Source organism: Carettochelys insculpta, chromosome 1, assembly GCF_033958435.1.
Source record: "Carettochelys insculpta isolate YL-2023 chromosome 1, ASM3395843v1, whole genome shotgun sequence".
Taxonomy (NCBI): Eukaryota; Metazoa; Chordata; order Testudines; family Carettochelyidae; genus Carettochelys; species Carettochelys insculpta.
In genome coordinates, this window is record NC_134137.1 from 265,975,284 (window position 1) to 266,119,462 (window position 144,179).

Below are 144,179 nucleotides of genomic sequence, written 5' to 3' on the forward strand. Positions count from 1 at the left end.
TTCACCATTGGTGGCCCTGGCATGGCCCATTAAGAAAACTGCAGTGGTGAAACAATTCCCTCCTTTTTTCACATGGGATAGCTTTGTATTTTGGCTTGAGCCAATCCTGCATACCACCTGTTACATCCTTCATAGTCACTAACCCGTCTCTAAAAATGGTGGGTTGAGCATCCAGGACTTCTGGAATGCTGCTGTTTTGTTAGGTTCCAATTTAAAAATTTTCTCCTATAATTCAGTTTTCGGGGTTGCAACGACCCACTGCCTAAGAGATTTTGCCTTTTATCTCTGGAGCACTAGAATTGGTAACTTTCTGTTTGTTTTTTATTTTTATTTTTTTTATTTTCAAGGAAAAAACCCCTGGTATAAGTAGGTGAGTCCTGCATTCATTAGTGGGCTCCATCCTGCTTTGCATTTTATTTATTGGGTCAGTTTGATTCTAAAGGCAAATCTCATATATTTTCCACTGCTGCTTCTGTTGCCAATGTTACTGCTTTGGGCCAGGTTATGTTCACTTGTGGTCATCAATTGCTTTTGAAGTCTCTCATGACACACACCATAAACCAATCTGTCCCACAGCATATTCTCCAGAACTTTTCCAAAGGAGCAACACTGAGTTAATCTTTATAGCTCTGTCACACGCCAAGCTGCTATTTCAACCCATCTCCTCATTCCGCTATGAAACTGAAAACATTCCACAATGACGCTGCCTTTGACAGGTAACGCTCCATCAGGGTCATTTGCAGACCTTCAAATTTTTTATCCCCAGGTTTCTGTAACAAACTTGTAACAAACTCCTTAAGTAGGAATAGTCACAGAGAGATATAGCCCTGTTCGTCGGCAGCTTCCCAAAATTAAAAAGCAGCCCTACAGCATTTTAAAGACTAACAAAACAATTCATTAGGTGATGAGCTTTCACACCACAGATCTGTCCCACTCTCTGATTTGCTCACCTTGATCATATTTTTCTGATTTGTCCTCTTTGATTACTGTTTTTGGTTCTCTGTGCCTTAAATATTGAGTCTGTTCTGGTCTGGCTATGGTCTGAAGAAGTGGGTCTGTTCCACGAAAGCTCACCTAATAAACTATTTTGCTAGTCTTTAGCATGCTACATGACTGCTTTTTGGTGTTAAGTAGGAGTAGGTTTTCCTGCCCCAGGCAAGGAGGAAAAGAGCTTTCCTGCTGTCCTTATCTACAATCTCATTTGCAAGAAAGCCCTAGTCTGATCTTTCCATTTACTGCTGCCAATCCTCAGTCTTCCAATTATACCCCTAGTAGCCCAATTAACTTCTTAATGACCACTTTACTGCACCTTGCATGAGCTGCCATGACCTGTTCCCACTTGCAGCCATTTCATTGGGTTTAGGAGGCAGAATATCTCTCAGTCTGGGCAGTGGCATGAATCCAGGCTGTTGATCTCTGTCCTACAACTTCACAGTGGTCCAATTCTTTCAACCTGCAGGTGAAATAAGTTTTATTTTGTGCACCAAGCCAGGTGTAGATGAGCACTTCCATAGAAACACATGCTGATGGCTGAGGGCAGCTGTGGTTGCTCTGCTAATGAGCAGGGCGGCACCTGAATTTCTCCAGGGTGGCCGCCTAAGTGCTTAGCTTAGAGGGAACAGGGAACCTCCGGGACAGGGAAATCTGAGTTCTTTAGGCAAGCTGCACTTACCCTGAGACACACTAATATCCCGACTCAGGTTGACTTAAGACACAGAAGTAATCTCAGCTTCCTTTTAGGACACGCTACTGGGCTAAACACTTTTATATGATGTAAGGGCTGGAGCTCTGTAGCTGTGGGCTCAATGTGGTTGCTAACTCTTCTTCCCTGCTGAGCTTTGCTTGGGCCCAGAAGCGTGGTTGGGCTTAATTTAATAGAGACTTTACCATGTCTACCCCAAACTGGAAAAAAAAAAAACATACCCAAACATAAAACCCACCACTCTTACACACATAGCCAAAATAGTATTAGACTATGATACCTAATTGTGGAAGTCTGCAGCTGAACTCTGTCAAGGGGCAGAGAGAGCCCTGCCCCTTACTCACCAGCTGTAAAGGCCAAGAGAGGAAGTTAGATAGGTGAAACAAGGAAAAGAACAAAACACTTTCTGGCAGCAAATCCATCTCAGTGTCCCACAGTTCCAGCACAGCAATAGGAACTACTAATTATTTCTGCTAAAAGGGAATGGAGGTTATTCTGATTAATGCACCAACTCAGGGCTTACGATAGAGGTGGGCAAATAGTGGCCTGCAAGCTGGATTGGGTCTACCAGTCAGTTCCTGATAGGGCCCCACCTCAATATTTAACAGTGCCTCTGCAGGTAATTGGGTGATCACTGCTCTTATTGGCAACAGATCACCGTTCCCAGCCAATGGCATCTGCAGGAAGTGGTGTTCTCGTTCACACTGCTTCCTGTTGCTCTCATTGGCTGCAAATGGCAACCCACAGTCAGTAAGAGCTGTGATGGCACAGGTGAATATAGTGGTGATGGCCTGCCAGGGACTAAACCTGTCAGGCTGCTGCTGCTTTTTAATAGCCTGCCCTGGCTTATGAGACCTGGACTCAATTCCTTGCTCTGCCACAGACTCCCTGAATGACCTTTGGTAAATCACTTAATCTCTCTGTAAACTGGGGATGGGGTTTCCCAACTTCATAGGAACATAACAAAGAATTTTATTGATGTCTATTGATGTATTGATGGTGTGATTGGCTCAATAGACAACACCTTTGAAAGTAATATTCCCTCTAATTTTTCTATCTGCGGAATAATTTTTACATGCAGTGGGCATGCGCAAATGTGCACCACCAAGAGAAATACAAAACCTAGCTGTGGGGGCTCTGCTAATCAGCAGGGCAGCATCTGAATCTCTTCTGAGTGGCCACGCAAGCCCACATCTTACAGGGAACACCGTCTGGGACGCTAGTGAGAACCTCAGGAATGCCAAGCGTTTGGGCAGATCATTACCGCATCTGCAAGGAACACTGTCACAGGCATTCTATTGTACACAGTTTAATACAGGAATTCTTTGGTATAAAAACAGCTAAACAGCATCACTGCATGATCCTGTTACAACAATTTTTTTTCTCAAACCATGGTCTAATAAGCAAAATGGACTTGCCCTCTTAAAGTAAAGGTTGGAAGAGCATGAAGATTTCACCTGCAACAAATACTTCCATTAGGAGCAACACAATCCCAAGGCAGATTTTCCCTTTGAGCAAATGCTTTATTATTTCTCCAGTTAACATTTTCTCTCTCTTGGAGTCCAGTTACAATGTCTTTGAGTTCATAGTAATGAAGAAGCTCAGCTGTAATAAGTTGACTTGGCAGAAGTTGATTTTTATCAATGTACATTTTCAATAGCACAAAAGTGTTGGTGTCAAGCATTTTTTCACAGTTGTGGGACATTTGGGTGGATGAGACAACACTTAACAACAGCAGATATTGAGATTTAAAAAGTTATAGCTACCTAAGTGGAGCCCCATCCCCAGATCCACTAATGCTAGCATTACAACATAATTTGTGTACCTTGGCCGTATCTACACTACAGAGTTTTGCTGGCAGAGGGCGTAGACAAGGGGAGCCTCTACTAGATGTGGAAACGTTCTGTCGACAGAGGTTCTGTGGGCAAATATTCCCAACAGTAACTTCTGTTGACAAAATGCTGTAGTGTAGACCCAGCCATTATGATAGGCCTATAGTAAGTTCTCAAGAAGAATTTTCTTTACTCTGCCTATCTGTACATTTCGACTATTATCAATGGAAATATTTTTTCATTGGTTTGTACGTGCATGTTGGTAAATGTTGATTTCAGCATTTATGGGTAAAAATCAAATCTTCTCAAGCCTACTAGTAAGTCATGCCCCTGTATTCCTTCATAAGCATTCTTAACTCATCACTTTCAAATGCTAACACCTCTGACTTCTCCTGCTGGCAAGTGCACAATACCTTTTGAACAATAGTGATTTAAAGGGACACTGTCAACATAAAAAAAATCTGTATCTGCTATAACTGGCATCATAATTAATTAAATCTGACTTCAGTGGGAGCAGTTAGGCTACTCTTGAGCACTTTTGAAAGGCTCCTCTCAATTCCTAGCTTTTTCTGTTTCTGTGGTACTTGTATGGGTTTTCATTTTTCGCTATCACTGTTTATGCTCTCTGCATTTCACAGCAGTATTATCATGATGTATTTCATATTCTTTGAGGAACTATGCTTACAAATATGCATATTTCTTTCCCTTCATGAATCCGATCAAGTGAACTGCAACTCAGAAAAGTTTAGGCCATAATAACATTGTTAGTCTTAAAGTGCCACTGGACTCCTTGTTGTTTTCATTAAGAGACAGTTCTTGTTTACAAAGGTTAGTGAATGTTTTCTGTATTCACATAAATTCCTCCTAAGCAACCACATCCCTCATCTCACACTCCTGACCTTGGTAATAAAGATAAGGGACCAATCTACAGCCTTGTTATCAATTCTAGCTAACAATACAATTTTTTACAACTGAATGTTTCTCAAACTTGTCCATGAATTAAGATCAGTTCTTTAGCTCAATTAGTCATGAATGACGCATTCTAGTTCATATCAAGGGACCTGAGGCTCACTGATGCTATTTGAAACTCCCTACTGGACACTGTCAAAAATTCTGGCAGCAGTGGAAGGGAAGCAGGGAGGAAAGCGGGCTGAAGGTGCATTTGGCTATGTCTGTATTAGGCAAAGTAAGTCGACTGCAAATATGAATTCTAATTAGGGCAATTGTGTAGCTAAAATCTACGTATCTGCGCTCAGTTTACTTGGCTGCCCTTACTGAACAAGGCTGACGGGAGAGTTTCTCCCATCAACCTCCCTTACTTCTCGCATCTCATGAAGAGTAAAGGGGTCAACTGCAACCCCTTAGAGGTCAATTTTGTGCATCCCTACCAGAGTGGGTCCATCTTCCAGGACAGTGTAGACATAGCTTTAGTGATGTGTTGATTTTGCTGTTGCTGCTGAGATCTCAAAGCGAAAGAGGTTGGTGAGCTGCTGAACACGTTAATACAAAAAATAGAAAAACAAAAATAAAAAAACAAGACAATCCCCTCTGCCCCCTCCCCAAATAAAACATCAGTTTCTGGGTGCTTTTAAAAATGCATGTGGTAAAACATCTCTTTCTGTATATTCTGTTCCATTTCACACAGAACAAAGATCGAGTTTTAGTGCTGCGCCTGCATGCTGAAAGGAAGATTATAACTGCTGCTAATTAAAAAACAATCATTATTCCCGGAGCAGCACACTTGAAATTTTCCCCGCGGAGAAGTTCTATGTTTAAAAAGTAGCCTACAAAGAATTTCTTGCAGATAAGAATTTCAAACCTCCCGGTATAAATGCCTGTGGTTTGAAACACTGACCAGCATAATACGCTTAAAAAAAACTTGCACTAGGAATCCCTAGCAGTACCATCTTTGGTGACTGATATTTTAAAGTACACTCAGAACAGTGTGATGCAGGGTAAAGGCAAAAGACAGCAGCAGCTTTCTGCTGGTCATCCAAGTCAGATAAAAAACAAGTGTCTGTTTTGTCAGATACTTCAGAGATCACAGTGGCCCGGCTGAAGCTGAGGAGATAATTGTAGAAATCCACACACAGTCTCTACATATTCGTCACCTGCCTTAGTCTTTAAGTGAATTATATGCTCTTGTTGTTCGATTATTGACGAAGTCTATCTTCTTAAAATTAGCCTTTGGAAAGAAACAAAAAAGATCTAATTACTGTTAATGATGACTCTGAAAACAAAGTGCATGCATAGGACAAAGTACAACTGCAGACAATCCATCTGAAATGTTTATATAAAAGGTTAATGTACAATTTTATTTGATATTATTTTGCCAGGTAAGTCCTTTTGCTTCTATGTCAGTCTAATATTTCAAAAGTGAGCAGTGATTTTGGGTTTCTTATTTTTCATTGCCTGATATAAGCCACTTCAAAAGGACAACGCCCAGCTGTTTCTGAAAACTGTGCCCCTTTAAAGGAGTTTCTATTTGGGCACAAAAAACCCTCTAGTGACCTGAAAATTCAGGCCCTCAGCTTTAATCTTAACTCTAGGACACAGTAATAAATGTGTCATTGTACCCAATGGAGAGTAAAGTGAAAGGTGATTATGTTAGAGGCTCTTACTCCATAACCTAGATTTCTGGTTTGCAAGGAATATATTGTTATATGTGCAGTACAGGTAAATTAATTTTCTGTATACTGTGGTTTAATGCTTTTTTAATTTTGAATGATGAAAGCGTGAGCTCCAATTTTGCATTTTGTCTGCTTGTGCTTTGCCTTTAGCTACTGTGATGGAGGTGCCCTGCGCACAGACATGCCTGCTGGGTTTCCTCTAATTTTGTCCATCCCTCGGCAGACTAAATTGTGTTCTGTGCACCAAAGGCATGTGCAGCTGTGCACCAGATGTAGAAACACCTGCTGCCAGCTGCGGGTTGCTGTGGGTGCTCTGCTAATCAGCCAAGCAACACCTGAATCTCTCCTGCGTGGCTGCCCAAGTGCTCATCTTACAGGGAACACTGCTGCCAGACCTAGATGATATGCCATTACTTTCAAGTCTGCCTGGAGAAGTGGCACACATTAAACCAACTTACTACATCTATGGTTGACTGATGACTTATTTTCAGGCACGAAAAAACATGCAGCACCCAAATCAAAGAATGATCACACCAGGGGAGGAACCCTTCCTGCGGACTGGGGTGTGACATCACAGATGATCTGTTGTCACCATGGTAACTCATGCACTCCGGGACAAGCACACTCCAGGTCATTTACGTGAATGGACAATCAGCAGTTCCATGGAGTCGAAAACAACAGCAGTATGAATTTTGGAAGCAGTGGTACGAAAAGCTTAGAGCGTCACAGCTCTAATATTAGAAAATCTAATATTTTAGGTATATTTAGGAGTCCTTTGCTGCACCTGCCTCTTCCTTTTCCACTTGATCGGAGATCCTGGACCAGGCTCAACACACTATTCTTTAGCTCATCCAGAGCTTCCACTGGTAGATAGTGACTTGACCTGGTTTCTTCTCCATTCTGGGACTGAGGAGCAGCACAGTAGACAAGAACTCATGTGCTGGAAAAGTGCCAAACTCGCCATCTCGAGCGTGGTTTACAGTGCTTAGACCTCCATGGTACAGCGGCTATGCTTTGGTTACAAAACCTGGACACTGAACTTGGAGTGAAAGTGAAAGAAAGAGAAGTTACTCACCGTAGTAATGATGGTTCTTCGAGATGTGTCCCCGTGGGTGCTCCACAATAGGTGTCGGGCTCGCCCTGGCGCCGCAGATCGGAAACTTTCCAGCAGTTTCTCCCGGACCGCGCATGCGCCGGTGCGTGCTGCTCCCTTGCGCGTCCCCGGCCACGTGCGCGATCCGGTCCCCGCCAGTTCCTTGACCAACCGCCTCAGATGCTCCTGAAAAACACTAAACAGAGATCCGAAGCGGGGAGGATGGGCGGGTGGTGGAGCACCCACGGGGACACATCTCGAAGAACCATCGTTACTATGGTGAGTAACTTCTCTTTCTTCTACGAGTGTCCCCGTGGGTGCTCCACAATAGGTGACTACCCAGCAGTAACCCAAGTAAGGAGGTGGGTAATCAGTTTATGTGCAGCTTGCCCCTGAAAGGACTGCAGTCAACAGATGGGTATCCTCTTCAAATAGCCGGTGCAGGGCATAATGCTTGGCGAAGGTGTCATAGGATGACCAGGTCGCCGCTCTCCAGATGTCTTTTAATGCGATGCCCTTGAAAAAGGCTGTTGACACCGCCACCGCCCTGGTGGAGTGAGCCCTAGGCGGGGCCAGTAAAGGAGTTGTTCGAAGTTCGTAGCACATTTTTATACAGGACACAATGTGCTTTGAGATTCTCTGTGAAGAGAGACCCTCTCCTTTCGACCTGGGAGCGAGAGAGACTAGAAGTCTGTCCGTTTTCCGGAAGGACCTAGTTCTGTCTATGTAGAAGGCCAACGCCCTCCTCACGTCCAGGAGATGTAGGCGTGCCTCCTTGCCAGAGCTGTGAGGCTTCGGGTAAAACGAGGGTAAAACTATAGGTTCGTTAAGGTGGAACTCTGAAGAAACTATTGGAACAAAGGCCGGGTGCAGCCGTAAGGTTACCGCCTCCTTTGAGAATACTGTGCAGGGCGGCGTTGCCATAACTGCTGCGAGCTCGCTCACCCTGCGAGCTGACGTAATTGCAAGGAGGAAGGCTGTTTTTATCGTAAGGAGATGTAGGGGAACTGTGGCTAAGGGTTCAAAGGGTGGGCACGTTAGTGTGCTGAGCACCAGGTCCAAGTTCCACGATGGTGGAAGCGGTTTCCGAGGGGGGTACAGGTTTACCAGCCCCTTCAGGAACCTGGTAACAATACGATAGGCAAATACCGTGGGCCCCTCCTCTTCATGCCGAAAAGCAGATATAGCGGCGAGGTGGACCTTTAGTGAGGATAGGGAAAGCCCGCCCTTCATGAGGTCCAGTAAGTATTCTAGTATTACAGGTATAGGAACATCAAGGGGAGCTAACTGCTTGTCAGAACACCATGCAGTGAATCGAGTCCATTTCTGCTTGTAGGTCTTCCTGGTGGAGGTCCTTCGGCTACTCTCCAGGACTTGCTGTACTCCCTCCGTACATGTGCTTTCTAGGGAGCTGAGCCATGGATTAGCCATACTTGTAGGCGCAGGCCTTGAGGGTGTGGGTGCACTATGGACCCCTGGGCCTGCGTGAGTAGGTCTGGTGCCACTGGAAGGGGGAGTGGTGGGCGGTCCGACATGCGCAGAAGCAAGGGGAACCATTGATGTCGACCCCACGTTGGGACTACTAGAATCATGCGGGCTCTGTCCCTTCTGGCTTTCTGCAAGACCGTGTGGATGAGCACTGTGGGGGGAAACGCGTAAAGTAGGGGGCCCTTCCATGAAATCGCGAATGCGTCCCCCAGGGACCCCTGCCCCAATCCTGCCCTGGAGCAGTACTGGGGGCACTTCTTGTTGTGCTGAGTGGCAAACAGATCTATCTGAGGAAACCCCCATGTGTGAAAGATCGGTCGTAGCACATCGGAACGGATCTGCCATTCGTACGTGAGTGCAAAGCGCCTGCTCAGCTGGTCTGCTTTCACGTTGTGAGCGCCCGGCAAATACGAGGCTTTCAACGTTATATTGTTGGCGATGCACCAGTTCCACAGCCGAACTGCTTCCGCACATAGGGCACGGGATCGAGCTTCTCCTTGTCGATTTATATAAAACATGGTGGAGGTATTGTCTGTATTGATCCTGACTACTTTGTCTTGTATGTGGTCTCGAAAGTGTTTGCAGGCATTGAACACTGCTCTGAGCTCCAGAATATTTATGTGCAGTGACTGTTGTGTAGGGGACCATACTCCTTGCGTCACTTTGTCGCCGATGTGAGCTCCCCATCCTATGTGGGAAGTGTCTGTAGTAAGAAAAATAGAGATTTGTGGTTGGTGAAAGGGTACCCCTGTCAGCATGTTCTTGGGGTTTACCCACCACTGCAGGGATCTGCGCACCTCTGTCATGGGCGACACCACCCTGCGGACAGCGTGGGATGCTGGCTTGTAGACGCTCGCCAGCCAATGTTGCAGGCTGCGCATATGCAACCTGGCATTCTGCACCACAAACGTTGCCGCCGCCATGTGGCCTAGCAGCTGCAAGCACGTTAAGACCGGCACCGTGGGGCTGAATGTAATGACTTGCACCAGCGAACTGATGGCATGAAAGCGGGCGTCGGGTAGATAGACGCTTGCTGTAATAGAGTTTATACGTGCCCCTATGAACTGTATGTCTTGTGTGGGGTCGGTCTTGGACTTCGCGAGGTTGATGACCAGGCCCAGCGAAGAAAACGTGTCTGCTGTTACGCGTATCATGCGTAGTACCTCTGCCTTTGAGGCCCCTTTCAGTAGGCAGTCGTCCAGATATGGCAATATAAATACCCCTTGTCTGTGCAGGTTGGCTGACACCACTGCCAGGGTTTTGGTAAAGACTCTGGGGGCCGAGGAGAGGCCGAACGGAAGAACCTTGTATTGGAAATGCTCCTTGCCGACCATAAAACAGAGAAAGCGTCTGTGTGCCAGGTGGATCGTTATATGAAAATACACATCTTGTAAGTCGAGGGCTGCAAACCAATCTCCATCGTCCAGTGCCGTGAGTATAGAGGCGACTGTGATCATCCGAAAACGTTGTTTGCGCAAGTACTGGTTGAGGCCCCGAAGATCTAAGATGGGCCTCCAGCCTCCTGTTTTCTTCTCTGTAAGGAAGTATCGTGAATAAAAACCTTTCCCCTGGAATCGCTCCGGCACTCTTTCCACCGCCCCTATGAACATAAGGTGGTCCACCTCCTGTTTGAGTCTCGCCTCGTGGGAAGCATCCCTGAGGTGGGGCCTGGGCGGAGGTTTTGGCAGTGGGAGCGACTGGAAGGGGATCGCGTAACCCGTGGCTATGATCTCCAGTACCCATTTGTCTGTGGTGATCTTTTGCCATTGGGGGTGGAACGGTTGGAGGCGATGATGGAACATTAGCTGGGGATGGCATTGCACGATGGTAGTGATAGTGCAGCCCTCGACCTGCCCGTCAAACTTGTTGCCTTTGGGCTTGCCCTGAGGATGCACGGCTTTGTTGGGAACGTCGCCTAGGAGTTCTATACTGTTGCTGCTGTTGATGTCGCCCTTGGTCGTAGCCTCGTTGGTACTGAGCACGCTGTGGTTGGTATGGGTATCGTCTTTGTTGAGGGTAATACTTTTTCTTCCTGTATGGAGGGGTATAAATACCCAGGGTTCTGAGTGTAGCTCTTGAGTCCTTACTGGAGTGAAGGACCGAATTGGTTGAATCTGCAAACAACTTCTGCGTTTCAAAGGGGAGATCAACAATCTTCACCTGCAGATCCCTCGGGATACCCGATGTCTGAAGCCAGGATTCCCTGCGCATGACCACTGCTGTAGCCGTTCAGCGTGCCACCGCATCTGCCACGTCCAGGGCGAGCTGGACTCCTGTCCTCGAAGCTGCATAGCCCTCTTGCACAATCGCCTTCAGCACCGGCTTCTTATCTTCCGGAAGCGAATCCATGAGAGAAGTAAGCCTGGAGTAATTGTTGTAATTATGGTTCGCTAGATGTGCTGCATAATTTGCCATTCTCAACAGTAGGGTGGAGGAGGAGTACACCTTTCTGCCGAACAGCTCTAGCTTCTTGGCATCTCTGTCTGTACCCCCCGGGTTTGTACTGGGATGTCTTTGATCTCTGCTGAGACGATTCTACCACCAATGAATTTGGTTGTGGGTGACAAAAAGGAACTCCATGCCCTTCACCGGGATGAAGTATTTCTTATCTGCTCTCTTGTTTGTAGGTGGAGCGGAAGCCGGGGTCTGCCATATGGTGGTGGCTGACTCCATGATGGCTTCGTCGAGCGGGATAGCGATTTTGGATGAAGCCGGGGGTCTCAGATTTTTGAGAAGTTTGTGATGCTTCTCCTGTACCTCTGCTGTTTGGATGCCTTGCGTGAAAGCCACCTTTTTAAACAGACAACTGTGTTTCCGTCCCCGTCCGAGAGTGTCCGCGGGGGTATTGGACGGTTGGGGGGGACCTGCCCCTAAGTGTATGCCTGGGGTGTCTGTGCCCAGCATGGTAAGAGCGACCATGGCAGCATGGGCATGGTTCCTGGGATGGAGACCTGGACCACTCTCGGGGTGTGTACCCCCGGTGTCTGGGAGAGCGAGATCTCCGCGATGATTCAGACAGTGGTGAAACTGGTTTGTGATAGTACTCCAAGGGATCCAATCCCAGAAAAGGTGAAGGTGGTCCAAGACATGGTGATGCTGGTTGGAGGAATGGAGAAGGAGGCTCTGGGTAGGCTGGAGGAGACCCATGTCTTCTGGGTGGCGTGCGCAGCATAAGGGGAGGGGTTGTTGAGAGTAGCATTGCAGCCCTGTCCGGAGAAGGGCTGCGGTGCCAGGTTTTTGCTCTCGCCTTACCCCTCCCCTGCAGGGCTGGCACTGCCCCCTCCTGTGCCGGGGATCTCGGCCCCGCTGTCGGCGCCGTGCTCAGCACGCTCAGCTGCGGTGCCACGCAGATAACGTCCTCCGGTGCCTGCAGGCTGCGTGCCTGTTGGCCCTGCACCGCTGGCGCCGCGGGGGTCGGTGCCGCTGGTTCTGGCGCTTGCCTGGCCGCCGCTCTGAGAGCTGTGCGTGCCGGCTGTTTAGTAATCGGAGGATCAGCCTCTGCCACATGCGCTGCTGCGCTGCCGCTTGTTTGGATCTGCAGCTGGGGGCTGTGTGCTACGCCCGTCCCGCTCGCTGTGACAGCCAGCAGGGATCGGGCTGGAGAGAGCTTCCTCCGTTTCTGCACCGAGGGAGTGAGGGAAGCCGCCTTCCTTTTATGGAGCCCAGGGGGTCCCTCCGATTGAGGCCTCTCCGGCATGTCGGGCTGGAGGGCCTTATCAAACAACAGCATTTTCAGCCGCATTTCTCTGTCTTTTCTGGCCCTGGCTGTGAGCTTTGCACAATGGGAACGCTTCTGGGTAACGTGTGAGTCCCCCAGGCACCTAATGCATTGACTATGCCCATCGGAGGCCAGCATAGCTTCGCGGCAGGACTCACACTGTTTGAATCGTGAAGAGGACATCGCGGTGAGTCTTTGAGTTGTTAATAGGGTACTTAGCACTAGATTTGTGCCTGTTCCCCTTTCGCGGACCGCAGCCCGCCGCTGCCGGAGGCCTACTGGCCTTCACGTCCCCGCGTCTTCTCCGTTCCTCTCTCTCTTTACCAAATCTTTACATATATATATATATTTTTTTTTTCTTCTTTTTCTCCTTTTTTTTTTTTGCAAGAAAAAACCAACAGTTTACACTAAAAAAACTCTAACTAAGCTGACTCTGGCCGTAGCCTGAGCAGATTCCATCTGCAGCTGATGGCGGTTGAGAAGGAACTGGCAGGGACCGGATCGTGCACGTGGCCGGGGACGCGCAAGGGAGCGGCGCATGCGCGGTCTGGGAGAAACTGCTGGAAAATTTCCGATCTGTGGCGCCAGGGCGAGCCCGACACCTATTGTGGAGCACCCACGGGGACACTCGTAGAAGAAGTATGCTATCTTCAATCAGATATCCTGGACACACTCCAGAGAACTACACCACATTTCTGATTAGCCCAGAAAGCTACTCCATGAATTGACCTTGTAAACCATCTCTAATTTTCAAGAACTGAACTAGATAACAGAAAGATAAAGCTTGAAAAGCTGGGTTAATTTAACTTACTGAGATTTTTAGATGGTGAAAGTTCTAAACATCAGGAAAAAAGAATGAGGAAATTTTTAGAAAATTCAGGAAAGAGGCATCCAACTAAGAGATTAAAATGAACTCTCTTGCGGGCTGACAAAAGCAATTGTATAGGCTCCAAGTAGAAAGACAAGAGCAGGTTCGTTGGCTAATTGGGTTTTGGATTGTTTCCTGTTGTATAATTTGGCCAACAGTCCTTCCCCTGCCATCCTCTTTGTTTTGAATACCAGTTAGGTTAGGGCTGAACTGACACTTTGGTTGGTATAACTTACGCTGCTCAGAGGTAAGAAAAAAACCACACCCTTGACTGACATCACTTACATGGACATAAGCGCTGGTGTACACAGTGCTATGTCAGAGGAGATGTTCTGGTGCCGATACAGCTGCCAGAGTAATTGGGCTTGGTTTAATTATGTCGATGGAACCCCCCCCCTCAACACAGAGGGATTATATGGGGAGCCTTCACAGTGCTACAGCTGTGCCATGGGGTGCTTGATCACATCATAGGTAGCTATGAGCACTAGCCTGCTAAACCCAGGGTTGTGAGCTCAATCCTTGAGGAGGCCATTGGGGTAAATAAATGCCAGGGAGAGTGGGTGGTCCTGCCAAGAGGGCAGGGGACTGGACTAGATGATCTCCTGAGGTCCCTTCCAGTTGTAGGAGGTGTGCATCTCTATGCAGCTTTGTTGGCAAAAGGCAGCTTTCGCGGACAAGACAGTGGAGGTACACATGCTACAGTGCTATTTTTGTTGGCAAAACTCTCCAGTTTTGCTGACAAAACAAAACCATCCCAAGAAGAGGCACAGAGTTTTTAGTGGCAAAGTTAAAGCGACAACGCATCAGCGTAGATGTTGCCATTTGTGATGCCAACATAATCAGCCTTCCCCAGTATCCCGCAATGCCTGTTGTGAATGCTTTGCTTACTGCTGTGAAGTCAGCAGCTCTTCATTCCAACTAGTCTACTCAGGCATGTGAGCCTCTCCTCTGAAAACTCTAGGGAGTTCTGACAGCTGAGCACACCACTCCACTCCAGCAGCAACCAGAAAACAATGAATGTGGAATCCTGCTCTCTCCTGCGCTAGGAATACAGCGGTAGGCATGACGGATACATGGCAGATACTTCCTGTACTTCGCAGAGCCAAGGAAGAGGCGGGAGTTGATGGCCGTTTCTACACATTCCACTTTTCCCCAAAGTGGCATGCTAATAAACAGCCTGGAAAATGCTAATGAGGCACGGATGTAAATTTCCGGTGCCTCATTAGCATACGGTCACATGATTCGGAGTCTGGAAGAATCATGTGACTGTATGCAAATTAGGCACTGAAAATTTGCATCCATGTCTCATTAGCATTTTCCAGGCTGTTTATTAGCGTGCTGCGTTTGGAAAAAGTGGCATGTGCAGAAACAGCTGATGTGTGTAGGGGTGTTCCTCTGCCTAAAGACTTTTAGAGACAATATGACAACACACACACTGCCCCCACCACACACAGTGTCGTGGTCTATCCCCCACCTCCATGCTCACTGTTACACACTCTCCCACTTCCAGCTCCGACACTCATAGTTAAAAAGTGGCTGGCAGTCTAGTAGGATGCCCATGGAATGATGGGATTGAGAAACCTGCCTCACAGGATGCTGTACCTACCCTGTGATGCATTGCAAACCCTTCTAAAAGCACCCTGAGGCCAGCTGCCCAGTGCAGTCCTCTCTGCATTGATGCAAGAGCTGCTAGTGTGGATGTGCTCAGCTGACACAAGGGGCACGATGCGGACATGCAAGAGCAGTTTAACTGAAGTGCTCTCTGTTTGTCAGCATAACATTTGTCAACAAAACTCTGAAGTGTAGACAAAGCCCTAGAAATGCACATATCCAAAACCTGGGCTTTAAACAAACAAACAAACAAACCCCACCACAACTCAACTTCTTTGAAGGTGGTGAGCCCTCTCGCCCTCCCCATTGCTTTTGTTGATATCTTATTCCCTCCCTGTCAAATTAGTTCAACAGCTGCAAAAACAAGCAACAGCACATGAACTCTAGCAGCACACAGGATGCCCAAAACAGAGACATTTTGAGTTCCCAGGGGGGTCTGAGGCAAAACCAGCAAAAAGACATCAAGTTAAGGTACAAATCTGCCCAGTGGGAGGCACACTATGGATTTGTTACTAGCAATGCAGAACTACTGGATGTCCAACGTGTGTTCTGCGTACAGAGTACTGCATACCATAAACTGCACAAAAGAACCCTCAAAGCTGTTTAATCGGAAGGCAGAGTCAGTGCTGACACTAACCCAGATCTTACCTTTTTGTAGGCACTGTGAAGTTCAGTATGGGACCATAACGAATACAGGAGGACTGAGGCAGCTTTGCTAGCTTTGCTGAGTGCATTACTGCAATTAAATAAATATAAAACATTTAAAATACCCATTCATCAACACAATGTGTGTTCAGACTTACAGACATGACTCTTATGACCAGTTCCCCTTAATTTCCTTGACAAGAATTGAGATCATGCTTTCAGGTCCTTAGTAAAGCTCACAACATCCTTATCACTTCAAGTAGCAAAGGGACTGCACCTATCTGCTTTAGCTATTAGTGATGATATTCCCAATGCAACAGTATGAACATTCTGCCTCTAAGGGGTAGTCATCAGTAGGGGCCATGACAATTGCTTGGTCCTGGGCAAAGTTCGCTGCTGGGGGAGAGGGGATTGGCTTTGCAATGGCAGAGGTGGCAGCCAGGAGCCCCCAGGACCTTCTTCATTACCAGGGCCCTGGGCAGTTGCCCAATATGCCTCCTCCTCGCCCCCCGCACCCCCTTGGTCGTCTTATATTCAGTAAGGGTGAATGAAGCACTCTGGGCCAATCAAAGGCCCCCTGTACGGGTAAAGCTTAATATTAAGGGCTAAAGCAGGCCTTTAGTTTATGGATGGTCCCGTGGAGGGTCCTTAAATGAATGTAATGTCACCCTTATGAGAGAAAGGCTGGCACAAAGAGAATGATTTGTACAAAAGACCAATCCTTCAACAGATCAATGTCCTATCATGAACCTCCACTGCTCACTCCTTCCAGGTGCTGATGGCATACATACATTGCACGGCTCTTTGTACAGATGTAAAAAGCATGTAAACAAGTGTGACGCCACTTAAATAAAGACCCACCTACATGCTACAGATATGTACCTCGCTGACAGAGCTCTCGACACACCCTAGCAGTGCCTTCCCTGCCTACACCACTATTTTAACTAGTGGAGTGTTCCACTGCCTTCCTGCTGCTGGAGTCTCTCCCTGCCCCAGGAGCTGCTGTAGTGTTCCCCATGGTACTTCCCTTGCCAGTAGAACTGTCGGCTTTCTTACTGTAAAAATCTAACACCCTTGTCCCACCCCACTCTTCACCAAGGTGCCATCCTCACTCCATACCCCCTCCCTCCCTCTGCCCTCCACACTCACTTTCCCCGGGCTGGAGCAGAGGATTGGGGTGTGGGAGGGGGTGAAGGCTACAGCTGGAGATGCAGGCTCTGGGGTGGAGAAAGAAATGAGGGGTTCCAGAGTCTCTTCACAAAGAGGTGCTCTGGTTGACAATGGACAAACCTGGCAACCCTCCCTGCCAGAACCTTTTACAGCTACATATACACCACAGGTGGACACAGCTTGCTTTTCATTGCTCTGTGTATTGGCACATACCCCTACATAACACCACTAAGAGTGTGCTGTGTAGACACAGCCATAGCATATCAGCTTTTGAGGAGCCACTTAAAAAGACAGAGTAGAGCAGATATAAGAAAGGGTTTCATTGTTTTAGCAAATGATGTTTGATTTGAGTCACATTGCAACTATTATTTAGACTGTCTATTCGTGAAGGTATATGCTTTCCAATGAATGCTGCTGCTCTTTTATCTTGGGGTGGGAGGGGAAGGAAATTTAAAATAGCTCACCTGTCACTCATGCTGATGCTTATTATCTTTGGTAGGCCATCTGTGTTTAGGAGAAGCCGTGCATTCTGGGAGCTGCTCCGGGTCAAGTTGTGCAAGGTGTAGCAGATGGAAGCTGTGGTCTCATTGGTAACCTCTGACACTGGGACAGAGTCAGGAAGTATGGAGACTAAATCTGGTAAGACATTTCTTGCTAGAGGGTGAAAGAGAAACAAAGAACTCAGTTACAAATGAACCATATGCTCCAACCCATCCAAGGTGGGGCTATTACACTAACCTTTAATTAATTCTTGTAATTATTATAAAAAAATTTTGCACTGACTGTGCAGTTGATGTTAGTGTAGCAATTCTAACCTGTGAGGTATATACTTTTGGGCCTGATCACATGAACTACAGAGTATGGTGAATTCCAATTCAAGACCCTGATTTAAGGAAGAATTTAAGAATGTGCATAAACCAGTACCAGTTCAGAAAAGCACCTAAGCATGGGCTAAACATTAAATGTGCTTAAAGTTACACAGGCGCTGAAGACACTCTGAGAAAAAGGATGCTTGAAACCAAATCCTGACTTGAGACCAAATCAGTGGGAGTTCTGGGTACTCAGCACTTCTCAAGAAATGTCCAGCAATACGCAGAATGGATACTTAACAATAGAATATACTCAAGATACTGAGTTAAATGCTGCACTGATCAAGTGAGTAAGGAGCCTTCTCTGTTTGCACTTCTAATCACATTTATTATGGTAGTCTCAGTTATTCTCAGTGACTAAGGGAGAATTAGGCCCCGCTTTCCTATGCGCTGAGCACACACAGAATAATAAATAGTCACTGCCCAAAAAGCTTTTGCTCTAAATGGACAAGAGACGCAGGATGGGGGAACAGGTAGAACACACAATTCTCCTGTGCCATGGGAAGAAAACTTGTGTAGCAGAATTGTATTGAAGGGAGGGAGCTCCCCCATCAACACAATCAAGCCAGCTTTACAATCGGTAGTAGATGCTTCCCACCGACAGAGTGCTGTGAACACTACACCACATTTGCCAGCAAAACTTATGGCACTCAGAGGGTGTGTTTGTTCACACTCCTGAGCAACAAAAGTTTTGCTAATGTAAGTGGTAGTGTGGACAAGGCTTTACACTATTCCCAGTGAGAAGAGGCTGCAATGAGCACATCTGCTGTGAAAATACAGTGACCTTGACAGCTAATGGCTGCACTCAAAGGCTGAAATATAGGGGCTAATTACAGCATGGTAAACCTGTGAGTGTGAATTACTTTTAACACAAGTCTAACCTCCCTCGTCCTAAATTCTTCCATTTAACTTCTTCTGAAAACACATGATGAGAAAAGAGAAGTTACTCACCGTAGTAACGATGGTTCTTCGAGATGTGTCCCCGTGGGTGCTCCACGATAGGTGTCGGGCTTGCCCCGGCGCCGCAGATCGGATCTTTCCAGCAGTTTCTGCCGGACCGCGCATGCGCCGGTGCACGCTGCTCCCCTGCGCGCTCCCGGCCACGTGCGCGATCCGGTCCCTGCCAGTTCCTTGACCAACCGCCTCGGATGCTCCTGAAAAACACCAAACAGAGATCTGAAGTGGGGAGGATGGGAGGGTGGTGGAGCACCCATGGGGACACATCTCGAAGAACCATCGTTACTATGGTGAGTAACTTCTCTTTCTTCCTCAAGTGTCCCCGTGGGTGCTCCACGATAGGTGACTACCCAGCAGTAACCCAAGAAAGGAGGTGGGTAATCGGGTTATGTGCAGCTTGCCCCCGAAAGGACCGCTGTCGAGAGGCGGGTATCGTCTTGGAATACCCGGTGTAGGGCATAATGCTTGGCGAAGGTGTTATAGGATAACCAGGTCGCCACTCTGCAAATGTCTTTTAGCGCGATGCCCTTGAAAAAGGCTGTTGATGCCGCCACCGCCCGGGTGGAATGAGCCCTAGGCGGGGCCAGTAAAGGAGTCTTTCGAAGTTCGTAGCACATCTTTATGCAGGACACAATGTGCTTCGAGACTCTCTGTGAAGAGAGACCCTCTCCTTTTGGTCTGGGAGCGAGAGAGACTAAGAGTCTGTCCGTTTTCCGGAAGGACTTAGTTCTGTCTATGTAGAAGGCCAACGCCCTCCTCACGTCCAGGAGGTGCAGGCATGCCTCCTTGCTGGAGCTGTGAGGCTTCGGGTAAAACGAGGGTAAAACTATAGGTTCGTTAAGGTGGAACTCTGAAGAAACTTTTGGAACAAAGGCCGGGTGCAGCCGTAAGGTTACCGCCTCCTTTGAGAATACTGTGCAGGGCGGCGTTGCCATAACTGCTGCGAGCTCGCTCACCCTGCGAGCTGACGTGATTGCAAGGAGGAAGGCTGTTTTTATCGTAAGGAGACGGAGGGAAACCGTGGCTAAGGGTTCAAAGGGTGGTCCCGTTAGCGTGCTGAGCACCAGGTCCAAGTTCCACAATGGTGGAAGCGGTTTCCGAGGGGGGTACAGGTTTAACAGCCCCTTCAGGAACCTGGTAACAGTAGGATGGGCAAACACCGTGGGCCCTTCTTCTTCATGCCGAAAAGCCGATATAGCAGCGAGATGGACCTTCAACGAGGATAGGGAGAGCCCGCTTCTCTTGAGGTCCAGTAAGTATTCTAGTATGACAGGTATAGGCACTTCAAGGGGAGCTAGCTGCTTGGCAGAACACCATGCAGTGAACTGAGTCCATTTCTGTTTGTAGGTCTTCCTGGTGGAGATCCTTCGGCTACTTTCCAGGACTTGTTGCACTCCCTCCGTACATGTACTTTCTAGGGAGCTAAGCCATGGATTAACCATGCTTGTAGGCACAGGCCTCGGGGGTGTGGATGCACCATGGACCCCTGGGCCTGTGTGAGCAGGTCCGGCGCTACCGGAAGGGGAAGCGGTGGACAATCCGACATGAGAAGAAGCAAGGGGAACCATTGCTGTCGATCCCATGTGGGGACCACTAGGATCATGCGGGCTCTCTCCCTCCTGGCTTTCTGCAGAACCTTGTGGATGAGCACCGTGGGGGGGAACGTGTAAAGCAGTGGGCCCTTCCACGAAATAGCGAACGTGTCCCCCAGGGACCCCCGCCCCAGTCCTGCCCTTGAGCAGTATTGGGGGCACTTCTTGTTGTGCTGAGTGGCAAACAGGTCTATCTGGGGAAACCCCCGTGCCTGAAAAATCGGTCGTAGCAGATCGGAGCGGATCTGCCACTCGTGTGTGAGTACGAAGTGCCTGCCCAGCTGGTCTGCCTTCACGTTGCGAGCACCTGGTAAGTACAAGGCTTTCAGCGTTATATTGTTGGCGATGCACCAGTTCCACAGCCGAACTGCTTCTGCACATAAGGCACGGGATCGAGCTCCGCCTTGTCGGTTTATATAAAACATGGTGGAGATATTGTCTGTATTGATCCCGACTACCTTGCCTTGTATGTGGTCTTAAAAGTGTTTGCAGGCGTTGAACACCGCTCTGAGCTCCAGAATATTTATATGCAGTGACTGTTCCGTAGGGGACCACAGTCCTTGCATCACCTTTTCGCCAATATGTGCTCCCCACCCTATGCGGGAGGTGTTGGTGGCGAGAAAAATAGAGATTTGTGGTTGGTGAAAGGGTGCCCCTGTTAGCATGTTCTTGGGGTTTACCCACCATTGCAGGGATCTGCGCACCTCTGTCGTGGGCGACACCACCCTGAGGACGGTATGGGATGCCGGCTTGTAAACACTCGCCAACCAATGTTGTAGGTTGCGCATATGCAATCTGGTGTTCTGTACCACGAACGTTGCTGCTGCCATGTGGCCGAGCAGCTGCAAGCACGTTAAAACCGGCACCGTGGGGCTGTATGTAATGACTTGTACCAGGGAACCGATAGCGCGAAAGCGAGCGTCAGGTAGATAAACTCTTGCTGTGATATAATTTATGCGTGCCCCTATGAACTCTATGTCCTGTGTGGGGTCGATCTTAGATTTCGCAAGGTTAATGACCAGGCCCAGCGAAGAAAACATGTTCGCTGTGACGCGTATCATGCGTAGTGCCTCCTCTTTCGAGGCCCCTTTCAGTAGGCAGTTGTCCAGGTATGGGAATATAAATACCCACTGTCTGTGCAGGTAGGCTGACACCACTGCCAGGGTCTTGGTAAAGACTCTGGGGGCCGAGGAGAGGCCGAACGGCAGAACCTTGTATTGGAAATGTTCTTTGCCGACCATAAACCGGAGAAAACGTCTGTGGGCCGGGTGGATCGTTATATGAAAATACGCATCTTGTAAGTCGAGGGCTGCAAACCAATCTCCATCGTCCAGTGCCGTGAGTATAGAGGCGACTGTGATCATCCGAAAGCGTTGTTTGCGCAAGTACCGGTTGAGGCCTCGAAGATCTAAGATGGGCCTCCAGCCTCCTGTTTTCTTCTCTGTGAGGAAGTATCGTGAATAAAACCCTTTCCCTTGAAGTCGCTCCGGCACTCTTTTGACTGCCCCTATAAGCATTAGGTGGTCCACCTCGTGCTTGAGTTTCGCCTCGTGGGAGGCATCCCTGAGATGAGGCCTGGGCGGAGGTCTTGGCGGTGGGAGCGACTGAAAGGGGATCATGTAACCCGTGGCTATGATCTCTAGTACCCACTTGTCTGTGGTGACCTTTTGCCATTGTGAGTGGAACGGTCGGAGGCGATGATGGAACGTTAATTGTGGATGACATTGCGTGATGGTAGTAATAGTGCAGTCCTCGATCTGTCTGTCAAACTTGTTGCCTTTGGGCCTGCCCCGAGGATGCACGGCCTTGTTGGGAACGTCTCCTGGGAGTTCTATACTGTTGTTGCTGTTGATGCCACCCTTGGTCGTAGCCCCGTTGGTACTGAGCACGCTGAGGCTGGTACGGGTATCGCCGTTGTTGAGGGTAATGCTTTTTCTTTCTGTATGGAGGGGTATAAATACGCAGGGTTCTGAGTGTACCTCTTGAGTCTTTACTGGAATGAAGGACCGAATCAGTTGACTCTGCAAACAACTTCTGCGTGTCGAAAGGGAGATCGACAATTTTTGCCTGAAGATCCCTCGGGATACCCGATGTCTGGAGCCAGGATTCCCTGCACATGACCACTGCCGTAGCCGTTGAGCGTGCCGCCGTGTCCGCTACGTCCAGGGCGATCTGGACTCCCGTCCTTGAGGCTGCATAGCCCTCTTGCACGATGGCCTTCAGCACCGGCTTCTTATCTTCTGGAAGCGAATCAATGAGAGAAGTAAGCCTGGAGTAATTGTCAAAGTTGTGGTTCGCTAGATGTGCTGCATAATTAGCCATTCTCAGCAGCAGGGTGGAGGAGGAGTATACCTTTCTGCCAAATAGCTCTAGCTTCTTGGCATCTCTGTCCGTTCCCCCCGCTTTGTACTGGGAAGTCTTCGATCTCTGCTGAGACGATTCTACCACCAGAGAATTTGGTTGTGGGTGACTAAACAGAAACTCCATGCCCTTCGCCGGGATGAAGTATTTCTTATCCGCCCTCTTGTTTATAGGTGGAGTGGAAGCCGGGTTCTGCCATATGGTGGTAGCAGACTCCATGATTGCTTCGTCGAGCGGGATAGTGATTTTGGACGAGGCCGGAGGCCTCAGGTTTTTGAGGAGCTTGTGGTGCTTCTCCTGCACCTCTGCTGTTTGGATGCCTTGCGTGAAAGCCACCCTTTTAAACAGCTCCTGAAACTGTCTGAGGTCGTCCGGGGGTGGGGGCAGCATCCCCGGGGGCCATAGCCTCGTCAGGGGAGGACAAGGAGGAACCACTAGGGTAGACCTCCCTTGAACTCTCAGGGTCCTGCTGCCGGTGGTACACCCTCTCACTAGAGGCTTGCGAGGGAAAATCTCAGGGTTTCAGAATCAGCTCCCCTTGAGACAGCTGTGTTTCCGTCCCCGTCCATGAGTGCCCACGGGGGCACTGGGCAGTCGAGGGGGACCTGCCCCTGGGTGTATGCCTGTGGTGTCTATGCCTGGCGTGATAAGGATGACCGTGGCAGCACGGGCACGGTTCCTGGGATGGAGACCTGGACCACTCTCGAGGTGTATATCCCCGATGTCTGGGGGAGCGAGATCGTCTGGACGATTGAGACAATGGTGAAACTGGTTCATGGTAGTACTCCAGAGGGTCAAATCCCAGAAAAGGCGAGGGTGGCCCGAGCCATGGTGAGGCTGGTTGGAGGAACGGGGAAGGAGGCTCTGGGCAGGCTGGGGGAGACCCATGTCTCCTGGTTGGTGTATGCAGCATAAGGGGAGGACTTGTTGAGAGCAGCCCTGCAGCCCTGTCTGGAGAAGGGCTGCGGTGCCGGGTTTTTGCTGCTGCCTTTCCCTTCCCCTGCGGGGCTGGCTCCGCCCCTCTCTGTGCCAGGGATCTCGGCCCCGCTGTTGGCGCTGCGCTCGGCACGCTCATCTGCGGTGCCGCGCGGGTGGTCTCCTCCGGTGCCTGCAGGCTACGTGCCTGTTGGCCCTGCACCATTGGTGCCGCGGGGGTCTGTGCCACTTGCGGCGGTGCCGCCGGTTCCGGCACTTGCCTGGCCGCCGCTCTGAATGCGTGGGCCAGCTGTTTAGTAATCAGCGGCTCAGCGTCTGCCATGTGTCCGCTCCTCCTCTCGTTTCTAAGACTTTCTACTTATATATATATATTATTATTATTATTATTATTATTTTTTTTTGCAATAAAGAAACAAACAATTTAACTAAGAACTCTGAAAGAGAACTCTAAAACTCTGAAAAAAAAAGACTCTAAATATGCTGACTCTGGCCGCAGCCTGAGCAGATTCCGTCTGCAGCTGATGGCGGTTAAGAAGGAACTGGCGGGGACCGGATCGCGCACGTGGCTGGGAGCGCGCAGGGGAGCGGCGCGCGCCGGTGCATGCGCGGTCCGGCAGAAACTGCTGGAAAGATCCGATCTGCGGCGCCGGGGCGAGCCCGACACCTATCGTGGAGCACCCACAGGGACACTCAAGGAAGAATACATAGTTTTGGTAAACAGAAAGAATCTGAGCTATGGTCCATACTTGGACAAAACCTACATGTTAGCCAATGGGAGCTCTACCCGAAAAAAGACTGCAAATGCCTGCCCCTAAGTCTGTTAAATGCACTAATCAACTCTGTTATTTTAAAACAAAAATAGAAGGAAAACTGAAAATTGAGAAGAGATGGCAGTAAAATCGAAAGAAAACCATAGCCCTTTGCTTACCTATTTCACTCTGCAGAGAGGCATTGCGACTCAAGTTCCTGAGCAGTGAGACAGCTGTCCTCCATACGCTCGGATTGCTCACATGCAGCATGTTTCGAATATTTGGAAGGCCATTTGCCTTCTGGACAACAGTATGAGCTGCTGAAAATGGCATCTGTCATAAAGCACACAACTGTAATAAGCCACTGTTACGGCTGGACTGCTGTATAAACAACCATTGCACTAAGTTATCTCATAGACCATTTTCAGGAATGCTTGAGATAAGAGCCCAGATCCTGAACTACATGGAAGCTGGGACAGGAGAGATGGATGATGCAATAGCAGCTTTAAACCCCTTTGCACCACCTCATCCTGGGATTGTTTGGAAACTTGGTGGCATACCCTAGTAAAGTGTCAGCTGATGCCACATTAAAAATACATTGCTGTGGGTGTGGCAGAGGAAGTACGCTGCTCCTTGAGGATCCTCACAGAGAAATAATTAGAAAAAATGTTTCACATCAATATTCTATACATCCATGTATTCAGGCCTGTCCCAACGAATTAGCCTGTTACACAGAAGGAGACATACAGAGAAGGAACAGCCCCTTAATGTGTTATGTAGAAAACAACCACAATTCTGAGCGTGGACCCCCTATATCCATATCCTAAGATTCCTTCTTATTGATCAATTGTGTGAACTTGCCATTTCAAGAGGTGGGGCCGGGGGAAAGGCTGTAAACATCTCACACTACAGTCCTAGTCTAATTTCTAACTTAAAGAAAAGAAAAACAAGAAAGAGGCTGACTTACAGGTCCATTGCCTGCTGTGAGGTTCTGGAGAGCACCCAAAGATGCTTCTTGGGTGAAGTTTCTTGTACTTTTTGCTATTAAGGAGAGATATATCCTAATAAGTGTGGAATGCCAGAGTGAGTCTACTCCTTTGGGATTGCTCTTTTCCTCCGGTAGCAGAGTATCTTGTTGCTTCTAAACATGTAAACAGATCAAACCTTTAGAACTGGAGAACTTACATGACCCAGAGCATTACAATCTAAAGCAGGTATTCTGCAACTGTAGCCTGATTTTGCTTTTATTTTTGCTAGCGTCAGTCAGGAGCAACCTCCTTCTCCATACCACCCTGGAAGTAAACAGAATTTAGTCAGTGTAAAACTGGTATAAGATCAGAATGAAGTTGACTGCTTGGCTCTTCCGATGCTCAGATATAACAAACTGCAATATGTTGTGGGGTCAAACAATGGCTTAAACAAAGGAAAGAATTTAAAAATAGTGGGACATCAGATGCTGTAATACTAAGAGCAGGGGCGCACAAACTGACATGCTTCTAGTGAAGTATTACTCATTTCAAAATGAGTTTGGTTGCCTCACACTGACAGACAGGTTATTAACTGTGAAGGACCCCAGGTGTATTGCAGCTAACATCAGACCACTGTTCGGCAGCATCCACCCCAGAACTAACAATTGAAAGCATAGTAATTCACACATTACCACTTTCACTTCCCTGCTGCGTGTTCCAAAGCACCCCATCCTTTCACTGATGGTAGAAGAATTTCTTCTTTGCAGATAAATGTTCTGGGTGTAACTGCTAGGCAGCTCTGACTCTAGCTGGTAGGAAAGGTTGTGCAGAATGCACACACAGTTCTCTGTGGCCTAAAATAATGGAGAAGTAAAACTCATTATAACTCTTTGAATTTGCTCAAGACACAATACAGATAAGGGAAGAATGTTTGATTCAGGATCTCACATGGCCAACCTTTGCATTTCTAGTCACCTATAGAAGAACGTAAGAAGGGCCATCATGGGTCAGACCAAAGGTCCATCTAGCCCAGCATCCTGTCTTCTGACAGTGGCCAATGCTAGACGTCCAAGCGGGAATGAACAGAACAGGTCATCATCAACTGATCCACCCCGTCATCCACTTCCAGCTTCTGGCAAACAGTGGCTAGGAACAGCATCACTGCCCATCCTGGCCACTAGCCATCAATGGACCTATTTACCATGAATTTATCTAGCTCTTTTTTATAGCTCTGTTATAGTTTTAGCCTTCACAACATCCTCTCTTAGACAAAGAATTAATGGGCGTAAAACAGACATAAAAACACTCCTGATTCACAAACCTGTCAGCCAGCACTTTAATGGAGTGGGCCATTCTGTTAATGACCTGAAAGTCTGTGTTTTACTGAAAAGGAACTTTCACAGCCGTTTGGAAAGAGAGGCTGTTGAACTCTCTTTTATATTCAAATTCGACACAGTAACACATGGTTTGAAACAGGATGACAATTATCTGTATCATTTTAAGGACTCTTCTACATACTTTGCTTTATCTAATTCTTGACACCCCCCGCAGCCCGTTCTGCCCCTCTGCTCTCTGATTTGCTCACCTTCACACTAATTCTTCTGATTTGCCAACCTTGGTTACTATTTTTTGTTCTCTGTGCCTTAAATATGGAGTCTGTTCTGGTATGGCTATGGTCTGAAGAAGTGGGTCTGACCCACAAAAGCTCATCACCTAATACATTATTTTGTTAGTATTTAAAGTGCTACTGGACTGCTTTTTTGTTTTGATAGCATATAGACTAGCATGGCTTTCTCTGTGTTAATACTCAACATCCTCTGGCAAGGAGTTCCACAGGCCTACTGCGCACTGCATGAAGAACTTCCTTTTGTTTGTTTTAAACCTGTTACTAATTAATTTCATTTGGTGACCCCTAGTTCTTGGGTTATGGGAAGGAGTAAATAACTCTTTTTTATTCATTTTCTCCACATCAGTCATGATTTTATAGACCTCTATCATACTTCCCCTGCCCCTTAGTCATCCCTTTTCCAAATTGAAAAGTCCTATTTTTATTAATCTCGCCTCATACGGCAGCAGCTCCATAATCATAATCATTTTCTTGCCCATTTTCTGTACCTTTTCCAGTGCCAATACGGTACAAGCTTTATCATCCATCACCCCTGAGGATGCTGGATAATAAAATATGCCATTTATTTTAGATGTAGCCAGAAGCTCTGCTCCTCTGCCCTTGTGCAGCTGATCCTGGGCAGCTGGCTTTGCCCTGCCAGCCCTGGCGTGAGGCTGGCCCACTCTGCATGCTGGTTATCCAAATGCGCCAGTTATCTGAATGCTGACTAACTGTGCTTTTACCCTGTATCTTTTTTGTCATGAAGTGACCACAGCGGTAGGTAGTAGTCAAGATGTGGGCATATCATGGATTTCTATAAAGGCAATAAAATATTCTCTGTCTTATTCTCTACCCCTTTCTTAATGAGTGAAGAGCTAGACAATAGTAATTAGGCCACCAGAGTGCTTTTGAAAACCCCACTGGGTACCTCTCTACTTCTTTAGGTTTCTAAATATGTTTAAAAGTCTAGCTCTAAATCATTTGAAGACTATAGGGTGTTTTATTATATTCACTTAACCATTTCAAAAAAATTTACTACATGTGTTATCCTCACAGGACACAATGACAAATCGCCCCCTGAAAGGGTCTTATCTGACATTTCATCTCTGCCAAGGGAAAATGTCGTAGTTCATTCACTATCATTTCTGCATAGCTCCAAGAATTGAACGGTGGTTTTTGGTGGTTTTTTTCCTCCCACTTAGTCCAGGTGCAGAACCCTTTCATTCTGAAGAGATACCTTGTCATCAGGCTTGTGGTCTGCAGTGGTTCCTTGGATGTAATACACGAGAGAATCGATCAATCCATCGCATTCTCTCATCTTTTTCCTTCCTTCTGGGCCAGAGGAACTCAGGTTTCTGTCCAGAAAGGAATAAGTTGTTCAGCAGAGATTTATTCATAGGGTCTGTTCCTGGTTTCCCTCCTACCTTTTGATTCAACAGCAGAAAAGATATTGAAGTTGCAGGGCTACAACTTGACTCCTCTGCTGGGTGTCACCAACAGCAGGTAATCAAAAAGTCACCAAGTAACAAAACATGCTGCCAATTAAAGTTGTCTTTGTAAAACCCTGGAACTATTCCCAGAAAATTTTACCTATTGTAGAGCAGCGGTGAGCAAACTTCTTACGTTCTGCCCCACTTTTTGTCCCCACAATTAGCAGCCCCACCCAACCTGTCTGGGAGCAAACAGTGGTCTCCCAGAAGCGAAGTGCCACGAGCACTAAAAGTATGTCTCCCCTTCTGGCCCTGCTGCTCCCCTGCTGCTGGTGTGGCTGCCCGACATCCCTGGGTACACGCTTCGTCCCCTCCTTGTTGCTAGTGTGGCTGCCCTGTGCCAAGTGACATGTTGTGCTCCCATGGCAACAGTGGTGGCAGAGGCTGCGGGAGCCAGGGGGAGACAGCGGAGGCAGAGACAGCTGGGGGGAGACAGCGGAGGCTGGCTGCAGGGGAGCTAGCAGAGGCTGCGAGGTTGGGGGTGGGAGGGTGGAGGCCGATCATGCTGCACCCCCTGCTTATGAAATTTCATGCCCTCTCTGGAGGGGGCATGCCCCCTACTTTGTGCAACTCGGCTGTAGGCGGCCAGGTGAGTCTGTTTGTATAGCATAAGACCTGTGTCAAACCTCTGCCCCGAAGTTGAACAAATCCCTTCTGAAAAATCACAGTTGGGCAGACATTTTCCATTATTTAATTTCTATGTGCCACTGAGATTTCTAGTACAGCTCAGGACTGTAAGCAGATGTGTCAAAATATTGATGGAAAGATTATTTGCAGATTTCTGCCAAAGTATGGCAATCCCCACGTCTGGAAAAGCATCCACACTTTGGGGCAATTATGTAAACCAATTCAACCTTCCAAACCATGCCACTGATCTAATGGTTACATATGATAAGAAGTGCTGCAGTATCTGAATAGTAGTTATAGAACTTAGATGTTAAATAATAGAAGATCAGCTTTCTCCATACCTTGCATTCTAAGTACTTATTCTTTAATTCCATAAATTACCATGAAATACGTCCACGCTTCATCACCTCATTGTAATTTAAAGTCTTCATTATGAGGCCAAATTCAAGAAGTTTTTCTAAAATTTGTTAAAAATCCTTATCATATAGCACCTCAATAGAGATTAAGATTCCCTCTTGGACACTACAATCTAGCAACAGAATTTATTAAGCTGATTTAAGAAACCTATAGAATTGAATAGAGAATTGTACAAAGTATTCAAATACTTTTGGCTTCATGCTTATTTATACTGTCATTTTTATGTGTTTCTACAACACTAATGCAAAGGGTACCAAGCTGGTTGGTATCTAGGTGCTCCTGCTATATAAGTTGTAAACAATTTGCTACGTCTACACTAGCACACGACGTCGAAGTAGCCTATTTCGACGTAAGAACATTGAAATAGGCTACTTCAACACGTATCGTCTACACGTCCTCCAGGGCTGGTGCCGTCAACGTTTAACATTGAAGTAGCGACGGGGAACGTTGAAGGGAGCCACCCCAGAAGGAAACGCGGAGCGTCCACACGCACAAGCGCTCCCCGTCGAAATAAGGGACCAGGAAAGCCTGTGGACCAGATCACGGGCTGGACTAGCCCTTCCGGGGCAACAGCAAGCCCCTCCCAGACACACCCAGCCTGCACAACACGAGGTCTGCAGAGCGCTAGCCACACTCTCGCAAACGGACGCACAGCAGCTATGGACTCCCAGCAGCAGCAGCTGGAAGCCTTCCACGTAGTCACCCAGGGAGCAAGCGCCCTGCTAGGTGCCGCACGGGAGGCCACCCAGCAGCTCCTGGCAGAGGAGCCCTCCCAGAGGGCAGATGGGGACACTCCTGAACACCAGGCTCCCCTCTTGCTCCCCCGCTGGGTGCTCCACCACCTCTGGCGACACCCCACCAGCTCCGAGTGGTGGGAGCAGCTGGTCATGGGGGAGTGGGACGACGACCAGTGGCGGCAGAACTTACGCATGTGCTGAGAGACCTTCCTGGAGCTCTGCCAGTGGCTCACCCCCACACTGAAGCACCACGACACCCAAATGCGGCGCGCCCTCCCCATGGAGAAGAGGGTCGCAATAGCTGTCTTGAAGCTGGACACTCCAGACAGCTACCGCTCCGTGGGACACCAGTTTGGTGTGGGAAAGGCCACGGTCGGTGCCGTCATCATGGAGGTAAGGAGGCCTGGGCAAGCACCCAGTGGGGTGGGTGGGGGGATGGAGAGGGAAGGGTGCCGGGGAGGGAGGGGCTGGGTGTGGGGTTGAGGAGGAAGGGATGCTGAGGAGGGAGGGGCTGGGTGTGGAGCTGGGGAGGGAGGGGAGCCGGGAGGGAGGGGCTGGGCAGGGGGTATAAGGGAAGGGGCCTGGGGCACCCTGCACACTTTCATGGGCGCTTGTGTTTCCTCCCCACAGGTTGTCCATGTGCTCAATGCCATGCTGCTCCAGAGGGTCGTCCGACTCGGGGACCTGGACGCAGCTGTTGCCTGATTTGCCACCGTGGGGTTCCCGAACTGCTTCCGTGTCCTGGACCACAGCGGGGCAAGATACTTCAACCATAGGGGCTATCGCTCCGTGGTCCTGCAGGCCATGGTGGACAGCCAGGGCCACTTCCAGGATGTCTGCGTGGGCTGGCCCAGCTGCACAAACGATGCCCGCGTCTTCTGGAACTCGGGCCTGTGCCGCTGGCTGGGGGCAGGGACCTACATCCCCCAGAGGGAGATCCCTCTGGGGGACACCACCATGCCCCTCTGCCTCGTGGCGGATGCAGCCTACCCGCTCCAGCCCTGGCTCATGCACTCATACACTGGCCACCTCAATGCCAGCCAGGAGCGGTTCAACGCCCACCTGAACCACGCCCGCCAGGTGGTGGAGAAGACCTTCGGCTGCCTGAAGGGCCGCAGGTGGTGCCTCCTTGCCTGCCTGGACGTCAGCCTTCAGAAATCCCCCAGGTTGTGGGCGCATGCTGCACGCTCCACAACACTGTCGAGAGCAAGGGGGAGGCCTTCATCCAGGGATGGGTGCGACGTCAGCACGGGCTTCCCCCAGCCGGCCACCATACCCAATTGCCAGGCCCACCGCGAGGGGACATGGGTCTGCGAGGCCCTGCAGGCCCATTTTGATCAGGGAGACCCCTGAGCACCTCCCTTGGCCTTCCCCGAAGGGCCCCGCACACACCGCCCGCACACCGCGCCCCCCCAACAAGCACACATCTCAGGTTCTTTGGAAAATAAAACTGTGAATTACTGAAAACTGGTAACTGTGTTATGTGCACAACCAATATGCAAAGGAGAACAGCTATATACAAGGGGAAAAACTATACACAAGGGGGACAACTATATACAAATGGGGGCCCAGCGGATGGCTCGGCTGACAGCCCATCAGTCTGGGGTGGGTGTAGAGGGGTACGCCCCCGCCTTCTGCAGTCCCCGGCACGGCTGGCTGCGGGCCAGGAGAACCAGCAGGTACGGCTGGGATGCCTCCATCAGCTGGTCTTCAGCTCCAGTGGCCTCCGGTCTGGGGGGGCTCGCAGGCAGCATGGCAGGTGGCACAGCAGGTGGGGCGGCAGGAGGCGCGGCAGGTAGGGTGGCGGGGGGGCATCGGGTGGAGGGGCAGGGAGGGCAGCATGGGGGGCAGCGCGAGGCAGGAGCCGGGCAACAGCCTCCCGGATCGACCCGGCTATGTCCCAGAATACCCCCATGAATTCCTGCCACGCCACCCAGCGCCAGGTGGACTCCTCCCGACCGAACCGGTGTCTCTCCTTGGCCACCTCCACCTGCCGCTGGAGAGCTACCAGGAGCTGGGAGTCCATGGGGGTCATCCCCTGGGTCCGTCGGTGACATGACCATCCCGCCGGCCTTGGGGGTGTCCCTGGGCGCTGGTGGTGGCTGACCTCTGATGGGCTCTCAGGGACCACAGAGGGTGCCTGGCTGCCTTGGGCCTTGGATGGTGCAGCTGCAGAGAGGGAGGTGAAGGCGGTTAGTACTATGCCCTGGCCCGTGGCCCATTCCTCCCGCCACCCTTGGGTGCTGGGTCTCTGTCCCTGTTGGTGGGTGTGATGTCCCTGTTGGGTGTCACCATTGCATGGTCCCCCTGCCCTCGGGGTTAGGGCACAGTGCTGTCCGTGCAGGTGCTGGCAGGTGCTGATGGACATGCCGCCATGCTCAGACCATGCTGGGGCTGAGCAGTTGCAGGTTGGGGTCCGCTGGGGGTGTGTGATGCTCCCGGTCATGTCTGGTGCCCCCACCCCATGGCCTGGAGGTGTGTGCCCTGTGGGGTACGTACCTGACTGTCTATTGTCGTGGTTGGGGAAACCCCGGTGGGCAGACGCCTGGCTGGTGCTCCGGAAGGGGAGGTCTATGAGGAGCCCCCATCCTCGCTGCTGGACCCCTCCTCTGCCGCCCCGAGGGGGGCCTCCTCGGGTGGGCCCTGGGGTGCGGGGCTGGCCTCTGGGCCAGACTCCGGCTCCGAGGCCTGCTGGGGCTCATCGGCTGTGGTGTCAAGAGCGGCCATGTGGGAGGAGGTGTCCTGGGGGCCCAGGACAGCCCTGAGCTCCCTGTAATAGGGGCAAGCAGCGGGGGCGGCTCCAGACTGGCTGGCCAAGTCCCGGGCTCGGGTGTAACCCTGCCGCAACTCCTTCACTTTGCTCCGGATGTGATCCGGAGTGCGGGCAGCGTGACCCCGGGTGGCCAGGCTTCCGCATTCTGCCGCTTGCTCCCCATCATGTGGAGCACCTCCTCCTCACCCCAGAGCCCCAGCAGGTCTCGGAGCTCGGCCTCCAACCAGGAAAGGCCTCGCCTCTTTTTGGTCCCCCGTTTGGCTGCTGGGGGGGCCTAGCTCCCCTCAGGGGGGAGCCTTGGGGGTGCTCTGGGGGCTGGCTGGATGCCATGGTGCTGGTTGGCATGTTTAAGAACATAAGAACATAAGAACATAAGAACGGCCATACTGGGTCAGACCAAAGGTCCATCAAGCCCAGCATCCCATCTGCCGACGGTGGCCAATGCCAGGTGCCCCAGAGAAGGAGAACAGAAGACAATGATCAAGTGATTCATCTCCTGCCATCCATCTCCTGCCCTTGTTATGAAGGCTAGGGCACCATACTTTATCCCTGGCTAATAGCCATTTATGGACCTAACCTGCAAAAATTTATCAAGCTCTTTTTTAAACCCTAATAGAGTCCTGGCCTTCACAGCCTCCTCGGGCAAGGAGTTCCACAGGTTGACTGTGCGCTGTGTGAAGAAAAATTTCCTTTTATTAGTTTTGAACCTACTACCCATCAATTTCATTTGGTGTCCCCTAGTTCTTGTATTATGGGAAAAGGTAAATAATTTTTCTATATTCACTTTCTCCACACCATTCATGATTTTATATACCTCTATCATATCGCCCCTCAATCGCCTTTTTTCCAAACTGAAAAGTCCCAGTCTCTCTAGCCTCTCCCCATATGGGACCCTTTCCAAGCCCCTAATCATCTTAGTCGCCCTTTTCTGAACCTTTTCTAATGTCAATATATCTTTTTTGAGGTGAGGAGACCACATCTGCACGCAGTACTCGAGATGTGGGCGTACCATAGTTTTATATAGGGGAAGTATGATATCTTTTGTCTTATTAACGATCCCTTTTTTAATAATGCCTAACATCCTATTTGCCTTACTAACTGCCGCTGCACACTGCGTGGATGTCTTCAGAGAACTATCCACTATAACTCCAAGATCCGTTTCCTGATCTGTCGTAGCTAAATTTGACCCCATCATGTAGTACGTGTAATTTGGGTTATTTTTTCCAACATGCATTACCTTACACTTACCCACATTAAATTTCATTTGCCATTTTGCTGCCCAATCACTCAGTTTGCTGCCCAATCACTCACTTATGTTCTTATGTTCTTATATCTCAAACCCCCAGCTGATGGCCGCCATGGAGGACCCCACTATTTTGAAGTAGCAGGACGCAGATCGTCTACACACGCCCTACCTCGATGTTGAATGTTGAAGTAGGGCACTATTCCCATCTTCAGATAGGAATAGCGATTTCAACGTCTTGCCACCTAATGTCAATTTCAATGTCGAAATAGCGCATGGCACGTGTAGACATCATGTGTGCTATTTCGACGTTGTGCCGGCTACTTTGAAGTAGCCAGATAGTGTAGACACACCCATCATGTTAGCACTTTTCCACAAAGGCTGTAAGGAATCAGTGGATCCTTTGGAGCTGAACTACAATGGGGAGTTTGAGCTTCAAATTTGACTTTCAGAGTTAATTTCCATACTGTATTTCCTCCTTCCCCAGCCTCCTTCTCCTCTTCTTAGGGTCTGAAAGCAGAGACCCAGGATGGTGGGGCAGCCCATATTCTCTTTTTCTTGTTTTTTTGTTTTTTTCTGGTGGCCCAGACATTTTCAGATTGGTATCTCAGCTATTTGTTCTGGGACAATGAACTTTTTCCCTCCATTTTTGTGACTGCCCTGCCCTTCACCTTATTTGATGAGCAGTGGTGAACCAGAGATTAATTCTGTGGCAGACGCAATTTCCCAAACTTTGTGAGTGCTCAAGGGAAGCCCAGAGCTCCTGTGAGTGTAAGGAGAGCTCAGCAAAGGAGGAAGAAGGGCCAGAACTTGTTTACAGCAGAAGTGATAGGAAGCGGGTCTTTGCCCATGAAAGCTTAGGCTCCAAAATATCTTAGTCTATAAGGTGCCACAGGACTTCTTGTTGTTTTTGAGTGATAGGAATATGACAAGAGGGAATACGAAATGGGCCTTCCCTTCAGCAGCAATTTTGTCTCACCTCTTTCTTGGAATGAGGAGTTAGGCAATGTTCTTTACAAGATGAGCACTGGGGCCGTCACCTAGGAGAGACTCAAATGCTGCCAAGCTGATTAACAGCATCAACAGCCGGCAGCATGTGTTTCTACTGGTGCACATCCACACATGCCTCAGTACCCATAACATTTATTCCACACATGGATGGAAACATGTAGAGGGAGCATTGGTTAGGAGAGGAGCCACTTTTGCTGCTGCTGCAAATGGGATGCATGAAGGCTTTTGCTAGACCCACTGGAATGGCTCCCTTTTCTCCTCTACAGTCCTTGCAGTGGTGCTATGAAGAATTGGTGGACTGGTCAGTGGCTAAGTACCTTCTCCTTGATCACCTAATCTCCTCTGCCCCTTGACAACCTGCTGAGCTCGTGGGCCTATATCCTCATCAGCTCTCAAAGGTGAAAGTGAGGAGTGGGGATATTTACACTCACCTGGTTTAATGCCCCCAACATAGGACCATAACCCCGATTCCCTGTTTGCTTCAAACCCTTTTATATAAACGGAGACTGTCATGAATGAATGCCTATAAAGGGTTAAACCTAGAGAGAGTAGGTTGTGGGTTGGCAAGCCCCCAGGTGAGCCAATGGGAAGAGAGAGGAGGATTTTTGAATCGAAGCAGTTACTTGCTAAGAGAGTTTATTGTATGGCCAGAGAAGAGACACAGAAAAGGATTATGTCAGAAACCAGGGCTGGAAGATTTCAAAAATATCCAGGCCTTGGAAGCAATATTGGAATAACAAATATGCGAGTAAAAAGGAAATGTTTAGTCAGACACAATCAGATTACTTTTTTATTTTGAGCATGGGATGGGACTTCTCAGGCTGGCTGAGGCACCCCCCGTATGCTGTAACTTTTAAACCGAATCCCTGGAATGTAATTCTCTATGTCTTAATCTACCTCTTTTAGTGGCTCTGTAACAGCTAGCGACCAAGTGTGGTTTATCACACAAATCTTTTTGTTTTCTTAATAAATCGTCTTTTTAAAGGTAATGGTTTAATTCCTGTGCCCCAGAGCCAGAACTGGAGTCAGCAGCAAAGGGCATCACAGAGCCTGCAGCAGCAACTGAACCTGTGCAAGAGACTCCACCAGAGTTTGCAACGCAGCCCAGGGCACCAGCAAAAAGTAGTTCCCAAGAAGCAGAGATACCCGCACCACTTGCAGTGCTTCCAAAGGGACCGAGCCCAAGTCCACAGCCCAGTAAGGAGCTGATGTCTCCAGCACTGGGGGGGGGTGGGTTCTGTATGTATCACAGAATCACAGGGCTGGAAGGGACCTCAGTAGGATCAAGCAGGATCAACCCCCCACTAAGTCATCCCACCAGGACCTTGTATGCATGACTAAGACTGAAAGGTCAGCTATTAGAGACTGCAGCTTATTTCTTTTTCTCCCTTTGTTTTCAAGCTCTCTCCTAATGGAGGGTTAAGAGCTTTTGGCTACCCCACAGGGACACATTCCATGTGCGTCTTCCTGGGTTCTAAAGAAGGATTTTCTCACTTGGGTGGGGGCACCCACCTCCCAGGGTCAGGGAATCTGTGACCTTGGGAAGCTTTGAAATAGAACCCTATAGAGCCAAAGTATTTGTAAGCTCTCTTGTGGGACCCCACCTTCTGCACGCAAAGTGTCAGACTGGGGAACAGCCTTGACAGGGCTTAGAGGCAGCAAGTGGGTGTCTCCACCCCAGGGAGTGCCCTCTGTGTAAGATGCTTTGCTGACAGGGCAACTTTATGTTTGCCTCCCTTGCTATCCCCAGAGAAAGGTAATTTACCAGCAGAGTGGAGAGGTGAGGGACATTCTCCACTTCCCACAGCCTGCTGAAGGCGACTGACAATTGGTTTCAGTTAGTCAATCTGGGAGAGCTCCCAAAGAGTCCCGTAATAGAGGAGGCACAAAGATGGCATAATACCACCTTTCCCTCCCTTCCCCACTCCAGTGCTGAATGCCACTGAATCTGTGTTGCGTGACTTCATCTGCCTCGTGGAGAAAAAAGGAACACGTGTCCACCCCCCTTTACAGTCAGATCTGTGCCTGTGAGATATAACCTTAAAGTGCACTAGAAAAATGATTTAAAAACCAAAGGCTCCAACTTGAAGCAGAGCCCTGAATAAACTGCCAGTTTATGCAGAGGACAACAAGGCCAATACCCCAAGATCTGTTTAATTCTATAACTGAATGTGATCTGAATTTCAGAATGCTAGCATCAGAAATCTAAGCCTCACTATTTATGCCTCAAAAGCAAGAAGTCCTGTGGCATCTGATGAAGCAGGTTCTTCCACGAAAACTCAAGCTCCAAAACAATCTGTTAGTCTGTAAGGTGCCCCAGGATTTCTCATTGTTTTTGTGGATACAAACTAACAGGGCTACCTCTCTGAGCTTTATGCCTCAGGCAATTCTGCTGATAAGGGCGGTTGCATTCTGCTTCTCATTTCAGGTTCTTTATTGGAAAAGAATATAGAATGCTCTCTGATTATTACACTTCATCACAAGCAAAGCAGCAACAATTCCTTTCAACGAGTCACCCACAGTAGATACATCAAAAATTTTTTTACAAAGCCAGGTAGCAAATTACAATGGTTTAAAATGTTATTAATGCCAGTAAGCTAATGAGCTACCTCTTTAAAAGCTCCCTGGAGTTTATACATGGTAAAACAGATGTGGTGTTTTATATGCTGCCAATGTAGCACTCATGCTTTTTTGCCTCTGGTGGTATTTTTACAGTTTAAATAAGGATACGTCATAACTGCAGTTTTCTTTTAGGTCACGCTTCGTTGCTAGTATCCTTAACTCTGAGTTCATTCATTCCCTTGTGCAATAATATTAAGTACACTTAATGCACTTGGAAATCAAGCTGATTCACACAGGCTTCCACTAATGTGGCTTTGCAATTTACTTTTCCTTAGACACAACAAACTTGAAATAAGGCATCTCTTTTTCCAGTCTATAGTTCTGTAGACAGAGGTGTGTAAGTCTGTGTGCACATGCGTGTAACAGCCTCTCTTGTGCATATCACACATTCTTTCAATAGCACATAAGAGCTAAAAGTATAATGAATGACAAGCATGGAGTTTCCATTACCGGAAAAGCCATACTAGCTGATACAGGATTGCGCTATCCCACAGCCTACGAGTTTAAAAATCACTGCACAAAAAGCAGACTAATGTGAATTTTTAACAGCAGCAGACATAGTACTTAGATCTGGAATGCCTGCAAATCTTATAAAGGTCTGGAGAGCTCCCTTACAAAGAGCCATGGGCCAATAGTGGCGCATGACTGCTCTCCCCAAGGAGCAGAACAGAGAACAAATTATGATCCAGAGCCAGAACTCTTCTGATTTTCTTTTGCTATAAGTAAGTTATTCCAGCCCTTGCTTTACTCCCCTGTGCATGCTTGGCCATAGCTCTTCCTGTTCCCTGACACAATTTGAGCAGGGGAGTAATAGGGTGGAGAGAAGACATGTTCCCCTGTATATGAGCAAGTAGGACTGTGATTGTCTGGCCCTAAGCAGGGTCAGAGCAGGTCAGGAGGTGTATGTGTCCATTAGGGAGCACCAAGAGGATGTTGTGACTCAGTAGATGGGGCTTTTTGTTCTGAGGCGGTACTGGCTCAATGCTGCTGTGTTCTCTTCTGGCAGCACTCATTTGACTGACTCAAAACAAGTGATCTGCGGCCAGTAAAAGAATCTCATGGTCCTTGACCATGTAGCGGGTGTTAGTCTTGGTGACCTGACCTAACTTGAGTTCACACTAGCCTGGGTAATTCTGCCCACCTAAAATTCCATATCCACAATACGCTTATTTCCCTCATTCTATCTTAAAATCTTGCTCAGTGTTGTTATGCATGGTTGCTGAAGCAGTCCTTTAGCTATCTCATAAAGGAGTTTCTGAAGACTCAGCTAATTCTTCTGTGGGGGGACAGGCATGTGGGCAGCTTGTGAGCTGGCGGGGGGGGGGGGGGGGGGTCGCGCCAGAGCTGTGCAGGACAGGCGGCCGGGCAGCATGTGAGCAGGCGGAGGGTTGTTGCACTGGAGCCATGCGGGGTGGGAAGCTTGAGCCCTGCTGGGTGGTAGGGGGCGGCTTTAACCAGAGCTGCTTGCAGGTGGTTTAAACGGGGCTGGGGGGGTGGAGTCAGGGTCAGATGCGTAAAAGTGGAGTTGCACACTCTGAGTTTGCGTACTCTGAGACCTGACTGTATCATCAACACTTTACAGATGGGGAACCCAGGCACAAAGAGAGACACACTACATCTACATTTACCGGTCAGGGTCGATCTTCCAGGGTTTGATTTCACATGCCTAGTGGGGATACATGAAATCGAACTATGAGGGGTCGACAGTCGATCCAGTACTCCTCATTCTCACAAGGAGTAAGTGAGGACAGTCAGATGAGTGGACTGTAGATATATCAAAACCAACTACACAATTGCTGCAGCTGGAATTGTGTATCTACGATTGACTTTAACATCTAGAGTAGACTTGCCGTATATGTGACTCTTGCAAAGTGTCACAGGAATTCTGAGTCACCAGTGGGAATTAAATCCAGATCTCCTAAGTGACCCACAGGAAGACAGGACTCCTGTACTGAAATAAGAAAGTTTGGCAGCTGTGGTATGCTGAGCACCATCAGGTCTGCATTGGTTTAAAGGAAGAATGCACTGATATGGAGACGCGGGAGTGAATGAAGGGGGCATGAGCATTCCACAGACTAGTAAGGCATCACACAGCTCTGATAAGAAAGCAGCCTTCCTGCTCTGGAGTTAAGGAATTCTGCCTCTCTGCAGTTTTGTGTAAATCTGCTTGTGCAGCAGCTCAGGCAGACAATCACCTTCTGTCCAGTGCCAGGCACTTGTCTCCTGTTATTCACGAAGAACCATTCTGAACAGATATTTCATGCCAAAAAGGGAGATTATATTCTCATTAGAGTTCAAAGTACAGCAAAGAAACACAAAGGCCTGCTCTAAGAACAGAACTTTGGTTTTTACATTAAAGGCAGAGTCATAACCAGTCATGCACTGACATATCCTAAACCATATATTTGTATGTAGGGTCTACCATAATGTCTCAGGCTGTAAGGCTACCCAACATATCTAGTTCTGCTTGTGAGAGAATGAATGAAGCCAAAAAAGAGCGGAGTGCAGTACTTTCCAATGAGGAGGAAGACATGCAACATTACCTTTAAAATTCACAGGAGTTTCCCTGGGTTTAGTGCCAGGTTTGCAGCCTTCCTTTGACTAGCTGATTAAATAGTAACATCAATTTTATTTATTTGCCTGGTTGTTAGGCAACATACCCTTTCTTTTACCAAACTCTGCCTGTTCAAGGCACAATGCCAAAGTTTCTTTCAGATACAAATAATGTTACTGTGTTTCTGAAACTCACTGTCTGACAGCTATGCAAACATACCAGTCCTTCTAATGCAGTGCTTCCAAAATGGGGTTCCACAAAATGAAAATAAGGGTTCTGCAAGAAAATCCCTCTGCAGCTCCCTGCCCTGCTGCCACTGAAATAGTAGAACTAAATTTAATTGGTTTAATGGCCAACAGCAGAAATCTGGCCATTAAACCAACTGAATTTAGTTCTATTATTTCAGCAGCTGCAGGGCAGGGACCTGCAGAGTGCCCCTCACTTGCCCTCCTACCCAGGAGGCCACACGCCTCTGGTGGGCGAGACTCAGCTCATTCCTGCCAGTGGAACACCTCCATGCCAGTCTTCCTTCCACTGGGCGCATGTGGCCACCCAGCGTCGGTTCCCCACCCAGCGTCATGGATGGGTTAGTCCTGGGGGTAGGTTTGAGACTGAGAGGGGCTAAGCCTGGGGATGGGGGGCAGGTTTGCAGTGTGGGTATAAAGCTTGGGGATTGGGGGGTGGATTTGGGGGCTGAGGTGGGTAAAGCCTGGAGATGGGGAGAGGGTCTGGGAGCCTAGGGGGCTAGAGCCTAGGAATGGGGTTCTGCAAAATTCTTTCAAGTTTAACAGGGATCTGAGGCCAAATAAAATTGGGAACATTGCTCTAATATTTAGCTTTACGACTGGCAGTACTTACAAAAAAGTGCAAACAGTTGCAGGGTGAAATCAGAAATATCACAAATATTTTGAAATTCTTCTAAAAATCACAACCCACTCTTACTAAGATCACATGCACAGGCATAAATATTGCCAATATTTAAATATTCTAAAGCAAAAATATATGTCTATCAGTTCAACCTTCATACGCTTCTGCCCCCTGCTCTTGGACCTGATTCTGGGCTGAAGATCAGGGCTCTGTTTCTCTCGTGCAATGACTGACCAAGATCACATGCAAACTAGAACAGAGCATGATGAGAATTTTCTTGTGTTCATTGTAGCATTTTAGCAATTTGCTATGTTATCAGATGATGAAGCTGAATTTTGTGTTTAGGTCTTATGAAAGTAAAGAAGGAATACATTTAAAAAATGTTTCAATGTAAATTTTTGGAACACAATTTTTTTTGTTTGCCTACTTTTATCTTCTCTACAGCTATTTATTGGGTATCAAGATATATGAGTATTTTTTTTTTAAAAAAAGAAGCTTTGCTGCTCACTTTTAACACAAGAAATACAATTTTTAAACTTCAAAGCACAGCTTTCATGCTGCAATACAGGCTGCAGGCTACAGACTTTAACAACATGAGCAACAAATACTTCAGTTATTACAAAAGGAAGGACTAATTACAGATTTATATTCTGGCAATGTATAGACACATTAAAACAAATTATTTGCCAACAAAGCACCTTCTGCGCCTTGATTTTCACTGCATGACTTTTCTGCAGCATTCTTTTGGAATTTAGCAATCCTTTGAGCCAGATTCTCACATATTTAATACAGACACACCGCAGGCAATTCCACTGCAGTCTGTGGGACAACAATGTGAACATGTGAGAGAATAATCAGTCCATTTCTCTATATCTTTTGTTGAAAATGGACACTTTCATAAGGCTTGCTTGGGAGAGGATGCTAAATCTTATCAGATTTCTTGTTTTTTACCCCACTAAGAACTGGGCTATATAACCTGACAGTTCAGCCTTATTTGTGAGCTATTGATTACTTCTTGATTTCACTTTGGTCATAAACACATATTCTCATGGCACTTCATTCACTGCATAAAAGAGGGAAGGGCAGAAGAGCGCAAAAAAAGAATTTTTAAAAAAAGTTAATCATAACTCTTTTGACTATCTGAACAGGTTTTGTAATTCCATTGAACTCCGTGGAACGACCCCAAAGGTGAATTTTACTCAACGTCCATTTTTTTTTAACCAAAACAGTTCACTCATTGTCATTTTTTATTCTTCAACAAGCACATATCAAGACCTGTAAAGTTGCCACTCAAAGCTTTGTAAGACTAGTACCTGATCAGTGCAGGGAATAATTTTGTGCTTTTGCATCCTGGATGACTGGGAAGTGGCTGTTCTTGGCCATATATGTAAGTAAGTAACTGATAAAGCCTAAGATGACAGATGGTCACCATAAAGGGGCACAACTACCAGGCATATCTCTTTGTTTACATGTAACGCTTTGAACATTTATGGATACCAGGGCTATCTTTTGAATTGCATGTACAGTATCCCCTAGTAGGCATTAAGGAGGGTATAAAAATGTATACCAAGTAATTAATGTTTGTGTATGTTTGGTTTTATAATCCCTCAAATAAAGTGTCCTACAAAGTACATTTGTTAATTATTCCTTAGAAGAGAAGTTAATTAGTAGTTAGGATATTTGTGGCCTTGCAGTGCTCCTATAGGGACAGACTCTTCATTGTTGAACATGTGTCATTTACAACCTTCACTGTGTGTGCACTGTAAAACCATGACATTTGACAAGGGAGAATGCATTACGCAATACTATTTCAGCCGTGGTTTATAGAATATACATGCTCACCAAAGGAGCTCTGCATGCCACAACTAAAGATAATTTGTTAACAAAACGCATCATCTGCAAGCTGAAACAGAACAGCTTTGCAAGCTATAAGTTGCACATTCAGCTATAAGAACTCCACTGAGGCATGTCCAAAATGACAGGTTATTTTTCCTCATATAATTGACTTACAATTAATTGCAATTGCTGATCTAATATACACCTTCTTGGCCTTCTTAGCAAAAACAAATCTCCTGTGCTCAGGCTTGTGTTTAGTTCTTGCAAGTGTAGTGCACCTGTCTGAAATCACAACTACAGGTTGGAATGGGGAACAGGGCCCAGTGACTTGTCACTGTGACAAAGTTGAAATGCGTTAACTACAAGTGTGACTTTATAACTAACGTGTTTCGGCTGTGTGGCAGGGAAGGGCCAGGAGAGGAAAAGACAGGAGTAAAAACAAGGCAGAGACAGGGCTGACAATCAAAGTGGGAGCAGCTGAGGAGTAGGCTGCCCTAAGTCAATGAGGGCCAGCTGATCCCACTCAGGGGGTGCGTCTACACTAGCCGGCTACTTCAAAGTAGCCGGCACAACGTCGAAATAGTATGCGTTGCGTCTACAAGCGCCGTGTGCTATTTCAATGTTGAAATCGACGTTTAGGTGGTGAGACATTGAAATCCCTATTCCTATCCGAAGATTGGAATAGCGCCCTACTTCGACGTTCAATGTCGAGGTAAGGCGTGTGTAGATGATCCGCGTCCTGCTATGTCGAAATAACGGGGTCCTCCATGGCGGCCATCAGCTGAGGGGTTGAGATGCTCTGTCTAGCCCCTGTGGGGCTCTATGGTTGCCATGTGCAGCAGCCCTTTGCCCATGGCTTCTGGCTGCTGCTGCAGCAGCTGGGGATCCATGCTGAGTGCACGGGGTCTGCAACCAGCTGTCGGCTCTGTGGATCTTGTGCTGTGCAGGCTGAGTGTGTCTGGGAGGGGCCCTTTAAGGGAGCAGCTTGGGGCTTTGCTGGCCCCTTATTTCGACGGGGAGCGCTTGTGTGTGTGGACACTCTGCATTTCCTTCCGGGGCATTTCCTTTCCTTTCCTTTCGACGTTCTCTGTCGCTACGTTGACGTTGAACATCGATGGCACCAGCCCTGGAGGACGTGTGGATGATATGTGTCGAAGTAGCTTATTTCGATGTTCTTACGTCAAAATAGGCTACTTCGATGTAGTGTGCTAGTGTAAACGTAGCTAGGGTGACCTTTATAAGCCCTTCTCCATGCAGGCAAGGGGAGGGTGGTTAAGGGAGTTTGGAAGGTGAGTAAGGAGAGGGAAGGAGATTTGGAGGAGCACCAGAGACCACAAAAGAGGAGAGGAGCCCCAGCAACCCAGGGGGTTGGGCTGCCCCAGTCCAAGGGACCTGAAGCTCAACCAGAGACTGTGGGGAACTGGTCAGCTGGAGGGAGTTAAACAAAGGAGGAGACTTGCTGCCATGGCTACCACTAGTGGAAAGAGGTACCAAGGGGAACTGTCTGGGTAAGTGGGCCAGGGGAACAGATGGTTGGGCCAGGGAGACAAGCTGCGGGGGGCAAGGGTGAAGGGAGTCACCCCTTGCCAGTAGCGGCCATCCAGGGTCCCTGGGCCTGAATCTAGACCGCGTGGGTGGGGACTGGGTTCCCCCCAGACCACCCCCTACACCAGCAAGGGTAATGGGGTTTGTATGGTGGGGCCAGTGGACTGAACGGAGGACTTGGGGTCAGGAATGAGACTGACCTTGCCACAGCTGATAGAAAATGATGAGAGGACACTCACATTTTGGTTTTAAAGTGGTTTTTGCCACGTTACCTAAGTCAGTTCCTAATCAAACCCCCTAAAGTGGAATAAGTTTAAACAGAAATAAGTGTCCACCTACCCTTTTGCACTGGTTGAACTAAACCAGTTAAAGATTGCACCACTGTAACTTTTACATGTTGCTAAGTCCTAGGACTATGGACTGGGAGTGCAGAGATCCCAATTCTATTTCAGTTCTGCTCTTTGCCTTCTCTATGGGACCTTGGACAACTCTCTTTGATATCTCTGTGTCCCCTTTTGACCTCTGCCTGTTTTGTCTATGTAGATGGTAAGGTCCTCAGGCCAGTAACCGTCTCTCACTATGTGATTGTATCTCATTTCAGTTGGAGCCTACAGATGCTTTCACAATATAAACGGTTAGGATATTTTATATGCTGAGTGAGCTGAAACAAAAACAGCTATTCCGCTGGTGGTTTCCATTCAGGTTTTAATGTCCCATAGGCAGATCCAATGCCCAGTTAAGTTAATAAGATTTCAGGGGGTCATGTCCAAGGAGAAGGACTATTGCAGCTACCTAATCTTTCTTTGAAATAAACAAACAACCCCCAGCCCCAACTCAACTGCAGTGCCCACCACCAGAAAGCCACCTGAGCGTTGATAGGCTTCTGCAGCAAATGGGTTGGGGTGGTGCTGGTAGGTTTCGCTTTCTGATACCCCAGTAGAAGTGGGAGATCCCAGCATGAGGATGCAGGTGTTAGCAGAGGGGGCAGGGCGCTTTACCCCACTGCCACAGTGTGGCTGGAGCAGGGGGCGCCTCAAGGAGCCAGAAGCTGCTGTAGCCCAACTGCAGTGCTGGTAGCAGGTTTTAAAATACCTGGGGGCAGCAGGCAGGACTGGGGGGAAGTGTGCAAGCCAGCAGGCAGGACCATGACACCTGTGGGATTGGGGAGCAGGGACTGCATGGAGACTCCTCCTGCCAGAGGGGAGTGCCTGCTGTCCTGGAAGGAGGATTTGAGGACTGGCACTTGCCCTAAAGTAAACTGAGTTGGATACCCCTGCTTTAAGTTCTCTGCCCCTAAGGTGTGTCACAGCACATCATGTACCCGATTTAAAGCTAAAACACACCCTGCAGACTGGAAGGACAGAGGGGAATACAACTGTGTTCAGTGACTGTCCAGTTTTAACCTTCAGCTCTGACATACCTTAGGCTTTCTAACTGATTAGTTTTGTATCTCATCCATGCTGCCAATAACAAATATAAAAACAAGCAGCAGAATATTTATCAGTGAATAAAACGTGAACACACGATGTAAAATGACTACAGGTTGGACCTCTCTTGTCTGGCACCGCAGGATCTGATCAGTCCCGAACAAGAGAATTTGCCAGACCAGGGGATGTCAGGCTGCAGAGGGGGCTGCTCCCGGTCTTGCTGTCACCAGCCCCACTGTCCCAGTGGGCTCCACTGGCCCCACCTGCCATTGACCCTACAGGCTACCCCAGCTGCTGCCATCTCCACTGCACCTGGTCCTGGTGGTCCTGTGTACTCCACTGCCCTGGCAGCCACATGGGCTCCACCTCCTCTGGCCCTGAGGGCTGCCAGTCCACCATTGTGGCTCTGCTCCTGGTTGCCCTGTGGGCTGCTAGCCCACCAAACCACCAGCGACCTCTGCTGCTGGGGCTCTCTGGTCCAGCAACATCTGTGGTCAGAGATCTCAGAATTTCGGAAAATGCCTCGAATATAGTGAAGTCAATATGACAGGAAGCCTTCTTTGTTCAGCAGTGTCTTAAGAAACTGCCCTGAAGCAGCTATCCATGTACACAATTCAGGTCTGCTTCACCTTTATTAGAAGCTACTTTCTAATCAAGGAATTGATATATCGGTCACTTAAATGTTTAAGACAGACTGCCCTGTATGTGCGTTTGTGATAAAGTCACTTGTAAATACTTTCTCTAGCAATGTTTCATTGTAGCACAATACAAACAGGCCCACATGCAGGAATTTCTGGGCACGTGTGAGTGCTTTTTTTTGTAAGTGTACACCGTATTTCTTTTTTTAAATACAAAGGAGTTCAAAATAGTTGTAGAATGAGTATGCATAAGAAAGGTTAATGAAACATTTGAGTGGAAACAGTGATTGGTAAAAGGATTTTGTTATAACATACTAAAATTTTACACAATAATAAAGGTTTTACAGACATCACCCTCTGAGATCTTGCTACAATATATCATAAATGAAAAACAATATTCCAAAATATTCCAGTGGGATCTGGGCCAAAGCTGCCTACTCTCTGTGCACCCACATTCTACACGCAGTGCCCCCCATTTGCAGCTGCCCTCTCCATTCTCAGCAAGCGCTGTTCATGGATCTCACAGCTTCCCCCTCATCCCCCTCCCTTTCTTACTGCTAACAACCAATGACCTGCTGGGACATGTAGTCCCTTTCCTGCTCCAGAGCCAGCTTTCTAGGCAGGGAGCTGGCCAAGGAACTATAGCCCCAGGATGCCCTTATTTCCCCCATCATGCCCTTCAGGCTCCCTCTGTACCGAGCAGCAGGGAGAGAAGTCAGGTATGGGTGGGTGCATTCGTACCCTTTGCACCTTCTCCACTTCATACAGGATTGACAAATAACTAAATCTTGTTGGTTTAATGTTCATGCCCCCTGTGCATCATTAGGCAATGCAATGCTATTTTTAAAATAATAATGATTCATTTACTGCAATCCTAAACCCACCCAGATATCCAGGGGTACTGACCTATAGCCAAGTGATGTATGAGTATGTTAAGTATTCAGGGTGTGGATAGGTGGGAGAGAGCAAAAGGGCAGACATGCTTTTGTGAGACTCCCAACAATTGAACAGCTACTAGCTCTTTGAATGAGAACTTTACTGTTCTTATAAATTACACTAAACAAAATTAAACAGGCATGGAATCTGCAAGTGCTTAATAGCTGTGTCAGAGTCAGTACTTCTGTGGATGAGGTACATGTGCTCCAATATCCCTTTCCTGTGGAGACAATCACTACCTTTCATCATCTACAGTGTAGATCAGTAAGGAAGAAAAATTTGCTGCAATGGCCCTGGGGTTTGCAAAACTACTTTTGTTAGGTATTCAACTTTACCTGTTCTTCTATACTTTTCAAAACTGAATGGAATAGCCTTTCTTCGTTTTTTTAAAATACACTATCTTGCATTGAACTAAATCATTCTCCCGTCATCTGCACATACTTTGTAATGGGTTAGTCTGAAGCTTCAGTAAAAAGCTGCCCTTAGAGACTAACAAATTTATTAGGCCATTTGCTTTCATGGTTTGTCTGAAGAAGTGGGCTTTACCCACGAAAGCTCATGAGCTAATAAATTTGTTAGTCTCTAAGGTGCTACAGGACTCTCATTATTTGTGGGACTTTGTAATGGTGCCTTTGATTTTCAAAGACCTTTTAATATGGTAATGTATATTTAGGGCCCAATCCTGTAACCAACAGCAACAGTTCCCCCATCATTTCAATGCAACTATTTAAAGGAATAAGATTTGTGCCACTGGCCACTTTAGTACTGGCAATTGTTACTAAAATGGTTTCGGCTGTGCAACATTTCTTGAAGAGGGTTGGCCGGAATTTTACAAATAAAGCTGTTTTTTTTTATTATACTGAATAGCAGCTGTTCAGATAAACACTAGGTTGGCATTTCAATATATGACCTACATGTCGGTCTGAAAACAATTCATAAGAATGGCCATACTGGGTCAGACCAAAGGTTCATCTAGCCTAGTATCCTGTCTTGTGACAGTGGCCAATGCCAGATGCCCCAGAGGGAGTAAATAGAACAGGTGATCATCAAGTGATCTCTCTTTTGTCATCCATTTCCAACCTCTGACAAACAGAAGCCAGGGACACCATTCCTACCTACCCTGGCTACTATCCATTGAGCGACCTAAATTCGTGGAACTTATCTAGTAACTTTTTGAACCCTGTTAACCCACATTTCCCTCTGTGTTTGGAAGCATGCAGTATTAAAAAAGAATGTTCAGCCCAGCTTATCATCAGTAGCATTTTTAGATGGAGAGCTCACCTCAGGCATCCTGTGACATTGTAGAAAATATCAGGGTCAGATACAATACTTGATTTTGGGTAATCTCTATCTGGCCAGCCAGAGAACGGGATAAGAATGGTCTCTGTCAGTGGCTCCAGAGTGTCTCGGATCAGCAGGGTCTTCAGCTGGTCATTGGAGGACAAGTTCCACAGCAAACCTACAACAACCAAAATAAATGACAAGAACTCTATATAAAAGGCCCATTGACTTCAATGGGCTTTGGATCAGAGATGAAAATTTGATAACTTTTAAAAGAAGGCTCAAACTGTGCTATCCTCAGTTATATTAGATGTAAATCATCCATATGATGCAATAGATATCACTAGTTCACAGACTCTGCAGCATTGTGGCTGAGAAGCATTGTAGTGTATCATGCTCAGCAGGAAAGGCACAGAGATCTTTGGCATTTTACAGCATAGGTTTATATTTAACAAAGGATTTTAATTGAACAAGCCAGATGTTCCATAGCTCATTTAATACTGCTTCACTGGAGAAATATTGCACTGTTTCATCTTCTTATTCTTACAAACCAGAGTTTTTAATTCCAAGAGGACTGACAAAGGACTTAAATCAATTTTATTTGAAATCTGTGAGCTAAGGTTTTGTCCTTAAACACAAGAATAGAAGCCTCTACCCTATGCAGTAGTAACCAATCAAAAGCAATGCAAGAATCAGGAGACATAGGCAGCTAGTGGGGAGCAAGGATCAAAGGACTCCACCTGGCATTTGCAGTTCCAGACAGTAGCACAAGCAGATAAAAAGTATGTGTTAACAGAAGTGACTGCATGTACCTGAGTTTTCACTCCCAGGTTTTTTTTAATTTATTTTCCTTGCTCTCTCGCATGATAAACATTTTTAGCATGCCATAAAAATGTAAAGGGTAAACACATTTGTTATCACAAGAGCTCAATAATGTAACTAAATACACAGATCAAATGAGTGAGAGGCTCCCTTCCTCTATTGTGAGGCTACTGAAACTCAGTGTATGCAGTATGTCAAAGGATCTCAGAGGCATCAAAGGATACCAAAGGATCTGAAACACATGGTGGGCTTCCAAAGCCCAAAAAAGTATAATGAATTCTAGAATTTTTACACAGGTACAATATGAAACAGGTAACTATGATTCACATATCTATTCTCATGGGAAAAGGCTAAGAAAAGCAAATAAAGGTACAGGTTACTGAGAACCTGGTTTACTCTGTTTTCTATATAGGGGCAAAGGAATTCCTGGTATATATTTGTATAACTCTAATGATACCAGCAGAACTATGAAGCACTAGATCCTTTCATAAATAACAAGCAGTAGTGGGACACCTTAGAGATTAACACATTTATGAGGCCAGGATCTTTCGTGGGCAAAACCCACTTCCATGCCATCTGAGAAACTGGTCCAAGATCTCCTGACATCTACACCGACCACTTCCATGGAGCCCAATGGGTGGATTACAGCAAGTATATGGCCCCTTGAATGTACTACCTTTAATTTTTCAGAAGCAGCAGTGGAAACCGTACCTTGAGGTTGCACAGAGAATTGCCATGTCACATGTGGGTCTGTGAGACTGTACCGCTACATAATTATTACTGTCATTGCATTTCCCCACCTTTGGCAGCCACTCAAAGCAAGCTAGACATAAGATTCTTAGCAAGAAACTCCCAAACTGAGGATGCAAGTAGCCGTGTGACAAAGGAGTGGTATGAGACAGCAACTTCTCTTTATTTTTGGAGTGTGTGAGGTTAAGGTTGTCCTCCAGAAATTGCACCTTTTCTTACTTCTATTTTCTTTCTGGGCTCACCCTATCAGAGTGTCTCCAATATACTGACAACAGTACTCTCCTATCAGCCTGAGAGTCAAGGACACATTTCTATTTTACCAATGGGGAACTAAAGTAGAAAGTGACTGACTTGCCCAAAGTCACATAGCCCTGACTGCCCCCACAGCTCTAAACTTGCATCCATGTTTCATTTCTTGTGCGCCAAAACTCACAAAAGCTCTTTCAAAAAGACAAGAGCAGGGATGCACACCACACCTAACTGTGAATGGTTCAGGGGATGGAGCCACTCCCAGCACATAGTGTGTACTTTTTAGCAGCAAAGACCAGAGTGCTGGGTGCTGGATTCACCCTTGGAGGAGGGAAGGCACTGCATGTTTGGGATCATGTAGGTGTGGACAGTGAAGTTCCACTCGGTACCCCTTGGCAGAGGTCACAATGGGGATGCTCTGAATCAGCACATCCCCTGGCCACCTTTGTCTTACCCACTTCTGTCCTTCTTGCCTGAAGAATGGGTGGAATTTTAGCTGACTGACCACACTTCAGGCTATTTTGCACTTCGTCATCATACACTGCAAACACCAAGCTGAGAGATTCTTGTTACCAAGTTTCTTTCACATTTAACAGCAGAATTTTTCACTGGAGTGAAAAACATTAATACCTGGAATTCTGTTATCTTCCAGACTGCCAGCCAAAGGAGGCAGTGCCCTATTCTGTGTGTCTTCAATGTCTCTGTTCTGAGTTTTAACTAGTTTGAATAGTGCAAGGGAAAAAACTAACAGATTAAGGGAATGATTGTAAAGGCACTGTTCTGAGTAAAATATGCACACTGTTATTCTGTACTACCGAGAGAATGATTGTTTGCTCTGGCTTTCACAGACCTTTAACGAGCAGCACAGTGCAGGCTCAGTTCTTTTCAGCAACTTGGGGATAATGTCTTGTTTATCAGACCTAGGTATGGTATGCGTTTTAATTACAATAATTACCCAAGATGGAAAAAAAAACCACCCAAGTTTGGGAGTGCTGCCACACCTGTGTACTGTGAGACCCTTTTTCTAAGAAAAATGCAACACTTACAACAACAAAAAACGAGTGCAATAAATAGGAACTAAAATTAAGGATCCAAGTGGACTATGCTGTGAACTGGCTTCTGTAAAATTTGTGTGAGAAAGCAAGATACAATCATTCGCCACAGGAACACAGCAAGGCCTGCTGGCGCGGGGTGAGAAAGAGAGGGCAAAGAGAGCAGTTCCCCCTGTGCCTGGTGTTTCAAAGGGGCCCACAGACCTTGCCTTGCCAGATCTGCCCGAGTAGCAGCGGCAGCGTACAGAGCTCCAGGCCCCTTTGAAGTGCCCCGGCAGCGCTGCTCTGGCTGCGTGTGGCTGTGTGTGGGGGGGAGGGGAGAAGCACCATGGTCTGGGCAGCACTGAGACCTGACTGACTTGGCCCTGCCCCTTCTGGGGCATGGAGCTGGGCCCCTTCATAAACAACAAGCAGTAATGAGGCACCTTAGAGAGTAACACATTTATGAGGCCAGGATCTTTCGTGGGCAAAACCCACTTCCAACAGGGCCTGAGGCAGCTGTTGATGTCGCTGAACACAGCTATTCCACACAAAGGAGGAAAAAAAAATCCCCCCCTCCCTGCCTCGACTCTCAGCTGCCAGAATATTGTTTAAAATGTTGCTGATACTACAAACACTCTCATAAATGCTTAAGTCTACTCAGGTGAGCAATTCCACTGAACTCACAGGCATAAATCAAAATCGTCACATGCAAAGATGTTTGCAGACTCAGGCCCTTTACCTTCAAATATGCTACACGGTATACTACTACTGGCACACAGCTCTCCACTGAGAGGGCTGATTCATGCAAAATGGGAGGAGTTTCCTTTTAAATTATTATCTTTTATGACAGTTTGGCCTGTCTGCACTGTAATCCTGCCTGCAGGAGAAATTTTCTTTCATTTCTTAGATTAATGTTGCACGATAACAAGATCAGGAGGTTAGACGCTCCCCTGCAGGCTTATTTGGCACACCTTCAAAAGTGGATATTTTTTTTGTTCTTGTTCTGGGTGTTCTGCTCTTTGCTCCCTGCTGAACTCTCTACATAGTCAACAAATACGCTGTTTGATTCAGACAGGGTGGTGAATTGAGGACAGACACATGCACAGAATTAAGCAGTAGGCTGCAAATTTTATTAAACTTTAGCATGGAGACGGTCACTACCTGCCAGGCTTTCCTGTAGCAGGCCTTTAATTGCTTCCAGTGCAGCAGTTACAGGTGCCTCAACCTATAACATGGGATTCCACTCCCTCCAGATCCTAGCATCCTCCCTCCTGCGAGAGAGACAGAGGGAGTAGCAGGGTGGGGACCTCAGCCCATGATCTGACCCTACCACCTGAGCCATAGCCCAGCACCAAAAGCCCAGGTCTTCCACCTCTGGGAGCCATTTACTTTATCCTTGAAACCACACGTGAATTCAGCTGCAAAGACAATGAACAGAGTTCCCATGGGTCTAGGTTGGGCCTGAACCCTGCTTTGACTTCTGGTGTTAGGAAATGCTGTGAATAGAAACCCTTGCCCTTTTGTTCCTGAGGTACCTTTTCTACTGCTCCTAGTGATAGCAGTCGGTACACCTCCTGTATGAGGAGCTGCTCATAAGGAGAGTTCCTGAAGGGAGAATGGAAAGGCAAGTGGGCACACAGAAATTGAATGGAGTATCCCCCTTTCTACTGTGTGGAGTATCCAGTGGTCCAAGCGAAATGGGACCATGCCCAGTAGAAAGGGGATAGTCAGGACAAAAAAAGGTAAGGATGGGTGGATCCTAGTCATATTCTGGTATGCTGTGCTTGACTGCGCTTTCCAAAGGCCTTTTTTGGGATTAGTTGGGAGTATCCAGAGACCTGTTCTGAGGATAGGTGTGGCCTTCTCCTGCCAGTCCTGTTCCTCCTCTGGGAACCATTCTGATTGATTCTGCTTATAAAATCTCAGGGGAGGTTGCAGCCTATAATGCTTCCACTGTAGGATGGGAATGTGCAGGCCCAAGGACTTGAGGCTGGCTTGTGAATCTTTCAAGCCAAGCTTTGGGCCACTGAGTGTCGGTAGCATGGGGAGTAACTGGGCTCTCTGTCTGAACAGATCTGTTCTGAAGGGTGGTGAGGAGACGGGGAGCAATGGCACATCATTGCAAGCTTCCCTCTTAACTACATGTGGGGGCGAGGTACAGATGCCTGCGCTGGAGGCTCCTCCCTCACAGGGAGAACAGTGCCATAAGGTACAGAAAGTCCAAGGCAGCCTCGGAAGCTTCTGGTGTCAAGGGAAGAGGCAGCTACTGACCACCAGGTCTGGTGAGCATGGGGGGCCCAGACTCAACCACCTTGCCTGAGCAGGAGATGATGTGGCCCTTATCAGGGATCTGGAGCTGTGGCCCCCATTGGGGTCTCACAGACATCAGCTCCTTGGATCTTACCTGGGACAAATGATCCCTCTTTGGCTTCTTTTTCTTCCTAGGCACTCAACTGAGACCTGTGCCTGCTCACAGATGTGCCTCAGGAGGTGCCATGCCAGTACTGAGAGTCTCGGGACGAGTCTTTTCTTGACACCATTTCTCTTGAGGACAGGCACTCCACACTGAAGAGGTGCTAGGAGCGGGCTCCCCTGATCCTGGGTCTGAATATGGCTGGATAGCTGCTGCCATGAGAATAACTTTAAGCTGCTGCTCTTTCATGGTGGAACTTGGCACTTGTCATGCGCTTTGTGAAGACCACGCATTTTTTTCAACCCTGGACACTGTGGCATGCCATGGCTCCAGGGAGTCAGGAGGAGGTTAGAGATGCCAACATCTCCGACTACTAGATGCAGGAGCCCTATGGTTGAACATGCTTGCTGAAGCAAGGGCTACAGGAAATTTCAGGCTACTATCATTGGTGGAAAGTAGGAACTGAGCAGATAGGCCATCAGAAGGGCCCTATAATGAGTGACTTCACAGGGCACACAGACTGACCTGACAGATGGTGCTATGGGAAAATCTGTCTCCCGAGCACATCTGCATGCACAAACCTAACTGAACTGTACAAACAAGCAGCTGAAGAACAATTCTTGGTTTTAGTCCCTAAATTCATGACCTTGCACTTTGCTCTGTTAAACTGAATGCTGCAGCTTCTGGCTGAAAAGGTCAGCATGGGAGGGTCCAAATATGGGACAATTAGTCCCTTTTAAAAAAATAAGTGAGGACACCTTTTTGGTGTCCCAAATATGGGATGGTCCCACCTAATGTGGGATGGATGGTCACCCTGGGCAATAGTTAGAAATACAGGGCTTGAGACCCTAGTGAAGGCACACAGTATGTTGAACTCTTTGCTACCTCAGAAGGGGATCATCCATTTTAACATCACGTGAATAGGCTGGAGGGATGAGACACTTAAGAGCCACCTAATAAGGGGATCCTGGAGCAGAAGAATTTACAGCATCACTCTCAGGAGGCCAAACAAGAGGCAAGTGTCCCTGTCATACCTTCCTATCCTTGTAGTATTTTTCTTAGAACAGTCACCAAAAGTACAGACACTCCAACCCAGCAAAGCAGATAGAGATAAATACAAGAGATGTCAATATGTCTGGTGTCTCATCAGCTATATACTCACCACCCCAGTGAAGACTCTACAACTAGTGAGGCAAGCAGTCTATGAGTAGTTGTCCTGTCCCTGGCCTGCCAAGATGCCAGTGGCTTAGGCCATGGTTAGTCCTAATACAGAGGTCTGTGGACACGCTGAATATTCATAAGCTTTCTTAATCTTGTTAGCATATACATCAATTGGTTGCCATGACACTCATCTTGTTCTTTGGCTGCCAAAGGATAGTTAGTGGCAGAATTGTTAATGCCGATTTAATTGGCAAAACTAAGCCAATTCTGACAAGACTAAGATATATCTCTGTTTCAAATATATGTTGGGAAACCACTTCCACCTTCACCCCCATTCTCCTCTCTCTCTCACACACACAGACACCACAGAGCAATGGCATTCCTGTAAGAAGTTTGACTCCAACTAGCTCAGTGGTTAGAGTACTGGCCTTGTAAACCCAGGGTTGAGCAATCAGTCCTTGAAGGGGGCCTTTCAAAGTTCTGAGGCAAGCTAGATTTAAAAAAAAACAATCTGTCAGGGATGGTGATCAGTCCCTTGCACCCACAGCAGGACCTGACTTGATGACGACTCAAGTTCCCTTCCAGTTCTGAGGTGTATATATGTGTACCTCTATGCTTCTGGAATATGTAGCCTATCAGTATTGGCTAGATAAAGCACAGAGATTATAAAGCAAAATATGGGTATAAATTAAGACTCACATTGAAATGAATGAATCTCTAACTTCAGGAAGAACTGAGTAAAAACTGCATCATACTATTGGTTGTAACAATGATTTGTGCATGGGGGAGGACCTCACCGATCTCTCTCTTTTCACAAAGAGAGGGGATGCTCTTTGTTTCTGTAGTAGTGTCCCATAGTTGTCACTGACCTCCACCAACAGTCTTCCATGTAGACAGGGACACTGGAGTCAGGACATGACTGGAAGCGGGTGGAAACAAGGAAGGAGTTCACAGTGCTAGTGCCTGGGCTGTTGTGCATATTCGATCCCTGGCACCCAGCTTGAACCAAGGAGGCGGTTAATACAGTCTCCGAGAGACAGTAACCAGGCTGGAGTTCTTAGTAGCACAGCTACACTGGAGTTACATTGTCAGGAGGTCAGGGCAGAGCTGCACGGGGCCCAGAGATGCTGCACAATTACAGGGCACTGGTGCCAGTGGTCCTCTATCTCTCATGGATTTCTCAGAGCACATGCATCTGAAAGGTCCCCCCACATCCTTCTCTTGAGTTGTAGGCCACTGAGCTACTCTCATGTAAGGAGTGAGAAGAACAACAGAGTAGAGAAATTGCAGCTTCCTGGCCCTTATGTAGCTATTATTCCTTAGGAGAACAAGTTGGCCTTGAACAGAGACTTCAGAGGATAAAAACACTAACTAGTTGACAGTGTCCCTTTAAATCCTTGTTCCTTTCTTGATTATGTTTGACCCATCAATCATCCATCTAAGTAAAGAAATATATTACAGCAGGCCTGTGTAGTATATAAAGCACTGCAAAATTTCAGGCAAATATTTTTCAAGAATTACCTGTTATCTGCTTTTTAGTCTCCACATCCTTGGTTTGTCTGAGTACACGGAGCAGGACTGGGATCCCATTCTGCTCAGACACTTCTAGTTTGTTGTCATTGTTCTCATACACCAAGTTCCTCAATGCTCCGCATGCCATCCGCTGAATGTCCTCATTTGGCATTTTCAGCAGCTGTAGGAGCTTGGGAATGCCACCAAGTAAATAAACCTGGGGAAGAAACCCAAGGGAAGTGTTTTCATTATTTAGGTATTGAGGGAAAAAAGCCTTCTCCAATTCAGATTCTATGAACTTTGTCATAGGCTTACATCTAACAATGGGCTGACTGACGGGGAGCTCTGATCATTAATAGTTAGGGCACTGACTCAATCACGACTGTACACACAGCTTAGTGAATATGATTTTTTTTGGTTCAGTGGCTGAGCTGAAGTGTTTGCACAAACAGTTTTGAATGGAATTTTTTTTTCAGGTTTTCCTACTGAAATGAAACAATGAATTTTTTTGGGTCAAAGGACATTTCAAAACCACATAGGTCGTTGAGTATAGAAATGTCAAAACACTTCGTTTTGGAAGTGTTTTTGGATGTTAATTTTTTTTCTCATTTATGTAACCTAAATTATTTAAAAAAATGTGACCCAGACTTCTGAATGGTTTTGGTCACCCCCAAATTATTTTTTTCAAATGTGATATTTCCATCCTTCCCCAAAAAAGAGTTTGCCTAGTTCGAATTGTAACTTTTGTTATGGAACTCTTTATGTTAGGGCTTCTGTGTAAGTTGCAGTCAAAATTCATAGCCAAAGAAGGCAGCATAATTTAAAGCATGGGGCTGGAATCAAAGAGAGCTGGGTTCTGTTCCCAAATTTGCCACAATCTTGTTCAACATCACGTACATCATTTAACCTCTCTGTTCCCTAGCTTCCAGATCTACAAAACGGGGACTATAATAATTCTGCACCTCACAGGATTGTCCCTAGACTTCATGAAATAATAGCTGTGAAGTGTTATAGAAGTTCAAAAGTATTATTTTCCCATGCTTGCCAGACTGCTGGAAAGGCTGCAGCTTTCATTGCTGTCTCCAGATGCACGGGCTGAAGGCATAATAAAATAACATTTTACTTACTATGTATTTCTTTGCAGTGGTGCACTATACTACAATTTAAAAGAAGTACAAACCAAATCTGCAAAGTACAATTAATTAGACCATTCTTAAGTCACAGCAGCACCTGCAGAAGAGAGGTCTCGTCAATGTCTTCTTAGAAGAATGAGGATTTGACTCAAGAAGAATACAAAATAAAAACAACTTTTTATATCACTTCAGCAGGAGAGAAATAAAATATTTTTCAGTCTTCACATGCTGTGGCAAATCTCAGTATCTGAATTTTCCCAAGATGTGGTATAAATGAGCTTTGGCATCTTTGGAAACAAGCTCCTTATGCAATATGTTTTACAGGTGAACACAGTTAGGAATGGTTTAATCCATAATGTAGAAGAGTCTTCCAGAGAAGCTCATCATGGTATAGCAAGGACTGTATATACAAGACTTGGAAAGCTGCTATAAATAATTATTATGCGTAGCATGGACCTTGAAAGGTGAAGTTTCCTGTTAATATACTACTGACCTGATTGCCTGTATTTTCAGCAGTCTGATTTTCTTAGAGTGGACTAGAGAAAGACACAGCACAAGTACCCTGAAGACCTATTTTCTTACTGCTACAAAATTGACCTGTCATTCTGGAACTCCTTTGTTAGTTTTGTTGTTTCCCTTTAAACATTTTTTACTGGCTTTCTTTTTGTAATTTTTTTGTTTTTAAACAATAAACAGCCCCACTTCCAAAGGAAAAATAAATCAGTATTTGTTTAATAAACACTGGAATTGGTTACTTGAAGCTAAGGCTCGGCTATGTAGAGTAATAATGCAGAACACAGGGGGTGTGATTTCTGAAGCTCATGACTGTGTGCTGGTGCATACTAGCGTTCCCAAGTGTGCTCTGACACAGGGCTGAGGTTTGAAATGCAGCTATATTAAAAGTATAATGGGCACATTACAAAGAAAATGGGCACATTACAAACAGATTATTCTTCACAATATATACAGGATTTCAGGTTTTTGGTTTTTTTGGGGGGTATTAATTTAATTTTTTATTTATTCTTAGAAATTTGTGAGTTTTATGCTGATGTTTAAAACCTGTGGATTAATCTCTTTGTAAGGTTCCCTAGAGTGTTTTAACATTGGTCTGTTTCAAAGAGCAGTCTGCTAAAAGACAGCAAGAAATGTTTAGTGAAAACCAATTAATGAGCAACATGTTAGTGTGCCTGAGAAATCATACCCCCGAAGCCTCCATTACTGCTCTATATAGATAAGCCTTTTGATACAAATAACCCTTTCTAGTGATTTTTCCAGCCTTGCCTGGATACATACCGATTCTTTTGAATCCAAGTATTTTATCAGTGTTTATGAGTTAAACTCTAAAATCCAAAGCCTTAAGTATATAATTAAAATACATTATTTATTACAATGTTTCCAAGGAAAAAGCCTAGAAACGTGCTGATTTTTTTCACATCTACATAAAACTCAAACTACTAAAAATAAACCCAGAACACTGACTGAATAAACTCAGAAAAACTGAAGCCTAAGTATATTTGAGTTGGGACCTAAGTAGGAAAACACTCTATAGCAGGTAAACAACACACTAAACCATATAATCCCATGAACATCTGGCATTTAATGAAACAAACAAATAACGATCCATCCATACATAAGATTAGTATACACATCAACATAACATGGTCTCAGAAAAACACCGAATTAAAACAGAGTGAAGGTTGAAAGTACATATCAGTAATTTAGAGCTGATATTATTAAGGATGTTGTAGTTATCTCAAAACCAAGGAAACCCAGGAAATTTACTTTTAGAAAACCAAACATGCTCTGGTAATACAGTTTAGCGCATCCAAACAACTTCATCTCTGACTTTTCCCCTTTTATAGTGTCAATACAGGCCAAATGTATTTTCTAAAATCATTTAATCTAAGCAGCAACCACAAATACTAATACACTTTAAACATTAGTCCATTGCTCTTGTATTGCTGTCAAATCATAGCAGAAATAAGATTTCTGTAGAAGGAGAAATTTTCAGTTATAAAGAATAATGGGAAAAATAATGAGTATTAATCTGGAAAAATGCAACATAGTTTATGAGTTTTAACTGTATAGGAAGACTGAAGAGTCTGTGACAGGGCAGAGTTAAGACAGTGTGGGAAATTCCCTGTTTATTTTTTCAATTAAAAAAATTCACACATGAACCCTAAACCAGAAAGTCAAGGAAATATCTTCCTGTAAGATTTCTGGTGATCTGAAGATATAAATATCATCCTTTTCATGTGCAAATAGTAATTTTAAATTTTTATGACCAGATTCTCTGCCACACTGGCTACTTTGCTCGACTTCATGGAGCAGCAAATAGCAATCAAAGCATATAGAGGTAGTTAAAATAGGTTTAAAGCTGTTTAACTTAGCTAGAGCGATGCAAAACAACCAGGGTATGTCTACACGTGCACAGTATTTCGAAAAGACCGGCCCTCTTTCAAAAGAAGGAAGGGAACTTCTACACGTGCCATGCGCTCTTTCGATGTGAAATCAAAGGAATGCAGCCCAGACATCAAAAGCTGGACCCCGATCTCATATGGGAAGAGCACCACCAGTCAAAAAACACCACCGAAAGAAGGCATGTGTAGATGTGCCACAGCCCGCTCTTTTGAAAGAGGAGTCCTCCACGACGGCACCCAGCCCGAGCGCAGCGACGCCCTGCCTGGCCAAGTGGAGCTCTATGACCCGTGCGTCCGGCCGCTCTCAAAGCCACACGGACCCAGAAATCCCATGGCAGGAAGCTGAGAGCAGGCAAGCTATAAAAGCATGAGCCCCAGGCAGCACGCCCTCTCAGCTGCCCCCGACAACGAATGGAGGCACATAGCCAGTGCCCGGCAGTTCCTTGAGCCCCAGGGCCCCCCCTCAGAGTCCCCAGGGGTCTGTCCCTGAAAAAAAGAAAAGGGGCCCCTCCTGGACGGACTGTGAACTGAGAGAGCTCCTGGGCCTCTGGAGAGAAGAGGAGGGCCTCCACGAGATGGAGATAAAGCAGAGGAATGCCGCTGCCTTTGCCCACCTTGCCCAGGGACTGACCAGCCAAGACCACGCGGAGCGGACCCTGGACCAAGTCTGGAGCAAAGTTAAAGAGTTCCAGCAGGGCTATGCCTGGGTCTGGGATAAGGCTGGGCGCTCAGGGGCAGGCCCCTCCACCTGCCCTTACTATAGGGAGCTCCACAGCATCCTGGGGCCCCGGGACAGCTTCCCACTGAAAGCAGCCCTGGACAGCTTGGCAGACCAGCACAAGCCAGAGGAGCTGCAGGAGCCAAGACCAGCCAGCCCAAGCCAGGGGGCAGACGTGACCCAGGACTGGTCCAGCGAGGAGCACAACCTCATAATCGATGTCCCCTTGCGGTCGTCTAGTTGGGCCATGGGGAGCCGGGCGTCCCCAGAGATCCTCTGGGAACCTATCTTTAAGAAAATCTTGGCATAGGAATCTTGTTTTAGGCACATAACTTTGACAAGTGAGTTCATAATTGATTTTCTTTTCTTTTCATCACACTCCTCACTTTACTTTATTTATAGGTAATTCACAGAACTATGTTCAGTAGGTTATTAGTTTTTTTTTTTAAACGGATATGCCCAACCCTCAGATACTGTAGTACTAAATATCTGGTATCTCAACTTAAATGACAAAAGGCTTGTCTACACTGGGGATTCCACTGCTCCTCCCCCCCCGAAAAAAACTTTTTCCGGGGAATAATCCAAAAACCTTGCATCCACACTTCAATGCTTGTTATTTTGGAATGAAAGGGAATTTAAATAGAAATAGTAACTGCACCAAAATGAATGAATAACTCGCTGACTCCCCAGCTTCAATTTTGAAATTCCCTTGGTGTGTATTTAACAGAGGTAATTACGACTTAATAGGCCTCCAGGGAGGCATCACATCATTGCTCTTATTTCAAAATTGGGATCTCTAGTGAGAATGCTCAATGTCAAAATGCTCTTGCAGTGTGAATGTTCTTTTATGAAATAACTTATTTTGACATTAAAACATCGAAATAAGTTATTTTTACAAACACCTGCAGTGTAAACAAAACCAAAGACTCCTGGATCACTTTGTTCTTTCAACAAGAAGTCCTGTGGCACCTTATAGACTAACAGATATTCTGGAGCATAAGCTTTCGTAGTCAAAGACCCGCTTCATCAGACGCATGAGATGCCCCACTCATGCATCTGATGAAGCGGGTTTTTGCCAATGAAAGCTTATGCTCCAAAATATCTGTCCACAGGACTTTTTGTTGTACTTGAAGATACAGACTTACACGGCTAGCTCTCTGATACCTTGTTCTCTCACTTTATCCCACTGGAATAGATACTCCTGTCCAAACACCACAGGGCGTTTTAATTTCCACTGGCACAATGAAAGAACCCTATTCCTGTCCATTGAGTTATTTTTCAGGCTATCACAAAACACACCTTTAATAGAAGTGAGATGAGAAAAGGACAATACATAGTAATGTATGGCAAGCACAATTGCCTGTGAATACTTACTAGAGGACCAGATTTCTTTGATGGTGTAAATTGTTGCCACATCATTGATTCTGCAGAAAACTACACTAGCACAGAATCTGGCTTACAGTGTTATTGACTGAGAACAACAAGAAGTCCTGTGGCACCTTGTAGATTAACAGATATTTTGGAGTATAAGCTTTCGTGGGCGAAGACCCGCTTCATCAGATGCACAAGTGCTTATCTATCAGTGTTAATAGTGTTATCTATTATTTCCCAGAGGCTTCTTACAACGTTATCTTCTCTGTGGGAGGCGATAAATGCAGACCATTCTTTGCTAACTTAGCATATAGTTGATATGAAAACAATTACTCACTTTCTTTCTGGCTTCTGCTTTCTGGAAACATTCATGCTGTATAAAGGTAACTGCAGCAGAGATCCTGGGTGATGACAATGCCTTTTCAGTGTCCAGAATAGCCACTGCATGCGCCAGAGTCATCTCCCCTTCTGGGCTCCTAAATATACAGCCATAGAAACTATGGTGAATCGAGGTGGCAGAGTACCAGCATTTAGCCAATGATATTTACCAGGCAATTCATAACTATTAACAATCTTTAGTTATTGTTAGGCCAGGGGTCAGCAACCATCAGCACCAGTGTCATTGGCATGCGAGGTGGGAGCTCAGCCCTGCCCCTCCTCCTCCACGCAGCGGGGGGCCTTGCTCAAACTCATGCTGCCAGTGGATTAACAGAAGACCAGCTAATGCCACCAACCACCATCGAAACAATAAAGTTCCGCTTCTTAATTTGTTAAGGAAGCTGTTGTAAGTAGGACTATTAGTGACTTTAAAAAGTATCACCAGTACTAAGAGGTCAAAAGGTCAAATTTCGGCACTCCACCTCAGAAAGGTTACTGACCCCGACTTAGACTATGATTGTCCTCTCAGTAACATGACAGCTGAGAAAAGTCATGGTATACGTGAGGCCAACAACCTCACTGGGTCCCTGGGTGCGAGAGAGAGAGAGAGAGAGAGAGAGAGAGAGTGTGTTTTCTAACCAGCTCTAATTGTAAATTACAATATGTCACTGCTAGAGGGTCCTCAGAGGGCATAGGATGTGATTAGTATGGCTGCAAGAACAGTGACACCCATATCACAAATGTAATTGCATGCTTATACCCTGAGGCCTCCACTGTGTTTTCATTTATTATAAATCATAAAATCACCTCTCTTCTCTGAATAAGGTATTTAATAGCTAGGTACCATGCAGTGTTCCTACAGAACACAGACCTCTGCTAGGCATATCAACAATATCTCAAAAGGACAAATATGTAAAGTGAAGTGAAGGAGAAACTGGGTGTCAGATAGAGGAGCTACACAGATACAACAAGAGAGAACAAAAATGATACCAACATGGGACAGTTTCTCTTGTGCACCCAACTCTGACTGGCACCAGGAACAGCACCCTGTTTCTCAGAACTGGCCCTGGCCCCGCTGCTCAGGTACAGTCGCTGAGGCACTCTAAATTGCAACACTAGTGTGAGGATCTTTCAGCTGATCAAAATCATACAAAATGAAGTGAAAAAATTGAATTACATCTTCCTCTTACTCACCTTAATGTGAGCCAGAAAATTACACACCTTGCATGCTTTTTGCTATAGAAGTAGGCCCAATAGAAGGAAGTGTATTTCAGGAACAGCCAATCTAGGGCACCGAGGTCAGTCAAGAAAAAACAAGGACATATATTACCCAAAATGAATACATCCAGCTCCCAGTGAAGGCAGTGTAATTCTTCCAGGGGAGCTAGAGCAGCACATGGCACACTGAAAGGCTTTCTTCACGGCTGACACCCGCACTCAATTGTTGTACCCTAAAGCCTCCATCCTGTTTTTGTGTCCTGCAGTACAAGCACTAGCCATCGTTCATGCTCCCAAGGTTATAATGTGTCAAATGATAATGGGTCTGAGGTTTAGTCTGATGTTGACTTCACTGACGTTTGTCAACAACTCAGTTGAATGTGTTATTTGCGATTCATTGTAGGACGTACTTGAAAGTTCAAACAACTCCAAGTTTTGAAATCAAAGTTGATGTCCTGGTCAAAACCTTCTGAGATGAACAAATACCATGTTACAAATTAGGAAGTGGAGGGTAAATAACCAAGTAAACTTCCAAGATACCTGCATGTCTTCCAAACTACACCACGATAATTTAGCACCTTATCTGGATTACCGGAATATGGAGTAGTAGCAATACGCTACTGCAGGCGTGTCGAACCGGCGGCCCACGGGCCTTATGCGGCCCTGGACAGCTAGTCATGCGGCCCCACAAGATCGTAAACTTTTAAGATTATTATGTGATTTATATACATTAACTATATTATATATTTTATATGCGGCCCAAGACAATTCCTCTTCACTGAATGCGGACCAGACAAGCCAAACGGTTGGACACCCATGTGCTACTGTGTCTGAGGCGGCACTCAAAGCAGTTGGAACCATGATTCCACAAGGAACTGTTCTCTGAACAGCAGTGTAGCATCAAAGGGCAGCAGCACTCCAGACACTTCCTAGGTCTTTGATATGAGAGTGGTTCTGTCGCATCAGCCTACTGGCATGTCCAAAAGATAGAGGGGTTAAGAGTCCCTATGACTTATACTCTGTAATCACAGGACTAGGTAAATAGTCTGTAAAGGGTTTAAAATGCTTCCCATTTTATATATAAAGAGATTAATGACTGTATATCCCCCTGGTTAACCTTTAAAGAGACCAAAGCAGGAATTAATCCTCAAATTCTAAATACCTTCCTGCACATAGCTGTTAAATGTGCCCTACGTGCTTTCTTGTAAGGCTAAATGTGAAAGTTTGCTAAGGTTTTTTTGCTGATGTGTTTTTTCATGTCTTACACAAAGAGATGTCTGGGGAAGAGGGTGTATTACTCAGCATGAAATCCTGCCTCCGCTAAAGTCAATGACAAAACTCCAATTAACTTCCATGGATGCAGGATTTTATCTTGTGTGCCTTACATGAGTAATACCTTGATCCTACTCTCATTTACTTAATTAGTCAGGCCCAAAGATACAATATAGGCAACTACAGAATCTAGATTCTTAACTTTTAATAATCCAGCATTTACTGGAAAATAAATACCTGTCTGATTTTTCTTAATTTGTGGTAATTATCTTACAGCATATTTGCAGGCCCAAATTTTGTTTTTGTCATCATGGATGTAAATACAGAATAAATCATTTTATGCTCACAGCTAACTGTCTTGGCTTCAGTGTAGTTACAGTACTCTGTTTACAATGGTGTACATATGAGCACAGTATGGTCTGGTATCTCCGGATCATACAATTCTACATTAACACGGAACAGAATGAACAACCCGCCTCCCCCAAAAAAAACCCTTAAATATTAGGCACATCTTGAAATTTTTTTACAATAAAGGAGAAGTAAGTATAGTTTTTGCAGATGCCTGATCATAACATACTTGCAGAACACAGGTATCTTATTATATGCCTGTACCTCTAACAAATTGTTCTTAATTCAGTATGTAAAGATAATAAATTATAATCAAATGCATTTTTTTGGTCTATGATCAAATGATACATCTCTTTTCAGGAACTATATCTTGACTATTTGTCTCTTCCAATCTGTGACCCATCTTACAGGTTATTGTATATTGAGTAAATGATGTGTCCTTATGAAAATTTAAGGCTAGATGTTCATAATATGGATGTAATTCAAAGGTGCAACCAGGGCATTTAAACATTTGAACATGGAGCACACAAGTACACAGAAACTCAAGTGACTTACAAAAGCTTCCCACAGTTATTTGTCCTTATAATGTTTGGGTGCAAAAATAGAGTTCCATTAAAGATGGGTGGGAAAAATGGCTGTTAATGGCTACATTTTCAGACGGCCTCAACCTAGCCACTAACTTTGCCCCTGTACTTGAACATGAACACAATCAATTACAGGCACGGCAATTGCAGGCATGAACAGGAATATGTCCATCAAGTCTGATAGTCTGGCATCTAAATTCCAGTATGCATGTCCACAATTTATCTAAAAAACTCAAATGTTGTTCCAGCACAAAACAAATGGACTTTTGTTTTATTTTAAAACTATGACTCTTGAGCCGTGTCTACACGTGCATGCTACTTCGAAGTAGCGGCACTAACTTCGAAATAGGGCCCGTCACGGCTACACGCGTCGGGCGCTATTTCGAAGTTAACTTCGACGTTAGGTGGCGAGACGTCGAAGTCGCTAACCCCATGAGGGGATAGGAATAGCGCCCTACTTCGACGTTCAACGTCGAAGTAGGGACCGTGTAGTCGTTGCGCGTCCCGCAACTTCGAAATAGTGGGGTCCGCCATAGCGACCATCAGCTGAGGGGTTGAGAGACGCTCTCTCTCGAGCCCCTGTGGGGCTCTATGGTCACCGTGGGCAGCAGCCCTTAGCCCAGGGCTTCTGGCTGCTGCTGCGGCAGCTGGGGATCTATGCTGCAGGCACAGGGTCTGCAACCAGTTGTCAGCTCTGTGTATCTTGTGTTGTTTAGTGCAACTGTGTCTGGGAGGGGCCCTTTAAGGGAGCGGCTTGCTGTTGAGTCCGCCCTGTGACCCTGTCTGCAGCTGTGCCTGGCACCCTTATTTCGATGTGTGCTACTTTGGCATGTAGATGTTCCCTCGCAGCGCCTATTTCGATGTGGTGCCGCGCAACGTCGAAGTTGAACATCGACGTTGCCAGCCCTGGAGGACGTGTAGACGTTACTCATCGAAATAGCCTATTTCGATGTTGCTACATCGAAATAAGCTATTTCGATGTAGGCTTCACGTGTAGACGTAGCCTTGATGTGTTACCTCTGGGAAGTTTAAGCCACGCTGCTTGCTAACTGAATTCCGGCATTTATTTCCAGGATGTTACCTTGACTGAATATTATGTTGTCTAATTGTGAATCATTTATGCATTTTGTCCTGTGCTAGTCCTCTAATTTTATAAAAACACTTCTCTAAGAAAAATGTTGTTCCTGGTCTCTGGGTAAAACACTACTCTTTCCCCTGAATGACTTTAGTTTGAAACAAATACATGGTTAGTTGATGATTTCGGAAAGGTCTTAAGCATGGGCTTAATTTTAAATACAAACTTAAGTTGATAGGACTTTGGCATGTGTATAAGTACTTTCATGAATCAGAGTTTTTACTGGAGAAACAAAGCCACTTCAATAACCATTCAATAGTTACAAGTTGCTCATACAGGAAAACATAATATAAAGGCCTGATTCACTCTGCCTGCAGAAACCCACATATGGGCTTAAACAGTAGAAATTTCCTCTGATGTTGGGAGCAAGTAATTAAAACATGTTCACAATCGGTGCACTGCGCAGGGAATGGGAGCCAGCTAGCACTGCTCAAACAACAAACAGTCACACACCTGGGCAGAGCACGGGACTAGGGTACCCTGATGATGCACTGATTTACCATATCATCTGGGAAGTTTCACAGGGTAGTTGCTTCCCACTAGCAGAGGCATCAGCAACCCCCAGCACGGGTGCCAAGAATGGCCTGTGAGCTGATTTTCATTGGCATGCAAGGCAGGATCTCAGTCCCATCCTCCTCCCTCATGCAGCCAGGAGCTTGGTCAAAGGTTATTAGCAAATAACCTACTACTACCAACACCTAAATGGTAAAGCTCTGCATCTTAATTTATTAATGAAGCTGTTGTAAGTAGGACTATTAGTGACTTTAAAAAGTATCACCATTATAGAGGTCAAAAGGTCAAAGTTTGGCACTCTGCCTAGGAAAGGATGTTGACCCCTACCCTAGCAGAAGCTTTGTGTGTAGGCAGTGGCAGAACCTGTGTCTGTCTCATCTCCAAGATAAATGCATCTGCTGTAGCAGCTCGACCAAGGTAAATCAAATCCATCCTTTAGCACACAGTCATACAATAGAGAAGAAAACTGGCATGGAACTGGCCTAAGTCTTGAACTAAAACTTCAATCAACTTCTTCCCCCTCTCATAAAAAACAAACCAACCTATTTTGAGTTTATTTTTCAAAAAGTATGGCTATTTTTTATCCTGATTGTTCCATTTTCCTATACTTCCTGGTTCTGATGAGGACTGGAAATGTCATAACACCTCAAGACAGACCATTTTCAGAACCACTCAACTTGACACAGAAGTAAGGAATGCTCAGGAGAGAAGTTCTACCTGAGAGTTTTTCCAAAAAATTTTGTTGATCAACCAAGGGTTTGGATATTTCTTTTCAGTTGTCAACGAGCATATCCCAGCTACAGTGAACAGCCAACACTTGTAAGGTTCACCCAATGAAATATGGACGAACTAGTCAAATGATGCATATAGAAATTCAGTTATCAGCACTGCCTGTCCCTTAGCCTCAGTCAGCTTAACCCCTTAACTGTACCTGTTTTAAAGAGTATTAGAATCAGTTCAGGAATTCAGTATTTTTGTTTCAGCAGGATGTTCTTTTGACTGGAATCACAGTACTCTATGATGACTTGTCCTGATCTGATGACACACACAAAAATGCTCTGCTCTGATCCTGCATACCTTAATGCTCTGTATGCTTAAGTCCCAGGTAAGCAAATGATAGGTAAGCTCTCTCATCAGCAATGTTCAAACCCCATAGCTAAGCTTCATCAAACAGAGCAGCAAACAAAGAGTAACAACAAAATATGAAAGCAAATGAAGGTATGGAGAAGAAGGACTTTGAAGGCTACACTCTTGTGGCGTAAAAAAAAATCTCTAATTATGCTGTTGGTGCTAGCAGAACAATTAACATTTAAACTACATGGCCGTGTCTACACTAGCCCTAAACTTCGAAATGGCCATGCAAATGGCCATTTCGAAGTTTACTAACGAAGCGCTGAAATACATATTCAGCGCCTCATTAGCATGCGGGCGGCCGCTGCACTTCGAAATTGACATGGCTTGCCACTGTGTGGCTCGTCCAGACGCGGCTCCTTTTCGAAAGGACCCCGCCTACTTTAAAGTCGCCTTATTCCCATCTGCTCATAGGAATAAGGGGACTTCGACGTAGGCGGGATCATTTTGAAAAGGAGCCCCGTCTGGATGAGCCGTGCGGCGGCGAGTCGCATCAATTTCGAAGTGCCACGGCTGCCCACATGCTAATGAGGCGCTGAATATGTATTTCAGCACTTCATTAGTAAACTTCAAAATGGCCATTTCGAAATTTGGGGCTAGTGTAGACACGGCCCATGTGTCAGAAAATATGAATTAGAAATGTGAAGTATAGTAAACTATGTAATGTTCTTCCGGTTATTAAGCACTTCAATCTGTGGAATAGCAGTCAAATGAATCATAGTTGAAATGATCTGATCTACCCATAGCACAAGGTCTGTTGATATATTACTGCAAGTTAGACTAAATTATTCAAGGCAAATACCATATCTCCCTACATGTTTGACTAGTGCCTAGTACAATGGGACTTTTGGCACTACAGTATGTATAATGAGTACATAATCATAATTTTCCTTTCTTCCTCCCATTCATCCAAAACAGGAGTCACAAAAGAAATCATAATAAGACTCTTCAATACTGAAATACTTCAGACTGTGTTGGCAATTGAGCCAATAGCCAGAAATGCACCCATCCATTGTGAATGATGGAGTCGGATCTTTTCTTTTCTTTGTTTTTTTTAGTTTTTTAGGTTTTTAAACAGGGAAATGTATGGTACTGAATCAGTATGAAAACTTGCAGGTATGCACTGGAGCAGATTTAGAGTCAAACTTACCCTAGCTGTGATCCACTGGAAACCACGTTTTCAGTGTGTAAGAGACCATTTTCTGTGGCTGCTGCCATAGCTGCAGTCATTGTCATCCTCTTCCCACCTGTTTCTCCACCACCGCTGCTCACTGTAGTTGGCTGCAGAGTTTCCCTTGTGGGCTGCGTGCTTCTGAAGGTACTTTGTTGCCAGCTGGACTTCAAAGGCAGCCTGTTCTGAAATCCAGTTTGGGAAGGAAGTGATCTGATTTGTCCCACAGCACTACTGTTAGTCAAGTAGTTCTCTTTCTCGAAGAGGTTGGTCATACTGCGACTGTTCCCAGCCTGTGGGTACACAGATACTGTTGGACTGGTGGGGACACTGTTGAAGACGCTGTCATTAAATGACCCTCTTTGGAAGCGGGTTTGATAAATGTGCTCTCTGATTACAGAATTACGATTACTGGGACCAACGATGTCAGAACGAGCGTATCTTGTTGGGACAATAACATTGGATCTCCCGCTGTCACCATGCCTTGGAAGGACTCCAACTTGGTTTCCATTGATGTAATGGGTATCACTGTGTACATATGTCAGCTTCTCGGAACCTTTCTGAGGCAAAACTTCTAATCTCTTCAGAGGCTGCCTTTGATATCTCTCTTCCATTGTCTTGTATGAATTATATTGGGTGGCTCTAGTGCCCCAGTTATTTCTATAAGTGCCTGGTGAACCCACCTGTACAGAAGAAGCAAAAAAGGAGACAAAAGTCGTCAAAACAGGATTTGTTTTGTTTTCTTAACTATTCTTTTATAATTTGGGTGGATAAAATTTGAATCGTATAATGCAGAATCATATAATGCAACTTGAACTTATCAAAAATGCAGATGACAATGAATTTTCTTGCATGTCTTCATTAATCTCTCACTGAAACTACCAGGGAGTGCATTCTACTGCACAGGAGCCAGGAGCTAGAGGCCACATCTCCTGGGTTCTAATCCCTGCTCTAACACCAACTCAGAGAATGATCCTGGGCAAGTCATTACACACTAGATATTCAAAAGGGCCTCTACATTCTGGGTCATCTCCATTTTAGGTATTCAACTGGACACTCCCAGTGCTTGACTTTCAAAAGACACTGAACACAAACATCTCCTTCTGAAGTTGAGTGTCTGCAAAGGCTCTGAGACCCTCAGGCAGATGAAAGTGGTTATGTCAGCAACGAGCACTGTTAACAATATTGCAATCAGGTTCCTACAGGAAGTCAGCTTTTCTGACCTTGTAGTGATGAACAGCTTTTCTGGCATCAATGGGCATATTGAGAATGTGTTGTAATCTGCAAACCACACCTTATTTACACGTATGTATATTTAAAAGTTGATGTGAATTATGAATTATGAATTCAGCATGCAGGCCACAGCAGCGAGGGGCCAGACTGCACATTCCTTGTTTTCACTAGGGAGGAGCTCCTGATAGGTGCAGTCTCAATGATGGGAATGCTCACCAGTGGAAGAAAGGAGTGAATGGGCACCGCATTTCAAGAAAGTTGTGGAGAAATTGGGAAGGGTCCATAAAAGAGCAACAAGAATGATCAACAGTCTAGGGAACATGACCTATGAAGAAAGGCTGAAAGAATCGGGCTTGTTTAGTTTGGAAAAAAGAAGATTAAGGGGGGACATGATAACAGTTTTCAGGTATCTAAAAGGGTGTCATAAGGAGGAGGAAGAAAACTTGTTCTTCTTGGCCTCTGAGGATAGAGGAAAAAAAACAATGGGCTTAAACTGCAGCAAGGTAGGTTTAGGTTGGACATTAGGAAAAAGTTCCTAACTATCAGGGTGGTCAAACAGTGAAATAAATTGCCTAGGGAGGTTGTGAAATCTCCATCGCTGGAGATATATAAGAACAGGTTAGATACATTTCTATCAGGGATGGTCTAGACAGTACTTGTTCCTACTATGAGGGTAGGGGGCTGGACATGATGACCTCTCAAGGTTCCTTCCAGTCCTAGCATTCTATGATTCTGTGATAGAATAACAAGTCTTGTGGATAAGGGAGAAGCGGTGGATGTGGTATACCTAGACTTCCAGTCCTACTCTTCTATGATTCTATGAATGATCCAACTGTATGTTTGGGTTAGGTGCATAAGGTGCATTGTATCTGTTATGCAAGAGATGTACACAGCAATCCCCACTTTCTTGACTGAAAAGAGAGAAGGTGGAGCACCCTAGCCGGCAACTCGTTCTGTGCATCACCACCTCCTTGGAAGGGCAGAGGTGCCTATTTAAGGGCAATGCAAGGAATTGCAGGGAGAAAAGAATGCATGATTCACGCAGGAGTCACTGGGAGGTTAGAAGGCATTCCCCCAGGGCATCCACTCTCCCGGGTTCTTCTATTTCTTCAGTCAAACTATAACATCTCCCTGAGGTTTGTATTTACCTCTAGTTCCCAACCTCAATTCTCCCTGCTTTCTCAATAAGTCATTATTAATTCTTTAATGTGGAGTAAAACCCATTTCAAATGTCTTCTAACTGGGTAGGTGAGAGAGCATAGAGGTGGCAGTGAGGCAGGTGTAGTTATGCATAGCAAACTTTTGATTTAACAGACTAATCGGGGAAGGGTATCCCTTAATATTGAAAGTCTGCTAAATCTGAAAGTTTACTACCCCTCCCCCTTAGGCCTCCACAGCCCCAGTCCCCTTCCCTCATACTCCTTCCTCCCACAAAAAAGCCGGAGACTCACCAGAATGAAGCCACTAGGGCCGGAGCTGCAGAAGCCTTCTGGGCCGCTAGAGGTACTGGAGGCGCCCCGCTGCATGGCTGTAGACATCCCACCACATGCAGCTGGAGCCACCACACACTCCTCCTGATGGGTGGAGTGTGTATGCGAGTGCTGTCTGCCTTTGTTCACACTCCACCCCTGGCGAGAGAAGTGCGTGGTGGCTCTGGTGGAGTCTCCTTCAGGCAGGTGTGCTAAGTCCCTTAACTTTTTTTTTTTTGTGGCGGGAGGCGTGTGTTAGGATTTTATGGACCTCGGTGGACTTTGGGAACAATCGGGAGCAATGGGGTTGTCCATTGCTCTGGAAGTCCACTAAATTGGGGTCTGTAAAATTGAGAGTTTACTGTAATTGGTTGTGAAAGTGTGTGAAGAAGGTAAATAGATACTTTCTGAAAAATAACGTTTCCTGCTTAATTAACTAGTCAGCGTGTATTCAGCCTAAGACGGGGTCTGCAACCGAGAGCGCCAGAAGAGCCATTTTCTCAAAATTCAGTTACAAAAAAACCCCAATCCTTCAAGAGCCTCAATGCACATGAATAGGAGACAGTCTTCATAAATAACGCCAAACAGTGCTTTTTATCACCCCTATTTTAATAACAGCATAGGCACACACAATGGTTTGTATCAGTTAGAAAGTAAAGTTATTCCCATCTCCAGGCGCTATCTGCCTGAGCTCCCACATCTTCCCCCTATCCCCAGGCTTTACCCGCCATCCCACAAATTCCACCCCACCCTCAGGCTTAGCCCCTCTGAGCCCCAACCTACCCCCCCCACCCCCAGGCTTAACCCCTCTGATCCCCAATCCCTCCCCGCTCCCCAGGATTAACTCACCTCATCTTATAGCTCTACTGTGGCCTCCCCCTGCTGCTCCCTGCCACTACTGCTGTCTCCTCTTTCATGGCGGGCTGCCCAGCTCCGGCGGGGCAGGCTCAGCTGTCCCTCCCCCACAGCTCTCCTGCTAGCTGACTTCTGCCCATGTGGGGCGGCCCCCTGGCTGGCTGGCATTCACTCCCGGTCTCCCTGGCCTGCCGCACCAACGGCTCAGAGGCTCCAGAGCTGCCGCTGCTTAAACAGAATTTATTTTTAAATAAATAAATTTCACTTAAGTGGTAACTGCCTCCGGAGCTGCAAGAGAAGTCAGCAGCATCAGTGCTGAGAGCTGCAAGTTGCCGACCCCTCGTCTAAGTGGTCTATTTACTTGCTGAGGGTCATATGTATCCTCTGATTGAGATTCACAAACAAGGCCAGAACTCATGTTAACTCATACAAAGCCAAAAGATCTAGCATTTGAGATGAAGCTCAGACTCCTCACAGGTGCAGATGTTAGACATGTGCATGAGATCTGAATTGCTTAATATAGGAAATAATTATTATTTTGGTTCATGGGTGTCTGGTGCTTTTAAAGCTCTGCATGGCCACTTAGCCTTACAAGGACACCCAAGCAGAAATTCTTGCATTTTGCAAAGTTTAAAGACATTACAATGTTAATGGTTAACATGAGAGAGGAAACCCTCCCCCGCAAGCCCAAAAACAAGCCAATGTTTCCAGTTATTTCCTGCGTTTTCCTCACCTGGATAGATGGATAATATACGACTCCTTGTGGAGATCTTGAAACAAAAGAACTATCCACTGTGTCCAAGTTATAAACACATTCTGGAACACTGATAGTCCGATGGAGACTGCCTATAATTAAAAAAAGAACAATATTACTTCAGTCTTAAGGAAATAATATTTTATGATAAAAGGAGAACATATGGCCAGCCAATGATGCTAATAATACAATACATATATTACGTGGAGACTGAACAAGGAGAAGTGGAAAAGGTGTTAGGTATTCACCATATTTTGCTCAGTTACTGGATAAGCAATTTTGTCTGACAGCAGGAACTCGCAAGAGGCCGTTCTTGATTTAGTCATAGCTGGAGCACTGGAACTGGTCCAAGAACTGAATGTAGTTAGACCACTCGGTAATGGTGACCATAATATAATTAATTTTAACATCCCTATGCAGAGAAAACTCCACAGAATCCCAACACTGCAGGCTATAATTTCAGAAAGTTGGGGACTACACAAAAAATGAGGAGATGAGTAAACTAGAAGCTAAAAGATTCCATGCAGTTTTCAGCACTGCAACTAAAAAGACGCCATAATTGAGGCCCAACTTAAATATACACCTCAAATTAAAAAAACAAAACAAAAACAAAACAAACTAACAAACAGAATTTAAAAAAGTGCTACCATGGATAAGTAACAAATAAAAGAAATACTGAGAGATAAAAAGGCAGCCTTTAAACTGTGAAAGTTAAACCCTAGTGAGTAAAACAGGAGCATAAACTCTAGCACAAGGAGCGTAAAAATATAACTAGGCAGGGTAAAAAAGAATTTGAAGAACAGCTAGCCAAAGACGCAAAATATAATAGCAAAAAAAAAATTAAATACATCAGAAGCATGAACTGCTCAACCACCAGGAGGACCACTAGACAATGGAAATGGTAAAGGAGCACCCAAGGACGATAAAGTCATTGTGGAGAAACAAAAATCGGTCTTCATGGCTGAGGATGACAGAAAGATTCCCAAACTACAGCAGTTCATTTTAAGTAACAAATCCGAGGGTCTGTTCCAGATTGAGGTATAATGAGAGGAGGTTTTGGAATACCTTGATAGACTAAACACTAATAAATCACCAGGACCAAAGGGCACTCCACTTAGAGTTCTGAAGGAACTTAAATGTGAAGTTGCAGAGCTACTAAATGTAGTTTGTAATTGATCCTCCAAATCAGTTTCTGTATCAAGTGACTGGAGGAGAACTCACATGACCCAATTTTTAAAAAGGGCTCTGGAGGTGACCCCCAACAATTACAGCCCAATAAGCCTAACTTCAGGATTGGGCAAACTGTTTGAAACTACAGTAAAGAACATAAGTGTCAAACATACAAATGAACTGTTGGGGGAAGAGTTTTTGTAAGGGACAATCATATATCATCAGTCTACCAGAATTCTCTGAGGGGGGTCAACAAGGATGTGGATAAGGGAGATCCTGTGAACACAGTGCACTTAAATTTTTAGAAAGCCTTTGACAAAGTCTCCCAATAAAGGCTCTTAAGCAAAACAAGCTGTAATGTGATAACAGAGAATGTCCTCTCACAGACTGTTTCCTAGTTTTAACTGGTTACCAAAGGGTAGGAAAAAATGGTCAGTTTTCAAAATGGAGAGAGGTAAAGAGCAGTGTCCCTCATGGGTCTGCGCTGGGACCAATCCTATTCAACATTCATAAACAATCTGGAAAAAGGGGTAAACAATGTGAGGTGGCAAAATTTACAGATGAGACAAAACTACTTGGATAAACTAAAACCTGCCTAAATGCAGCTCATGGTTTCTTATATTCAGAGAGTAGTTATCAATGGTTCACAGTCATGCTGGAAGGACATAACATGTCCAGTTCTGTATGATGTCTTCATCAACAATTCAGATAATGACTTACAAAAGTTTGTGAATGGTACCAAGGCGGGAGGGTTTTCAAGTGCTTTGGAGGACAGAATTAAAATTCAAAATGATCTGGACAAAACTGGAGAAATGGTTTGAAGTAAAGAGGATAAAATTCATTAAGGATGCGTGCAAAGTACTCTGCCTAGGAAAGGACTACCTGCCTAGTAAGGAATAAAGCAGAAAGGGACATGAGGGTCATAGTAAACCATAAGCTAAATATGAGTCAACAGTGTAACAACATTGCAAGAAAACGAGCATCATTCTGGAGTGCATTAGTAGGACCGTTATAAGAAAGCCATGAGATGTAATTCTTCTGCTCTTCTCTGTGCCGATTAGGCCTCAATTACAGTATTCTGTCCAGTTCTGGCACTGCATTTCAGGAAGCATGTGGAGAAACTGGAGAATGTCGAGAGAACAACAAAAATGATTAAAAGATCTAGAAAACATGACCTATGAGGGAAGTAGAAAGAATTGGGTGTGTTTAGGCTAGAAAAGAGAAGACTAAGAGGCCACATGATAACAATTTTCAAGTACCTAAAAGGTTGTTACAAGGAGGACGACTCTTGATGCTGCCACCACTTACACAAAAAACCTAAATTCTCTTTTAACTGTGGGCATTGTTTAAGTGGTGCCAGCCTTCAGAGCTGTAAGTGGAGTCAGTGGCAGCAGCACTTAGAACCACAAGCGGTTCCTTAAAGAGCCATAGGTTGCTGACCCCTGGGCTCGATGGACCTTTGGTCTGACCTGATATGGCCGTTCTCATGTTCTTATGGCAACAGGTTATTTTTTCAGTCTTTCATACTTTAGATACAAAATTATGTAATGTTTTATACTTAAATGTCTTAGCTTTCTTATGGCCAGAAGCCAATGCAACTAGTTAATTAAAATATATTGATAATGGCAATATTGGAATTTTTAGAAACATCTTATGTTCTGATGGATGATTGACTAAAGTAACAAAGGGATTACATCAGCATAGCTTCTAGCAAAGAATGAATATGCTAAGGCAGTGTTTCTTAAACTTTTTGAGACCATGGTACACCAAACAATATTTTTATGCAGAATACCTATGAACATTTTCTTCAGAAAACTTGTCAGACAAAATAAACAAACAGCAACATGTACAGCAAAAACAAAATGAAGTAATTTAATAAGGTATCCTCACAATACAGTAGTAACATTGTATCTGGTTTTAATAACAGAAAATATGTACTATCAATGTATGATGATATAAAAGTGTCAAATGCTCACAACACACCGGAGAGTAGTTCCTGGACCACCAGCGCGCCACAGAACATAGTTTAAGAAACACTGTTCTAAGGAACATTTTCAAACTACAGAAAAATTGTTTTCCATGATAACTCACAACTTCAGTCAAAATAGACATATTGAGTTAAAATCAATTAAAATCAGTGTCTGAAGCGCACACAAAACACATGAGCAGGACTAAAAATAAAAAACTGAAGAAGGAAATGCTTACTGACAAAATGTATGCTCATATGTGAATGTATGCCTTGTATGCACATTACAGGTGAAATCTGATTCATCGTTGAAAAATGAAGCACACACTGTATATATAATTTGCACTGCTTGGTTGCCTAGCTCAGCTGTTGATGTTTCTTTTTCCTAAGGCTCTCATCTAGTGGTAACACATTGGCGTGAGCTGTGCTTCATTAATCCTTCAAGTACTGCATGCAGACTACAGTAAAAGGTCATGAGCAAATTGTTTGGATTATGGAGACATATGGCATAATACCCTCAGAGAGGAAAGGGGGTTAATGAAACTTCCAGTTCATACCTGAAAGGTTAAGTAATCCTACAGAGAGCATGGGAGGTATGCTGTACTGTCCCTCTTTCAGGTTGTATCCAATTCAAAATATCTTTTACTAAACAAAGGATTTAAGATTTTAACTGGCCAGCTGATTTGACCTTCAGTACTTCTGTGAAACTCTATTGCTAAAAGAAGCATTCCTACATAATCTTGGATTTCTCCACTCGCTGTTAGACTCAAAGGAGGAAATATAAGGAAGATATACCTTTGCATTCCCTGGAGTGAAGACACTGACTCCTTCCTCTGGATTCTGTGCTGGATAGATAACATGCTTTTCATCCCCAATTTTTAGCCCTCGTAAGTGTAGACAACTCAGCCTTGCAATTTTGCCAACTCAAAAATCATGAACTAAATGCTCAAAATCAAAAAGATTGGCTTAAAAACTATGAGGTTTAACAAAAAATATAAATAAAACCTGAGTGTTTTACACTTGCCTTCTGCTTTAGTTAGGGATGCTCTCAGGTATGGGTAAGTAGGGCACGCTCCTGATTTTACAGTTCAGATTTCAAAGCTTGTCTCTGCAACTAAGGGGCTAGAAGCTAAATCTCAGCATTTATTTTAACAAAAGTGCTTACATAAAGACAGGAGTCCAGAAGTTGGTGGTTTAACAAAGAGCCACCAAAATGTCAACAGACGTGTTAAAATCATGAGAATTAGCAGCCCATCTTTTGTTATGCAGAGTGAATCTTGAAGATGCTGAATGTACCATGGGAAAAGCTCCCAGAAATCTAAGGTGTTTCTCCTGTTGATTTCTTATTGGGCACAGTACCAGAGTTTCTCCATGGGTTTGCCTACACTAGCCCCTTTCTTGGATTGATTACCATGTCCCCTTCGAAGAAGGGGGCTAGTGTAGACGAGCCCCATGTGTCCAGAAAGGCTTTAGGGTGCTTTGGATTCCTCCCAATAATCCTGAGTCATGAATAATAGCCTCTCTGGAGCTTTCAGACAAAGTCCACCAAGTGTTCCCCAGCCTCTAAAAATCACAGTAACAGTGTGACAAATCTGGGCATGCCTGCCATTGCACAAAATAAGACTGGGACAGTCAGTCTGCAAAGACTCAATGAGCTGCAAATGCCTTAAACTCTGTGGGAGGTGACATCTCAGCCATGTTTATGGTGGGTGTAGCTCAGTGGTAGCGCACTTGCCTGCAGCTGAAGACGCCCTTAGTTCAAATCCAAGCACTCCGTTTAAATAGCAGTTACTGATCTGCCCTTCTTCAACACAGTCTGGATGTCTATTCTGTAGGGATACTTTAAATGGAGATGAACCCTCAACATTTGCTAGTGTCAACACATGCAAACCTGTCCCTTAGTTGGCAGTAGATAGCGATATGAGCAATGTTCATAGAATACTAGGACTGGAAGGGACCTTGAGAGGCCCTTGAGTCCAACCCCCTGCCCCAATGGCAGGACCAAGTACTATCTAAACCATCCCTGATAGACATTTATATAACTTGATCTTAAATATCTCCAGCGATGGAGATTCCACAACCTCCCATGGCAATTTATTCCACTGTTTGGCCACCCTGACAGTTAGGAATTTTTTTCCTAACGTCCAGCCTAAACCTCCCTTGCTGCAGTTTGAGGACAGTACAAGAGGCAATGGGCTTAGAGGCCAAAAAGAACAAGTTTTCTCCCTCCTTCTTATGACACCCTTTTAGATACCTGAAAACCGCTACCATGTCTCCCCCAATCTTCTCTTTTCCAAACTAAACAAGCCCAATTCTTTCAGCCTTTCTTCATAGGTCACATTCTCGAGACCTTTAATCATTCTTGTCTCTCTTTTCTGGACCCTCTCTAACTTCTTCAAATCTTTCTTGAACTGCGGTGCCCAGAACTGGACACAATACTCCAACTGAGGCCTAACCAGTGCAGAGTAGAGTGGAAGAATGACTTCTCATGTCTTGTTCACAACACACCTGTTAATGCATCCCAAATTCATGTTTGCTTTTTTTGCAACAGTATCACACTGTTGACTCATATTTCGCTTGTGCTCACTATAACCCCTATATCCCTTTCTGCTGTAGTCATTCCTGGACAGTCTCTCCCCATTCTGTATGTGTGAAACTGATTGTTCCTTCCCAAGAGGAGCACTTTGCATTTGTCCTTATTAAACTTCATCCTGTTTACCTCAGACCATTTCTCCAGTTTATCCAGATCATTTTGAATTATGACCCTATCCTCCAAAGCAGTTGCAACCCCTCCCAGCTTGGTATCATCTGCAAACATAATAAGCGTACTTTCTATGCCAATATCTAAATCGTTGATGAAGATACTGAACAGAACCGGTCCTAAAACAGACCCCTGCAGAACCCCACTTGTTATACTTTTCCAGCAGGATTGAGAACCATTAAGAACTACTCTCTGAGTACTGTTATCCAGTCAGTTATGCACCCACCTTACAGTAGCTTCATCTAAATTGTATTTGCCTAGTTTTTTTTATAAGAATATCATGTGAGACTGTTATCAAATGCTTTACTAAAGTCTTGGTATACCACATCTACCGCTTCTCCCCTACCCACAAGGCTCATTAACCTATCAAAGAAAGCTACCAGATTGGTTTGACATGATTTGTTCTTTACAAATCCATGTTGGCTGTTCCCTATCCCCTTACCACCTTCCAAGTGGTTGCAGATGATTTCTTTAATTACCTGCTCCATTTACTTTCCTGGCACAGAAGTTAAGCTGACTGTCCTGTAGTTTCCTAGGTTATTCTTATTCACCTTTTTATAGATGGGCACTATATTTGCCCTTTTCCAGTCTTCTGGAATCTCTCCTGTCTCCCACGATTTTCCAGAGGTGATAGATAAAGGCTCAGATATCTCCTCTATCAGCTCCTTGAGTATTTTAACTTGTTCTTTTTTTATTTCAACTTCTAACCCTACCTCTTTCCCGCTAGCAGTCGCTATGTTGGACATTCCTTCATCAGACTTCTCAGCGAAGACCAAAACAAAGAAGTTATTAAGCATCTCTGCCATTTCCAAGTTCCCTGTTACTGTTTCTCCCCCCCCACTGAGCAATGGCCCTACCCTGTCACTGGTCTTCCTCGTGTTTCTAATATATTTATTAAAAGCCTTCTTGTTTCCCTTTATGCCTGTAGCTAATTTGGGCTCATTTTGTGCCTTAGCCTTTCTAATCTTGCTCCTGCATTCTTGTGTTGTTTGCCTATATTCACCCTTTGTAATTTGTCCTTGTTTCCATTTTTTATATATTTCCTTTTTTATTTTGAGATCATGCAAGATCTCCTGGTTAAGCCAAGGCACTCTTTTACCATATTTTCTATCTTTCCTACACAGTGGGATAGCTTGCTTTTGGGCCCTTAATAATGTCCCTTTGAAAAACTGCCAACTCTCCTCAGCTGTTTTTCCCCTCAGTTTTGCTTCCCATGGGACCTTACCTACCAGATCTCCGAGTTTACCAAAATCTGTCCTCCTGAAATCCATTATCTCTATTTTGCTGTTTTCCCTCCTTCCCTTCCTTAGAATTGTGAACTCTATCATTTCATAATCACTTTCACCTAAGGTGCCTTCCTGGTCACAGGTCTCATCTCTATAAAGGGGTGCTCATTCCAAGTCTATCAAATGTATCATATTCAGCCACATGTATCTGTTACAATCTCTGCCTGTATTTGGATGGCTACCACAATACCTCATGGAGCCAAGAAACCCAGCAGGTCCCACATAATCACACCTTAGAAGTCTAAGTTCACTAGTGGTCATGATCCTTCCACGTTGCTCTGGCTTCTCACCTCATGAATCTCTGTTCCTACTATGTGGCAGAGCAGAAGGAAGCATTTCCTCCTGGTACCCTTCAGTATTCTGGGTCTCTGCTGTCTTCCTTCTCCAATCTTATTTTTTACAGTCAAACATTTGCAAAACAGTAAAGTGCCTACCTTTGACCCCCACCACTGTTATCAGACCTTTCAGGGAACAAAGATGCTAGAAACAGTGTCAAGATCATTCTGTCTCTTTCCCTGCCAAATGCAGAAGTGATTCCTACAGTAGTTTTCCTAATGTTTTATACTTTTCATGTGTCCATATTGGAACATTCGCACAATTTTTCATAGTTAAAGAAAAACAAAAAGTCTTTATTGTTTAGAAAGGATTAGGAAAAAAATTAACAGGAAAAGTCTTCAGCAAATGCTCCTTCTACCTAATTCCTCTCTCCACAATAAATTTAAAACAGGAATTACTCTCTTTGTTTTTAAAATGTGAGATTGATTATGACCCAATTTCTACTTAAAGATCCAGTCAAACTAGAAGAGAGGAACTAAGCAAACACAATGGAAGAAAAATCACATTAAGACTCATAAAAATGAAAAAAAAAATTCATAAAAGGGACCAATCCATAACTGGCCTACACACAAATTTGTCCACCAAAACCACAGAAGATTTATGCGTCTATGAGTCAGAAAACTAAATATGACTCTCTCAGGTTACGTCTACACGTGAAGCCTACATCGAAATAGCTTATTTCGATGTAGCAACATCGAAATAAGCTATTTCGATGAATAACGTCTACACGTCCTCCACGGCTGGCAACGTCGATGTTCAACATCGATGTTGCGCGGCACCACATCGAAATAGGCGCTGCGAGGGAACGTCTACACGCCAAAGTAGCACACATCGAAATAAGGGTGCCAGGCACAGCTGCAGACAGGGTCACAGGGCGGACTCAACAGCAAGCCGCTCCCTTAAAGGGCCCCTCCCAGACACAGTTGCACTAAACAACACAAGATACACAGAGCCCACAACTGGTTGCAGACCCTGTGCCTGCAGCATGGATCCCCAGCTGCCGCAGCAGCAGCCAGAAGCCCGGGGCTAAGGGCTGCTGCCCACGGTGACCATAGAGCCCCGCAGGGGCTGGAGAGAGAGCATCTCTCAACCCCCCAGCTGATGGCCGCCATGGAGGACCCGGCAATTTTGACGTTGCGGGACGCGGATCGTCTACATGGTCCCTACTTCGACGTTGAACGTCGAAGTAGGGCACTATTCCGATCCCCTCATGAGGTTAGCGACTTCGACGTCTCGCCGCCTAACGTCGAAGTTAACTTCGAAATAGCGCCCGACGCGTGTAGCCGCGACGGGCGCTATTTCGAAGTTAGTGCCACTACTTCGAAGTAGCGTGCACGTGTAGACACAGCTTCAGAGAAAGTAATTACACAGGTAGGGTAAACTAAAACATCAGATTCTGAATGTCAGATTCTGCCCTGCTACCCATCAATAAAATTGGTAAGGTTGTAACAGAACATGGATTTTGGTCAGTCCCTAGATAAATAAAAATGCCAGATGCAGAATTAAGTAGCTAGTAAAGACACATCAGAGAGATCCAGATTGGTGACAAGGAGAAACAGAAATATGACGGATTCTAATCTCTTGAAGCAGAAATGAAATTGACACTATAGGTTAAACCTCTCCAGCCTGGTGCCCTCAGGACCCAGCACAGGCTAAATGAGAGAAATTTGCAAAATACAGGGTCAGTATAGAATGACAGATGGTATCCAGGGAACAGAAGATGGTGGGGGTTGGGGGGGCACTGCAGTACCCCAGGCTCTGTGACCAGGAAGGCCCATGCCTGGGGGGCCCTGTTGTCTGCTCCAGCTCCCAGCCACTGCCCCCTCTGCTGTCATCTGGGGTCCTGGCCACTGGAAGCACATCCCAGCTGTCAGTTCTTCTGCAGCGGAGGTCTCATCCCCAACCTCCACCTCATCCCTCCTCTTCTCCCATGTGTCCTGGCAGCACTTCTTCCCGCTCCTCCTGGCACTGGAACACTCCAAATCAGCTAATTTGCAATGCTCTGGGAGGTCAGGGGAGGAACTGTCTGTGCACAGGGAAGGTGGACAAAGGTGGGGTTTTGGCACTGGTTTTTCCCTGTTAGTGCTTCAGTACTAAACATGGACAGAGTTACTGCCAATGCTGGGCCATGGACACTGCCAAACTAGGGAAACCCAGATTACACAGGCTCAACCTGTACTGCTAAATTACACATGAGAACGGAAGGGAGGAACTCATGACCCATTCCTGCATAACACTGTAGATACTGCTATCTCTTGTGATGATAAACTCTGTCATGTGGTCTCACTTTAAAAGGAATCAGTTTTTTAGTCATTCAGATCTTTCATTTCACTGATTTAGTGGCCAGTTTTATCTCCTTGTGACCAACCTCTGAGTGTATAAAACTGCAGCAATTGGCTCAACAACAGCTGGAAACTGTACCCCTTAGTGTCTTACCTAACATTTTGACAATGAAGATAGCTTATTGGCATCAATGTGGATTGCTGACCAGGTGCTTTTATTTTAAAATGGAACTGAAGCAGCACTTAAATTTTAATTTTGTAGCAACTGGAATAATTTTCATGTCACGACTATACATTTTCTCAAGGAAGAAAAATGCCTGTATTTAAAAAAGGACCTAAGCTTCTGACATAAAAAAAGCAGAAACCTTCACTCCCACCCAACAACAATCCTTATGAACATATTATGCTTTATGCATGATGAAACAACAAAAAAAAGGCACAAGTCCAATTTTTCCCCCCTTTGTAAGTTTCAGTTAAGGTTGAGCTAGAATCATTAATTCAATCCCATTTACAGAAAATATACTGTGTGATGCTATACGCCTCAAACACCCAAAACGTCCAATTTAGTCAAAGGAAATTATTAGTGCACAGAGTCTATAGGACTGGGCTGTCAGTGCAGATTGTACCAGTGATTCCTCTTTCCACATACAGAAACAGTGCTTATGGGCTTGTCTAACTTTAAGTACGTGAGTAAGTCCAGTTATGCACATACTTAAGTGATTTGCTGAACTGGGTCTGAAATGCTTACCAACGGAGCTATTCTATCACAGGGAATTGCATAAAACAAACCAGTAGTCATGTAGCACTTTAAAAGACAAACAAAATACTTTATTAGGTGATGACCTTTCGTGGGGCAGATCCACTTCATCAGATCTGGAGATACAAGTGCATCTGCCCCACAAAAGCTCATCACCTAATACATTATTTTGTTCAAGTGCTACATAACTGCTTGTTTGTTTTATCAGAATACAGACTAATACAGCTACCTCTCTGTTACTAGGGAAATCCATGTTGATTTTGAAGTGCTTGTGAGTTTTTTCATTGACTTTAAGGGGTGCAGGATTAAGCCCTTGGTGTATATGTAGCCAGCAGTGTCATTGCAAAGTTTGAAAGGCTTTGTAATTCAGAACAATGGGTATTTTTTCCACGTGAAATAGTGGCTAATCTCTATGGAGAGGTTTAACTAAGTCCCATGGCCCTCTAGCAGGACACTTGGGTAGGCTCCCCTGCCTGCTGTAGCCTCACACACTGCTCAAAGCAGCCACCTGCTGGAGCCAGGGTGTGTATCTCTGTGCCTCAGGTGCCATGAGGCGAAGAAGGCTCTATGAGCTGCCTGTGTCTGCAAACACAGATCAGCTAATGGAAGCTGCCTGGTTTCCGGCCAATGGGAGCTGCGAGGATCATGCTGAGGGCAGGAGAAGAATGTGGAGACCCTCTTTTGCCCAATAGGTGCACATTGCACAGAGACACATGGTGGCCCAGGCAGCCGTGTGCTTTGAATGGTGTGTGGGACTGCGGCAGGTAGGAAGCCTGCTGGAGGGTCTTGCAGAATGGCTGGCTCAGAGCTGCCCACGGTAAGTGCCTCCCACCCAGAGCCTGCAAGTGGCACCCTGCTCCCTCTTGCAACCCAACTCCCTGACTCAGGTCACAACCCAAACGCTCTGTACCACCTCCTACACAGCTCCCCTAGGTCACACCCCGTCCTGCACCCCAATCTCCTACCCCGAGTTCCTTTCTGCACCCAACCTCCATTCCAGACCCCAAATCCCACCCCCATTAATATCACAGGTAAGTGCAGCCCTTGACCACTTACTATATTCTTGGAGTGGCCCCCATCAAAAATTATTCCTCACTCTTATCCTAACCCACCCTCATTTATCAGCTTCAGTTTAAAAAGGCATTTTTCAAACATCCCAACATTATTGACAGACATGAAATAAAGTAAAATAAAAACACATTTCAACAGAACAAATGCTAATTGTTAAAATGTTTGGAAGCTTCCTTTATACTCAGGCTCACAAGACGGGAAGCTACACATAAATTGCATTCTAGCTAGAGCTACTGAGCACTTGATTTTGAGAGTATGTGATTCTGATGAATGTCTTGTGAAGTTTTTTCATGGAAGGTAGAGGTGTGACTGCATCCCCTTCATTTTTAGTGGTGAATTTTTTAGCTGGAAGTCACCAAAAGCTCTAGATCAGGAATATTTAATTTTTCTGGGAACAAGACAGTGGAATGAATTATATTTATCAATTAGGGGTATTTTCATATCTTTACAAGAAGAAAAAGGTGATCATTCTAAACTTAAAACTCAGTTTAAGACTTCACACCAATGGAGCCTCAGACTATAATAAAACACAAATCAGTAACTCTCTCCTTAGTTATTATAGGATTACAGATTTAATGATTATGGATCCTTTTATTCACAGCTTTGTGGACCGCTTTGTTCAAAAATAAAATAATATTTCTCACATCAGTTAATGCCAGTATAGGGCCATACCCCATGGGGGCCTGAAGGCACTCAGCAGCTCCTATGAAGCTCTCAGGACTCCTGCTGCATGCAAAGGGTGTGGCTGTATTAATCCAACACACAAGTCAAGTATTCAAGATTATAAACAACTAAAGGCAGGGCTGGATATTCTTTTATTTAACTATAAAGCTCTATTCACACCAATGCACAGTGTGAATAAAAATCTTCTATGGTAGTATTGTTTCCATGTCTCCTAATCACTTCTTTCCTGTACATATTTTGTTATGCCTTTTCTTTAAGGCAGGCAAGGAATTATTTCTTTTATTTCTTTCCATTTTCTTTAGCAAATGGGGACAGTTTGAGAAAATAGTTATCAAAAGAGTATTAAAACAAACGCACTGAGACAGTTACAGGAACCAGGGACTGAGAAGAGACACGATCCTACTTTCAATTTCATGGAGTTGTGCCACTGGGGAAAAACAAGCGACAGAAGACAAAGCTAATTTATTTAATCAGAAAGGAAAACGAGAGAGGGCATTGAAAAAAAAGCAGAGACACGACTAAGATCTTAAGATAAGCATGGTGCTTTTGAAGATGTTAAGGGCATAAATCTCACAAACTGTCAAATCAGTACTGTGCCCTAAACCCTGTAGGTAATCCAGGTGATACACGGCTACAATTCCAACTGTAGACCTGACAGGCAGCTGAATGAAGGGAGAAAAATAGAGAACCTCTCAGACGGTCTTAGCAGAAGAGCGCGCGACGGGGAAGACAGGCAGAATGGTTTGGCCAGTGGAAGGGGGAGAAACATTTGACTCCTGAAGGTGATTCAAACTTTCCTGGGGGACACAGGATGTCACTGTCACTTGAGGAGGAACCCTGGGGCAGCACAAGGGTGCCCGGGAGAGGACTATGAGGAAGAAGAGCTGCACCCCAGACCCTAGTGGCTTGGGAGGGAGGAAGCAGAAGGAGACGGGACCGAAGCGCACGGAGCGAGGGGGAGGGGAGTGGAGGGGAGAGGGACAGGAACCGCGCCCACCCTGCGCACTCACCGTTTGCCAGCGAGCCTCTCTTTCTCCTGGCTAGCGTTTGCTGGACTTGCTGCTGGATGCGGAGACTTTTCTCCGTCCCGGCGCGGCGGCCCACCTGCCGGAGCCTGGCGTCGGAGGGCAAGGCCAGGCTGGAACTGTCCAGCTCCCGCAGGTTCTGGGGCCCCAGGACGGTGCGGATATAGCTGTGCTCGGCGGCGGGGGCGGCCATGGCTCAGCCGGGGGCAGAGCCGCCTCGCTCCGGTGCTGTCTGGTCCCGCGTGAGGGCCCGGGGCCGAGCAGCCTGTGGCTCTACCACACCCTCCCCGCGGCGCAGGTAGCAGCGGGCTGCCGGGATCCTCCCACCGCCAAGGGGCCGGGCCGGGCAGAGCTGGGCCGAGCCGGGAGCGCAGCTCCCAGCTCCGCCCCCTGCCCGCCCCGCGGCCAAGGGAGCGGCTCCCCCTGGGGCAGGCAGGGCTCCTGGGCAGTCCCGGCCTGGCCGCGCCTGCTCTTCGCTCCCCAGGGCGCGGCGGGTCCGCCCTTGGTTGCAGCCCCACAGCGGGGCGGGGGTCCCTGGCCAGGGCTCAGGCCGCCGGGCGGGCGGCAGGTTGCAGAAACGCTGGTGGTGCCCAGCCTATCCCCGGCTCCGCTCAAACACCTCCCCGCAGCCAGGCTGGAGGGGTGGGACTGGGGGGGGGGGTGCAGGGGTCACCGACCTAGAGCGGGGCGCCGCTCCAGCCTGTTAGTAGCGAGCCGGCTCTGAGCCCCTGCCCACAGCTGGCAGGTTCGAGTCTGGGAGGGGGTCGGGGCGAGGGGCGGCGATCCCGCTCTTTAGTCCCTCCATGGGCAGAAATGCATTTTGTTCTGCGCGCCAAAGCACGGGGGGTGGGCACCCGCTGTACAAACACATGCGGGCGCCTGGGGGTGCTCTGCTAATTGGCTGAGCCGCACCTGTCTCTCCTGGGGTCACCCCCCCAGCGCTCAGCTTACAGGGAACACGAGTGAGGGGTGCAGCTCTGGCAGGGAGTCTGGGATGAGGTGCGGGAGAGATGCAGGGGGAGGTGGGGGTCTGAGGTAGCAGATCTATGAAGAATTGAGGGTGCAGGTGGAAGGCCAGGGCAGTGCTCCCTAGAAGCTGAGCACTTGTGCAGCTGCTGGGGAGAGATTCCAAGGCTGCCCAGATGATCAGCCGAGTGCCCCCGGCTAGGTTTTGTCCCTACTGGTGGTGCACATAAAACATTTATTTTGCACCTGGATGGAAAACATTAGAAGGAGCATCGGTCTGGGGAGCGGACTCCGGGGCACAAAGTGGGTGCTGGATCTGGCCTAGGGCATGGGGTGGGGAGCCTGGGGGCAGGCTCTGGGATGGAGGCTCTGGAGGAACTGGAGTGCATTAGTGGGTGTGGGGGTAGTGTAGGGGGGGTGCCACACCTAACTGGGTGCTATCCTCCATCTGGCAATGGCTCCTGGGGAGGTGAGGATTGCCCTCATGCATTCCCCTGGCTCCCTGGGCCTCCCCTGTGCATCATCCAGCCCCATCTGCCACCCCAGGCCCTTTAAAATGCTCTGGGGACCCAGGCTGGCAGCATAGCAGGGTTAGAGCAGTTTCCAGCCACTCATTCCTGCTGTGGACATGTATGGGGCGAGAAGGGGGATGGTGTCTCTGTGTCCTACTCCACCCCTGCCCCATGGGGTGTTCCCCCATACACATCTGCCTCTCCCTGGAGCACCCCCCTGACCAAGCTACCTGTGTCTTGCTTCAGCTTCCATTCAAGCTGCCCCTCACCATAGCCTCACACTTCGGGGTGGAGGATGGTGCTGCCTTGTACCCAGCAAGGGGCAGGAGTGGTGGCTGGGGGAAAGGAGTGGCTCTGCAAGACACTCACTCAAGAAGCCCCCTTAGGCAAATGTTGTTGGTGCAAGGTCCCTCCTCTCCTCTTGCTCCACAGGAAGCCCCCTCATCCCTGCCCCTGGGGGCTGGGAGATGAGGGCTGCCAATCACGTCCTGCCTTCCTCCCTCCTACTCATAGGTACAGCAGCCAGGTGCCACCTGTTATGAGCCTGCTGCCTCCTCCTTTGCCTCTCTGCGGGAAGCAGCACTCAGACTTGCTGGGAAGAGAGGTTTCAGCAGGAGAGAGACATGGGTCTCTCAGCATTGCTGGAGCTAAGCCTCTGTCCCTGAATATTCATGGTGCCGGAGCACCTCAGGCCCATGTAACGCATGGCCTATGAGCACCTCCTCAGAACTACTCTATAGCAGGGGAGGGAAAAGAGCAAATTTGCACTGCTTCAGGTTAGGGCAGAGGCCAGAAAGGAGAATCCCCCAAACACAGGAAGCAGGCACCAGGCTAGCTCTTCTGGCCCAATTGCATCGTGTGTCCCACCTGAGAATGTAATTGTGCTCCGTAACGGGCATCCATCAACATTTTTTGTGTAGACAGGGCCTAGCACGAGGCCTATTGAATAGCAGAACTAGAAGTTTTGACATACAGAGGTGGGGCTGCACCTGCATTGTTGGTATGATATAAATCTGTGGTATAATCGATATTTTTAAAACGTCAATCAACATTGCTATGGTACCAAATGCCCTGGTATGCAGTGTAGATGGATCTTGTACTAGGAAAAATCCTTTTTGTCAGCATAGTGTGTGGGCACAATACAGTTCTGGGTTGCCTTTGTAGCGTGACCAGATGACCAAGAGGGGTGCTAAGGCAGGCTTCCTCCCTGTCCTGGCACAGTGAACTGTGCTGCACCCAGAAGTGGCCAGCAGCAGGTCTGGCTTTTAGGGGGCGGGGAGGGAGGTGGGGAGGCACAGGCCTCTGTGTGCTGCCTCCCCTCTGCAGACATCAACAATTTTCTTCAACTAGGCCACGAGGAAAAAAATGTTGGAAGATCACTGCCTTAGTGCAGGGGGCTGGACTAGATGATCTCTGGAGATCTCTTTAAGCTCCACATTTCTGTGCTTCTGTGCTCACTCACACATTCACACAGCCAGCCATAAAGGCACACACACAAAAATTCAGACACACCTAGGCGCACCCATGTTCACTCATACATATATCCAAACAATCAGCCATAAAGGCACACTAAAGATAAATACACAATCACACATTTACAGAGACAGACAGCTCCCGCCCCCCAAAGCATACTAGATATGCTCCCCATACACACAGCATTGCATATATTTTCTGCTTTATTAACTCTGGCTCTGACCCTGCCAACTCTTGGGCACACAGGGCAGTGAAGTTTAGCATACACTTAAGTGCTGGCAACATCAGCCCCCTGTGTATGGGCGGTTGTTTCCGTATCATGCCAGGAGGTATTTATCATTTTAATTTCTTTTTTCTCTTGACACAGAGGTCTTACGGTATGGGTATTTAAAAGTGATATATTATTTTTATAAATAGCGGTAATAGGCACTACCATTAAAAGTTATGTTTAAGTTATAACAGTGCTTTAGAAGATTCAGCTATAACTATGGATTCAAGATAGCAGGTTTACTGGAACAACTAGACAATTAAAAAGCCCCACTTTTCTCTCAAAATTAAAAGGAATGACACATTCCAAGGCATGATACTGTAATAAGAATGATCTGAACTTCATGCATTTAGCCCTCAAAACAAAGCTAAAATATGCTCTTATTACCCAGAATGCGGGTTTTGACACGTGTAATCACATGCATATATCATGACCATGAAGTATTGTGAAGCCTATGCTTTGCAGCTGTGACTTCACAGAAGCAATACCTTTTTCAGAATGTGAGAAAGCCCAGTGGACATATTACAGGCAGCAGTTTAAGTGACAGCACTATCTGCAAATAAAGAAACCAGGATAATAATTTTCTCTGTTATTTCTGATCTAATCATCTTGCTGTGTTTTTTTTAAATGATTAGTAACAGAGAGGTAGTGCTGTTAATCTGTATTCTAATAGTATAAACCAGCAGTCATGTAGCACAGTGCTGCATGACTGCTGGTTTGTTTTTTTAAAAAAATCAGCCTAACAATTCCCAAACAGTTTCACACCTTTCTTACCATGTTTTTAAGAAACAGGCACTTAAAAATAAACATGCAGACAGAACCGTATATGGTTTGTATGTGATTTTAATAAACATTTTAAAATACAAAATGTCAGTTCTTTAACTTTGACACTACTGGGGCTGTAAATGCTGTTTGTGCAGTATCTAGATAACTATGAAAAGGAAGTCCTACTGATTTGTGATGTTTTCACTGTGGGCTTGTCTACACTAGCTCCCTACTTCGAAGGGAGCATGGTAAGTAAGGTGTCAGGAGATTATTAATGAAGTGCTGCGGTGCATACGTAGCACTTCATTAAGCTAATTCTCCCACGCAGCAACTTCAAAGTGTTAAACTTCAAAGTGCAGCCTTGCCTGTAAAGGGACTTCAAAGTTGCCGTGGCCACACGAGCTGGCACTTCGAAGTTTAACACTTGGAAGTTGCTGCAGGGAAGAATTAGCTTAATGAAGTGCTGCATATGCAGCAGAGCACTTCATTAATAATCTCCTAACACTTTACTTACCATGCTCCCTTTGAAGTAGGGAGCTAGCAGAGACAAGCCTTGCGTGATGGATGTGACAATCATCTGGGAAGGCCTTATTGTATTAAGGGAGGCCAGGATTGCATGCAGCTTCCCTGAGGGAAGAGACGGTAAGACCTGCGAAGCATGAAGGAGTTCATGTGACTGTATTGAACACATGCAAAACAAGCACAAGAGACAAGGTAGGCGAGGTAATATCTTTTGTTGGACCAACTTACATTGAATAGTAACAGAGAGGTAGCCAGGTTAGTCTGTATTCTAACAAAACAAAACAGCAGTCCTATAACACTTGAAAGACTAACAAAATAATTTATTAGGTGATGAACTTGTAGGGCAGACCCACTTCTTCAGACAAGTTTTGAGCCATAGCAGACAAGTATGCACTTTTGGGACAGTAAGCATTAAATGGATTCCTGGTAAATCCGTTGGGAGGGGTTAATGCAAATTCTGCAATGGTGATTATGCAAAAACACAGCCTTTTGAAGCTGTGCCCTGAGGAGATGGTCATTGGCTGCTAATTACCTGTCACATAAAGCCAAGATCAAAAGCTGGAACTACATAAAGAAATGGTTGCTGGGCCAGGCTTTTGTTCTGGTTCTAGATGTAAGACAGATATGAACTTGTAAGCATGGGGGAAACCAAGTGCTACTGAAAAGGGGCTTCAACAACTGCCTGCAGAGGGAATGCTTCGCATTAACACTCATATTCAAATTCAGCACATTAACATGTGGTTTGAACAGGGACAACAATTATCTGGCCTTTTATGTAAAAGGATTCTTTTACATAATTTGATGTTTTATCTAACTCTTAACTTCCCAACCTCACACCCCGCGCCGTCCCTCTGCTCTTCTGATTTGCCAACCTTGATAACAATTATTGGACCTCTGTGGTTTATATATTGAGTCTGTTCTGGTATGTCTATGATCTGAAGAAAGTGGGTCTGTCCCACAAAAGCTCATCACCTAATAAATTATTTTGTCAGTCTTTAAAGTGCTACATGACTGCTTTTTTGTTTTGGAGGAAACACCAGTGGTGGATTTTTGAAAGACTAAAATCTCCTGGAGTTGTACATTGGAGTTGGGGATGAGTTCTTGCAGAATGTTCAGTGTTTGCCTACCTTCCTTTGCTGTTGTTTTTTTAACCTGAGTAGAGCTTTCACATATGATGGGTTAGACGGTGCACTGTGGTAATATATTAACTATGAACTATGCACTGGTAATAGACCTCAAAGGGAGGAGGAGAGAGAAAGAGAGAGAGAGAGAGAGAGAGAGGAAAATGCAGGTGATGCATTTTTTAGGCAGTCTGGCTTGCTAGATATTTCACTGTGAGGTAGGGAGCTGTAGAGTCTTAAAATCCCTAGTCTAGAAGGAGTAAGATACTGTTCTCCATGCAAGAGAGGTGACTCTGGGGACCACAAGCATGAGGCAGCTGCACTTCGTGAACCATGCAGGGGGAGTACAGGGGCAGTTGCTCTGAATCTATGACACCGACGGAACTTCCTGAGATTTGTAAAAAATGTGTATATCTGTGAATATAAATATATAGGTTGAATGATTTAATTGAGAGTCAAAATATGCAAAAGTTAAGTCTCAAATTCTTACACATTTGCTGACCTGTGCCACTAGGGATGAAGGAATAAACGTGCGTAAGAGTTTGCTGGAGCAAGACTTAATTTTGCACATACAACCTCAAAACCAAGAGTTCAGTTTCTGTTTCCAGACTTTTTGGCCAGTGAGTGGGTATAGCCTACTGGAATTTATTTAGAAAGTGAGTACGCCCACTTTTCTTATTCTAAAAAAGGGATTTGGACAAGCCTGTGTTGCTCAGTTTGAAAACAAACAAAACCTTTGGAACTACTTTGGAGATTTTTGCTAAAGAGGTGAATTTTTTGAAAGTTAGGAACAAGTGAAAAAAGGGGATTAAGGGACTGTTATGTATCTTAACTATACTGCTGATACCCCAACAACATGTAACTGAATTAAAGAGCAACCAGGGCGCAGACTGAGCCAGTATAGCCAGTATTTCTTACTGGTATTTTTGCCATACTGTACTGACATACCTGCTAAGCTAGCTGTACAGTCCCCCATGGCTGATTCAGTTTGTCCATCTTCCATTTTTCTTCACTGCAACTCCCTGTCTGTCCCTTATAGCTCCCTCCCCTACTTTTTCAGCTGTCATTTCCTCTTCTTTGGGGTAAACTATGCTACTACTAGGGAGAATCAGACATAACCTGGGGAGTCTTTTGAGATAATGTGGCTCATCAAAGAAGCTGTGATATGTGAGGATAGTTCAATGTAAGATAACAAGAAGGGAGACCTACACTCAAAGTAGGTGACCTTTCTGCTCAGAGAGGAAAAGGAAGAAGAAATCTGAGATTGACTGAGCGAGGAACTCATTGGAATAGGAGATATGGAGATAACCCATAGGGAAATGGTTCTCATACTTACATGATCACGCCCCCTTCCTTGTGTCTGTAATCATTTACGCCCCTCCCTCTGTACTCTGAAGGCAGAGTGGAGAGTGGCTGAGCAGGCCCACTTTGAAAGCAGTGCTACATAAGCAGCTGCACAGAAATAAGGGAGGCAATGTGTCAATATCGCTTCACACAGCAGACTGAACACCCCATTGCAACCCTTAGGTTGTCACTGCTGTTGCCAGCCAGGGGCGGAGAGCCTGGCGTACCAAGGGCCTGGGGTGAGAGGGAGAGGAGGCGAGCCTGAACCTGGCTGCCTCCAGGTGAGAGATCCAGGGTGGGGGAAAGAACAGCCTCAGCTATCTCCTGGTAGGCTTGGCTCCCCCAAATTCTCATTTGCCAAGATGCCTACAAAAAAGACTTGGCAAGCAGACTGCTGGTGTGTAGAGAACAATGCCTACCAGGCAGACAATACTGTCTCATTGTTCCTTTGTACTCCCTTGTCTGGTTGTGTCCATTACTTGTCTTACACTTAGATTGTAAGCTCCTTGGGGAGAGTGGCCATATCTTTTGTTCTATGTTTGTGGAGTGTCTAGCAAAATACAGTCCTGTTCCAGGACTCGGGAGGTGGGACTGGTCCTACGTGCTATGGGCTACGTCTACACTGGGACATTACATCGAAATAGCTTATTTCGATGTAGCGAAATCGAAATAAGCTATTTCGATGAGTAGGGACCATGCATCCTCCAGGGCTGGTGCCGTCGACGTTCAGCGTCGATGTAGGAAAGCACTACATCGAAATAGGCGCCGCGGGGGAGTGTCTACACACAAAAGCAGCCCCAATCGAAATAAGGGTGCCAGGAAAGGCTGCGGATAGGGTCACAGGGCGGACTAGCACTTCTGGGGCAACAGCAAGCTGCTCCCTTAAAGGGTCCCTCCCAGGCAGACTCGGCCTGCACAGCATGAGGTCTGCAGAGCCCACAAGCACTCGCACCCCGTGCAAGCAGCATGGACCCCCAGCAGCAGACAGAGGCCCACACACCCACCCCAGGAGCAGTGGCCGCCCTGCTCAGTGCCATGGAGAAGGCAACTCAGCATCTTCTACTAGAACAAGACGAGCTGTCCTCGGGGGATGAAGAAGCCACCGCAGACCATGCAGGCCTCCCAGCCTCCCCCTGCCGGACACACCGCCAGCTGTGGAGGTACCCCATGAGCACAGACTGGTGGGAGCGGCTGGTGCTTGGGTAGTGGGACAACAACCGCTGGCTCCGGAATTGCTGGATGAGCCAGCAGACATTCCTGGAGCTCTGCCAGTGGCTCACCCCTGCCTTGCGGCACCAGGACACCCCCATGCGACATGCCCTCACCATCGAGAAATGGGTCGGCATCGCTGTCTGGAAGCTGGCCACTCCAGACAGCTACCGATCCATAGGACAGCAGTTCAGTGTGGGCAAGGCCACCGTCGGGGCTGTCGTCATGGAGGTAAGGGAACCCCAGGGGGAGAGGGAGAGACCAGAGGAAGGGGAGAGTCTGGGGGGAGGGGAACCCTGGGGGGAGCCCGGGGGAGCCAAGGGGGAGGGGGACGCTGGGGGGGAGCCAAGAGGGAGGGGGAGCCCGGGGGAAGAGCCAGACACATCCTGCACACACCTCACGGGTGCTCTCATGTCCTTCCCCTGCAGGTGGTCTGCGCATTGAATGCTCTGCTCCTCCACAGGCTCATGCGGCTTGCAGACCCAGATGCGGCCATTGTGGGGTTTGCCAGCATGGGGTTCCCTAATTGCTTTGGGGCTCTGGATGGGACTCACATCCCCATCCGTGCCCCAGAGCACAGTGGGGGACGCTTCCTGAACAGGAAGGGATACAATTCCATGGTCCTCCAGGCCTTGGTGGACAGCTGGGGCGGCTTCTTGGACATATATGTTGGTTGGCCTGGCAGCACCCACGATGCCTGGGTGTTGAGGAACTTGGGCCTGTGCCGCTGGCTGGAGGCAGGGACCTACATCCCCCAGTGGGAGATCCCTGTGGGGGACACCACCGTGCCCCTCTGCCTCGTCGCAGATGCGGCATACCCACTCCAGCCCTGGCTCATGCACCCCTACACGGGCCACCTCAGTGCAAGCCAGGAGCAGTTCAACACCCGCTTGAACCATGCACGCCACGTGGTTGAGAGGACTTTCAGCCACCTCAAAGGCCGCTGGAGGTGTCTCCTCACCCGCCTGGACGCAGGGCTCCCCAACGTCCCCCAGGTTGTGGGTGCGTGCTGCACACTCCACAACCTGGTGGAGAGCAAGGGGGAGGCATTTGTGCAGGTCTGGGCTGTGGAGGCTGGCAGGGCCGATGCCCAGCCACCTGCTGCCCCCAGTCGCCAAGTCGACCCTGAGTGGACCTGGGTCCGGGAGGCCCTGCAGGCCCATTTTGACCAGGCTGCGGGGTGAATGCTGGCAGGGCCAGCTGGTGAGCCACCCACCGCCCCCCCACAACACTACCTGCCCCCACACCCGCACCACTGAGCACCGAAGAGCACACACCACCACACGTTTGTTTTGTTGTAAATAAACCAAACCTTCTTGAAAACAAAATATGAACTTTTACATTAATGGGGAACTATGTACATCGGGGGCAGGGGGACAGCTACTAAAGGGGGGTGGGACAAGGCAACTATGTACAATTAATGGGGGGGAATATGTACAAAGGGGGCCTGGGGGGCCCAGTCCTTGGCCTCCTTCACCTCTACTGTCCAGAGCCCAGTGTTGGGGGGGTGCGACCCATGTCTTGGGCGGAGGCCCCGTTGAGGCTGGGTGGGGGCCGGAAGAACTGGCAGGTATGGCCGGGCTGGTTCCTGAGGCCCACGGTCCCCCGCTGCGGCAGGCTCCAGGACAGGTGGAGGGCGGCTCGGAGGGACGGCAGCCAGAGCGGCAGGGGGTGCCATGTGCTCAGCAATCTGCTCGAATGTCCTCATGAAGGACCCCCAAGCCTCCTGGCGCCAGGCCAGCGCTCGCTCCTGCAAGTGGAGCCGACGCTCCTCTACATGCAGGCGGTGCTCCAAAACCTCCACTTGACGCCGGAGGGTGGCGAGGAGCTGGGGGTCAGCGGACACCCGTGGATGGCTCCAGCACTGTCAGGCTCATCCTGGGGCCGGTCCCTGCTCTGCCGCTGGGCTGGCCTGCTGCGATGGCCCTGGTGGGCTGGCCAGCACAACAGACGCAGCGCCCGTGCTGTCGAGGCCCTCAGATGGTGCGGCTGTGGAACAGAGGGGGAAGAGCGGAGACAGCCGTTAGTCTGGGCCCTGACTCGTGGCCCATGTCCCCCCACCCCTCTGCTGCTGGTTCCCCATCCCCTGTCCCCCAGAGATGCTGATGAAGGGTGTGGCATCCCCCCGGGGGGACCTTCTGAGGTTCTGCTGCCCCCTGTCCTCAGGAATGGGGCCTGGCACTGTCCTGGGGGGGTAGGTGCTGACGGGCTCTGAGGAACGTGCCACTGCTGTCCTCGGGGCCGTGGTCTGGCTGGGTGTGTGGAGGGCCCTGATCATGTCCCTTGGCCCTGCCCCTTAATCTGGGGGTGTGCACCAGGGTACATACCTGACGGTCCGCTCCCACGGTTGGGGGACACCCATCAGGCGGACGCCTTGCTGGAGCTGCGGGAGGGAAGGTCGATGAGGAATTCTCCATCACTGGAGCCCTCCTTCTCCTCCTCTGCTGTCCCAGGAGTGGGCTCCTTTGAGGGCCCCTGGGGTGCAGGGCTGGCCTTCGGGCCGGACTCCAGCTCCGGGGCCTGCTGGGGCTCATCAGCTGAGGTGTCAAGGGTGGCCAGGGGGGAGGTGGTGTACCGGGGGCCCAGGATCTCCCTGAGCTCGCTGAAAAAGGGGCAAGCGGCAGGGGCGGCCCCAGATTGGCTGGCCATGTCCTAGGCCTGGGCATAACCCTGCTGCAGTTCCTTGACTTTACTCCTGACATGGTCAGGAGTGCGAACAGGGTGACCCCAGGCAGCCAGGCCCTCAGCCAGCCAGGCAAACGCATCTGTGTTCCGCCGCTTGCTCCCCGTTACCTGGAGCACCTCCTCCTCGCCCCAGAGCCCCAGCAGGTCCTGGATCTTGGCGTCTGACCAGGAGGGGCCCCGCTGCCTCTTCCCCCGCTGGCTGGACAGCTGGGAGCCCTGGGTCCCCTTGGGGGGGTGCCCTGTGGGTGCGTGGGGGACTGGTTGGCTGCCATGGGTGCTGGGTGGTGGATCTGGGTGTCTGGAGGGCATGCAGGCTCTGCATGTGTGTGTGCTGCTGCCTGCATGCTCTCAGCTTCCTGCCACAGGAAATAAGGGGCTGGGGAGCTTTAAGGGGCTGCTGCATGTGGTGACCAGAGAGCTCAGGGGCTGGACAGAGCGTCTGTCAGCCCCTCAGCTGATGGCCGTCATGGAGGACCCCGCTATTTCGATGTTGTGGGATGTGGATTGTCTACACATGCCCTACTTTGACGTTCAACGTTCAACGTCGAAGTAGGGCGCTATTCCCATCTTCTGATGGGATTAGCGATTTCGACATCTTGCCACCTTACGACAATTTCAACTTTGAAATAGCGCTCAGCACATGTAGACGCAGCGGACGCTATTTCGAAGTTGGCCCAGCTATTTTGAAATAGCCGGCTAGTGTAGACGTGGCTATGGTAAGACAAATAAAGATTTGGCTCTTTCAGCACATCTTCTCGTTGCATCTATTTGGGTAAACCCAGTTCTGACCACAAGACATTGAAAACAAAACACTGTCTATTATAGGGCTTTGATAGTGTCACTCCTTGTCAGAAGAGATCAGAGTACGTTTAAGCCCCATGGTGTTCAGATGAAGGTGCAGCACACTGTTTTGGTAAAGGCTTTTAAAAGACAGATACATTTAAAAATATCCCTGCAAATACAAAAAATGGCCTGTGCTTCCAAAGGAATGGGCAGAGATTGAAAAAACACCTTTCATTCTTGGTTGTAATGTTGCTTAATTTTATGCAGCAGTTAGATACCATGGTGCTTGTGTGGAAGTATAACATTGTATAAGTATAACGTTGTACAAGGGGACATGCTGGATACATTGTATATGAGAGGGCATCCCAAAACATGTTACAAAGTATCTGAGGGAGCACACGTGGGGACAGTTAGCTTTTGAATGGAGAAGCAATTAAGATGGAGCCAGCACGTCTAAGAAGCAGGCATCAGAATGGAAGGTGTGAAGGGCAATTAGTTAAGTTAACTGGAAGCTGTTAAAGGAGATTGTTAAGGGTGGCAGGTAATTGAAGATACGTGACTGGTCTCAGGAATCTCGAAGGGTGGTGACTAAAATCTTTTTCTTCTTTTGTCTGTAACTTGTCTGTAACTTGTTCTCCAAAAAACTGTATAAATTAAGAGACACAAGCCCCACTCGGGGGGCTCACTTCTAAATGTATTAGCAGAGCGGCTTTGCTAATAAAACAGAGTGGTCTGATAAATTGTGAGTCTGAGTCAAACTTTGACAATTGTTATACAAAATCCTAAGGTAAACAATTAGATCTGAGTTATATTGCCACTCCCCACCATCTTCCTTTTGGTTTCCTCATCCTAACATGAAATCTAGTTGAATGAGCAATTTGATTCTGCGTTACTTGTGTAACCTCAGAGAGAGGATAAGCTACCCTGCCATCATGTGGCTAGTTTAGGAAACCACATTTATCTCACAATGATCCTCACAAGCAATTGCTTATTCTTTTATTATTATGCCATAGCTTGCAAGCCCTAAACATTGCAGGATGTTTAGAACATTAGGAAATAATCTATTTGCACTAAACCTGTAGGAGATCAGAATTTCATCTAACTTTGTGACTGCAGTGACATTTTGAGGCCATTTTTGCATGGGCAAGAGCACCAGGAAAATCACCTCAGTTTGTCTTTGAAGGACAGCTAAATCCAGATTTTCTAAGACACCTAAACTCTTTTTATCTCTGTTCACCATCTATAAAATGGGGGTACTCGTCTTCTTCGACCTCATAGAGGTGGTTAGAGATAAATGCATTAAAGATTGTGAGGTATTCAGTTATTAATGTGAGAAGGCTCATATATCTCAGGCAGATAGAGAGAATGCCACACCACTAAGGGGACAGAGTATCAGAGGAGATGAAACTCTGCTGCTGGTCCTGGAAAGTCCAAGAAACTTCTGTGGGAGAAGCTTAGCCAATCCGGACTATGTCAAAGAGGTGGAGGGTAAGAGTTGACCTCAGACAGTCAGACTTTTCGAGCCTCTGTTGTTGTCACATTGAATTGTATTTTACATAAATACAATGCCTAGAAGGGGCACAGCCAGGGGTGGGCCTGAGTGGGCTGTGACCTACCTACTTAACATCTTGGCCCACACAGATTGGGGCCAACCCCACAAATCCACAGGCTGGGGCACCCCCAGCCCTGCTTGGAGACCAACTGCATCTCCTCCTGCTGGTGCCAGGCACTGCTGCTCAAGTCTCCAGTCCCAGTGCTAGCTCTGTGAGGGGTCTGCAGGGCTAGGACTGGGGCTGAAGACTGGTGTAGCAGCATGCAGCATCAGCAGGAGGGGGATGCAGCTGAGCAGACAGAGCCAGAAGACAGGGTCAGGGGTGGTTGTGGTAAGCTAGTATCTTAGTGGGGGTCCCCTTCTGCCCCATGGATATGCCTCACAGCCGGTGTGCCATAGGGGATTACTGAGTGAAAAGAGAGGGTGGGAGAGGGGTTTATATTAATGCTTTTCCAAGAGGGGTCAGCTAATTCAAAAGCAACCCTGCCCCTTAAAATAATGGATAGAAATAGCTGACTGCCCTAATCCCACCCTTTCTGCCCTTGGCCCTACCCCTTGTGGGGTAGGGAGCTGGGCCCCCTCCCACTTTGCCTCCAGACCCACAGCAGCTGTTGGGCCACTGCATATTCACATGTACATATTGGAGCAGATCCTGGGCTTTTTACCCAGCATCTTTTCACTGCTCCAGTGCAAGCTGGCAGACCTGCTCCTCCTGAGAACTACTATAGCGGTTTATATGCCACACCTGCTCAAAATTTTTGTTCAGAGGGTGTCTGTTCACATTGGTGATCCTGAGCCGCCAGAATGGTATTTCAGGACTGTTATATGTGTAGAAAAATTTCAAAATAAACTTTTCTCCATGTGAGGTGTCAGATTCACCAACTCATTGTTGACACAATTTGAATAAAATTTGGAAGGGGTGAACCAAGTCAGGTAGACATGGACCAACTCAACTTTGCCCAAAACTCAAAAATGAGCCAAACTAGTTTTGCACTTCAAATAGCACTGCCATTCCCTCTTTATATTTTATTTTCTATAGAAACAGAGACATGTAGAACTGGAAGGGACCTCAACAGGTCATCTAGTCCAGTCTCCTGCACTCAGACAGGACTAGTATAATCTTGACCATGTCTGTCAGGCATTTGTCTAACTTGTTCTCAAAACCCTCCAGTGACAAAGGTTCCATAACCTTCCTGGATAATATGTTCCAATACTTAACAAATCTTTCAGTTAGAAAGTTTTTCCTAATGTCTAACCTAAATCTCCCTTGATGAAAATTAAGCCCATTATCTATTGTCATATCCCCAGTGAATAAAGACAAATTTATCACCCTCCTCTTCATAGCAGTCTTTTATGTATTTGAAGACTTATGCCTCCCCTCAGTCTTCTTTTCTCTAGATTAAACAAAACCATTTTTTTCAATCTTTCCTTTTACGCCAAGTTTTCTAGACCTTCAGTCATTCTTGTTGCTCTTCCCTGGACTCTCTCCAGTTTGTCCATATCTCTTCCACAGTATGGTGTCCAGAAGTGGATACAGTATACCAGCTGAGGCCTTATCAGTGATAAGTAAAGTGGAAAAATTATTTCTTGTGTCTTGGTTACAACATCCTTCTAATACATCTCAGAATGATGGTTGCTTGTTTGTAACAGTAAGACATTGTCTCATATTTAGTCCGTGATCCTTTTCTGCAGTACTCTTCCCGGGTAGTCATTTCTCATTTGGTATCTGTGCAATTAATTATTCATTCCTAAGTATAAAGCATTGCATTTATCCGTACTGAATTTTACTCAATTTTTAGACCATTTCTCCAGTTTGTCAAGGTCATTTTGAATGTTAATCCTATTCTCCAAAGCACTGGCAACCCCTTCAAGCTTGGTTTCATCTTCAGACTTGATAAATGTACTCTTTATGCCATTACCCAAATAATTTATGAAGCTATCGAATACAAATGGTCCCAGCACAGATCCCTGTGGGTCTCCACTCAATGTGGCCTTCCGGCTTGACTGTGAACCACCGATGATGAGATTTCTCTCTGAATATGCTTTTCTAATAAGTTGTGCACCCACCTTATAGTAGGTTTGTCAAGGCTATGTATTCATATTTTTCTAAGGAGAAGGTATGTGAGACAGAGATAAAAACCTGCCCAAATATGAGATATAACACATCTATTGCTTCCTCCCATCCACCAGGAGTTGCCCTGCCAAAGGATATTAGATTGGTTTGACATGGTTTGTTCTTGGCAAATCCATATTGACTGTGACTTATGACCTTATCTTCTGTATGCTACTAATTGATTGCTTGATTATTTGGTTTGTTACCCTTCTGGGTACTTAAGTTTAGTTGACAAGGCTATAACTGCCTGGGTTATCCTTGTCCCCCTTTTTATAGACAGATACTATTTTTGCCTTCCTCAGTCCTCTGGGAGCTTTCCTGTCCTCCATGAGTTCTCAAAGATAATTGCTAATAATTCAGAGATCTCTTCCACCAAGTTCTTTAAGTATTCTATGATGATCCTTTCCTCCTTTTTCTTGTCTTGACCAGAAGCATCTGGATGTCAGATGAGCAGCTTACTTTTGGGGTGCTTCTCAAATATATATAAACGTCTAATATTTGCCTGTCACTAGCATTTCCCTGATCTTAACTTTGCTATTGGGCATCTAACCTGCATTCCAGGCTTGATGCTTACAAGAGGCACCTTGGCTGTGTCTACACTTGCATTCCTCTTTTGAAAGAGGCATGCAAATGAGGGAAACTGAAAATGGAAATGAGGTGCATATTTACTTATCTGACACCTCCTTTGCACATTCTCCTTTCCAAAGAGCTTCTTGCAAAAGAAAAAAAGCAGTATAGATGTGGCTGTTTTGAAAATAAACCCCATCTTTGAAAGAACCCGTCTTCCTATTTTGTTTCAGGAAGAAGGGTTCTTTCGAAGATGGTGTTTACTTTTGAAAGAGCTGCATCTATACTGTTTTTTTCTTTTGAAAGAAGCTCTTTCGAAAGGACAATAAGCAAATGAGGTGCCAGATATGTCAATCTGTACCTCATTTGCATTTTTGGTTTCCCTCATTTGCATGCCTCTTTTGAAAGAGGAATGTAAGTGTAGACACAGCCCTCCTGATTTTGTGAAATACACCTGAGAGTGAAGGTAGACTTGTGAACAATCACACGTACATGACAGATATCCATGGATTCAAAGGAAATAAAGAAACTTGAGGTGTGTCTCAAATGTTTCTAACACACACACACACACACACACACACACACACACACAGAATATGCATTCTCTTCTCCCTCTCCCCTCCACCACCTGCGGAAAGATAAGATGACTCATTTTTATGGGCTGTAAATGTATTGATGAGAGAATACTTTGTGCACTGAGGATATCTCATTTGATTGCATTCTAAATATTTGTTTGCACAGTTACAGAGTCTTCAATCCAAGGATCTCAAAGTGTTTTGCATACAACAATGAATTAAACATGACGACATCACTAGAAACAACATGACTGGAATCCAGTTCCCTTCATCCAGGCACTCTGCAAACCAAAGTGAAACTTTAGGGAATATGCTGCTTGATCGATATGCTTAGGCTCTTTCCTGTTCTCCCTGTCCTTGGACTTATTCATTTATATTTATCAGTTCTGTATCTCTTGCCATCTGTTAACCCAGGTGCTAAACCAAAATGGTGAAAGTTCTCTGGGCCAATACATTGTTCCTCATGATTTGCTGTAGTTCCAAATAATGTGATTAAAACAATTCCTGCAAATCTGGATGTGCTGCTTCTATTGACTACTCTTGGAATCATTTAAATAAATAATAACAAATGCTAGCACTCCAATTTCTGTTGCTGCAAGGCGCTGCTTCTTTTCAGCTCAGTGAAGTTGACAACAAGCATTTCTCCTTTTCAGAGCATCCACAGAGCCCATCCTTTCTCCTGTCCTTAATTCTTCATCAGCCTTACAGTGCAGATGGGCATTGAGAGCTCTGTTAAAGCACCTCCTAGAAACTGGAACATATCTGGGCAAACTTATCCTTAATGTATTGCCATTGGGGATAACAGAGAGAAATCAAGACTGAAGGTGGGCCATGGTGCCTGATGAAAATTTTAATTTGTTGGTAGAACATCCCTGGAAAATTTATTCAATGAATTACCTATGTCCACCATAGTGTGAGGCCAGGATTGCTGTTCTTACTCAAGATGTGCTCACCCAACCACAGGTCAAATTGCTCCCTCAGAATACCATTACTGATAATTGCTGCGCTGCTACTGGACTTTGTGAATTACTTAGGGAGCAATATAAAATAGAATATTCATTCCAATGAACAGACTACTACAGCAGACCTCCAACCCCACACATCCCCACTTCCAACACTTATGAATGAGTGTGGCTGTGGAATACCCAGACCATTTCAAAATGTGAAAACTACTTTTACTTAAGTTGCTTTACCACGCTGGGTCCTCTTCACTTGCTTTAGAGTACCAAAGAGCTCCCTCAGGGTATGTCTACACAGCAAAGTTATTTGGAATAATGGCTGCTATTTTGAAATAACTTTGCCAGCATCTACACAATGCAACTCCTATTCTGAAGTAATTTCAAAATAGCAGATGGCTTATGTGAAATAGGTAAACCTCATTGTGGTCGTGTCTACACTTAGGAGAAGCTTTGAAATGGCCATGCTAATGGCCAAATCAAAGAATACTAATGAGGCAGTGAAATGAATATTCAGCACCTCCTTAGCATGCTGCTGGCTGCAGCACTTTAAAAGTGCCACTTTTTGCTCACTTGCGGTGAATCTACACTGGGGACTTTCCAAAGTACCCTGAAAATATCGAAATCCCCTTATTCCTATCAGCTGATTTCGATGTTTGAAGGGGATTTTAACATTTGCGGAGTCCTATCGAAAAGGACCTGCTTGTGGATGAGCTGCACGTGAGCAAAACTCAGCACTTTTGAAGCACCATGGCTAGCAGCATGCTAATGAGGCACTGAATATTCATTTCAGCACCTCATTAGTATTCTTCAATTTGGCCATTAGCATGGCCATTTTGAAGTTTTTCCTATGTGTAGACGTAGCGTGTATGAGGAATAGCACCTATTTCAAAATAGGTATTTTGAAATAAGGGCTGTGTAGACCAGGAATAGAGTCTATTTCAAAATAAGCCAAAGTGGCTGTGTTTACATTACAGAGATCTTTTGGAAGAGTGCATCCACACACAAAAATGTGGTTTGAAACATTGGTTCTCTCTTTTGATAGAGGGGGCCCACACAGCCCCCGCTCTTTGGAAAGAAGGGTCAGGGATCGAAAAATCCAGTGCCATGAGGACTGCTCTTTTGAAAAAAGGGCCTGCAGAGCACCTGTACGTGCTTTTTGTCAAAAAAAGCACTTGAAAGGAGGCACTCTTCCTGATCTGGGAGCAGAAGAGGGTTTCCGGAAGAAGAGCCACATTCTTTCTATTTCAGAACTAAAGAGCGCATTTTGTGTGCGGACATGCCGCGTGTTCTTTTGAAAAAGGGCCCGCTTCTCTGAAAGAACTTGCTAGTGTAGGTGCAGTCAGTGTGGCCAATGGTTCTATTTCAAAATAGGCTGTATCGTGTGTGGACATTCTACTTTGAAACAGCTGAGCGCTATTTCAAAATGCATTTTGCCTGTGTCTACATGAGCCCCCTCCTTTCGGAAGGGGCATTTTAATGAGGGAGTTTGAAAGATGCTAATGAGGCACTTCCGTGAATATGCAGTGCCTCATTAGCATAATGACAGCTGCTGCGATTCGCGCATGCCGCTCATGTAACTGGGAGGGCTTTCGAAACAACCCCCCAGTCTTTGAAAGCCCCTTCTTCCAAAACCAAAACGTCATCATTTCAGTTAAAGAATGCAAGCAGGAACACCTTTTGGAGCCCTAGTCAGTCCTACCCTTGTATGCACTTGCAAATAGATTTTGCATAGGCAAAAAGACACTGGCATGTAGAAATGTTGAATGTGTATGCAAATTCTTTCACTTAGAGCAGACTCCACAGCAAGTGAAGAGGACGCCCTGTGGGAAAGCAAGTTAAGTAAAAGTCATGTTCACATTTTGAAATGGTCTGGGTATTCCACAGCCACATTCACTCATAGGTGTGGGAAGTGGGGATGGGGGTCTGCTGCAGTATGCATGCAAAAAAAAAGTTTTGAAACTCTAGCTCTGCAGATTCTGTACTGTTTACCCTAACAATACTAGCGCTGGCAGAGGATTCATGGCTACAGTTTCATTCTCGTAGTTTATATTTTGCTTTTCTGAATGACTGATGCCATTTCACTTTCTGGGGGGATTCTTCTTCATTTTCTGTCCTAGCTGCTGTGCAGGGCTACTGTCACTTTGTAAAGTGCTGTTGTGCTTTGCTTTTTGAGATTGGTAGATTTTATAGCACTTGGTGAAGTGAAACATTTCCTTGTAGCTGAGCACATGCATGTATTCATAGGTGCATGCATACACACACACACACTGAAAATCTTGTATTCTTATATAGGAGTTTTAAATAGAGTGTGGGGTCAGGGGCACATAGATGGTCTTGCTCATAAACAGCTGTGGGACACAAGACTACAATTTAATCCTCAAGAGAGCACTAAGTTGGTGACAAGTTTATCGTTGCTCCAAGCAAATCACAGCTGTAAGGAGGAGAAATCTGCCAGGTTGGGGGCCTGAACCAAACAGAAGTCGATTTGATGACAGTGTTTTCCAGCTCTGGTATTATATATGGTTGCTACCATTATGACTTGGCAATTACAGTGAAGTGAAAACAAGTGGGACTGTGTTTGTCAACCGTAATCTCTGCTTAAGGACGTTATGCAGATGTAATATATCTGGTGGACCTTACTGAGAAGCAAACTTAAATATACATCAAGCATTTGTTCCTGAACTCAATCTCTGATTGAAGTCACAATTGCCTAAAATGTTGTCTATTCCTATTTTCTGTGGTTGAATCTATTAATCTTAGAACGTGGGCAACATAATTTTGTATGGTGAGAATATTCCTGCTTTCACGTAAGTACTTATGCAATATTAATTTTGAAGCCAAATGGCAAACCCTGAGGCAGCAAGAGCAGCGAGTCAGAACATGCCCTTTGCAGCTGAGAGTTCTCACACCCTGATGTACGCTGAAGCAACTCTCCTGAAGCCAATGGAATTACACTAGTAAGGGGGAAAAGATCAGCAAAATAGTTGTAGGAGTCTGAACACCAGCTGGCATTCCTCATAAAAACAAAGCAGGCTTTAATGGAGAGACACCAATGGGAACATGGGGGAGATATGGCAGGTTGATACATAAGATAGGGGACAGTAGGAAATAAAGAAAGAGGAGGATGTCAAGAAGACTTAGGTCAGACATGAGGTAGGTGTGGACAGGGGAGGGAGATTATGCATATGTGCTGTTTTAGGGTAAAAATAATATGTTGCGAGAGAATGGGAAAAGGTGGAGTGCTAGCGTTATTGAACACGGAGAATCTGTCTAAAGTTTAAGACTATTTGGATCTGGGATTCTTATTGTGAGTCTCTGTGATGGAAAGTAAATCATTTTTAAATGTAAGGCAGCTAATTGTTGCAATAGACATAATAACGAGAGTGTAAACATACTAAATGGTAGTAATAAAAAGTACAAAGTCATCTTCCAGAATTTTTCCATCTTGAATGTAAGTGTTTCATAATTTCCACTGCACCTCATGGAACATTTCCCTCCGGGGCAATTAAGACTGAGTGAAATTCACCCTCCCCTGTACAAGGAACATGCAATCTGCCCCTTGCCTCCAGTGCATGGGCAGCCAATGGCGACCGGATTGTGGAGTACAATACTGGTTGTCAACTTTCCCCATACTTCAATGTCTTTTCCATAGTCAGACCCTCCCACACCTGCTCTCCCATCTAGTTAGGAAGGGCAGAGTGGTAGCAATGCTTTTGTGACTTGCTGAGAGTCATGACCCAAAGGCTGAGAACTCATGAGCTACGGAAGAATATCTGCTGCTGGTTTTCTCCCTCCATTTACTAATCTTTGGGGTGTTGGATCAACACAGTTGTGGATCCTGAGGCTCCTCTCCCCTCTCATTACTAAAAGCTGGCCCCAGGTCTCTCACCACAAACAAAGGGGTGGAAATCCAGCTATATGACTCATTTTGCTCAAAGCTTCTCCCCACTCTTTTAAGGTGTGTCAGAGCAGAGAGGAGTGAATAGTAGAGTAACCACAGCAGCATGAGCAGAGGCCCAGGCTAGCTGTCCCATTTACTTGCCCATCTGAGACCACAGCTAGGTACTCTGGGCAGAAAACACCTCCAACCACTAGTGATGCTACAGCTACACTTGAAATGTTCCTGACAATGCCATCCTTGCCACAATGGATGTAGCCACCAACACTCCCAGCTATCTGCAAGATACCACTGACTTCCTGAGGAAATTACAAAACATCGGAAAAGTTCCTGACAATGCCATCCTTGCCACAATGGATGTAGAGGCTCTGTACACTAATATTCCACACAAAGATGGATTACAACCAATCAGGAATACCATCTCTGATGTCACCACAACCAATCCGGTGTCTGACCTCTGTAACTTTGTTCTCACACACAATTACTTCTGATATGGGGACAATTTATACCTCCAGATTAGTGGAACTGCCATGGGCACCCACATGGCCCCACAATATGCTAATATATTTATGGCTGACCTGGAACAACGATTCCTCAGCTCTCATCCCCTATTACCTCTCCTCTACTTAAGATACATTGATGACATCTTTATGATTTGGACCCATGGTATAGGGACTCTAGAAGAATTCCACAGAGACGTTAACGATCTGCACCCCACCATCAACTTATGCCTTGATTACTCCACTCAAGAGATACATTTCCTGGACACTACAGTACAAATCAAGGATGGGCTGATTGGTACCACACTGTACCGGAAACCTACTGATCACTATACTTACCTACACCCTTCTAGCTTCCATCCTGCCCACGTGACTAGATCCATTGCTTACAGTCAAGCCCTTAGGTACGATCGCATTTGCTCTGATCCAGCTGACAGAGACCAAAAACTACAAGATCTCTACCAAATATTCATAGACTTGAATTACCCACCAGGAGAAATAAAAAAAACTAATCGACAGGGCCAGATGAATACCCAGAGACCAGCTACTCCAAGATAGGCCCCAAAGAGCCAAGAACAGAACACCACTGGTCATCACCTACAGCCCCCAACTCAAACCACTGCAATGATTTATTAAAGACCTTCAACCTATCCTTAATCAGGATGCCACACTCCTGAAGGCCCTAGGTGACAGGCCTGTTGTCTCCTACAAACAACCTCCCAACCTAATGAGGATTCTAACCAATAGCCACAGTCTATACCACAGGAGTACCAGTCCTGGGACTTTTCCTTGCAACAGAGCCCACTGCTAGCTTTGTCCACATATCTATTCTGGTTATACCATCACTGGACCTAACCAGGTTATTCACAGAATCATGGGCACATTCTCATGTTCCTCAACTAACATCATATATGCCATCATGTGCCAACAATGCCCAGATGCTTTGTATATTGGACAGATTTCAAACTCTCTCAGACAAAGAGTTAATGGGCACAAAACAGATATTAAAACATTCCTGATCCACAAACCAGTTAGTCTACATTTTAATGGAGTGGGCCATTCTGTTAATGACTTAAGAGTTTGCATCTTGTTGAAGAAGAATTTTCACTCTGCTTTGGAAAGAGAAACTGCTGATCCCTCTTTCATATTCAAATTCCATACATTAACATGTGGTTTGAACCAGAATGCAATTTTTCTGGGACACTATAGGGGCTCTTTTGCATACTTGGCTTACTCTAATTCTTGACTCCCCCTCTCCCTACCCCTCTGCTCTCTGATTTGCTCCCCTTGATAATTTTTTTCTGATTTGTTAACCTTAATTACTATTTTTGGTTCTCTATGCCTTAAATATTGAGTCTGTTCTGGTATGGCTACGGTCTGAAGAAGTGGGTCTGTCCCACGAAAGCTCACCAAATAAATTATTTTGTTAGTCTTTAAAGTGCTACTTGACTTCTTTTTTGTTTTGAATTTTTAGCGCTTTATTTGACCAGAGCTAGATATTATGGGTGTGTCTACACTTGCATTCCTCTTTCGAAAGAGGCATGCAAATGAGGCAAATCAAAATGCAAAAGAGACATACATTTACATATTCAGCACCTCATTTGCATATTCTAATTTCAAAAGAGCTTCTTTTGAAAGAAGAAAGCCAGTGTAGACGCTGCTCTTTCGAAAGTAATCCCCATCTTCGAAAGAATCCTTCTTCCCATTAAATAAAGGGAAGAAGGATTCTTTCGAAGATGGGGGATTACTTTCGAAAGAGCAGCGTCTACACTGGCTTTCTTCTTTCAAAAAAAGCTCTTTTGAAATTAGAATATGCAAATAAGGTGCTGAATATGTAAATATGTCTCTTTTGCATTTTGATTTGCCTCATTTGCATGCCTCTTTCGAAAGAGGAATGCAAGTGTAGACACACCCTGAATGTGGAAATTGCACTTTCCAGCTCCTTTGTTGACATATCCTTGGGTTTCATTGAAACAGAGGGCCCACTTGTGAGGGAGAAGAAAGACTCAGAATTACTATTCTCCTTGCTACTCAGGGCAGGGATCTGATACTTTCAGCATTGTCTGAAAATAAGAGAAAGAGAAAAGTTGCAGAGGAAAAAAAAGGAGTTTGGAAATACTTTTCTCTTCCTGTGATAAATGCTGCTATTGACATTGGTTTCATTGTCAAGTCAGGAGATGCTGCAATCTATTGATTTCAGGAATGAAACCTATCTATTATACACAGCAATGTTACAAGCAATCTAGAAGTTTCCAGCACAAGAAAGGGAATATTAACATAAGCAGCATAGCATAGGAGAAACAAGGATAAAATATGTTTTCTATTAAGAGATGACTAAGCTGACTGGGGCCAGCGAAGACAGGAATTTCAGCTTATTTTAGCAGATTTATTTTGAGCAGAAATGCTATAATTTTCTGAATACAAGAAACCTCAATAAGTCATAGCTGAAATAAGGAATCTCAGCATTTCTTGCAGGTCATCACAAAGTGATAGATTGAAAGATCTGAGATAAAAGGATAATTGTCAGGAGGGTGCTTAGATTTAAATGTAATCAGTGGAAACGGGAGGCAGTGGAAATGAGGTCATGAATAATCAAAATTCCTCTTAAAACCAGGCATGAGTGCTCCAGCCTTCTTAGCAGTACTCTCTCCTACAGCATAATTTCTGGGGAACTCAAAATATCAGATGGTCAAAATATGATTTTACCCCATGTGATATGGTTTTTATGTCAACTTGCATGGTTTGCAATTTACTGCTGCAGAGTATGCCTGTAGGCAGGTGTGTATTGAACCACATGTTCTTGAGATCTGGGACTAGCGTGAGCACTTTTGGAGGTACTATTTTGGAGAAGGATGTAGGCAAGTGGCCAGATTAGCGCAGGAGTTGTGAGGGGAGCTGTGCAGACAGAAAACCTGCTGGGCATATGTTTAGTAACTGAGCACTGTGGCAAAGGGCTGAAGGAAAAGCAGGAATGGCATGGCAGTCCTGCACAGAGGAGGAACAATATGCTGACCGGAGAAGTGATGCATCTAAACTGGCTGGAGGAATTAAGATGGAATGAAACATAGGTTGGGAGGAAATACAGAGGGATGATATCTGCCTGTGGATCATAAAAATGGCTGCAGTGCACTAGGAGTGGCCGCTGAGCAGTTCCAAATGGTTAATTGCTAAAAACATAGAGGGAGGAATATCAGGGAATGTGGCATTCATGGACTTGAATCCTACCCAACACTGTGGCCACTTTACACTCTGCTCCCTAGCCCTGGGAGGATCTTCCAGATCCATACAGCCCATGCAATGAGTCCTATGTCACATCTTCCTTTGTGAGTGGTGGAGGAGAGTGACCATGGAGAAAAGGGTACAGTTGAGGCTTCCTCCTGTCCCAAAATAAAAGCTTTGAAGGTCCTTAGCAACCAAAATATATCACAGGCACCTTCCAGTTGCCCCAGCTGATGATTGAGGATGAGCTCAGCACAGAACTGAGGGAGAACAAAGGTGGCTTAAAGCTTTGTTTGAGCACACCGATGGCCTCCAAATTCTAGGGTGTACTCTCCTTGTCTTTGCTTGGGCAGTTGGGCTGATCTGGCCCCTTTACAAGTGTACTAGGCATGCAAGGTCAGCCAAGCATAATGATTATTTCTTATTATAGCATTGCCTTGTATTGGCAGCCAGAGCTGGGGTCTCATCATACTAGGCACTGTGCATATACCTACTGAAAACTTTCCCTACTGCCATGAGTTTCCAGCCTAAATTATTCTCTTTCCTCCTTCCAATTAAAAGAACATTAAGGGGGTAAAGTTAAGTAAGCCAAAGTTAGGAAAAGCCCAAAATAAGGTACACACCTGGAATGTAAAATTTCAGCCAGATTGGCAAAAGTTTGGTGACATTATAAGCAACTGAAAACACAGAGGCTGTGCCTACACTAGCTCCCAGCTTTGAAGGGAGGATGGTAAGCAGGGTGTTGGGAGATGATTAATGAAGTGCTGCGCTGTATATGCAGCACTTCATTAAGCTAATTCTCTCCCATGGCAACTCTGAAGAGTTAAACTTCGAAGTGCTGGCTTGCGTCTAGCCGTGGCTAATTTGCCGGTACTTTGAAGTGCTCAAAATTTTGAGGAGTAAAGGGACTTTGAAGTGGCCCCGGCACTTCAAGGAACTGGCAGGTGAGCTGCGGCTAGACATAAGCCAACACTTCGAAGTTGCCATGGGGGAGAATTAGCTTAATGAAGTGCTGCATATACAGCGCAGCACTTCATTAATCATCTCCCAACACCCTACTTACCATGCCCTCTTCGAAGTTGGGAGCTAGTGTGGACACAGACAAAGTCTCATAATGGGAAATAGCAAGAAGTCCTGTGGCACGTTAAAGACTAACTGATTTATAGGCACATAAGTTTCTGTGAGCAAAGACCCACTTTGTCAGATGCATGTGACATCACATCAAAGTGGGTCTTTGCTCATTAAAGCTTATGTTCCTATAAATCGGTTAGTACGTAAGGTGCCACAGGACTTCTTGCCCCTTTTTTTTTATTTTGCAACTATAGACTAACATGGTTACCCCTCTGTTACCTGTCAAAATGGGAAATGTCCCCAAACCCGTAACAATGAACATTACCCCTGCCTATAATAGACAAGGCATAGAATGGAGGAAACAGAGGCACAGAGAGGCAAAGTAACTTGTCCAAGGCCACACAGCAGATCAGTGACTCAACCCAAGTCTGAATCCCTGTCACGTGCCCTTTTCATTCGACTATGTAGCCTCTCAATGATTCTTTTGAAAGAGGGTTGTTAATTCTCTTTCCGGCCAATGTAAACACATTCAACATTTAAACCACTTGTTATAAAAAAGGATCAAGACTGATTATATGGTTGTTTTCAATTGTCTTGGTGCATGAGATTTTTAACTTCTACTCCCTCTATTGCATACCTTAGCTCATTTGAATATCATATGCATTGCATATAACCCACGTATTAATATGCATCCTAATCCAATTGCAAACCATTGAAATAAAATTAGCCAATGCCTAATCTCCATATCCAATTTGATTTTAATTAAATTACTGACCCACCTGTTCAAGCCTGAGACAAATGCACAATTCTGACTAGAATTTAATAAAGTTATTGGCGTGGCACAATTCATTTACCAGGAAAACCGTTACATCTTTCAGGTTATCAATTTAGTCTTCTAACTAAAAATAGCAGTCTAAGCTTCATCTACCAAATAGCAGTGAAAGAAAAAAAATGTTAGCTAGTAATTTTGACGTAACGTCTTTCTTGATTACATTTATCAAGATTTGTTTACTAAACTGGCCTACCTATTTTCTCCTCACCTAATTAAAATGGATTAAGACAGGGATAATTACATTTGCAGTGAGAGCTGTGACTCTGAGCAGATTATCCACTTGAAATCTAATTCTACAGAGGCATCTGACTGCACAGGACTGAATGTTTGATAGGCTGACACTAATCTTTCAGTTTGTACAGTATATAAAGTAAAATTACTTGCATTAAGTATAAATACTGAGATTTAATTTTCTAGTGTTATTTTGATCAGGAATTGGACATGTTCCAACTTTATCATCGACAGATGAAATTTTTATTATGGATCTACTGAGTTCTATAAGTACATTTTTAAAATGTGCATTTAACTGCTTTTCCCTTTTAGGTTAGAAAATCATTTTATGCATTTACACATACATGCCAACATACAGGGTGAACCTAAAACATTCTACTATATTTTGAGAAATCTGACCTGGCCTATCAGCATTTCCACTTTGAGCCTGATAATACACGCAATGAAGTCCAAACACAGACTTGTTGACTTCAACAGGCATTGGATCACAAGCTTTGAGAATAAGAAATAAGGAATTGCAAACCAGCAGAAACTTTTCAAATGGCAAAAATCTTTTCCATGAGCAAACACACATGTGCGTGCCATGGCTAATACGGGCCCTCAAAAATTACAGTGGCTTTAAAAATATTGCTTGATTTAATAAAATAAAATGCCTCCAGTCTGCTCTGGAAAATAATGTTAATGGCAGGTACACATCAGTGAAATGTTAATTCTAATTTTACATTTTAACATAGAAATTTAAAGCAGCTAAAGAACTTGGAGATATAGAAAATTACATAGTAGAAGACAGACACAAATTATACTTGTGTAAAAGTCAACTCATGTCTTACCAGGAAAGGGTTCCACTTTTAAGAAGGACTTTCAAGTGAAGGGTGTAAGGAAGGGAAAATTGATCAGCCAACTGAATGCTGCAGAGTGGATGCCCACTGGGGTACTCTCAGTACTGTATAATAACAAAACTGGATTAAATTACAACTGCTGAGATTTTCAAGGCAGACATTATTGGGGCACTGTAGTCCCCAGGCATACGTGGCTTTTGAGAGGTTATCATGGGTTTAACTGAAGCATTGCTTATGTCAAATCGATGACTGGAAAAAACACTTCTAGGCTACGTCTACACGTGCAGCCAACATCGAAATAGCTTATTTCGATGTTACGACATCGAAATAGTCTATTTCGATGAATAACGTCTACACGTCCTCCGGGGCCGGCAACGTCGATGTTCAGCTTCGACGTTGCTCAGCCCAACATCGAAATAGGCGCAGCGAGGGAACGTCTACACGCCACAGTAGCACACATCGAAATAGGGATGCCAGGCACAGCTGCAGACAGAGTCACAGGGCGGACTCAACAGCAAGCCGCTCCCTTAAAGGGCCCCTCCCAGACACAGTTGCACTAAACAACACAAGATACACAGAGCTGACAACTGGTTGCAGACCCTGTGCCTGCAGCATGGATCCCCAGCTGCCGCAGAAGCAGCCAGAAGCCCTGGGCTAAGGGCTGCTGCCCACGGTGACCATACAGCCCCGCAGGGGCTGGAGAGAGAGCATCTCTCAACCCCCCAGCTGATGGCCGCCATGGAGGACCCAGCAATTTCGACGTTGTGGGACGCGGATCGTCTACACGGTCCCTACTTCGACATTGAACGTCGAAGTAGGGCGCTATTCCTATCTCCTCATGGCTACGTCTACACGTGCACCCAACTTCGAAATAGCTTATTTCGATGTTGCGACATCGAAATAGGCTATTTCGATGAATAACGTCTACACGTCCTCCAGGGCTGGCAACGTCGATGTTCAACTTCGACGTTGCTCAGCCCAACATCGAAATAGGCACAGCGAGGGAACGTCTACACGCCAAAGTAGCACACATCGAAATAAGGGAGCCAGGCACAGCTGCAGACAGGGTCACGGGGCGGACTCAACAGCAAGTCGCTCCCTTAAAGGGCCCCTCCCAGACACACTTTCATTAAACAGTGCAAGATACACAGAGCCAACAACTAGTTGCAGACCCTGTATATGCAGCACGGACCCCCAGCTGCAGCAGCAGCAGCCAGAAGCCCTGGGCTAAGGGCTGCTGCCCATGGTGACCACAGAGCCCCGCAAGGGCTGGAGAGAGAGTATCTCTCAACCCCCCAGCTGATGGCCGCCATGGAGGACCCCGCTATTTCGATGTTGCGGGACGCGGATCGTCTACACGTCCCTACTTCGATGTTGAACGTCGAAGTAGGGCGCTATTCCCATCCCCTCATGGGGTTAGCGACTTTGACGTCTCGCCGCCTAACGTCGATTTCAACTTCGAAATAGCGCCCAACACGTGTAGACGTGACGGGCGCTATTTCGAAGTTACTGCCGCTACTTCGAAGTAGCGTGCACGTGTAGACGCAGCTCATGAGGTTAGCGACTTCGACGTCTCGCCGCCTAACGTCGAAGTTAACTTCGAAATAGCGCCCGATGCGTGTAGACGCGACGGGCGCTATTTCGATGTTGGTGCCGCTACTTTGAAGTAGCGTGCACGTGTAGACGCAGCTCTATTGTGTCTGATGAAGGGTGAGTCTACATGAGAGTGCTACATCGAAGTAGCCGGCACAACTTCGAAATAGCATGTGTCGCATCTACACACACCGCGCGCTGCTTCGAAGCTGAATCAGTTAGGTGCAGAGATGTTGAAACCACTATTCCTATGAAAAGATGGGAACAGCGCCCGACTTTGCCGACAAACATCAAAGTAGGACGTGTGTAGTCAACCTGCATCCCGCTACTTCGAAATAGTGGGGTCTGCCATGGCATCAATCAGCTGGGACGTGGAGACGTGCTGTCCAACCCCTGCAGGCCTCTGTGATCTCTGTGTGCAGCGGCTCTTAAAGTTCCACACACCCGGAAACCTCGTGGCAGGAAGCTGAGAGTGTGCAGGCAGCAAACTTCACACGTGCTGCCCCTGCACACCCCAGCCAGACTCCCAGCAGCCGACAGACAGGGATGGTGACTGGACAGCCACCCAATCACCTCCAGGGCTCTCCCTGTGAGCCATCACAGGGCTCTCAAGTCTCCAGCCGGCGGGACAGGAAGTCAGATCCCTCCTGGACCAATGCTAAGCTCTGCAGCCTGCTGGGACTCTTGGGTGAAGAGGAGGTGCTCTACATAATAGGGAGCAAGTGGAGGATGCAGATGCATTCACCTGGCTGGCTGAGGGCCTGACCACCGAAGGTCACCCCGCCCGCACTCTTGACCATGTCAGGAGTAAGGTAGAGGAGCTGCGACAGGGCTACATCTGGGTGTGGTACTCGGCCAGCCGATCACCCCTATTACCAGGAGCTCAGGGTCATCCTGGGCCCCTGGGACACCTCCTCCCCCATGGCTGTCCACAACACGGGGGCTGAGGAGCCCCAGCAGGACGTGGAGCTGGAGTTGGGACCGGAGGCCAGTCCTGCACCCCCAGGGCCAGAGCTGGGGCTGGCCATGGAACTGTCAGAGTGGTCCAGCAAGGACGGGGAGCTAGTGATGGACTTCCCTTCCTGCAGCTCCAGCCAGGCATCCACCTGACAGGTTCCCCCCTACCATTCTGGTGGCCCCTCAGGTTTGTACCCCACAGAGCACACACCCCCGGGGCATAGGGCAGGGGCACCATACCTGACCGGAGGCCCCCCACGCCCCTTGCAGATCCAAGCTTGCTGGGTCCCAGGCAGACCACAGCCCTGGGACGGCAGCACAGCCACCAGTGCCTGTCAGAATCCACACCCGGGAACAGCGCCACACCCAGTCCCCGGGGGAAGGGTTTGGGGGGCAGACCACACAAAGGGGCCGCCCATATGGCTGCTGCATCCATGGATGAGGGACAGGGGATGGGGACCTGGTGCCCACAGGGGATGGGGGGTGTGGGCCACGGGGCAGGGCTTGGTACTCACTGCCATCCCCTCTATTCCTGCTTGTTTCTGGAGCCACATCATCTGAGGGCCAGGAGAGCATGCTGCCCTCCGTCGTCCCAGACAGCCCCCCTCATTCCATGGACCACAACCGCCCAGGAGCACCATTGGCGCTGGGACGGGCCTGCGCTCTCTGGAGCCAGGGGTGAACTGGAATGGACCCTGAGGTGGCTGCTGCCCTCCAGTGCCAGGCAGACATCTTGGAGTGGTGGCTGCTCTTCGAGGAGCTGGGGGGCCGCCTGGCACCGGGAGGCCTGGGGGGGTCTTCATGGTCACATTCAACAAAGTGGCTGCCTTGTTCGAGGAGCTGGTGGCCTGGCTGCCACCCCTCGCCACCCCCCTGCCACACTCCCTGCTGCCCCCCCTGCCAACTCCAGGGCAGGAGCCTGCTGGGACGGATTGCCAGACTGAGGGCCTGCCCTGCCCATAGCTACCTGTCCTCCCAGCTCCCAGCCAGCCTCGCTGGGGACCCCAGACGGGCGGAGGGGGACCTGCGACCCAGAACCAGCAGGGGTTGTGCCCATCCACCCCCACCCCGGAGTGATGGGCCAACAGCCAGCGCGTCCATGTGCCCCCTCATGTATAGAGTTATCCCCGCCATGTACACAGTTGTGATAACTGTTCTTCGAAATCATAATCAAGCAGTTCGAATAGTTACCAATATATTCGCAGTTTTATTTTTCCCAAACCCCCGTGTAATGTGTGTGGGTGGTGGGGACAGTGTGCAGGAGGCCCATTGGGGTGGCCTGGGTGGCGCTCACTGGGGCCCTCCACCAAAATATTGCCGCAGGGCCTCTCAGGCCTGGACCTCTCCTGGTGGGCCTGGAGGCTAAGGGTGGTGGCTGGCTGGGGGTAGCCCGTTCCGGCGTCAACCGCCCACCCCTGCTTGAAGGCCTCCCCCTTACCCTTCACAAGGTTGTGGAGTATGTAGCACGTGCCCACAACCTGGGGGACATTGGAAAGGCTGACAACCAGGCGGGTCAGGAGGCAATGCCACTGTCCTTTGAGGTGCCCAAAGGCCTGCTCAACTACCTGCCAGGCATGGTTCAGCTGGGCCTTGTAGCGCTCCTGGCTGGTGGTAAGGTAGCCTGTGTAGAGGCACATGAGCCAGGGCTGGAGGGGGTAGGCTGCATCTGACCCCAGGCAGAGGGACAAGGCGGTGTCCTGCAGTGGGATCTCTCTCTGGGGGATGTAGGTCCCCGCCTCCAGCCGGCGGCACAGGCCCGAGTTCCGGAACACTCAGGCATTGTGGGTGCTGCTGAGCCAGCCCACATACACATCCTGGAACCAGCTCCGGCTGTCCACCAGGGGCTGCAGGACCACCAAGTGGTAGCCCTTCCTGTTTATAAAGCATCCGCCACTGTGCTCCAGGGTGCAGATAGGGATGTGGGTCCCATTGAGGGCCCTGAAGCAATTCGGGAACCCCATTGCAGCAAAGCCCTTGACGGCCATGTCCAAGTCCCCTGGAGCAGCAGGGTGTTGAGCGCGCATACCACCTGCAGGGAGGAGACATGGGCACCTGTGAGCACCCTCCCTCCCCAGAACATGGGCACCCTTCCTCCCCTGGCCTCCCACCCCAGGCCCCCCCACACCCCAGGCTCCCACTCCTGGTTCCCTCCCCAGCCTCCCTCCCCCTGCCCCAGGTGGGTGCTTGTCTGGCCCGCCTTACCTCCATGATGATGGCCCCAACTGTGGCCTTGCCCACACCAAATTGGTGACCAATGGAGCAGTAGCTGTCTGGAGCGGTCAGGTTCCAGACAGCTATCAGAATCTTCTTCTCCATGGGGAGGGTGCGCCGCATCCAGGTGTCCTGGTTCCTCAGAACGGGGGTCAGCCATTGGCAGAGCTCCAGGAATGTCTGCCTACTCATCTTGAAATTCCAGAGGAAGATGTCATCGTCCCACTCCTCCATGACTAGGTGGTCTCACCACTCGGTGCTGGAGGGGTGGCTGCAGAGATGGCGGAGCACCCGGCAGCAAGGAGGATAGGGGGACAGGAGGGCTGATAGTCTGGGGCATCTTTTCTGCCCCTGGGGAAGGCTTCCCTTCCAGGAGCTGCTAAGTGGCCACTCGTGCGGCATTTAGCAAGACACCTGCTCTTCAAGTGGCAGCCTGCAGAACATCAGGCTGCTGCTTTTGCTGCTCTGGGTCCATGGCTGTGGGCACTCTGTCTGCGGGGCTTGGGGCAGCTCTTCGGGCCTCATGAGCTGCGTCTACACGTGCACGCTACTTCGAAGTAGCAGCACCAACTTCGAAATAGCGCCCATCGCGTCTACACGCGTCAGGTGCTATTTCGAAGTTAACTTCGACATTAGGCAGCGAGACGTCGAAGTCTCTAACCTCATGAGGAGATAGGAATAGCGCCCTACTTCGACGTTCAACGTCGAAGTAGGGACCGTGTAGACGATCCGCGTCCCGCAACGTCGAAATTGCTGGGTCCTCCATGGCGGCCATCAGCTGGGGGGTTGAGAGATGCTCTCTCTCCAGCCCCTGCGGGGCTCTATGGTCACCGTGGGCAGCAGCCCTTAGCCCAGGGCTTCTGGCTGCTTCTGCGGCAACTGGGGATCTATGCTGCAGGCACAGGGTCTGCAACCAGTTGTCAGCTCTGGCTACGTCTACACGTGCACCCAACTTCGAAATAGCTTATTTCGATGTTGCGACATCGAAATAGGCTATTTCGATGAATAACGTCTACACGTCCTCCAGGGCTGGCAACGTCGATGTTCAACTTCGACGTTGCTCAGCCCAACATCGAAATAGGCACAGCGAGGGAACGTCTACACGCCAAAGTAGCACACATCGAAATAAGGGAGCCAGGCACAGCTGCAGACAGGGTCACGGGGCGGACTCAACAGCAAGTCGCTCCCTTAAAGGGCCCCTCCCAGACACACTTTCATTAAACAGTGCAAGATACACAGAGCCAACAACTAGTTGCAGACCCTGTATATGCAGCACGGACCCCCAGCTGCAGCAGCAGCAGCCAGAAGCCCTGGGCTAAGGGCTGCTGCCCACGGTGACCACAGAGCCCCGCAAGGGCTGGAGAGAGAGTATCTCTCAACCCCCCAGCTGATGGCCGCCATGGAGGACCCCGCTATTTCGATGTTGCGGGACGCGGATCGTCTACACGTCCCTACTTCGATGTTGAACGTCGAAGTAGGGCGCTATTCCCATCCCCTCATGGGGTTAGCGACTTCGACGTCTCGCCGCCTAACGTCGATTTCAACTTCGAAATAGCGCCCAACACGTGTAGACGTGACGGGCGCTATTTCGAAGTTACTGCCGCTACTTCGAAGTAGCGTGCACGTGTAGACGCAGCTTCTGTGTATCTTGTGTTGTTTAGTGCAACTGTGTCTGGGAGGGGCCCTTTAAGGGAGCGGCTGGCTGTTGAGTCCGCCCTGTGACCCTGTCTGCAGCTGTGCCTGGCATCCCTATTTCGATGTGTGCTACTTTGACGTGTAGACGTTCCCTCGCTGCGCCTATTTCGATGTTGGGCTGAGCAACGTCGAAGTTGAACATCGACGTTGCCGGCCCTGGCGGACGTGTAGACGTTATTCATCGAAATAGACTATTTCGAAGTCGCAACATCGAAATAAGCTATTTCGATGTTGGCTGCACGTGTAGACGTAGCCATGCTGTGCAGGCTGTGTGTATTTGGGAGGGGCCCTCTAAAGGAGCAGCTTGCTGTTGCCCCCGATGTGCTTCTCTGCCCTGTGACCCAGTCCGCAGCTTTCATGGTCCCTTATTTTGAAAGCAGCCACTTGTGTGTGTAGACACTCCCATTTGCCGTCCTTTCAACATGCCGCATCGCTGTTTTGATGTTGCACATTGATGGTGTCAGTCCTGGTGGCTGTGTAGACACTACGTGTCAAAGTAGTGTATTTCGATGTTGCTACTTTGAAATAATGCTTTAGTTTAGATGTAGCCAAAGGGTGTGAATGTGGTTGAAAGTGACACCAAGATTTTCAGTTTGTGGACAGATCACACCCTTTTTCCTCCTTGGGAGAAGGACACCAGCCTGGGAGGAGAGTTCAGAGAGCTATCCGAGTCCCTTAGAAGAGCTCAAAGTCCATGCTGTTGGACAATTCATTGGAAGCAAAGGGCTTCTGCAGCACCTTCCTCTCCTCTTTCCTCTGTCAGTGCCTCACTACTGGCCACTGCCTCCAGGACTCCCCAAAAAGTTTTGTTTTGCACAGAATACAACCCCTGAGCTTGTATCTCTTTTGAGCAGATTCTCCTATAGTCAGGGGGAAATCAGTATAGCCGTGTTTACACGTGCACGCTACTTCGAAGTAGCGGCACTAACTTCGAAATAGTGCCCGTCACGGCTACACGCGTCGGGCGCTATTTTGAAGTTAACTTCAACATTAGGCGGCGAGACGTCGAAGTTGCTAACCCCATGAGGGGATAGGAATAGCGCCCTACTTCGACATTCAACGTCGAAGTAGGGACCGTGTAGTCGTTGCGCGTCCCACAACTTCGAAATAGCGGGGTCCGCCATGGCGGCCATCAGCTGAGGGGTTGAGAGACGCTGTCTCTCCAGCCCCTGCGGGGCTGTATGGTCGCCGTGGGCAGCAGCCCTTAGCCCAGGGCTTCTGGCTGCTGCTGCGGCAGCTGGGGATCCATGCTGCAGGCACAGGGTCTGCAACCAGTTGTCGGCTCTGTGTATCTTGTGTTGTTTAGTGCAACTGTGTCTGGGAGGGGCCCTTTTAGGGAGCTGCTTGCTGTTGAGTCCGCCCTGTGATCCTGTCTGCAGCTGTGCCTGGCACCCTTATTTCGATGTGTGCTACTTTGGCGTGTAGACGTTCCCTCACAGCGCCTATTTCGATGTGGTGCCGCGCAACGTCGAAGTTGAACATCGACGTTGCCAGCCCTGGAGGACGTGTAGACGTTATTCATCGATGTAGGCTTCACGTGTAGACGTAGCCTATATTTGTTAAAGGATAATATTACACCCTAAAGGACAAGTGTGCCTGTCTGTCACCCTGGCCTAAATGTCGAGTAACTCCACTGAAGTTAATGGCTAGTCAAATTTTTCTTACGTTTATTGCTTGAGGACGCTTATAACATCCCTGTTGTCTTGATGGACAGAGTAGTCTGACATGTTCCTATGCAGCAAGATTGTAGTATTTAGTTCTGTCATGCTGCAAAGGAAAGTAAATAATCACCTTCCAGGAGGGAGATCTGGTACATTATATTTAAATGGAATGATTAACCTAAGCCTTTGTTTAGATTTCTGTAGCGCCAATACCTATTTTCTGTCATTATCTGGTCGCTATGCTCCAGCACTTCTAACAGACATGCAGAGTAAATTTAGTCACTAGAATTGTCTGTCTGTTTGCCTATTGATGGGTCACATGCTACAGAATATACTACACAAAGGGAGCTGCTATTCCTGTTGGTAGAAAAAAGTAATGAAAGTCTAGTGGATGTGCAGTATGGCTTTGCTAAATGATGCCTGGTGGGTGAGATATCTCTTACTGAACCAACTTCTGTTGGGAAAAGAGGCAAGCTTTTGAATGATGCAGATTTCTTCTGCACTGTCTCTCTCACCAACATAAGCTGGACTGATAAAAGATATATTACCTCACTCAAAGTTGTGCTGACAGCTGCCATGGGCCCCAAGGCAGGATGGTTGGGGGGGAGGCAGCTCTGTGTGCCCAGGATGGGTGGGGCCAAGAGCAGAAGGGACAGGGCAAAGGAGAACCAGCCCTCAGGGCTGGCCGGGCCATAGCACCGGGTCCCCTGCCTCCGCTCCCTTACAGCTGTGGGAAGCCAGAGCATCATTGCTATGGCGTTTCAAGAATAGCAGTGGCAGAAGCTGGAGCTCTGGTCAACTTTGAAAGGCCAGGCTGTTGGGCAATTGCTCCCTTTCCCCCTCCTCTCTCTACCACTGTTGGTGGGCCTGCTGACTCACCTTATTTCTCTGACATCCTGGGACCAATACAGCTACATGACCATTTGAAATTGCTAAGATAAAGTAATTTATTACTATAAACTCCAGCTTTGTGTATGTGAGTGTCCCAGCAATATTATAAAGCAGATGGAATGCTAATGGATACGGCTTCAAAGAGACCAGGCTTTTGACTGAGTTCTGTGATTGTCACTTGACCATCAGAGCATTCTGGGCCCTTGGAAACAGAGCACCAAATGGCATCAGCAAAATGATCTTGCACATGAAGTAATCATTTAAAAAGACCACTGCAAAATATATTCAAAACCATCTAGGACAGTCTCTGAAAGTCATAAGTAAAATGGTAAAAATTATCTACATGAAATGAACACATTTATTTATAGTTTACTTCTTTTCTCCCCACCCCACCTCAAAATTTATCAGTGAACACCCTAGTGGATAGGTAACACTCCACGGCTACGTCTACACTAGCCCCAAATTTTGAAATGGCCACGCAAATGGCCATTTCGAAGTTTACTAATGAAGCACTGAAATGCATATTCAGCGCTTCATTAGCATGCGGGCAGCTGCGGCACTTCGAAATTGACGCGGCTTGCTGCTGCGCAGCTCGTCCCGACGGGGCTCCTTTTCGAAAGGACCCCACCTACTTCAAAGTCCCCTTATTCCCATGAGCAGATGGGAATAAGGGGACTTCGAAGTAGGCAGGGTCCTTTCGAAAAGGAGCCCCATTGGGACGAGCCGCGCGGTAGCGAGGCACGTCAATTTCGAAGTGCCGCGGCTGCCTGCATGCTAATGAAGTGCTGAATATGCATTTGAGCGCTTCATTAGTAAACTTCAAAATGGCCATTTCGAAGTTTGGGGCTAGTGTAGACATGGCCCACAAGCTTAGAAAAATAAATTGAGAGTGTACAGCAGGAATGTCCTCAGAATACACAGACATATTTGGACAGTAATGAGGAAGAGTGGATACGTGCCATGTTTTTAGATACCTATCAAAGAACGGCTGATATAGGGATGAAAGGTGATTTTGTTCTTGCAGTGATTAGCCTTAAGTTTTATTTCACAGAAAAGCCTTAGTTGTCTTCCTCTCAGGATTGGTAAGTGTTAACTAAATTTAATGTATGCGTCTTATTACAGAACTATACCGTAATACTTTTCCCATTGCTTTAGATACAGAATGTTTCTCTAAATGCCTTCTGAATGCTGCTGTCCTTCAGTAAGGGGTCCCATATCTAATTTAAACGAAATGTTCTGAACTGACATGGTCTTGAAACCCTTCAGAGATGACTGTGTTCAGAGGTCCTAGGTTAAGAACAGCCATCCCTAAAAAAGGCCTCTGAAAGACATCTTGCAAAAGCCAAGGGCGAAATCAATGGTGATTGACAGCAGTAGGATCAAGATATTATCCTAAGGGTTCAAGAAACATGGATCTTTGATTATGGCCTCTTTAATCAATCCATCCTGAACTCTGGGCTGTTTCAAAAATTTGGTCAACTTTAAAATAAAGGAAGGAAATAAAATCTTTGCTTTGCAAGAGAAAAACTGCAGAGATCATAAGTCCACAGGAGGGAGCCTCTCTCCCACTAAGCTTGCAAATGTTGAGCTGGAAGCGTGATGAATACAGTACAGAAGCTGTTCCCGTGTTGAAATCTGCCCATGCAGGACATCTCCTATTCAGAAAATTGACGATGGCTGAGCATTTCTTGAACAATTTTTTGAAAGTAGAAAACTGTCCCTTTTATCAAAATAATCTTTTAGGAAAAATGTCCATGTTAACATTTGCCAACATATCCGTGGGAAATTTTCAAAACAGACATGAGAAAATCCAGACATTTTCAACATGATTTCCGGATATGAAGAAGTGGGTCTGTCCCATGAAAGCTCGTCACCCAATAAATTATTTTGTTGGTCTTTAAAGTGCTACAGAACGACTGGTTTGTTTTGTGAAAATTCAGAGAGGGAGCCATGTTAGTTTGTATCTTCACAAGACAAAAGCAGTTCTGTAGCACCTTAAAGACTAACAATATCGTTTATTAGGTGATGAGCTTCCTTGGGGCAGATGAAAGCTCATCGCTTAATAAACAATATTGTTAGTCTTTATCACAAAATCCCGTTTGCCAGAAAACTAAAGCATATGAAAACAACTGGTTTTGGTAAACAGAATCTTTCAAAAACAATTTCAGTTAAAAATCAATGTATTTTTCTTCCGAAAAATCAGAAAATGAGTCCATTTTAAATCCTGCAAAATGGAAAGAACTTTGAAATTTAATTTTGACATAACGATTTTTCCGTGCATCATCCAGCTCTCCCGAAAACACTCTATACAAGCTAATTTGAGCTGTCCTGGCAGTGCCTGTGGATGAGGTGGAGTGCAGAGACTCCTAGCCATGCCTCCACACAGGAGCTGGAGGGGACATGCTTCTGCTTCTGGGAGCTGTTAAAGGTAAGCACCGCCCAGAACTTGCACATCTGAGCACCCTCCACAGCTCAGCCCCCCAACCCTGATCCACCCCCTGCCCTCTGAACCCTTTGATTCCAAACTGGAACATCCTCCAGCTCTCCAGACCCCTCATCTCTAGCCCATTCCCAGAACCTAAACTCCAGCCACAGCCCTCATCCCCTGTACCCCACCCCTCCCCAGCCCTGATCCCCTCCTTGCACTCCAAACCCATCATCCCCGGCCTCACAGCAGAGCCCACCTTCCCAGTGCCCCAGCTCTGCCCCCTTCCACCCTCCAAACTCCTTATCTCCAGCCCAGAGCACTCTCCTCCACCCCAGACTCCTGATCCCCAGCCCCACAGCAGAGCCCACTGGAATCCCAACTCCCTGACCAGAGTCCTCTCCTGAACTCCCCAGCCCCAGCTCAGAGCTTCCTCCTGCATCCCTAACTCCTTGTCCCTGGCCCCACACCAGCACTCATGCCTCTGTCTGGGACCCTCACTTTTTTGCTCCAACCCTCCTGGGCCAGCCTGGTGAAAATGAGAGCGTGAGCAATTGGAGAGGGGTGGAATGGAATGAGGGGGGCGGGTTCTCAAAGAAGCGGCAGGACAAGGCGAGGGTGTTCGGTTTTGTGTGGGTAGTAAGTGGGAAATCCTAACTGATTTCTGCTACAAGAGTGTTATTTGCAGCTCTGAGCAAGTTGTCGGGCCCATTGCACTCTCTGAAGCACAGGTCAGGACGGGGCTGCCTGGGTCACTGAGTGTTCCTCTCCCCAGTCTGGAGGAGGCTTCCTTCTTCGCTCCTTTGCTCTTCCTGCTCTTGGTGCTCATACAGCTAGTATTGGATTTTCCACTATTAGCCTAAAATTATTCTTATGTGTGAATGAACCAGGTATAGAAATGCTTCCACCTGAGTCATTCTGTGGAAATAATGACAAAAACAAAATCTGGGGTTCTTAAAGGATTCTGAGGGCAGTTCTACATTTGACATACAGAACTGGTAAAGCGGCACTGCTGTGGTGCTTTAGTGAAGAAACTCCTACGTCACCCACATTAGAGTGTTTATAAGGGACGTTAGGTTGATATAACTACATTGTTCAAGTATGTGGAGTTTCCCCCCACCGAGTGACGTAGCTCTACCAATACAAGCCTATAGTGCAGACCTGGCTTAGGGTGATCCAACTGGTTCTTACTGATAGAAGAACTAGTTGCTCGACTCCTTTAGGACTCTTGGATAAGCCCAGCTTTACTCTTCAGAGGTGGGCCTACAACATTTCATATTGTAAAATTCAATTGTTGCAAAGATTACATGTAATCTAGATCCGTGTTTCTTAAACTGTGTTCTGTGGAACACTGGCATTCTGTGACCAACTTGCAGGTGTGCTACGAGAGTATGGAAAAACACTCTGAGGGTATATATTTTCTGTTATTAAAACCAGACACGATGTTGCCTCTTCATTGCTGTGCTACCTGATTAAATCACTTCATTTTGTTTTTGCTGCTTATGTTGCTGGCTTCTTTTCTTTTTTGATCGAACCACAATTCTTTAAACAAATTTTCATAAGTGTTCTGCATAAAAATATTATTGTTCGGTATTCCGTGGTCACAAAAAGTTTAAGAAACACTGGTCTATATAATCACCTACAATGGATGGGTTTTCACCCTCATAATTGAAAGACATCTGAGAAAATTTCACTTCAGCTTTCCAGAAATACTCCTCTCTGGGGGAGGCTGTCCATAGGAAAGCTGAGCCCCCCAAAAGGACCATTTATGCAACAAATATATTGAGAAAAAGGATGTATTATGAAAGTCTCATCGTAGCCTTAACTACAGCTGGCATAAAACAGCTGCATGCATATGTATGTGTGACCCAGTTCTGGTGAAGAACTGTGTATCTCGAAAGCTCATCTCTTTCACCCAGGGAAGCCAGTCCAATAAAAGATATTACCTCACCCATCTTGACTCCATATGTATGCATACACATGCTGTATGTATAAAATCAGATGTCTGCAAGTGTGGAAATGTTCTCTAAATATCTATAAGGTTTTATAAGGTCATGCCTTCATCTCCAATTGACTATCCTAATCTGAAACAATCATTAAAGAGAATATTTAAACTGTCTCACTGAAGCAGAAAGCCATCGGGGTGAAAATCTGAGAGCAGATTACTGAAATGTCATGTCATTTATGTGGGCATTTTTCATTAGTTTCTTTAAATGCCAGTAACCTTTGGGATACATAAACCCTTTAAAGGAAGCTGTGTACGACAGGTAAACAACCATCAGATCAAATATAATCTAACTCCTTCCAAATGTTCCATTAGGATGGAATAGTGGGTATGTTACAGCCATTAGCACATTGGTACAATGAATCCCAGAAGAGAAGCTAAAATGCTCCTTCAGGCCACAAGACATACAGATGGAACTATCACTCTGCTGGAAGTGGAGATTATGAAGGGCTGTCTAGGGTATGTTTAAACTTGTTTGGATCCAAATTAATAAAACACTTAAAGCACTTAAATACATGCTTAAATCCAATTATGAAGGGATGGACTGAAGCATATGTTTAAATGCTATGCTGTATTAGGGGCCTGCATGTGGGGCAACAGGAGCAGCTCTTTCAGCCTGATGATGCACACACTATCAATCCAAATTTTTTTTTCTGATAAAAGGTAAAATTGGAGGTAATGCTCAGTTATAACTGCAACTGGGGGAAACATTTCACCCATTTCCCTGCTTCTTTCTTTTCTGACAAAAATGTTACCTGTGCAGAAAGACTTCACGTTTCCCAGCAATCAGGCCAGACCTTTCTGTGCGGAATCAGAGTCAACCTTTTTAGATGAAGAGTCCTACACAGGGGAATGGGAGACCGAGAGAATGAGCACACGTGAGCTGTGTCTATATTTGTGTGCCCCTTTCGAAAGAGGCATTCAAATGAAGGAAATCAAAAAATGCAAATGAGGCACTGATTTACATATCTGGCACTTCATTTGCATGATCTCTTTTTGAAAGAGCTTTCGAAAGAAGGAATGAGTGTAGAAGGTGCTCTTTCAAAAGTAAACCCCATGGTCGAAAGAACGCTTCCTCCTATTTTGTTTCAGAAAGAAGGGTTCTTTCGAAGATGTGGTTTATTTTAGAAAGAGCCATGTCTACACTTCTTTCTCTCTTTCAAAAGAAGCTCTCTCGAAAAGAGATTATGCAAATGAAGTACCATATATGTAAATCAGCACATAATTTGCATTTCTGGTTTCCCTTATTTGCATTCCTCTTTCCAAGGAGGAATGCAAGGGTAGACACAGCTATGGGGAATTCACTATCAAGGCAGCACAGCCCCAGTCATAGAGCTGTTTGGAGATGGATTTTTTTCTCCTGCAGCAAACTGATGAAAACAAAATTTAATTTTCATTCACGCAGTTCCAAAATTTAGCTTCATAGCTGGACTTATGTTGTATCGGCAAAAAGTGGATGGCTTCTGCATTTCTTTTAGTCAAAAGACAGTTGCAGACAAAAAACACTTTTGATGGCAAATTTTCAACTAGTCACCTTCTGTGGGGAGTTCCCTGAGAGGAGTTCTGTGACTTCAGTGAAGTTGGAGACCCAGAAGACAGAGGGTCTGGAGCCAGGCTGGATTCAGAGAACCTCTGGAACTTCCCCTCCTATTTCCCCACAATATCATGGGAGCATGTTTCAGCCTCCAGCAACTTCAAATTCCATAAAGAATCCAGGCCCATCCTACACCTTCCCAGAATAATCTGCTGAAAACTGAGGGATACTCCCACCTGGGATTTTTCCTAAGAGGGAGTAAACTTGTCTGTTATTTAGTAAGTAAAAAATATGATTATCTTCATATTACTTTTTATTTTCCTATCTAATAGGGCAAGTGCCATGCCCAATGTCACAAAGAAAGTCAGTGCTGGAATCTGGATTCTAATGAAAGACTCTTGACTCTTAACAACCCAATCCACTTGACCACGCTGCCTTCTTGAAGATTCAAGAATGTCCTTCGGAAAGAGTGTAAATACTTAAAGTGAGTTAGATGATACTGCATATTTTACAGTCAAGCATGTCAGACACAGAGAGATATTATTAATAAAATATGCTTGCTTCAGTTATTTTTCAGTACTACTCACTTGATAATAAATTTAGAAGAATCTTGGAACTACAAAACCACATTTATTAACTGCAAGAAGGGAACACAATGTATGAAAAAGACAGTCTATGTATTTATTTCTTGGGAAAATATCTAAACAGAACCAAGTGCAGAAGTATTGAAAATAAATCCTGAATCCACTGTATTACTATGAACCATTTGGCGCCGGGCCAAAATTTAGCAGCTGATATCAATAATATCAGAATGGATGCCAAGCTGGGCCTGCCTCAGCCAACTTAGGAGAGTTGGCTCAGGGATGCCACTTGGGGTAACTTGTTGATGCCAAATCCCTGGGTACTTTGGGGAGGGGGCAGGGAAATGCTTTTATTCATCAGCTTTGAAAACAGTTATTTTTATATCTAGACTAAGGTTTTGTCTTTTCTTAACCAGAAAACATATTATGAACAACAACTCTTCCATGCAATCTGTATACAAAATTAACTTAGCAGCCTGTTTTACAGAGCTAGACCTGCTGATGGAAGAATGGTGCACAAATTGGATATTTAGCATACTGGACAAAGTAGCACAAACCAAAAAAACAACTGAGTAGCAGGGTTATTCCTTTGAGAGTAAATTTACTCATTGCTGATATTCAAGGCAACATCTTTGCCCTGTTTTCTTAGATTTCAGAATATTATATATTCTTTGTATCACAGCTGTGCCACGAGCCTCCATCTAAGGTTGGGGCTCCATTGTTCTAGGCCTTATATTAAAAAACAAATTTCCCTTTTGTTTATAGAAATTTCCACAGATTCTACAGTGTTGTACTTTTGGGTGGAATCAAATCTGAGCAGTATAACAAGTGATGAGGATTAAATGCAACCATATAATCTATAATATGGTTAACATATTATAGTGGGAATCCTAAAGAGATTTAATAATAATGTTATATAGAATTTTCTCTTCAGCTATGATGAGGCCTCCAGAAATTTAATGGTGGCTTTGTAGGTGACAACTGGATCAGACAAATGCTGGTACATGATCCAAATACAGCTGAAATCCAAAGACCTCAGAAGTGAGTTTAGAAAAAGCTTCTGTATAGAAATATTTGTCCAGACTAGATGCAATAAAGCAAAACCTCCAATGTACAGTTCTGCCAAAACCTAATAGCACTGATGTATAATATCACAGTGAAATTGATAATGTGTCCAGTCACAAAGCTTTGCTCCTAACCAGTGCCCTTTTTGTAAGAAAAAAAAAAAAGATGAGCCAGTACTCAGCTGGCTCCCTGCCTCCCAACCCCAGCCAATCCCATAGCTGGGCTACTGAGGTGCACGTACTCAGTACCGGCACAAAAGAAGCACACCTGATAACAAAAAACCATGGGTTACCTGTGGGCTACCTGTTAAAAGCTGAATCAATCTGTATTTACTTTGTAAATTGATATTAATTGTACTAGTCTGGAGAACACGCACTGCTTTTTCTTTGCAAATATGGAGGGCTAAGTAAATTTTCATTCATGGCATTTGGTAACAGCTTTGCACAGGGGATAGGTAACTTGTTCACATTAGTTTAACTCCATTGACTTCAGTGGATTTTTTCTGTATTTATACCGGTACAAATCAGATTAGAATTGGGTCTTACCTATATAATTGTCCCTGCTCTAATTTGTATTACTGGTTTAAATCAGCGACAAAATTCAATATATTTTATTGCCCTCCAAGAAGACTGGCTCAAATAGAGCATTCTAGGCCATAAAGGTCTTAATAGGAGAAATAAATTTCTGTGCAGGGAGCCAACACACCATGTATCAGTGACCTAAAATCACACTTAAGCCCTTAATAGAGTGCTTAAATTGTGAAGTTGGTACTCAGCCCATGAACAGGAATAAGCTTCACCCAGTGCTGAGAGAAAACTAAGACTATTCCTTCAAAGCTTTAAAAATAAAACCAGAGGCTCACATTGTGATTCTTTGTGCCTGCATGTGCATATCTGTATTTCCTTGGGGAACTCCTCTGGGTTAGGATAGGTATGCTGGGTGCACAATAAGAAAATAAAAGCATCCTTGGAATGCTGACTATTGCTTGGCCTGGGAATGGATTACGCCTAATCCTAATTTCAGAGGGCTCAGGAAAGACTGATTTGTGGCTTGGCAAATATGCCCTACAATGAAGCTATGCCTACCTTAGGAGCACTGTACCAGTATAGTCACAGAGTATGCGACACCAGAAAAACACTCCTAATGTGGATGCAGCTGTGCCGACAGCTTTTGCTTTTGTGCCAGTATAGTGACCTCTTTGCCCTTCAAACTGAACAAGTTATGCTGGTAAAAAAACTAAGGTGCTGGTATAGCTGCATCAGAACTAGGCACTAACCTAGTTGAAGTCTGTAGTGGCACTATAAGAACAGAGTCTACTTGGTGCATCAGATACTGTATAAACCAAATGGCTTAGTTATGGTCTAGAAGTACCTAACTAGAAAGGAGATACTTGATATCAGAGAACTTCTTAGAGTTGAAGAGCTGTTGGAAGAGGTTACCAAGGTTTCTTACTATATAGTAAGTTCTCAACCACTTGAAGCGAAGGGTTATACCATAATTAAATTATAAAGACTATGTCTACACCAGCACCCCTCTTTCGAAAGGGGGATGCTAATCAGACACTTCAGGATATGCTAATGAGGTGCTGCAATCAATATGCAGCACCTCATTAGCATAATGGCAGCCACGGCTTGTCTACACATCTACAACCAAATAGGAATAAGGGGATTTCAAAATGCGCAGGGTCCTTTCAAAGTGCCGTAGCCGCCATTATGCTAATGAGGCACTGCATATTCAATGCAGTGCCTCATTAGCATATCCTGAAGTGTCTCATTAGCATCCCCCTTTTGAAAGAGGGGTGCTAGTGCAGACACAGCCAAATTGTTTGGCTTGATGCTGGAATGATTGATAATTTTGTGGCTTACGTTACACAGGCAGTCAGACTAGATTATCACAACGACCTTTAAAAAAACATATGGCAGATCAAAGTGTAAATTTCAAATGAGGCAAGGACTTACTCCTTCGCCCCATATTAAACAAAGATTTCACTGCTGCAGAAGGTCATAAAAAGGAAGCTACAACTATTTGGGCATATTTGCAGAATGAACGACCAACGAAAAGTCAAGACCCTGGTATTCGCCATAATGGACGGTTCGCATAGGAGAGGCAGACCCCACAGAGAATGGATAGATGATATAGTAGATTGGTGTGGAGCTAGTCTACAGCAGCTAAGCCACTCCGCACTGGACAGGGAAAGATGGAAGGAAATAGTGAGAGAGACATCAGACACCAACGGGCGCTGAAACCATGGTTATTGATGATGATGATGATGATGAACATATGAGCCCAAATTAGAATAATTAACCCAAGTGCTCCCAACTACCCAGATTATTGGAGGTATATGAAGGGGAAAAAAATCCATCATATTTTTGTGGGATCAAAGCCTAGAAAATCGAAACTAACTCAGTCAGGTTATCTATACTTCAAATTCTACGTAGTGCCAAATAAGCCGTGGTTTTCTGTCTTCATGATTTTTCTTCTTCATTTTCACTCAACAACAAAACTTTCTCCATTCTTCCCAACTGCCCTGCTGGAAATTGATCATATCCTTCCCACTCCTCCTTTTGTTTTCATTGTAGTCCTCATTACAAACCTAATTTGTAATATTTCTAGCTAATTGATGGAAATTGCAGCCAGCTTTGTAGTATGTTTTATAGTCTTACACTTGCTATTAATTCAGTTGGACCTCGTATTAACCACTAACTCATTTTATAACATAGCAAATGAGCATCCCTAAGGTGAATTAACATGATTAAGTCTGGGGATCAGTCTGGAGTTACTGCAAATTTTCCCAAAAGGAACAGATTTATTGCAGATGGCAACAAGGGCTACTCTGAATAGAAATAATTAAGGGCCCAATTTACCTCCTCAATAAGAACAAGTTCTGTTGCTTTTTTTTGAAAAAGATCATTACGAATTCTGACAGGTTATGCTTTTGAAAATGAAAAAGAATTACAGACAATTACTGAAGCAGAACCTCTATGTCTTGGTTGGAGCTGAGGTGAATTATATTATTAAAAGTTTTATGGGGGACAGCGAGCTACATCTAGCAGCCAAATTATTCACCAGCATGTTCCTTTTGATATATATAGAGTTTTGTTTTGTTTTTTTTTGTTTTTAACTCATGAACTCTTGAAAAGAACACAACATTACTAAGAAGTCTGTGTACTTTATTTCTCAATATAAAAACCAGAGATGCCAATTTTACAAGAAAGCAGAAGCAGCGATAAGTATAACGAATAATGTATTCAAATAAGTTAAACAATATATTAATGCCCCCAGTTGTGCCCGTCAATCTAAAATTCAGAGAATCTATAACTTCTCATGCTGTAGCTACAATAGCATCAAAATGTAGAACAGTGGCAGTAAAAACTTACATAGTTTATTATAAACAATAGTTTGAATATTTGCAGTAATTAACTATTTGAAGTCAATGGGTTACTCACATACATAAAGTTATTCACTTAGGCCTAAGTAACTCCAAGATATAATTTATTACATCTTATATTAATGATTGCAATTGCAGTTTAAATGCACATAACGTAATTGAAGTGCAGTGATGTCTTTTGATCTCTGTATCACCATTTATTTATTGTTATACATAGAAGATGCCACAGTTCAGAGAAACTGCACCTGCCTTCTGCCTCAGTGGTCCACCACCCACTCTGTTTCAGCTGCCAGCTACTCAGCTGTCACATCCCTTTTAGGTACAGATCAGCATATTTTGCCTCCCTAGCCAGGGTGTGATGGGGTGGATGTTCACCAGTGTGCTGATGAGGGCACTAACAACCCCCCTGTTGCTCTCTGGGGCTTCCCATCACCCTGTCCTATTGAACCAGATTCTTTGATTTTCCCTAGCCAAGGCACAGAGTTGGAGTGGCTGCCCCCCTGCAGAGCAATGCAGACACTGTTTAACTACAGCTCTGGGCAGGTGCAATGCTAGTGCACAGGACCTGGGGAATCAACCCCCAGAAAGGAACAAAACCTCAGATGAATTCACCTCTCTCCCTGCAAAAGATTTGCACAGGGAGGGCTCATCAGGTAAGCCCCCTTTGTCACTGAAAGGGAGATATGCACAGGGGTAGCCCTCCCCAGACAACAACAATTTACACTGGGCTTGATTATAAACAAAGGAGTTTTTATTAAGCAAAACAGTAGGATGTGAGTGGGTACAAATTGAAACAGGCAGATTAAAATGAGTTACCAAATTAAACAAAAAGACTAAATGTATAGCTAAATGTACTCCACTAAAAACCTAGTTACTTCTGAGTGGTTCCCAAAGTGGGGCTCATGGGCCCCGGGGGTTCCATGAGGGTATTGCAGGGGCTCTGTGAAAAAAAAGGTAAATAAAAATTATCAAAGAAAATAAGTTTTAAATAAATTGCAAAGTTACAATCAATTATCATTTTTAAATTAAATATCTTCCAATACAATAAACTTTCCATTTTATATACCCCAATGTAATGGACTTTGGGAACAATAGATGTCTGCCAGCCCTCCTGTTGTTCCCAAAGTCCACTTAATTGGGGCCTGTAAAATCCTAAATTCTCCCTCTACCCCCAGAAATGTAGTACAGCTGCCGTGGCCTGGAGGAGCGGCCGCCTCTTCCAATGGTGCCTCCCCATGCTCCTCCCACCAGAGTTGAGAGCCTACGTGGGCAGATGGCTCTCGCATATGCACCCCACTCTGGTGGCAGGAGCAAGTGGTGGCTCCGGTGGTGGCAATGGCTCCCTCCAGGCCACTGTGGCAGGGCTGGCAGCTCCAGCTATGTGGCGGGGTTCCTTCAGCTGTGCGTGGTGGAGCTCTTGCTGCAGCGTACAGTGAGGCTCTTGCTGCCTCATGCGGCAGGACCAGGTGGCAGGCTCTGGTGGGTCCTCCAGCAATGGCAGTTCCAGTGGAGGTGAGTTGTGGGCATTTTTTTGGGGGGGGGCAGTAAACCCTCTTGTTCAATGGACTTTTGGGTTCAGTGGACACCCCTCCCCGCAATTGGTCCGTTAAATTGAGGGTTTACAATAGCATTATTAATGGCTGTCAGGAAATCTATGTTGTGGTTTCCTTTTTCATGTAATGAAGTGTACATAGTGGCTATAATTGAATTTGATGGGGGTCCATGAACAGTTTGGGGGGCCATTGGGGGTACACACTAGCGAAAAGATTGTGAACCGCTGACTCAAATTGTTTTTGTATCAGGTGAAATCTTCAGTTCAGAAACTGACCTGGGTTTTCAGTAAAGTTCTCTGAATTTCTTAGGGTGTACCAGGCAATTTCCAAGGCAGGCTGAAGACCAAGGTGGAGGAACTGCAAAATCTTTACACCCTTCTCCTGTGGAGAAAGCATGATCCTGGATGGAGATTGTTATATGAGTGAAGTCACCTGTCTCTGTCCTTTCCAGGCAATCAGCTGTTGCCTGCTATCTGGTTTGCATCTAGACACCAAAATTCTTCAGGAGTGGATTGGTCCTCACTCAGAACTTTTATTAGTTGTCAGTGCTTTTATTATAGAAAAAAGGGTGGTGGAACTCAAGCCCCAAACCGCCCCCACACCCCCAGGTCCAACCCTCCCTCCTAGTGGCTTAACTCCCTGTGGAGGGCCCAAACCATCCTCTTGGTGGATTAACAACCTGCTGTGCAGGGCCCAAATTGCCCTTCCACAGTCCCCAGTGGCTTACCCCAGCATGGCCATAACCCCTCTGGTGGCTTACACCCCCACCCCCTGTGACCCCTTCTGCACAGCCCCAACCCTCCCAGCAGCTTATCTCCCCATGTGGCCCCTGAGCCACACCCAGCAGCTTACCTTCCTTGGTGGCTTATCCCTCCCTGCATGACCCCAACTTCCACAGCTTAAACCCCATACCCCCTCAAGCTGCTCCCTCCTGGCCCCTCGTCTCCCTACCCTACCTCACCCCCAACCTCTGGTGCCTTGCTGCTGCCTTCTCCAGCTGGCTCCCGTCCGCCCGCATTTCAGGGCTGGGAGAGAGTGGAGGAGGAGTCAGATGGAGGCGGCTGCATCCAGAGTTGCGAATAGCTCTTGAAGAGCCACATGTGGCTTGGATGGAGTCGCCCAGCCAGCTTTTGAAAAAAAGGTGCCAGAACGCTGTTCCAGCACATTCCAGCAGAAAAAAAGCCCTGAGCTAAGTCTTGCTATCCCCTCACAAGCCATACTCTCACAGGAGGTACAGAGAGGTAGTTGTATTAGTCTATACCTTCACAAAACAAAAAAGCAGTCCTGTAGCACTTTAAAGACTAACACAATAATTAACTAGGTGATGAGCTTTTGTAGGACAGATTCACTTCTTCAGATCGGCAATATTCTCACAAGAGGGTAGCCACACCTCCTGCTGAGGTTTTCAGAGAGATAGACATTTGGACTACAAATACGCAGACAATACTTACAACTTTTAACTACAAAAATGATACATGCACAAAAATAGGATTTACAGATTCAATAGGTTATAACATTAAAACGCTAGGTTACAAGACACATTATGTTCAAAGCATCTCTGAGTTATGTATATTTTTGTTTATGACCCTTTTCCCAGAAAGCATGGGTGGGGCGGGGCAGTCACACTGGGTTTTTCTACGGTGCACATTTCCCTGCTTTCACTTCCCCAAAAGGTAGGCCAGGTTCTGCACTTTGCTCTCTCCCCAGAAGAGAGCTATGAAAATAGCAATTGCCAGAAGTTATGAGTTACTACGCATCTCTTTCTAAGCAAGTTCTTAAGGAGAAAGCAGTACAGACAAAACAGATTAAAACAATAAAAGAAACTATGTGCATGCTAATAAGTTTACCTATGATCACCTTCTTCAGTTCCATCCAGGGCTCTTTCAAGGGTCAGTCCTTCAAACCCAGGAGTTTGCCTGTGATTACAAGTTCCTAAAGTCTTAGCTCAGAATGAGAATTACCATGACAAGCTCAGTCTTTCCTTTGCAAAGTTGGGCCTTTGAAGTTTAGATTCCAGGGACGAATCAGCAGACAGTGGCCTCCTCTCCCATGGTGTAGCTTTTAAAGGCTGTGGTTTTCATGTAAGTGGAGATGGAAAATGTGCATTCACCTTTGCCCAAGAGATTACATGCTGTATGTCCCAAAAGTCCATTTTTGTCTGGTACACTCATCAATAAAGTCCTTTGAAGTTTGTAACACTTCTTAAGGTTCATATTGCATCTCCCCCTAACGAAATTACATACAGTTCTTTGCCTTTAATGCTGCGGACTCCAGAGATACTTCACCTTAATTCAGTCATTTTTTTTCAAGTGTATTGCAGGAAATTGCCACATCTGTCACAGAAGCTGTTTACAGGAGGCAGGATTTAAAACAAGCAAACAAAAAAGAAAACAGGTTTTGGAGAGATATATATCTTCTGCTTTGAAGGCACAAACCTATTTAGAATGGGGATTAGGAAGACATTTTTCGTGACAGCAAGTTACCCCACATTTGCTCATTGCAAGCTTCCTTGCACATTTCTGTAAAACTGGGTACAACTCAGAGCTAGAGGCATAATACTGAACTGGCTGGATCATTGACCTGATCCAGTATGACAGCTCCTCTGTTCCTAAACCGGCCAGATGCCTTATTTACTTAACTTTAAAAGATACTTTTCTGCAAGTCTAAGTGCTGTGTCGTAGATTAAAGATACAAACTACAAAGAGAAAGAAATTCAAAAGAGAGTTTCTAAAGGGGAGGTTGAACGGCAGGTATTAAAGTTAGACTTTTTAAAGTCAGCAGGTCCAGAAAACTTGGGTCCAAGAGTTTTAAAAGAACTGTATGAGGAGTTCACTGTATGGTTAATGTTGATTTTCAACAAGTCTCAGAACACTGGGGAAGTTCCAGAGGGCTGGAAGAAAGATAAAGTTGTACCAATATTTTAAAAGGGTAAATACAAGAGATACTATAGGTCTGCCAGCCTGACATCAATCCCAGGTAAAATGATGTCACTGGTGATACAGGACTTGTTTAATACAGAATTAAAGAAGTGTAATATAACTAATGTCAGTCAACATGATTTTATGAAAAATAGATAAGATCTATTTTTGATTATGTTACAATAGTTTGGTTGATAAAGGTAATAATATACATAGATTTCTATCAGACATTTTTGATGTACCATTGCACAACATTTTGATAAAGAAGCTAGAACAATATAAAATCAACATGGGACCTCTTAAATTGCTCAAACACTGGCTAACTGTTAAGTATCAAAACGTAATTCTAAATGTTCTGCCATTGACAAAAATAAAACTCTTTTATTTACATGGGATAATATGGTATCCCCGGACCAAGCAGGGATGGGGGAGGAAGGTAACGCAAAATTTAAAAGATAAATCTGTAATAAGACAATAGAAGGAAATTATAAAAAAGTGAAAATGCCACACTACTTTAAAATGTTCAGTTTTGCAACAAAAGTCACAAAAAGCCCTGTGTTTTATTTTCAGGGGACAGGGGAGGTGGAACCCACAACCTCTTCCCAGTCATTTTTAGGTAATAAAACAAAACAAAACTGTTTTATTCCTGGGACTCATGAGGCTGGCTCTTTCACCGTCTGAGGCTGCAGTTAAATTATTTACTACTACACGAATCCTTTGCATACATGGCTGGCACTGTCAGCTGGTGAACTTTTACTGTGCTGAGCATGAAAGAGTGGAGGAAAGATTTAGGTAGGCCGCATGTTAGAGCTGTACTCCTGTGTCGCCTTGCTTCTGGTCGCTCCCTGTGCAGAGAAAGTGAGGGTGAAAAATGAGCCTGCTATCTGATGCCCACTACTTATAAAATGCTACTGCTTCAACAGTAAGGGCTGTTGCAACCTCCAAGCTGTAAGTGGTGAAGCACTGGAATGGGTTGCCTAGGGAGGTGGTAGAAAGACTTGCCTTTGAGGTATTTTAAGTCCAGGATTGACAAAGCCCTGTCTAGAATGATTTAGTTGAAGATGGTCCAGCTCTGAGCAGGGGGTTGGACTAGATAACCTCCTGAGGTCTCTTCTTATCCTAATCTTCCATGAGTCTCTGCACACCAATTCCAGAATTTAAGCATGGGAGGAAAATTTCCCTTCACTTTTACAGAACCTCTTGCATAAGGGCCACTACTCAGGGTGCGTCTATGTTACAGTGGTGCTGCAGTATAGCTGTTATCTTAGATGCTTCTTACATCAACAGAAGGGTTTTTCCATGGCTGTAGATAAAACATTTCTCTGAGGCTTGGTCTACACTAGACCTTACAGCCAACTGCGGATATACAATTCTAGCTACAGCAATTTTGTAGCTAGAATCAACATATCTGCAGTTGACTGTAAGGTCTTTCCTCACTGACGGAGGTCGACAAGACTGTTTCTCCTATTGACCTCCCTTACTCCTCGTGAGAGTCGGAGTACAGACAGTCAACTGCATATCCCAGAGAGATCGATTTCACGCATCTTTAGCAGACACGTAAAATCGAACTCTGTAAGGTCGACCCTTGGAATTAGAGAGGTTCAACCTATACTAATTATTAAGTCTTTCTGTATGATGGAGTTCCTATGAATGGACAATTATTCAATTTGTAGCCTATTTCCAGGAAGATGAGGCTTACACAAAACAAAATAGTAGCTATCCCACATGCAGGAACAGAGAATGGGGTGTGTTGGTCCCCCTAAGGCAGGGATATATGCACTCTAGCCCATTTTTTGAAAAGAAATATTTTCACAGAAGAAAAAGCAGTCAAGCAGCACTTTAAAGACTAGCAAAATAGTTTATTAGGGGAGCTTTCGTGGGACAGACCCACTTCTTCAGACCATAGCCAGACCAGAACAGACTCAATATTTAAGGCACAGAGAACCAAAAATAGTAAGCAAGGAGGACAAGTCAGAAAAAGATAATCAAGGTGAGCAAATCAGAGAGTGGAGGGGTGAGAGGGGAGGTCAAGGATTAGATTAAGCCAAGTATGCAGACGATCCCCTATAGTGACTCAGAAAGTTCCCATCCCAGTTTAAACCATGTGTTAATGTGCCGAATTTGAATATAAAAGCCATCTCGGCTGCTTCCCTTTGAAGAACTTTGCGAAAGTTCTTTTTCAGTAACACACGTACCTTTAGGTCATTAATAGAATGCCCCATTCCATTAAAATGTTGACTGACTGGTTTGTGGATCTGGAGTGTTTTGATGTCTGTTTTGTGCCCATTAACCCTTTGTCTAAGGGAGTTAGAAGTCTGTCCAATATACAAAGCATCTGGGCATTGTTGGCACATGATGGCATATATGATCTTAGTAGAGGAGCATGAGAAAGTGCCCGTAATTCTGTGAGTAACCTGGTTAGGTCCACTGATGGTATTTCCAGAGAAGATATGTGGACAAAGCTGGCAGCGGGCTTTGTTGCAAGGAAAGGTTCGATGACTGGTATTCCTGGGGTACAGACTGTGGCTGTTAGTGAGGATCCTCATAAGGTTGGGAGGTTGTTTGTAGGAGAGAACAGTCATGTCACCTAGGGCCTTCTGGAGTGTGGCATCCTGGTTAAGGATAGGTTGTAGGTCTTTAATAATTCATTGCAGTGGTCTGAGTTGGGGGCTGTAGGTGATGACCAGTGGTGTTCTGTTCTTGGCTTTTTTGGGCCAATCTTGGAGTAGCTGGTCTCTGGGTATTCGTCTGACCCTGTCGATTTGTTTTTTTTACTTCTCCTGGTAGGTAATTCATGTTTATGAATATTTGGTAAAGATCTTGTAGTGTTTGGTCTCTGTCAGTTGGATCAGAGCAAATGTGATTGTATCTAAGAGCTTGACTGTAAGCAATGGATCTAGTTATGTGTACAGGATGGAAGCTAGAAGGGTGTAGGTAAGTATAGCGATCGGTAGGTTTTCGGTACAGTGTGGTACTGATCAGGCCATCCTTGATTAGTACTGTAGTGTCCAGGAAATGTATCTCTTGCATGTTGTAATCGAGGCATAAGTTGATGGTGAGGTGTAGATTGTTAAAGTCTCTGTGGAATTCTTCTAGAGCCTCTGTACCATGGGTCCAAATCATAAAGATGTCATCAATGTATCTTAAGCAGAGGAGGGGTAATAAGGGACGAGAGCTGAGGAATCGTTGTTCCAGGTCAGCCATAAATATATTAGCATATTGTAGGGCCATGTGGGTGCCCATGGCAGTTCCACTAATCTGGAGGTATAAATTGTCCCCAAATCGGAAATGATTGTGTGTGAGAAGAAAGTTACAGAGGTCAGACACCAGATTGGCTGTGGTGGCATCAGGGATGGTATTCCTGGTTGCTTGTAATCCGTCTTTATGTGGAATATTAGTGTACAGAGCCTCTACGTCCATTGTGGCAAGGATGGCGTTATCAGAAACTTTTCCAATGTTTTGTAATTTCCTCAGGAAGTCGGTGGTATCTCAGATATAGTTGGGAGCATTAGTGGCATAGGGTTTGAGGAGGGAGTCCACGTAACTGGATAGTCCGGTGGTAAGGGTGCCAATACCTGAAATGATAAGGCGTACAGGGTTTCCAGGTTTGTGGATTTTGGGAAGTAAATAGAATAATCCAGGCTGCGGCTCAGATGGTGTGTCTGAGTGAATGAGGTCCCGAGTAGCAGCAGGGAGTTCCTTCAGTAGTTGTTGTAATTTCCTTTGGAATTCCAGAGTGGGATCAGCGGAGAGAGGTCTGTAAAATGTGGTGTTGGAGAGTTGTCTGGCTGCCTCCTGTTCATAGTCTGACTTATTCAGGATGACAACAGCACCCTTTTGTCAGCTGGCTTGATTATGATGTCTGGTTTATTTTTGAGACTGTGGACAGCATGGCGTTCAGCATAGTTGAGATTGTG

At 46.0% G+C, this 144,179-nt stretch overlaps 1 protein-coding gene across 1 annotated transcript; it reads right to left on the reverse strand.

Moving 5' to 3' along the window:
• Positions 1 to 3,011: 3,011 nt before the first annotated feature.
• Positions 3,012 to 88,132, reverse strand: PKP2 (plakophilin 2). Its single transcript, XM_074983796.1, has 13 exons — positions 87,767 to 88,132; positions 74,423 to 74,535; positions 70,112 to 70,815; positions 62,720 to 62,858; positions 56,750 to 56,957; positions 48,800 to 48,977; positions 28,033 to 28,150; positions 25,882 to 26,043; positions 25,189 to 25,362; positions 24,401 to 24,554; positions 17,222 to 17,411; positions 15,591 to 15,678; positions 3,012 to 5,719 (listed from the first exon to the last, which is right to left on the reverse strand). The coding sequence occupies exons 1-13, from the start codon at positions 87,972 to 87,974 to the stop codon at positions 5,651 to 5,653; spliced, it is 2,505 nt and encodes an 834-aa protein (XP_074839897.1). The 5' UTR covers positions 87,975 to 88,132; the 3' UTR covers positions 3,012 to 5,650.
• Positions 88,133 to 144,179: the final 56,047 nt, after the last annotated feature.

Excerpts from the sequence above, each read along its gene's own strand:
- PKP2 (XM_074983796.1), bottom strand. The coding sequence starts at position 87,974 with ATGGCCGCCCCCGCCGCCGAGCACAGCTATATCCGCACCGTCCTGGGG. Across the intron at positions 74,536-87,766 it reads GAGAGGCTCGCTGGCAAACG|GCAGTCTCCATCGGACTATC; the intron begins GTGAGTGCGCAG and ends TTTTAATTATAG. Across the intron at positions 25,363-25,881 it reads GCAGCAGGGAAGTGAAAGTG|AAGCAACAAGATACTCTGCT; the intron begins GTAATGTGTGAA and ends TTACATGTTTAG.